At 36.7% G+C, this 121,896-nt stretch overlaps 1 protein-coding gene across 2 annotated transcripts; it reads right to left on the reverse strand.

The window, feature by feature from the left end:
- Nucleotides 1-35,881: 35,881 nt before the first annotated feature.
- On the reverse strand, nucleotides 35,882-120,785 carry COL21A1 (collagen type XXI alpha 1 chain). 2 transcript variants are annotated; one of them, XM_035542982.1, is made up of 29 exons: nucleotides 120,680-120,785; nucleotides 118,146-118,697; nucleotides 113,244-113,412; nucleotides 112,308-112,524; nucleotides 110,278-110,451; nucleotides 107,525-107,602; nucleotides 105,152-105,160; nucleotides 103,636-103,719; nucleotides 101,238-101,300; nucleotides 89,811-89,864; nucleotides 88,160-88,213; nucleotides 85,683-85,736; nucleotides 84,763-84,816; nucleotides 84,005-84,058; nucleotides 83,873-83,926; nucleotides 81,169-81,222; nucleotides 62,709-62,753; nucleotides 62,302-62,355; nucleotides 53,420-53,473; nucleotides 52,099-52,152; nucleotides 50,833-50,904; nucleotides 46,263-46,298; nucleotides 45,525-45,569; nucleotides 43,302-43,334; nucleotides 39,270-39,416; nucleotides 39,121-39,175; nucleotides 38,618-38,818; nucleotides 36,833-36,910; nucleotides 35,882-36,103 (listed from the first exon to the last, which is right to left on the reverse strand). In XM_035542982.1, exons 1-29 carry the CDS (start codon nucleotides 120,765-120,767, stop codon nucleotides 35,916-35,918), a joined length of 2,874 nt encoding a protein of 957 aa, XP_035398875.1. In that variant the 5' UTR covers nucleotides 120,768-120,785; the 3' UTR covers nucleotides 35,882-35,915. The 2 variants fall into 2 exon arrangements, with proteins under 2 accessions (XP_035398875.1, XP_035398876.1); XM_035542983.1 differs by lacking the exon at nucleotides 105,152-105,160.
- Between the last annotated feature and the right edge of the window lie 1,111 nt (nucleotides 120,786-121,896).

Consider the following 121,896-nt stretch of genomic DNA (forward strand, 5'->3'; position numbering starts at 1 on the left):
TAAAGCTTCGTTTTATAGTAGACAGCTGCATTGTTAATTGGGGCTTATACCAAAGTAATTGCCGTCATCTTCACTAGCATGCAGTGCTGGTTCTAGAGAACAATACTCAGCAATTTCCATTTAGATCAACCAATGTAACATTTCCAAACTAATTTAAAAAGTCTTTATTTAATACTTATTTCATAAATCAGATATTCAAGAGAGAAGACACAACATATTTAACACTAAAAAAGACTTACTTTTCCATTAAATGTTAAACTATTTAAGGACTACAATCTACCATGTGATGAGTTCTTGTTTATCTACCTGATACCTCTGATCAGCGCGATTTAAAGGAAAAGATTTGTAAGCATGTTTCTAGGGCCCCTAATGATTGTCACTTGTAAACAGATGACTTTATTGATGAATGCCTTCCAGCAATAAAACTGCTATTCTCCTATGAAGCTGAAAAGGAGAACATTTCACTGGAAATGATTTTACATGTGAAATTTAAGTTAAATGGTATGGACTGAAGCTATTACATTCTGACCTCCCAAGTTTGCATAAATCATGGCAGTTGGATTAAGTGCTTTAAAAACATCTAGAATGAAGTGAAATTCCTTGTTGACTGATTCCAACAGTCTACATGAATGCTGTAATTTCCCTTGTTTTCATTTCTACACTATTCTGAATTCCCTTACCACCTGCAAAAGAGTTCACGACACTTCCTTGAAGGGAGGCATGCAGGGAGGAAATTCACATCACCAAACTTCAAGCAAATACCTTTGTCTTAACTAATATCTGTATGCAGCTAACAGAGAGACACAGGCACCTCCAAAGGGCAATTCTGAATCGGAGCCATGAATTCCCTCCTGTATCAGTGTCTTTATTTGATGAAGGAGTCAAATTTAAGCTACTCTTCAAATACCCTCCTTTCTCCTTCTGTCTCACAGAGAGACTGCCGTCCAACTTAGGTATTTGAGTCAGGCATTTATAATTTGACAACGCAGAAGGAGCCACATGTCCACCCAAATAGATATAGTGATATAGACTATATGTTGCATTTTCATGGCTTCATCTCAATAAACTTTCATAGGTTAGTGAAACCTATCACTTTGTCACCATCATGTGTAGCATAAGCTAGTGTTTTTTTTTAACAGGTAAATAGGATGTTTCTGTTGTCACCTTTTGCCTGTATTCATTGGTAAATAAGTGTTCAATATAATGAAAAGTGAAAGAGGAGATCACATCACACTGCAATCAGTTACGACCCTGTAACAATTTTGATCTGGTCTTCTAGTCAAAACCCAGGCGAAATGAATGACCTTCTTCTACTTCTGCAATAACAACAGTTCTTGAATCTTTCTCTAAAAGATTCTAGGATTGCTCTGGAAATATAAGCTCAAAGAACAAACAACATGATGTAACTCAAAATTAACTCACTGTGTTACAGGAAAAACAACAACAACAACATCAACAAAAACACAAAAGCTTTTATTTGTCCTAGTCTTCTTTTGGAATATCGCTGCAAGAACGAGAGGATCTAGCTGCTATTTTTTCTTCCTACTCTTCAGGCACTAATTTCTTTATTAATATGGGGTTAATATTCCCTATATCCTTGTTTTGCTGAATAAGTAAAAAGCCTAAGTTCCAAGCAATCAACAATTCTAATTAAATTAGCATGTCTTGGGGGGGGGGAGGGGGGCAAGACTTTTTTACTAAATGAAATCTTGTTAGTAACAAAAGTATTGATCCTAATGCTCAGGGACACAGCTTGATAACTAAATCAAGTGATGCAGCTACTAGTTCTGAGCTCTTCACCAGAAAAAAAATGACCCCCAAGTTTGTGACACGTGAAGTACTTTGTGTGGGTCAGACAGCAACATTACTGTGTTGCAAACCCAAGTGTTCAGTGTACAATATATTAACTGTACATTGTTAAATACAGAGCAATGGAAACTTGCATTTAACCATGTATGGTAAATTTCAGTTTATATTTCAGTTCATTTGCAAAGTAAGGGAAGAGGAAGAGCCTACCATAAACACTTGTCCACTTTGTTAAACATCATCAATAAATGATCCAGCAGTGCAGTTCCTATTTAAGTGCATAATGTTCTTACATATTAACTCATGACAGAACAAAGTTAAAAAAACTTGGGGCCACTGCACACTTCTCTTTTCTCCTGTCTCTCTTCTTACTGATGTCCACATATTATCACACTGGCCTACTGCTGGGAACACCTATTGTCCCGGGCATGATTGCTTCCCAGAGCAGTAAAGAAATAAGCGTTATATCACACAGTGGAGAACACACTTTGCCCATAACAAGTATTTAAGAACCAACTAAAGGAAGTACTTTTTCACACAACACATAATTACATTTTGGAACTCATTGCCACAGGATGTTGCTAAGGCCAAGAGCATAAATGGAGTTAAAAAAGAGACTAGACAAATTCATTGAGGAAGGGTCCACCAGTGGCTATTAAAATATGATGGTCCAGATGCTGCCTCTAGCTCAGGAAATCCCTAAGCCATTGATTGCCAAAAGCTGAGTAGAGAGGAAGGGACATATAATTCAGAAGATAAGGTTCAGTATTGGTCTGTTATTCTTTGGTCTGGATACTTACAAAAAATTCTCAGTATTGTATGACATACTGACAGTCTTACCCACAAACTTTTGATCTCAAGTTAACCAAAAGATAAGCAGACTTGGCAAAGATCTCATGGAGTTGGTATAGGCAGAGCAACAGATGACAGATTTTTTTAATGCCCCAAAGCTGTAGCATCAGTTCAGCTTTTCTTAAATATATACCCAAGACACAAATATGTAAGATATCCAACTGCACTGCAATAGCTACTTGCTATTATAATCTATAAATATTACATAACCTATTAAGAATAGTTGCAACAGAATGAAAACTGTAGTGAAGCATATAATCAATGTAACAGTCATCACAGATTTAAGGTCACATGAAAAACTAAATAATCCAAAGCCTAGAGTCAGTCCAGCTGCTGAAATGCAAACAATATGTGCCATGAAATAAATCAAGGAGAAAAAACACCCTTAAAAAGAATAAGAAACAAAGCTGTTTACATTTGATAATCAAAATATACATTTTGCATTACCATTCATTTCTAGTCACATGTCATAAAGTCACATCTGCACCAAATGTTGTACTCCCTCTCTTTGAACTCCTTTGAAATGTTCCCTTGGTCTTTTTAAAGGGGTGTAAAAACGGGCTCAGAAAACTAATTCAAGATCTGTTTTGTTTCTTGCCAAGATTTCCTTCCAGATTATTAAGAGGGCCTCAAAATTTAGCTAAACAAAATAATCGTGTTGGAAAAAAATTAGTGATTCATTTGAAAAAAACATGCTTCTTGGCAAAAAGGAAAGGGAACTAATAGGAGACAAAAGCAATAACTAAAGCACTTCCTTATAGAAATAAGCATGCATAAATGTCAACACTGATTCCTTATAGTCAGCACACATGATATGATATTGTATTTACTCCGTGCGCTATACAATATATTTATATATGGCAAACAACTATGGGCAAAACCATTTGAATAAGCCAATGCTGGTTCATGACTTAACTTTTTATCCAACAAAGCATCTTCATGGCATTCCTCAGAGAGCTAGAGAGTCTATAAAAGATAGAAATAAAAATCTGTCTTGTTAGAAATTATTGTCCGTTGGGGAAACTCTAAATGTGAACACAAAGCTTGAGTATAGAAAGACTACAATGCTTGGCCAGAAAACAAATGTTCCTATGGGATTACTTTTTGGATTGACTGTGACTTCAGTGTATTTATTTCTGAATCTGAAAATTTCTAGCCAGTAAGAGTCCAAAACCACAATTTCTTCTTTTAGTATTACATCAGAAGTGTTTTACATACTGCCCAACTTACAGTATGTTATAAACGGAAATAAATCAATGAGAAAGCCCCGAAGACCAAATTTATTACAAATGGCTCAATCCTAAAGCTTTTGTTTGTAGACTCACTGCGTTCAACAAGGCAGTTCATACGTTTAAGTGCAAAGGCTCAGAACACCTCAGGGAAAATGAAGAGTGGATAATTGTTTCTAACATATCATTTACATGTTGTGGGCTATTCCCGACTGGCTGTGGGGAAGTCTGCACTGATTCATGGCTTCAGACACAGAGAGGCGAAGAATCTGGATACTAACACAGCATTCACGGAGGAGAGAACACTGAGACTTGCCTTGGGATTGTAATTTTTTCATGTTTACAAAGTAATAGAAGTGACTGACATCTGCAGTTGTCTATGTTATAAAATCAATTTGTCAATACAAAGAAAATTATGTTAGTGAAATGTAATACTGAGAAATGGTAATTTTAATTAAAATGACCATTCTAGTCCATGGAAGAGTCAGTGAGTATATCACTGTTTGTGCACAGACAGCTGTGTTCATGTGCTTGTACCAGCTCCCTAGCACCACTGCACTGCAAAACTTCTAAGCCCACACAATTATGAAATATTTAATTAAACCTCAAGTACATCACTCCTTAACATTCAGCAATGGTGGTACTTAGAGGAAATCACACATATGTCACTAAGATGAATATCTGTTAAGATTCCCTCATATCATTTTACATTGATTTCAAAAGAACTTTTACTTAAGGCAAAAGCCCATCAATTTCCAGTCCTCTAGCAATCTTATAATTACCTAATGTAAGCCCACTGAAGTCTACTGGAGTCTTTCCAACCCCTTTAATATGTCTGGGGATCAAATACATCAACTGAACTGACTAGGTAGTACTGCTAGGGCAGGTTTCCGAGGGTTCCAGACGAGTTCCCATCAGTTTCCCACATATCTTCTCCCCAAGCAGTTCTCTGATTAGGGAATAGCAACAGCTATAAGTCTGCTGACTTTGGATAAGGCAATAAGGCTGTGACTACTGTGCCTATAACATCTGAGTCTAAGGCTTCCTTTTGATGTATTTAAAGGATAAGAGCTTAATTATTTTCCAGGGGCTTATGTTAGGAGTACAGATGAAGACTAAATACGAATAAGAAGAATAGAATAAAATACTATAAAGAATAAAAGAAGAATAAGAATAAAATATGTAAGTCAGAAATTAACCGTATTTTACCTGATTTTGTTTCTCAAATATTTCTCTAAAATAAAGGAAAGCATCTTTATTTTTTTCAGTAATCCAAATGTTTCAATTCACCTGTCCTTACATAGGCAGCTAGTGCCATTTGGGAACTGCAGAAGTCTCAAGTTAACAGTCTCAAGTTGTGCCAGAGGAGGTTTAGGTTGGACATTCGAAAGAATTTCTTCGTAGAGAGGATAGTCAAGCGTTGGAACGGGCTGCCCAGGGCGGTAGTGAAATCCCCAGCCCTGGAGGTATTTAAGAGACATGTGGATGTGGCACTAAGGGACAGGGTTTAGTGATGGGACTCAGTAGGTCAAATTAATGGTTGGACTTGGTGATCTTGAAGGTCCTCTCCAACCTAGATGATTTTCTAAGTCATTGTGTAGTTTTTGGAATCAGAGGAGTATTCTTAATTTTGCAATAAATAATGCATTTCAGATAATCAAATTCTGAATTACAAAAATAATAAAAATCAAATGTCATAATAAAATTTAAGTAAAATGATCATAAATAGGCAAATCTCATCATATGTGACATTACTTTAAAGACTGACATTCATGAAAAATATGCTGGGGAAAAACTGAAGTACAGGCCACCTGTACTTTCCAGCATATTAGTACTGGACCTGAAAGATAATGTCTGTTTCCCACAGCAGAGGTGATTTTGGAAACTATGTAATAATTTATTAAAAAACCAGAAAATTTCTGGGCTTACCTGGCCAAGTATTAAATTTTACCCATATAGTCACTGTGTTCACATAAGGCGGGAGATCAGGTAATGCCTCCAACAGTTACAGTTCATTCCACCCTCAGGAAATCTTTCAGTTAATTACTGAGGCCCCAGTTGAGGCAAAGACTTGCAATGTATATAATGGGTGTGAATATGTGAATAGCAAGGTAAAGTCATCACTACTAATGAGGAAAAAATATAAATTACATTTTTTTTTTTTAGCCTGATGGGATTCCATACAAATATTCAAGTCTGTATATTTCTGTATGCACCTATAAACCTCTCTCAAAATTTGGCCTAATGAGATTAAATGTCACTGAATTTTAGCCTCCTAAAATTTCATGTCCCTTTTGAAAGGAAATGCCTACTTTATTATGACCATTTGTTTCCACTATGTTTGCATTCGTTTTCAGTTTGCATCCCGAAGAGCAACTAAAATAAATATTACAGAATATTGATTGAAAGCATATATGAATTACAATCCCAAATCCTTTAAATCTTTTTACATATTTTGAAAGAAACAGACTTGTCGTTATCTCAATTTAAACTGGAGAGACTCTCGTTATCATATACTGTAATCATCTCTGCAAAAGCCAGTTATCGACGTTAATTTTACAAAATTACTAAATAAATATTGCATATACATCTGAGAAAATAATATCTTGCAGACAAATTACAAAGTAAACAGAGATAAAATTTGCATTAAATATATATATATAGAGAGAGAGACAGAGATCTGTTGTCTGTTTCTGAATTTAACTGTGCTAAGTCAAAGAGCCCTGATCTTGCAGACTTACTTGGCAGACAATAATTATTATGTACGCATGTACTACCTTTATGATCTTTTATGCATTCTTTGGACCATTGTTGTCTTCCATCTGCACTAGTAGCACCCTCTGGAGTGTACTGGCCCCTGCTCTACAGGTCCTTGTGCCTGCTCACATCCAAGCCTGCCCATCTTACTTACACTAGGCACATCAGAGACTTTTACACAAGCTACCTTTTAGATTTCTGGTGTTTGCTCTTTTATTTCAGGAACTCTTCACAGGCTCCACTAAGAAGTCACCCAGCAAAGTACTCACAGGCAACAATATTGTGCAATTGCAAACTGTCGAATTGTCCAGATCTTGTACTTGTCCACGAGACCTCTCTCTGAGATGGAAACATTTTAACATACAAAAGGTAAACCATTCCAAATGCTGTGTGTGAGAGAACTACATCATCCTCTCCAAAATAGGTCTCAGACTAACCTGTGCTATGTTATTTCTGGATAATATAGGAGCATCATGAAGAGATTCACATTGACATAGTAGGTATACGATATGTTTGCCCCTCTTCCTACAGGGGCAAACAGAGCAATTTAAGATCATATTATGATCCTATTAGAACATCATCTTTGCCGGAAGACTATTATGTTTCAATGGATCACTGAACTTTGTTAATTTTTTAATGTAGAATGGAAGAAAATTATTCATCTCACTCCTTATTTCATGAAAACAGCTAGTACTTTTGTTAAGCTAAGATTTTTTTCCTTTTTATTCCCCATTAACTTATGTATTCAGATTCCAGTTATATAGATATAAAAATATAAATATATACAAATGAATAACTATCTATCTATAAATATATATATAAAATACTTCTTTATAAAACCAGAAATAAAACTCAGAAATAAATCCACTAAATTTTGGCTGAATCAAAGTTTTATATTAATATTGTCCTAAACTATAAATTACTCTAAGGTTTGAACAAAGTCCAGTTTCCAGAGTAGTTAAAACTTGGCCCTAACTTGATGGAACATGACCAGGAATCACCAAAAGACTGACAAAACCTAGGGAACCTGGCCTGAGAATACAACAAAAGCCAAAGTCCGTAGAGGTTCCCGTTGACATGCTGTCAGTTTATTTTAATGTCACTGAGACAGTGACTGCCCCCTCACACAGTCATTTTCTTTCACAGACTATAACTTGCATACACGTTAGAAACATTAATGGAAAAGGATCATTGAATGCTATCATAAATAAAAAGTTTAATCAAAATAAGGTAAAAGCATTAATGTGATAAAAATAGGGTTTGTTGCAGTTATGATTATTTTGATTAAGAATGAAAGAGACATCTTTGGAAATATAAGCAAAGTCAGAACATCTGGAATCTGAATTACTTCTCCGTGCACAGCACTTTTAATAGAAGTTCTGGTTCTGTCAGTTCCCAAAACTCTTTGTGCACATGCCTGCAACTGAAATGGGCACTGACGGTGATACCCAAAGTAGCTGCCAGCTGCAAATCAGGCTACTTAGGCATCTTCATTGTGTGACATAAAGCAGCTGGACGTAGAAGTCTTATTTTCTATGGGCATTAGTTCTGTTAATTGGGTTCTTGGATTGCTAACCTCTTAATAACTAAGCAGGTCATAAAGACACTGTGTAGATTTGGTGACTGGGTCAGACTGTCAAAAACACCTAGCAGTTAAATCACCCTTTGTAATTTTTAGATACAAACATAATCATAGACAAGTACATTGATATTAGACTGAGGCAAGGAAATTTTAGGTCATGGAGTAATTCCAGAATGGAAATTTAACCAGAATCTCTGAAGTTAAAGCCATGCACTTGACATAGAATTTGCCTTGTTTAGGGATACTGAGAAAAGTATACATATAAGGAGTGACACATTTTAGGATAGTCCAGTAGTTGGAAGGATGGGAATGGTCACAAGTTCCACTAGTTTGGAAAAGGAATGGAGTCACAGTCATTTTATTATGAGTTATTATCACCAAGTGTATCATCACCTTCACCTTTTCATCATTATATCATATCTTTGAAACAAAGCTGAGCAAATATGTGAAATAATTTTAATGCACAAAGAGATGACAACGTCTCCCCAGTTTGGACAGAGATTAAAAAAGGGAGATATGATAGAGGTCTATAAAAATATGAAATATGTGGAGAAATTGAATAGAGAAGCACTATTTACTGTTTTTCTTAGTATGAGAATCAGGGAGTACCCAATTTATTCACCAGGCAGAAAGTTTAAAACAAACAAAGGAAGTCATTTTTCACACATAATTAAAACTCATGTAAAATTAAATTGTGGAACTCATTATCATAGGATGTTGTAAAGGTCAAAAGTCCAAAAGGTTCAAAAAGGCATAAAAGGGCATTCTCATGGAGAACAGATCTATCAGAGACTACCTAATGTAATATTCCAGACGAGACCTAAAGTGCAGGAAAGCTTACAAGCTGTTGTCATAAACTTATTCCAGGGAAATGAGCAGGTTAAGCATACTCTATTTCCATGAAATTTATAAGAAGTGTCTGCTACTGGTCATTGCAAGGCACAAAATAAAAGGCACAATGGACAATTGACCTGACTCAATGTGGCAGTTCTTATGTTCTTTTCTGCTAGGTATTTATATGAATGAAAAGTAAATACTAAGTGTTTGCCATTTTGACTTGGTAGAACCTTAAAAATAAATTGGATAAAAGGCAATACAGGGTGCACAGTTATAGTCATATGCTCCCTAGAGCACCACGACTAGAAGGCTGAAGAGTTCCAGTTTTTCTTTTGGTTAGATTTCCTTTTTGCTTAAGAATAAATGAGGGGAAAACTATGTTTCTTTTGTATTCCTGAAAAGCAGCCTGCATAAGGCACATTTTTAATAACCTATTTTTCTGCCTAATTCCACATAATCAGCCTCTGAGCATGTAGTATGATTTAACAAGTTATCTTTATCACTATGAATTGTATCATCCAAATAATTTTCTTGAAAATCAAGTTTTCTTCAAAGATCCTGATGACATTTATGAAATACTGAGGCATGTGGGAGAGAGCCAAAAAACTGAAGAGACAGACTTAGCCACATATTGTTACTACTGAAGAGAGTGTTTGAATATATTTATAATTTCATGTTTAAGAAAGACAGTATAAGTGAACTTAGAGCACATCATCTTAAAATATGGCTGGAGACTATAATAATGTGTTTTAGTAAGGAAGTTTCCAGCTCTTACCATGTTTACAGAAAGAAGTGCCATGTTTTAACATTAGGCAGAAAAGCAAGTTTCCATAGGTAATGACCATAGCAATGAGTAACAAGATGCACTTTGGTAGCCAACACATGTGGTAGTTCTATTAGCTCAGTGTTTTCGAGTAAGAATCCCCAAAGATCAGCTGCACACAGGAGCTGCTTAATTTTGTGTCAGCTACATGTACTTTTTTCCAACTCAGCAAACTGTGCAAATAATTTGGCTAGATTTTAGATGGTTCGTGGCAATTTAAAATGCTTGGAAGAACATAAACTAAGTAGCTTTTTAGTTTGTTTTGCCATCAATGTATTTGAAAAATTAAAGAAAAAAAAAAGTAAAGAGGAAAAGTAGCAAAGAATCAAATATATCAAAATAAAATCATCTTCAGTGTGGTAACTAATAACCAGCTATGATGAATAAGATTATTTCCAAGTTTAGAGGACTTGGATGACTATCACGGTGTTCGGAGATTCCCTTTTGATTCTAACAGACTTAAGACATTCTGTCTTGATCTTTCATGATTAATTTGGAGTATTCTATTCCCAAACTACACTACTGTGTAAATTCTTGCAAACTTGGTAGAATTTGCTTTGGTTAATAATTAGAGATATCAAGAAAACCAAAGCTTTTTGCTGCCATGTTTCCAGCAGATAGTTTTCCTGGAAGGATACTAGCTATTTGTTTGGACCATCGTAGTTATTAGTTTCAGAAGTAGGTCTGAGTACCCACCATATTTTAATTTGATGCCATGATGTGATGAAAGCACAGCTAAAGTAGACGGGAAATAGCTGTACAGAATTCAATGAAACCAAAAGCACAACTGGTTCAACCAGCATTAAACATGGGCATGCCCCAAGTCAGCTTGTACAAGCTTACAAAATACAGATGTTTGTAACAGATCACATATCCCCAAGGCTGTTTTGATGCACATTTTGTACAGGAATGTGTGGAGTATATTGAATCCTTCTCATTTATTTATTACTTGCCCAAAGCTAGGCTCAGTCTAGCCCTTCTTATTTTCTTCTTCCTTTCTCCTCCCTCAAGAATACCACAACTAGAAAATCAGATTTGTGTGAAGGCACTGTGCCCTCCAGTAACTCAAAAGGCTTTCCCAGTCTATCAGCTCCATTACTTCTGCCTTGATTGGTGCACTTGATGGTACCATTGATGAGTGATTTTTATAATAGTAACTCACCTTTTCTGTTCCTACCTGTTTCTCTTGCTCCTGGGCATCTTTTCTGCTTTCATTTCTTTTCCCTTCTACATCATGCCTTTAACATATCCAGTACAGCAGCCTCTTCAGCAAACAACAGGACTCTATAAAAATCTATAAAAATGTACTTTTTGGTTACAGAAAATTAATAGAAAATAATAGCTTCTGTGATCACAGAAATAGGAAGCATTTTCAACAACTAACAGGGCTTAATAAAACTGCTGATCTTATAGATCAGCAACTTGATATAACTTCAAAGTTGGATATAACTTCAAAGTTGGCTCTGCTTTCAACAAGGGGTTAGACCAGATGACTTCCAGAGGTCCCATCCAATCTAAGTTATTCTGTTTCTATGCCCTGCAAAGAGATTCTGGTTACTAATATTTGTCAGAACTCCCAAATGAGAGACCCATTTATAATAACCACTAATTTGTATGCATTTCCACAGTCATCATCTTGTAGGAAGATACCCCAGGCTTCAATGAGCATTTCCCTTTCTGTAACCACCTAAATAAACACATGGAAAAGAGGAAAGTGAAGAGGGAGCTGCAGAGGAAGTTCCTGTCAGAGTTACAGAAATGATAATGAAGATCGCAAAAATATTCAAGGACAAAAATGATGCAGTATCCGTGTTTCATTGCAAGAATCTCCTTGGCAGATTTTCCACTTCTTCCATGAAAGCTCTGTGCAAACAGTGATTCCAATAAACATAAATATATACTGGTCAGGATTTTTTAAGGACTGGTTCTTACATCCACTGAAAGTCAGGAGGGAAAATAAAATAAAAAACTATGTTACAAAAGTTGCTTCTAGTGGAACCTCTCAAGAACAGTAGAAAAGTTTGAGAAGGAAGTGGGCAGACTGAAACTAGAGGAATATACATTTGCATGAAGCAAATTATAACCTGTCAAAGCATAATGCAGGTGTCCGTAGGCCAGCTTAAGGAGGACAGAAACCTCCTATCGAGCAGAAGGGAAAAATCGTGCTTGATCTTGATTTTCAATATGAATACAGACTCTGAAAGAAGGGCCTCACTGTCCTTCTGACTTTTTCAGTCTGGAAGTGTGAAGGCTCTAGGGCTTCTCAAGCAGCAAGGACTAAAGTGCATTGTTTGTAGATACCCAAAACAGTACAGGGTGGAAAAGCCTTTTTCTGGGCAACAAATGTAAAAATATTCAAAACGTAAGAGCTGGTACTAATGGGAGTCCTAAGACAGAGAGGGGAAATGAATAATTCTATACTCCTGTGATTTAGTAATGTCCCCAGACATGAGTTAGTGACTTTCCCAGGTAGCAAAGTCAACCAGTATGGAGTTGACTATGTCTAAGCTCTCTAAAACATGGTGTCTCCATGCAAATGACTTGGAAAGAAAAGTCTCTGGAGTGTTTTCACTTCTGAACTGTACCTGGAAATTATTTGGAAGAACATCAATCATCAAGCCAAGGAGTCTTCCATCAGTTCACTAACACAAAAACATTCACTGGCAGTGCTTCACTTTCTAGTATAGATTCAGCCATATCTTGCCTTTTTTTAATACACTTCTGATGTAGATGCTACTTCCAACATAATAATCTTTAGTATTCAGTAGATGAAAACAGGCATTTTTAGACAGGATTAAATTTAACCGAATTTGTGCATTTAGTGTAAGATGAGAAAAATCACAGTCTATTTCTGATTATGGATTACAAGTTCAGATACAAAAGTCTGCAATGTTTATGTCTATATATGCGCAGAAGAATTCCACACAAAGGAGAAACTATCAATGTGTAGTGAGCAATCCTTGGCTACAAATGAGAATGACTGTTCTTTTACACTGGATTTTTAAAACAGGCAGAAATGAGTCAAGGATAAGAAGCTGGAAAGCAAGTCTTGTTAGGGTGACCATTCATTGTATTGATTTCAGACTATTTCTGCAGTCTAAAAATATCATTTTGAATTGCACTCATGTTTTCCCTAACCTCTTCCAGTCAGCTGTCCTCTGCAAACATCCTATTGTTCTCCAATGCCACATATGGGCCACACATGAAAATTTAGAATGGCAGTAGCCCCAGGGGAGACTGGCTTCACCTCACTGATGTCTCCTTGGGAGCCAGCTACCAACAACATCTTTCTGACTACAGGTCTCCACACAGTTTTATAGCCACCTCACAGTCGACCATACTTCCTAACTTGTTCATGACAGTTCCATGTGGGGCAGACCTAAAGGCTAAAAGTCAAGTTGTATTAAAAATGATACTTCCCTTTGGACATTAGACTACTTGTTCTGTCAAGGAAGGATATTAAATTAGTTTGAGAAGACATTTTATTGACAAGTAAAGTTCTGCATTTTTTGTCTGTTCAGTTTTCCCAGTAAATGGGTCCCATTCAAAACTACTTTTTCTTCTATGTTTAATTTCTCTATCTTTTGCCAGTTCTCAGGGATTCAGTTACCATCTGTGAGTTCCCTGAGATCACAATGATTCAGAAATTTCTTCATCTAGTTTTCACCTAGTACCTTAAGTAAACTCTATAATCTCATGTCATGCTTTACTTATTTATCTAAGCATTCACTTACTGACCTTTCTCCTTTCATGTCCCATATTCTTATTAACATTAATAAGAAGAATTGTGATAAACCATTTCATTTTAGTCAAACATTATATTAATCTGAGTTTTCTTTTATTGTATCTTGAAAATTTTGTTTGAAACTTCACCTTTATATTTTTACACCTGCACACTTATACCTCATGCTTATACCCCTTTTAGAGGACAGAGATATGCCTGTTCCTGCTTTCAGCGGGATTTCTTCAATTTTCCAGTCACTGAAGAGTACTTTTTATTCCTTTTATCTTACTATGTTTCTACTTTTCCTCTACATCAGAATAATGTTAAGAATATCTTCGAAGCACAGAAAAAACTTCTTATATTTAGAGTTAAATTTGACATCCCTTAAATATATCATTCAAAGTATTTTAAGCTGCACATTGAAATTGAAAAGAAATATGAAAGTTTTATTGTTTAAAGATGTTCTCTGAGACACTCATAATACATTTCACTTGGATGATAACATTAATACTTTATGTGGACTGTGTAAACACAGAAGTCTTAAAGTACCCCATGAAGAAAATCTTGTTTACTATCTTCATGCTTTCAAGAAGTTTATATAACTTAAAGCATGTTTCTGTGAAGAAATAGAGAAAAAAAAAGGCAACATGAAATTTAAAACAAACAAACAAGCAAACATAAAACAAGATATGGTATGGGACCACCAAAGTCTAGGCAGAAAATCTGCAGAAGGAAAAGTAACTATGGAGTTTCCTGAGTAATTCATATGACAAAAATGAAAATGCAGCTACAAGCATAGTGTATATTCAGCATCCTTGTAGAATGGAAAAATACCTTTCCTCTTCCCCCCAGATGTACTTCTACTTTGTCTTTAATTTTATTGAGGGAAATGATTAAACAAGAAGACTCCTTTAAATAAATAAATAAATAAATGTCTAAAAGAATTTGCAAGCGTGACTTTAAACAGGAAGTTAGGATCCCAGAAAATGAGTGAAAAAATATGAGTGTAGATAAATAGCAGAAAAGGGGAAAATAAAAATATTTGAAGTCAGAGAATACAGTTTAAATAATTAAATCAACATCCTATTGGAGGAAAAATGTGTTAAAATTGTAAATTTAAATCCATATCAAGACAACAAAAAATCATTAATAAGTGTACAAATAAGCATGATCATTGGAATATAGAATGCCCAATTTTTCAAAGCTTTTCAAGCAAAACTACGCTAAAGAAAAGAAACCATTAAGAAAAAAAAATTCTTCCAGGAGAATAATACCTGGTTAAGAGACAGAAAACTAGGCAGAAATAAATACATATACTGAGATGGGAAGAATCTAATCTCAGGTCTTCTAGCTACTCCACATTTTCAGAAGTTTCAGAAGTTCCCTGAAAAATGGACTAAATAATAAGTTCACAGATGCTGACAAGTTCACAGATGACACATATGTACTCACGATAATCAAATCTAAAAATGACTGAAAAGAGCAATAAAAAATTCTCATTAGAATGAGTTACCAGGCAATTAAATTGCCTAAAGATGAAAGCCATTATCCAGCAAATGAAAAGTAAGGAATGTAGGGTGGGGATAATTCCTAAACACAGATGTATGAATTTATCACTCCTCAAAGACCTCATAGTCACTTTGAATACAAAACTCAAAGCTCAGCTACAGCCAAAAAGTCAAATATGGTTTGAAATTATTAAAGTAGAACAAAAATCAGAAAACATAATATGGAAAACATAAAATACTGCATCATACCAAGACATATCACAGAATCACTGAATGGATGAGATTGGAAAGGACCTCTGGAGCAGGCCACCTAGAGGATGTTGCCTACGACCATGTCCAGACATCATGATTTTCAGGATATAACACAACTAGGAAAAGCTCAGGAAAGGTAGGCAATGAGGATGATGTGGAAAGGCTCCCGTATAAAGGACCATTAAGATGATCAGGAGCTGAAAAACAGATATTTCAAGCAAGATGTGAGAGAAATCTACAAAATCATGAAGAGTATGGAAAAGTTGAGCAGTTTAACTTACAGATTTTAGAAAATGTAAGTTCCATGAGGAATTTACATCTACCTTGGAGAAAATTGGGAAGCTCGGCAAGGGAATGAAATAACTGGGTGAGAAATCAGACCCAACTCTTTGCAGTTTCCATCAAAGAAATAATGCATTTTACATTCACACATTTCTCATTTTGCCAGAGAGAGAGAGAATAGGAAAGGAAAGGAAAGGAAAGGAAAGGAAAGGAAAGGAAAGGAAAGGAAAGGAAAGGAAAGGAAAGGAAAGGAAAGGAAAGGAAAGGAAAGGAAAGGAAAGGAAAGGAAAGGAAAGGAAAGGAAAGGAAAGGAAAGGAAAGGAAAGGAAAGGAAAGGAAAGGAAAGGAAAGGAAAGGAAAGGAAAGGAAAGGAAAGGAAAGGAAAGGAAAGGAAAGGAAAGGAAAGGAATCTACCCAAACCAACTGTTTTTAATTCCATGTGGATTCTCTCTCATAATTAAATTCTAACATATTTGTCTATATAATTTCTCAGCTAGTTTTTGTGGTCCATTATTTAACAGAAGTTTTGGCTGAAGCAACAAATAAGGCAGTGGGCCTTCTGCCTGCCTTTTTAAATACATCCCATTTGTATAAACATATGTATTTCATTTGTTTGATGGTAGTGGTTTTATCTGCCTTGCCTTTTTTTTTTTACTTTACTTTTTTTTTCCTTTTCATTCGTATCTTTTTCTCCAAAAGCTTCGTTTGATTTTTCAGGAATGAAAAAACATACCAGGTTGCCAACCAAAGGAAACATAACGACTTAATAATTCTTATGGATGGAATTGCAGTCAAGAAGAATTTTATAGCAGGATAATTATAAATCTCGGAGTGGAGGATTTTGTCTTTTATGTGTAGAGTAATTTAGCTCATTAGGGCCCAGGCCGATTACTGGAACTGGCCAAGCCCACAAAACAACTAATTGAATGTTTCAGTCAAATCCTGCTATCCCGAAATCCCCCGTCCCCAGCCAGCCACTGCCACACTCAGAAAGCAGCTCAGCCTCACCAGTGTCTCACCTTCTCCTTCGAAGTTACCCAAACATTTATTACGCTGTTTCATAAAAGCCAACATGAAGTTGATCTGGTGCCTGATTTCAGCCCTGTCTCCACCATCCATGTATGGGCATACCAGAAATAACTTTTTGGCACAAAACAGCCTCACTGGCAGCATGACTGAGTCTCGGCATCCTTGTACCTGGCCCAGCCACCTCCAAACACCTCAGGTGTCTCTGGGATCACACCAGCCTTTTGGGGTTCCCTACTCTGCCCCAGGAGAGAGGAAGAACATACACATACACCCCTTGACCACATGCACAGTCAGTATGAATTGTCCTGGACTAGGTTGTCTGCTGCCTAAGTCCTGCTGGAGCCAGGCCTGCCCCTCACAAGCTCCATCCGACAGCAGGTCCTATCTGCCAGAGCACCGCAGCAGCATCTGTCACAGCCCAGCCACTAGGCAAAACAGCTAGGAATCAGGAAGGAGTTTCAACTCTCTCCTAGGCTTGAAGACACCCAAATTCCCAGCCAAAATACTAAAACACAAGACTACCCTGGAGTGCTGCCCCTCTTGTTTAACTCTGTGAAGTACGGGAGCACAACACTGTGATTTAACCGCAAGTACTGCAGTCACCTCATTTCAAAGCCAGCTTCTGCAGGCAATGAGCATTCAAACACCTGTAAGCTTCACTGGGAGAGGGGGTAGGATGCCTGTTTTCTAACTCTTCAGTCTAGACCAGGAACCAAATGCTCTCATCAATGTTTTGGATGAACAGTTTCACAATTAGCTTACTTTATAGGAGAAGGCAATTACTATCATCTTGGTATATATTAAGAGAAAATCTTCATGTGGCTAACTTCAGATATGGCTGACAGGATGGTTTTACTCCTCTCATCAGCACTGAGCAAGATGCCTCCAGGGCAGAACCCAGGGCCATTCAATTCCCTCTCAGCTCACTCCCAACAGGTATTTACTGGCTCAGGAAATCCAGGTACCTCACCCAACCAACCTCTGGTTTCCTTTAGTTGTAGCACCTTATTCATTAATTATGGACTGAGGCTTATACATGTGCTCAAAGGTTCATTCTTACTCCAAAGAATTAGGAAATACTTTGTAATATATTTGCATCCTCCTCTATTTTGGAGTAATATCAGTTAGAAAACCAGTGTAACAGCTTCATTCAGAAAAGCAAGTATCTCTTCAGACCTGGAATTTATCTTCTTCTTACAGAACAGACACTTGCTGAACTGAGGAACCCAGAAACTACGCATGCGATATTCCTTCAACTATAATTCGGGGAACACTGTCAGTTCTGTTGTTGCTGAATAGCTTTTAGAACATGCTTTTCCTCTCCAAATTCTGTGCTAACTTCTAGTAAGGAAGACTATGCTCCGTCATAAACATTGTATTGTTTCCCCCTTATCAGAATTATATTTAAAGGGCACAAAATATGATTAGCCCTTGGAATGGTAAGGTACTGTTTCAGCCAATCTGACTTCACACACCTCTACTCGAATGGTCTCTTGTGTTGTTAGCTTTCAAATGAGAAAGATCACAAACATGATCATGCATATTATCACTGAATATAACTTCTTTAGAATCAAATTACTATTTCCAAAGTACTCAGAAATGTCTGCACTTTAATGAGGTGGACCTGTTTTCTCTTATGAACGAAAAGAACACTTGGATGAAGCACAAACACCATCTTTGACTTCTGCGCATGACTGAACTTCAAACTTCTTAAAGAGCTTGAGGAATGAATTTCATGACGGAATATTCACATGACTATGTGAATTTCATGACTATGAATATTCACAGAAAGGTGAACTTTTAGTAAAGTTGAAGCTGAGCTATTTATTCACTACCTTGAGCACAGCATAGAGTAGACAGAGAGATGTGGTCCAGCTCTATAGCTAAAAATAGAATTTGTAGGCAACATGTACACGTACTCATAGTACCAAAGTCTCTGGGATGATAGGTATATTTTCTCTGAGCATATTTCTATACAGAATATCATGTTTCGATCACGAAGGAATTTCTCCCACAACCAGATAGGTCATGACCACTGGGAGTACGAGAAAGAACTTGTTTCTCTCCCTATTGCATGGAAAATTGCTCACTAGAAAGTTGTTCCTGGCTTTATCTAGGAATGTCATCAAACAAATTTGTGGCTTCTTCAGAGACATAAATCACTGATGACATTTTTGTTTATCCATCCCATTTTTTTCACTGTGACTGTTGGCTTGTAACAGTAAGGCAGATAGAGACAGCCAAAAAGACAGCATTAAAATATGGTACTAACAGCTGCCTTGGGATGTTTCCCTTTGTCTTAGAAATGTTACGTTAAAGGAAATTCACTGCTTTAGCTTTCAAGTGACTTGTTAAAGGACAATGCCAGTAATTTATGGACTAAATTCTACACACATACACACACATGCACAAAGAATAAAAAACGGTGCCACGAGGCAGCAGCCAAGGCACTTCCAGACTGTTGCTTCTAACCTTTTTTATTCTTAGTTGTATCACACAGGCTGTTAGTTTTCTTTAAAAACTAGTGGGTCATATGGTAATAAGTAAAAGTCGGTTGAAGGTGGACGCGTTCCTAAAACTAATTGATTCGTCTGTATTCTTGAATTTCAACACTTGTTTCAGAAACCCTACCCAGAGCCCACTGAATTTCTTCTATCTGTCTGATGAACTTGAAGATGTTTTCTTTACCAATGAAATCGTGTTTCTCAGCACTAAATGATTTGGTTCACCAGGAATCATAGCGACTGTTCTTTCCTCATAAAAGTGTGACTAACTTTGTCTTGGTAGCAATTTCTAAACAAAATATGAAGCAAACAGTAAATGTTTACATTAATGGTTAACATATGAGATCTGCACCTCACGTTCCAGGTCACAATTATTATATCTGTAAGAGCTGGAAGCATTTGGATATGTTCCTTTCAGTTCCATTATTATTATTATTATTATTGTTATTATTATTATTCATTTCTGTTACTTCTCTGAGTAACCTTTATATTGCCTAAAAGTTCAGAGTTTGTGTTTTTTTGTTTGTTTTTCCTTTAGAAAAGAGTCTGGGACTTAGCTGTACTATCTAAATTGATATTTTCAAAGAAAAAGTCTTTTTGTACAAAATATTATGTCCCAGCAGTACCTGCAATTAAACATTTTCACATAAAGAAAGGCCTATCCAGGGGAAGAAAATAATTTGCTTGTGATGAGCCCATGATAATTTTGTCCCAGCACAGAAGTTTATACATTTGATAAAGTTGTTGTTAAACACTGCTTCCTGTGTACAGCTTTGGGCAATATTTATTCCATTATTTACAAAAACACAAATGAGTAAAGCACTTATACATGACTAGTTTGAAGCCTGAAAACACTTCAAGGTCTAACAGCCCCAAGGACTTTATTAATCTGCTTGCATGTACACATGTGCTTCAACAATTCAGTGATGCAATGGACAAGCAATAAAGAAAACAAGAAAAGGAAGCAATTTCTGAGGGCTCACCTATCTGATAGCTCAACTACTACATCCTACCTTTAATGCAACCTTTTCAATTTTCCTCCATAGTCATTGCACATTAAGTTTTTATCAATGGATATATTATTTTAAATTTATTAAGGTTTTTCATTCATTTGCCATTGTTAGTGCAAATTTCCCTTTTCTCTGCTTGTAAATCAATAGCTACCAGACTCCAGCAATTCAAATCCAGCTCTTTTCTGTGGTTTTCTTTTATTAATAAATATCTGTCCTGGTTTCAGGTAGGACAGAGTTAATTTTCCTCCTAGTAGCTGGCAGGGTGCTATGTTTTGGATTAGGATGAGAAGAGCGCTGATAACATGCTGATGTTTTAATTGTTGTAGAGCAGTGCTTACACCAAGCCAAGGACTTTTCAGCTCCTCGCTCTGTCCTGCTAGTGGGCAGGCTAGGGATGCAGCAGGAGCTGGGAGGGGACAGACTCAGGACAGCTGACCCAAACTGGCCAAAGGGGTATTCCATACCATCTGACGTCATGCTGAACAATATATAGGGGTGGCTAGCCGGGGTGGAGGGGGGGGCCGGCTGCTCGGGGATAGGCTGGGCATCGGTCAACAGGGTGGTGAGCAATTGCATTGTGCATCACTTACTTCGGACACATTATTACTATTAATACTATTATTATTATTGTTATTGTTATTATTTTCCCTGTCTTAATAAACTGTCTTTATCTCAACTCACAGACTTCACTTTCCCGTTTCTCTCCCCCATCCCAGAGAGGGAGGGGGGAGGGTGAGCGAACGGCTGTGTGGTGTAACGATGGCTTATGAAATGATGAGATATCTGGTCATGACTCTAACCTGGTATTTGTATTCAGCACATTGACAATAATAACCTGGAAAGACGGTGAAGATCCCACAGTGGGTGACATGGCTAAACAACTCCAGGAGTACGAAGGAAATCTCTCCTCTTCCCTACAGGCCTGCGTCTCGGCTGTGGAGAAACTCTCTGAAGAGTTCCACCAACTTAAAGAGAATTTATCTTCCCCCCCACCTGAACAAACCAGTGGCCACCAACTAAAAGAGAATACTTTGGAGAAACTTTTTGAAGAGGTCCACCAACTTAAAGAGAATTTATTTTCCCCCCCACCTGAACAAACCAGTGGCCACCAACTAAAAGAGAATACTTTGGAGAAACTTTTTGAAGAGGTCCACCAACTTAAAGAGAGTGTATTTTCTTCCCCACCTGTACGAACCAGCGTCTCGGCTATTAGGGGTAAACGTGCATCCATGCAAAGAAGACAATATGGTGGGTACACACCCCGCGCCACCCTGTGGTTTTACCTACGTGACCATGGAGAGGACATGAGAAAATGGGATGGAAAATCTACTGAGACCCTAGAGGCACGGGTACGTGAGTTGCAAAAGAAAACAATCGGGAGAAAGGGGTTCTCTGAAAAGTTTGCTGCTCCAACTTCTAGCAGGCAGTCTTTTAAACACAGAAACGAAGATTCTGACCAGGACTAGAGGGGCCCTGCCTCCAGCCAGGGGGAGGAAAGGGACAACCGAGTTTATTGGACTGTGTGGATTCGATGGCCTGGCACGTCTCACGTACAGAAGTATAAGGCTCTAGTAGACACCGGTGCACAATGTACTCTAATGCCATCAAGCTGTAAAGGGCCAGAGCCCATCTGTATTTATGGCGTGACAGGGGGATCCCAGCAGTTAACTGTATTGGAAGCTGAAGTGAGTCTAACTGGAAATGAGTGGCAAAAGCACCGTATTGTGACTGGCCCGGATGCTCCGTGCATCCTTGGCATAGACTATCTTAGAAGAGGATATTTCAAGGACCCAAAAGGGTTCCGCTGGGCTTTTGGCATAGCTACCTTAGAGACAGAGGACATTAAACAGTTGTCTACCTTGCCCGGTCTCTCAGAGGACCCTTCTGTTGTGGGGTTGCTGAGGGTTGAAGAACAGCAAGTGCCAATCGCTACCACAACTGTGCACCGGCGGCAATATCGCACCAACCGAGACTCCCTGATTCCCATCCACGAGCTAATTCGTCAACTGGAGAGCCAAGGAGTGATCAGCAAGACCCATTCACCTTTTAATAGTCCCATATGGCCAGTGCGAAAGTCTAATGGTGAGTGGAGACTAACAGTGGACTATCGTGGCCTGAACGAAGTCACGCCACCACTGAGTGCTGCAGTGCCGGACATGCTAGAACTCCAGTACGAACTGGAATCAAAGGCAGCCAAGTGGTATGCCACAATTGATATTGCTAATGCATTTTTCTCCATCCCTCTAGCAGCAGAGTGCAGGCCACAGTTTGTTTTCACTTAGAGGGGAGTCCAATATACTTGGAATCGGCTGCCCCAGGGGTGGAAACATAGCCCTACCATTTGCCATGGACTGATCCAGTCTGCGCTGGAGCAGGGGGAGGCTCCTGAACACCTGCAGTACATCGATGACATCATTGTGTGGGGTGACACTGCAGAGGAAGTTTTCGAGAAAGGGAAGAAAATAGTCCAAATCCTTCCGAAGGCCGGTTTTGCCATAAAACAAAATAAAGTTAAAGGACCTGCACGAGAGATCCAGTTTTTAGGAATAAAATGGCAAGATGGACGTCGTCAAATCCCAATGGATGTGATCAACAAAATAACAGCTATGTCTCCACCAACTAGCAAAAAGGAAACACAAACTTTCCTAGGTGTCGTGGGGTTTTGGAGAATGCATATTCCAAATTACACTCTGATTGTAAACCCGCTCTACCAAGTAACTCGTAAGAAGAATGCTTTTGAATGGGGCCCTGAGCAACGACAAGCCTTTGAACAAATTAAACCACAACAATATGCTGCAGAAATTTTCAAGTCCTTAATTTCCTTAAAACAACAACAACAACAAAAACAAACCCACATAGTTATTTACTTCCTTTTATATTATTTCGCAATTTAACATGATTGTGTGTCATTTAAAATCCCAACCTGGCTAGGACTGTTTTTACACATATATTTACATTTCTTGATTATGTTTATAGCAGTGACTTATATGACGTGCTTATTTTCCATTTGAAAAAGGAATTATAAAGAATATGTATACTCTGATGGGCAAAATTTAACCTAGATACTTGAAAGTTTGATAAAAACAAAGCTTTTATTTTTTTATTTTTTTAAAAGAAGTTCTCCAGCATTGAAATATGGCCTACAATATCTGAGAGGACAGAACAAACACACTGCCTCTTGCAAGTAATGTGGCATTAATTGGAAGAAACCTAATTACCTGAGCAAAATACAAAAATGCAGTCAGTTTTATAACGAAAAACAAGTTTTTGTTTTCTGGTTTTCAGTATGCTTTTGTTTTGTTCCAACAGTAACTTAAACAGCACAGAAGGCAATTTTGGAAATGATCTAGTGTAATATAGTGTTTGGAAGTTTTTTAATGCCCAAATACAGCTTATTTCCACCTTCCTGGAAAAAAAAATTTTACATTAAAATAACTCTATCTGTGCTCTCTCTCTTTCTTGGTGAGATGTGCTTGATACCCAAACTTCTTAAGTGTTTCAGATCAAATTCAGAGACGGTTTGAATCCATGCAAACTACAGCTCCCAAGCAGTTCCATTGCTGCAAGAGACCTCATTCCAGCTCCTCAGACAGGCTGCACACTAGATGAGGTTCAGGCACCCACCAACTAATCTTATACAATACATATAGACATTGTATATGGGCAACCCCAGGTGATCACAGCCCGTATGGCTTTCTGAACCTGAACACAGATGTGGAAGACGTCCTGGAGGCCAGGCTGGGGCACTCTGCATGCAAGAGAATTGCAAGGTGATGATTGACTGCGGGGAGAGAGAGCACCTGACCCTGGTTGTAATGCGGGTCTGAAAGCAGAGAAATCATTCACTGGACTTGGAATTTCTCCCTCAGTCCTAAGTGACTCTAGAAAGACCCTGAAGAACCTATGTGGAGGAGAAAAAAAAAACAAAACAAAATAAAATAATAAAATATCTCCTTGCTTTTGTATGTACAAGGAAAATAAGTAGATGAGCTTGTCTGAAACCAAAGCGCACAAGCACACATCTTTCTTTTGATGATCCAGCACGGCAAATGAGCTCGCTGACTGTCAGGGGTATGCTGGAACATCTCCCATAACCATAAAAGAATTCCCATTAGTACACTCACTGTCAAAATGAATTTCCACTTGTCAACACCCAGTGCCTAGGGCTCTCAGGGCACTTTAACAGATGACAATTTGTTTAAACATTTGTTTAAAGCATTTAGATGGAGGAACATTTTGTTATGTATGCATAAAGTTCTGCAGAATCCAAATATTTTTACTGGAAATTGAAATTTCACTTCTTCCAAACACAGTATTTCTTTACTTGGCATATGGGCACAACAGATGGAGTAAGTATGACAAATTGCTATAATGCTGGAAAAAAGTTCCTCTCAATTTTGAAGAGTTTGGAACTGGTGTTAAGATTTTCCTGTTTGACCACCTTGGAATCAATGGTACTTTATATCATTAATGTATACATTGCATAAGCTTGCAGGAATAAACATTCACAGCATCTTTACCAAGGTGTAACAGAGCACTCTTCAGCAGATAGTGAAAGTTTTCTCATTTCCAGGCATTTAGTATTAGAATTATTACTGAGCTTGCCCAACAGAGATCTCTAACCTGGGGTGTCCACCAAGGTTATCAATCATTTCCACAGTAATAACCTCTGGTTTTGAGTAGCGTGATACACTGACTGTTTAATCAGGCGGATAAGAAAAGGAACACATCTCTCAGATAATCTGTATTATATGAAAGGAACCTACATTACCAGAAATGAAAGCATTTCAGGACTAGATTCCTAAAGATTAGCTTATAACCAGTAGAACTTAAAAACAGACTTGTGTGGGAAATGTTCTTAATTTCACAGAAATGTAATATTGTAAGTTGATTTAAAAATTGAAAGCACCAGCCTTTGCCTACCTCATCAGTACTTCAGGAACTGCAGGAACTGGCACAGAAAAGCAGAGAAGACCCTGCACTGGCTGATGTGATCAGTGACCCCAACAGCCCGAAGGAGAACTCAGTTCCCAGGTGGCCGAGAGTTGGTGCCTCTCTCACACACACACACACAGGAAAAACACCATTCTCCATCCAGCTGGCAAATACCTTCCCACTCAGTTTCCATTTTGACAAGAGATCTTTTTTTGAACAAACAAACAAAAACCTTTCACTTGAGAATATTTGCCTATCCCTGCTTAGGAGTTTACTTTGGTACAGCTCAGCTAACAAATATTAGTAGAAGGAATTCTACACACATGAAGTAAAACATCTGAGTACTGGAGACGACAGGTGGAAGTACTGGTATACATAAGTACAAGATTTACTCAAAGAGGTACTGGGAATTACTGGAAGCATGACATACAGTACTGGGTTTGTTCCAGACCCTTGTGGATCTGTAGGCAGTGTTTATCACAAGAACTTCACACACCAGGAGCTGGCAGCTGCCAGAGGCTCTTCTCCCAAACAGAGGCAAAGCTTCTGTAATTCTCCACCTGCTCTCCATTGCAGCCCACCTGTGGTTAGATTACACCCATCTACTCGAACAGTAATACCTTTGACGTAAGTAGTTCTTTTTCCTCCCTACCATTTACCCTGTCATATTTGTAGATTTCACAGAATCACAGAATTGTAGGGGTTGGAAGGGACCTCGAAAGATCATTGGGTCCAACCCCCCTGCCAAAGCAGGTTCCCCGGAGCAGGCTGCCCAGGTAGGCGTCCAGACAGGCCTTGAATATCTCCAGAGAAGGAGACTCCACAACCTCCCTAGGCAGCCTGTTCTAGTGCTCCGTCACCCTCACTGCGAAGAAGTTCTTTCTCATGTTGGTGCGGAACTTCCTGTGCTCCATCTTGTGGCCACTGCCCCTCGTCCTGTCCCCACAAACCACTGAAAAGAGGTTGGCCAAATCCCTCTGTCTCCCACACTTCAGGTATTTATACACATTGACGAGATCCCCTCTCAGTCTTCTTTTCTCCAGGCTGAATAGACCCAGGTCTCTCAGCCTTTCCTCATAGGGAAGATGCTCCAGGCCCTGTACCGTCTTTGTGGCCCTCTGCTGGACTCTTTCCAGGAGATCCCTGTCTTTTTTTGTACCAGGGAGCCCAGAACTGGACACAGTACTCCAGGTGAGGCCTGACCAGGGCAGAGTAGAGGGGGAGGAGGATTTGCACTATCTGTTTTGTTACACCAGGTAGGCAAGCCAAAGTCTTCAGATTTGAAGGGTGAAAGAGACTGTCAGGTGTCATATATTGCAATCCATTAAATTGCACCTAGCTATATCCCCAGTCATCTTTCATTTCCTTAACAAGAGAAACATCAAGGCTCAATCTTCAAGCAGTAGCAGAAGGGATACACAGCAAGGTTTTTTGAACCTCACATTTGCCGCATGCACAGTGTAGGAAGCTGAGTCCAAACAGGCAGGAAGTCTTTTACAGAGAGTAACTAAACTATTTTTGTTGTCAGGATCTTCCAGCCCCAGTAACAGCTGCAAAGTAAAAAACAGAGCAGTGCTCCTAGGAAGATTTACAATGTAAGATTTCCACTTTCTCAGAGTTTCTTCCCACAATGCAGCTAAAGGTCTTCTGCCATGTAGCACAGGTGAGTCCTGCTAGCAGATCCCTTCAGCACCTGCTACCTCTTCTAGGCATTCCCTTCCCTCTCACACAACTCAGCAATCAGGAGAGTCACAAGGGGATAGAGTGGGTACTGGTAATGGTATATGCACACAACTCTCAACAGACAGGTTATGATTCCTGTGAGTCTTCCAGTATTTCACTTTATATCTCAAGACCCAAGGCAATACTTAGCTTCTGCACCTCCTACTTACAGGAGCACTGGAGGAGAGACTGATGTTGAAGCAAGACATGGACAGAGACACACAGACAATAGAGTGTAACACAGACGAAAGAACATCCAAAAATATTTTTAAGAACAAAACAAAAGTGAGACTATAAAAAGCACTTTGGAGGTAGAGGAAAAAAGAAAAGAAAAAAAAAAAAAGCGAGCAAACAAATTATTTATCAAATGAAAGACGTGAAAGAATGTATTGTAGAGACCCTGTGAATGGACAAGTTGCAAGTGTGTGCCAAAGCAGATAGGCCATGGGTATGAGTTACTGGGGGGAGAGCAGAACGAAAGAGAGAGAAAGGCAATAAAATACATGAAATTTCTATGGATTGCACTTTGCAGGACTTCACCATACACATACCATCTGGCCTTTAAATCTTACAGAGAAAAAAAATCCCAACCCAAAATGTAAATAGTATGTCCATTTTCTTAGACTTCACACTGTAACAGTATTGACAGTATAAAATTTTTAATTTTAAGTGCAATTTATCTCTCTGATTTTAACAGCATTACTGCCTTCTACTCTGCCTAAAAGCTTGATCTCTGAAAGAGATGGTCTAGGTAGCCAGGTGGTCTTTTAGCACTTGCTTTTACTCTAACCATATTCCTATGCCACTGTACTACACAGGAACATGTAACATGGAGAGGAGATGAGAAGGCTTTGGTTATTTTTTCTCCATTTGTCTCTGGTCAACAGGACATACATTTCTACACCAAGTATTCTGTTCCTGGATAGATGACTGCACAGCATTCCCACAGATACAGAGTCTCTATCTATTCCAGATACCTATATAATAGTCATACAAAATCCACAGACAGTAAGATAGCCACTAATTACCTGTTAGCTATTTCTGTGATTGCTCTATAAGGCCAACTAGTTTGCTAACAATTCAGAGTCAAAACTAGATGTTTCTCTCCCAGAGGGTATATTGTTGAAGGCAAACCTGTCATATAATATATATAAAATACACATAAAAATTCTCCAGGTGCGGGCATGTCACAAAGATATTCTTTGTTGTCAAAAACACTTTTAGTATCCCCAGATGCTTAGCTCTGACATTCATTATCTAGGTTACTGCTTTCTGCTTTTTCCCATTGTAGCTGGGAACTGAGTTTGGCTGCTATTAGCAGCAACACCCCTCAGCCTGCTAGGGATAAATCTCTCACAGGTCTTGACATCTGCAGGCTTCCGGAGTCCATTCACAGGGTCTCTACAATACATTCTTTCACTTCTTTCATTTGATAAATAATTTGTTTGCTCGCTTTTTTTTCTTTCTTTCTTTTTTGCTCTACCCTCAAAGTGCTTTTTATAGTCTCACTTTTGTTTTCATCTTAAAAATATTTTTGGATGTTCTTTCATCTGTGTTACACTCTACTGTCTGTGTGTCTCTGTCCATGTCTTGCTTCAACATCAGTCTCTCCTCCAGTGCTCCTGTAAGTAGGAGGTGCAGAAGCGAATCGGTGACTCCGGGAGTCACCAGAATGTTCACAGCTATACTACAAGCTCCCTCATCACATACAGCTCCAAGTTACTTCTTGTCAGCTTCTGATCATAAAGTATACATTAAATTTTGGCTTTCTCACTCTGCCCGGTTTGTAAGAAAGTGATGTTAAAGTGGTCAGGGCTATGCTGTCAACTTCTCAACCACTAAAACGTATCGTAATGATTCACTAGTGAGTTATTATCAGCATATTATTCTAAGGTTTCTCAAGGTTTTGCCAGTGTACATAATGTGAAGTCTTCCTCAAGGCAATGATGTAATTGTGGGGAAATTTGATTTTAAAAAAGCAACTGCTATGCCAAGCATTATAAAATCTACCTTCTTGTGGGAGACCCAGATATTTGTTTTATCCACCAAATAAGTGTTTTAGTGTGTTTTTTTTTTTTCTTTTTTCCCTTGCTTTATTATCTGCTATGCCAAGCCATTAAAGGAGCATCTTAGTAGCTGTTTACTTTTGCAGACAGGTACTTTGCAGATACCACCCATAGCTGCCTTCCTAGCAGCCCACAGTTATATATGCCTGGTGGTATAGTGCAGGTTTGCCCAACAAACAGCGGTGTGCACAAAGGGGTTATTTATTTGATTCATAATTTAGCAGTGAATTGCTCACAGTGTAGATTGTAAATGAATACTGAATTTTGTGTCGCTATAGCTTGGGTAAGAAGGAACTGCCCTTGAGAAAGCTGCCGCCTGCTGGGTGCCTGTGTGTGACAGAAGCTGTGGTACAGAGAGGGGGGAAAAGAAAGAACAGAAGATTTTCTGAAGTTCAGCCCCTTCCTCATGAAAGCAAACTAACCCAGTTCCCCAGTTCAGATGGCATCAGGTATTCAGTACAAGACCTGTCACAACCCACAAAGCCAGGAGTCTTTCATCAGTTCTAGGCTTAGGATCTTTTTTCTAAGAAACATTATAAAAGGACTTATTGCGTAGACAAAAAAAAAATCTTTTTAAAGTTTCATAACACAGACACTATTGAGTGCTAGTATTTGCTTGCCAATTTCCAGAGTAGAAGTTAGATAATATCAGGGTGGGACAAGTCTTACGATCTCTTGAAGTCTCATCCAGAACTTAGGTGCCGGCTGCCAGAGATTCCTGGTGCTCAGCATTGGCAGAGTCTTCTTGAGCTCTCACCTCTGGGAGGTCTGTCACTTCATATCCAGGAGGCGTTATTTTCACAACGTATTTCCTCTCTTTTTTTTTTTATTTTTTATGTTTTTGAGGGGACAGGGAGAAGCACCATTTATTCAAAATATAGTGTTAGAATGGAGGAATAAAGTGAATAACCTTTTCCTTCTCCTTCATCTGATATCCAGGCTTCTGTACTGCTTATGCCAGTATTTTTTCTTCAGGATCTTGTCCACATTAAAGGACACAATTCACTTGCACGTCAATAAGAGCTTTATACACCTTGAAGAATCATGACCTAATTACAAGACAGCTTCTTTTTTACTTTCCTTTGTCTCTCATGTATTATTGTATTTTTCAGCACTTCAAGAAAGTTATTTCTTTGAAACTCAGTTTCTAGACATTATTTCCTTTTTTTTTTTTTTTGTGATATTTAATAAGTGATTTCAATGTGTCACAGAGATACCATGAATTTTTTTCGTGCTTTACAAAAGGAAAAACTGAAAACAACAAATGGAACACGCTCTGGAATTTACGAGATTCCAGCATGAGAAAGATACTTTTTGCAGACGATATGGACATACGATGCCGTAACAGTCACACGGCTAAACCTTCTGATGAATTCACACCTACCTCTTCTTTAAGTGGAAGAATGCTGTGTACTTTTATCAACGGCAAGAGGAAACTGTCAAAAAGTGTCAGATGACCCACATGGAGCACTTACATAGTTCCATAAGCATATGGCAGACAACCAAGGAGCCTCCAACCTGCCAATATACCTTCTGGAGAGCTAGCCTAGTGGCCAGACGCTGCTGCTGGAAAAACAGCTTCTAATGCTTCCATCTTTTGCCAAAAAAGGAAGGAATAACACAATACAATACACTGGGCCATCACCAGAATATTTGTTACCAAAAAGTACATTATGCAAATACCGTGACTACTAGGAGTGGGAAAATGCTTATAAAGAAAATCTCATGAATCTCATAGTAATGATTTCCCCACTGTAAATTGGCCTTAGATCCTCCAGGATACACAGATGACATCCTCTATGAGAAAATCTTGCCTATCAACAGAAAAAAATAGCCCATTTTTTGTATTTATTCAAGTTTTAAACATTTTAAGAGCATCCCAGATGGCAATGGTCCTTACAGTGGTCTACAGTCACTGCTGAATATAGATTCCTCAGATGTGCTTTATCATCTGTGTTTTCCCTGTAAAGGAAAATATTACTCTCTTTCCATAAGGGCTTGATTCAATCTGTGTGACCTATAAAAGAGATCCTGACAGTGTTCACTGCCAGGCCAGTCAGAAGCATTGACAGGAAATTTCATTTTATTGCAACTTGATTTTTCTGAGAAATCAGATTCTCTAGTTCTGAAAGATGCACAGCTAACAATTTTCAGCTCCTCCTCTAAGGGACCAACCAACCTTGAAATATACAGCCTACAACTGAAGCTGACAGTGACATCTGGGCTCTGAAGCAGCAGTGACTGTGAGAGTTCAGCTGTTACAGCAATTAGACTTTTTTTTTTCCCTAATTGGAAGACTATAATATCTTTCAATTAAATGAGGAACTGAGAACCATACATACATATATACACCATACAAAAACACATACATATATGCACTCACCAAATAAATATGCACATGGAAGCCATCTGTGACATCTGGTCTTTTACCAAATTATGTGTATGTATACAGAGACACGTCACTCCATATGTGCTTACTGCAGACTTCCCTAAGAAGTTCATGATCCTCAGAGGTGCAAATTTTTGAGCTCCACACACCACTAGGCTTTCATTAAGAGATCCAGCTCCCACACTAATGCTTTGCTATTCTGCATCTTTACATCCGGGGACATACCTCAATATATAAGAGTTAAAAGCAACTAAGAACTGTAATTAAGTGGCAAATGTTAAATCCATTTCACACATGCACAGATATGATGAGTTTAAGCCATACTCAAATTACTGTAGTGAATTGTAGCTCCTCTGCTGACACCAACAGGCATTAGACCAACAGGGAGTATATTGTTTTAACTCCAGATCACAAAGCAAGATGCTACAAAAAAAGAAGTCCAAAAATTCTTCTTGCATCTTGCCCTCAGCTTAAAAATTAGCCCAAGCTCCGGTTTTAAAGACTATCATCAGGACAGTAAATGTCAGTTCTGAGAGTTTCTCGTAACTGTTTCCAGGTATCTGGTTGTTAGGTGGTGACATGTTTCACAGCAAATTTTTTTATTCACAGCTTCTGATTGCAGATCAACACCCTCATGAACCTCATACAGTTTGCATGAACAGTATTTAAGACTCTCCTGTGGATCACTAATCTGATGCTACTCAAATTTATGCCACTTGTTTAACCCCTTACTTTGAAGACCTGGGAAAAATATTCATATTATTAGCTAAAATATCCAATCAAGATATGACCTTGAATACATCTACATTTTATTCTATAATCCCTGTACATCAAATGAAGTCAGAAAATTAAAGGATTGTAGATTATCAAGCCAGACAAATTCTGCAAGAATTGTAAGAAGCAATAGTCTAAATCACAGGTTCCTAGGCTGTAATTTATGCCTCTCATTGGGATGCAGGATGCTCAGTAATAGTTTCTGGCTATTTGATTGTGTAGAATTTGGTTTTCAAAGCGTTTGTCTTTATTTAAGTAACCTACATTGTTACTGGCTTTGAAAAAGGCACCTGAACAGGTTAGATAGTTACCATTTCCTTTGGAAAATGAGAACTTGTCAAAGCCAAACCCTTTTTGAATATATTTAAGAGGTTCAGCAAACTCAAATTTAGAGCAAAATACCAAAGATACAGCAATACTGAACCTCAAAGCTAAACAGCTCAGCAGGTAAGGCAATCAAACGGATTCAGCTTCAAATCTCCTTTTGCAGATCAAAGGATTTAAGCTGGCTTTTTTTTTACATTCAGTGAAGCCTCTTAATTACTAAGTTTTGAAAATCAGTCTTTCTTGTCAAGCATCTTATCACACAAAGTGAAATAGCTCCAAATGAGATTTTGCTTTGAAGATGTAACAAAGGCAAGAGATTGTACTCTTTATGCAGCACTGTACAGAAATACTCATGCTAGGTCAGAATGAGCTATGTTAGATACCAGAAGGAGTAGAAAAAAAGTAAGTGTCAATCTTTTATTAGTATAGACACAAAGGTAAAATATACAGGCTTCCAATTAAAGGAACAATGCAATGAGCAAGGAGATAAAGTAAATGGGAGCTATTCAAAGGGAAATACTGGATTGCTTCAGGAATTGTTTTTTGTTGTTGTTTTGTGGTTTGTTTGGTTTTTTTTTTGAATTGACGGTACTATTTTCCTTATTGACCTTTACACAACAAGTAGAAGCATGTTAATAAAGACCAGAACAAAAGAAAGGAGGATCAGAACAGAGGAGGGATTAGCTTGGAATTAGGACAGTCATAAAGCTTTGAAATGCAGTACTACAAAGCACAAGCTCATACACTGAAAAACTAATAAGCACAGCTACTTTAAGCTGTGGTCCCCTCCAATGAGAATTACCTTATCCTGCAGGAGTTCACCTGCTAGAAAAAACAAAAGCAGAAAAACAGCAGAGGTCATAGATCTGGGTAGTACTACATAAACACAAAAGACCTACATGACAGTTGTATAGCTTACAATGGAGAGCTTTTCAAACAGATAGAGAATTAAAGTTTTACTACTCAAAGCTAGCAGAAAAAAGGCTGTAAGGGAACACTGGCTTTCTAAAAGATGCCAAAAAAAGAGAAAAAGTTACTCCAACCAAAGACAATACTAGCATAAGAATAAAGTTATATAAAATTGCTATTAATAGATGCAGCCTGGAAAGTACAAAAAGATCTTCAGTCAGAATAGTTTGGGAATAACCTTCCAATAGGACTAACAGGGTGACAAAATCACCAGCTTTTGAAATAATGTATGTATGTGAATTTGATAAATAAAATCATAACCTAGATTACCAAAAAATCAGACTGGTTGAACAAATCAAGACATTTTTACTGGTCAAATGCATCGTGTTAATTTTTTTCTTACACTTGATAAAACTGAAGTGTTTAGATACAGAAGGAAATGTTCTGTGTAGATGAATGGAAAAAAAAGTGAAATATTCCAAAATTTCCTTTTTTTTTCACAATTTTTCTGAGGTAGAAGAACATATGGGTGGTGTTTTACATTATAATAGAAGCAAACACTCGGATTTCCTACAAGCAAGGAATTCTGTTTTTCTGCTTCTGTTCACTGCAGTCAGAGGTCCTTTGGACTTGCTCTTTTGTTGTCTTTACTTCATCCCAGGACACCTCCCAAAAGGTATGGCTCACTAGTCACAAAACCATACATCTTACCAGAAAAAGGTGTCTTAAACATAGACTTAAATTAACACACAGACTGGACAGCTCAGAAAGGTTCTAAAAAGCATGCTGTTCCTGATTCCTTCCTGACCAAGCAATGTGTTTTGCTTCCAGCTCTCAAAAAATAAAGAACATAAGATTGAATGCAACTGAATAAGAGGTTTCTAGATTCATTCTTACACAAATTCAGTCAATACTTGCTCACATGAGCAAAGCCCCACAGTGTGTGCCAAGGAACACTTGTTTGGGGAGCAAATTTTATGCACAGCTTCATTTCTCAAGTTGATGTCTTTCAAGGATCATCTTGGAGGTTTTTAAACTAGGTTCATGAGAGACTAATGCTTGGACTCCGCTATGACCAAGGCTGTGGCTTGGCTAAGCTACTCACTGCAGCTCTTGCAGGCACCCTTCACAGGCTGCAGCCCTTGGCAGGCAGCAGCCACTGGGCACCATGCAGCAAGAGCCTGGCAGAGAGGTTCTGCTCCTGGGGATGCTGTTTTATCCAGAGAAAACGGAATGACACCAAACAAAACGGCACAGCTGTAAAGTGGAAATATCCCTACCTGTGTTGCAGGCATCACTCTTTTCTGTGACACAGGACACAAGCAACTCTTTCAATCGCTCAGCAAACCACCACCAGTTCTATACAAAATTTTATTTTACCTTGAATGTCAAGCATATTACCAATCTGATAGTAGGACAACAGAAAAACAACACATTAGAAAAAGCCACTTATAAAGCATTGGATAAGCTCAGTACAACTCTGCCTTAATTTAAGAAAAGGATTTCAAATTCTCGTGGAAATGTGCATTTGCTGTTTATGTAAAAGCAAGCAATACACCTTATTAGCAAAGCATACAAAGAAAGTTACACATAGCTTGCTTAAAATGAAAAAGGAAACAGCATAGCAAACATTGCAGCTAGTTAGCCAGCAGTTAAGACCTTTCTCCTTGTAAACCTTCTTCAACTTGGCAGCTGCAGTCCTTGGGGAGAAACAGCAAAGGGTACCTAACTTAATCCATAATTATGCAGAACTGTTACAATGGGGTTGTGCAAACTTTTTTATTAATTATTCTTGTCAAAATACAGCTATAAGCCAGCTATACCAATATTCCATTCTTTTTATTTTTAAATATTTTCATATAAACTGAATCACCCGCATGGGACCTTTTTGACCTTCTGTAGCTGAAAGTACCATCTTCAGTAAAACCTTGGCCCTTCTTGAATCAGTAGGAGTTCTACCCTTGCATTTCACCTTGGTTTTAAAAAGGGAGTTACATGGCAAACAGGTGATATTATTTCTATAACAAGTCCAGATATTTCTCTTAATTTATAAAAATCAAATATATGCTTTTGCTCACACAACACTTGGAGCTATGACAAATGAAAGGTACACAAGCCAATGAAATTCACACACATATGAAGTTAAAGCCAGCCACATCCTTTCAAAATCAAATAATGTATCTGTTGGCTGCATGTGAAAATTTTCACAGTAATTTACACCTGACCAATACCTTTTAAGGCCTAATCCTGCTGCCAGTGGAGTCTGCAGCTGTTTTGCAAAGGACTTCAGTGGCAGCAGGACTATGACAGGACACTTAAATACTAAATACCAAATATTATAGTTAATTTTATTCCTATTAAAACTGATGATCTCTTTAAAAACACTTGAGATTTAATTTATGCAAGTTATAAAAAATTATTGGAGTTCCTTTTGTAAAGGATTGTATAACCTTTGGGATCCTTATTTGTAATGTTTATAATGTCAGAGGTACTTTTGTTCCTGTTTACGGGATTATTGCTGGTCACCTTCCTGAGACTTGAAAGACCATTAAAGACAAGCACCATTCCTATTCCTCTAAATTATTATATCACAAATTAGTAGTTCGGTCCCTTTCTAAAGGGATCTCTCCCCACAATTACACTAAAACACAGTGATGGGTCACAAATTCCAGGGGGTCCGACTGGTCCTGGCATTCCCGGTGTGCCACGATCTCCATCTTTACCAGGCTGCCCACGCTCTCCAGGACGTCCTTCCTTACTCATACCCGGGGGACCTTCTGGACCTTAGTGACACATATAAAAGAAATAAATATATTACATTTTTATTAAAATGGAAACTAGTATGGACACGCAGAAGCCGTGCTCTTTGCTGAAGTACCAAGACAAAGAAAGTTTTATTTTCTGAAAAAGACATTTCTTGTCACAAACTACTGATATATGTGCATAGCAAAACTGTTATCTTATTAAGATTTAAAATAAAAATAAAAAAAGCATGGAGAGCTTTAAGTAAAAACAGCTTTTAAAAGGAAATATGAAAATCTGCTTTGGTATGCTTATACTTTATCATATAATCTGGAATTACTGGGGCATGAATCAGAGTCCTCTGATTTTTATTTATTTCTCTAGCTTTGGATCAGGCTCTAAATTCTCTTCCAAATACTCAACTTTGCATGTTGGAAGAATACTTCCCTTCTCTAAGCAATGGTTACAAGTCACACGATTATATAAAGGCTCAGTTTTCAGATAACGTCTGATTTCAAGACCTGTCTGTTTAGAAAAGGGAATCTCAGATACCAATCTCTACAAGACGTGCCTTATATTAAATAATGTGTTCTATGACAATTTAAAAGGCATGCATGAGATAGGCTCCAGCCATGAAAGATATATGGTAATTACGGTGTACAAAAACTGTTCACATTTTTCTTAACTATATTGATATTTGTACAAACTTTTTTTTTTTTAAATTTAATAAATAGCATGCACTGAATCTGCACAAACAAGCCATCTCTCACCTGGAGGTCCCGGGGGGCCTTGGATCCCAGGAACCCCAATTCCTTGATTGCCTTTTGCACCATTTTTCCCTGGCAGCCCTGTGGATTAGCAAATTCATGTATATCTTTGCACACTAAGAATATTTTCATCAAAACAATCAGAAAGTCAACATTTGATATTTATTGAATAAAAAAAGGGATGTAAATATTCATTTCCTTGTAACTTGTATAGTGTACCTGAATTCTTGATTATCCTCACTTCCACTAAATTAAGAGCCAATTTAGCACCTAATAAGCAGGTGGCCACTGTAAATTGAGTGAATAGATGATGAGGATTTAAGAAATTTGTTAATTGTATTGCCTTTTCATTGGCAAAGTTTTTAAGAAGTTGCATGAAGAAAGTGTAAAGTATTCACCACAGTCTCTGTGGAATACACACTACATAGGCAATCTTCCACAATGCACTGCAGAATTAAATTTTTACCAAAGAAGTACTCTCTGAGAGGGACAAAATCTATGCTCTCTTATACCAGTACAGCCCAATGAATTCAATTGCTTCATAAACATAGATATCTATTTTTCCCTTATTTAACTTTATATTTAACTTTAAGTCTGTAAATAAACTCACAGAAATCAGTTGGACTGCTTGTATGGCTGAGATACCTAAAAGTATAATCATTAGCTTCACTATTATTATTAAAAAGAAACCTAAATTTTCAACAAAAGCATAAAGAAAGGAATAAAAATCCTTATGAGATGAAAAGAAAAAAGGAGAGAAAAAAACAGGAGTAAGAGGGGTATAAAGGTGTCATATACCAAAAATCAGCCTACAGGTAGCAGACAGTAAATAATCAGTGAATAAACACAGATTTTAAAACAGCTGAAACAAAGAAATTTGGAAGAAAACAAACTAGAAAACATGGAAAATACACTGAAGCTCATGTCTAAACACATCTGATCTAAAAGAAAGAAAATCTAAATGCAGTTTAAAATATCTACAGGAAACTATAAAGGAAACAAAAATCTCTGTAAAAAGATCAAGGGAAAGTATAACAGAACTGAACACTAGTTACCTAGTTGCATTCTTGTGTTTTCTCTTCTTCTGACATGCATACTTCAAAAGCAAAGAAACCTTTGCTCAATTACACTTTGTGATACAAACCCAGCTATTCCCTTACTCCACTGCACTAGTCCCATTCAAAACTGGAAGCAGAAAACAAAGTCATAAAGGCCATTAGCATGGTGACCTGCTGTCCTGGTTTCAGCTAGGATAGAGTTAATTTTCCTCCTAGTAGCTGGTATGGCGCTGTGCTTTGGATTTAGGATGGGAATAATGCTGATAACGTTAGTTGCTGCAGAGCAGTGCTCACACAGAGCCAAGGAGAGTGCTCACACAGAGCCAGCTCCTGGTGCTGCCCTGCCAGCGAGGAGGCTGGGGGTGCACCAGGAGCTGGGAGGAGACACATTCAGGACAGCTGGCCCAGGCTGACCAAAGGGATGTCCCACACCATGTGGCATCACACGGAACAATTAAAATGGGGTGGCTGGCGGGGGTGGGAGGAACTGCTGCTCGAGGATGGTTGGGCATTAGTCAGCAGGTGGTGAGCAACTGCATTGTGCATCAGTTGCTTTGTACATTCTATCATCATCATCATGACTATTATTTCTCTTCCTTTTCTGTCCTATTAAACTGTCTTTATCTCAACCCACAAGCTTTTACTTTTTTTTTCCTCCCGATTATCTCTGCCATCCCACTGGCAGGGGGAGTGAAGGGCTGTGTGAAACTACAACACATGCACACATTACCTCTTGTCCCACGAGCCCCAGGGCGACCCGGGACGCCTGTCAGACCTGGAATACCATCATTTCCTGGCAAACCAGGAAATCCTCTTGGACCTTCGGGGCCTCTCGGACCTGGTGGCCCTGGAAGTCCTGGGGAAGCACTTTGGGACTGACAGTGGTTGCAGTTTTGTAGCCTTCCACTCTGAAGAATAGCAGGCAATTGGGCTGTGAGAATTCAAACAAAAAATTGCTTAAAGTGTTGTAACAGTAAAATATAAAAACGTTTCCATCCACCCAGTAAAACAAAACCAGCTTCCTCTCTTTATGCAATATGGTACCTTTAGGAAACAAGATGCTAAAGTATGGAGTCTGTGGTGTGGAAATGTGTTTCGACATCTGTATGAAAACCAGTGATAAATCAGAACAAAATACTGATCTTGCTTTCAAGAAAACATCTTTATAATTACAAGGAAATTTCTTCAGTACTTTAAACAAGGAAAAAGCAGTAAAGAGCCTTTCAAACTTACTTCTCAGTACATCTGAACACACCTGTCGAATAAATTCTTCTGAAAATCCTCGTGCCTAAATTGAACAGAGAAGAGTTATAAAAACAGAGAGCATGTAAGTTTGGGGTTCTAAGGTACTCAAAATGACAAGTATGAGGTCCCATACATACAGGCTTTCCATCTGATCCAGGTGGTCCTGGGGGCCCTCTGTCTCCTGGCTGACCTCTGACACCAGGAGGTCCAACCAAACCCTGGATACCGGATTCTCCCTTTTGTCCATTGATGCCTCGAATGCCTGGATCTCCTTTCTCACCTTTCTGGAATGAGAACCAATGAAAAGCCAATCATATCTTTACATGCCATTTGGAAGCTATGTAGCACCAAGCAAACACATTCTGAGAAAATCTTCACTGACAATCTTCATAAAATTAATATAATCAAGTTGTCATTGAAAATTAATTTGATACTGATTAGATCCATTTCATTAAAATGTATTAAGCTTTCAGATTCTTTAACAACTGTTTCAGATACAATAATTTACCAAGGACCTAAATTTCCATCTTAAAGAGACTTATTTGACTTACTAATTGATATAAAACAAAAATCTCTTCATTATTAACATATAGAAGAAAATACTTAGTTAATTTCTCATGAAAAAGTGAATAATTCATTACAGTACATTAACATCCTTCTTAGAAGGCTGGAAAAATTACAAGTGAAATTCTGGCACTATTGAAGTTCTTGGCAAACCTCCCATGTACTGTAACAATCAAGACTTTTACCCTACGTCTGTAGTGTTTAAGACAGAAGAAAAAGTAGTTTGATTTCAGTTAGGGTTTTTTGTTGTTTTGTTGGTGGTGCTTTTTATTTTTTTAAACTTCATTTACTCTCTGTATGGTTGATAGCTGTAGTCCATTTGCTTCACTGGAAAATGTTAAAATAATACTGTATATATCTTTATCAAAGCAATGGTTCTTCTGTGTATGAGATTACCTACTGCAATAGTTCCTGTGGAGCTCTTTCCCTACGCTGAAGCCAACAAAACTTCAGTAGAATGTAATTTGGTACATGCCCAAGATTAAAGTTAGTAAACTGTCTTTACTCCCTGATGAGTTTTTTCCTTCCATTTTTTCACAGCTTCTGCATAGTGTTACCAGTAACTTTAACTTTTTCTTTCTCATTTTCCAACTATTTTGATGGAATTACGGAAACAAGGCAGCAGAATCACTATATATGACAAACAAACTTACTGGAGCAAACAATGCAAGTTTAAGAAGTACTTAGGCATATAGTCTTCACAGACATGCTGATTCTTAAATTATGTTTTTAAATTACTTTATATCCTTCTATATAGCACTTATCAAAACACTTTACATCAGAAAAATATATGGTTCACTCAAAGCTTTCTGGATTGGTATGGATTAGTAACAATGCCCAGAGTTCTCCAAATAAGTTACTACAGGTAGCTAGGTTCAAATTTGGTGTCTGCTTACTCATTTTTATGCAAGGAGCTAACAGACAGGAATTTCACCTTGCTACGTTTAGATGGTTTATATCTCAAAACCATGACATGGTTACTGATACCTAGCTGAGGAAAACAAGTCACTGAAAGAGAAGTACTCAGAACTGCATACCTGGCATCGCAAAAGGACCGCTGTCTGTTCAGGTTAACTAAGTTCTTCCGTTAAGTCATTTAGCTTTGCTGTAAATAAAATTTGATGCCACTGGGGCAGCGCAACCCTACTGTGAGAAGCCATCACAGAAAAACATACTCAAGTGACTGGTTATCTGTGAATTTTAAACATTCTTAGGGTGTTTGTTTGTTTGTTTGTTTGTTTGTTTGTTTTTTGGAGGGGCAGATATTTTGCTTCCATTAGTTTTACAAGACCCACTCAAAAAAAAAAAGGCATTAAAAGAAAGCAGGCAGTTTTTCCTCTTAATAACCAGACAAATGAGAAAAAATGTGACAGATGTCAGTAAAATGCCTAAGAGACTCCTGGAAAGATGCTCCACCAGTAAGATACCAAGCATGAATTGAACAGCAGTCTATATCCTCCTCCCTTTATAGAAGTTATACGCTAATTCAGAACTGTCTTTTTCCAGGCTAGCTGTATTTTACTTTCTTGTTACTGTCAACTTGAACATTATAGTCACAGAGATTTGATATTCTAGTTACCACCAGATAGATTTGTACTTGTTCATTTCTATTACACAATTGCAAATGTTTTTACACTTAACAGCTATTTTTAAAATACCCTCACAAGGCCAGCAAGGCTCAGGGATAAACATATGGAGTGCATGTAGCTGCCTGTGGCTATACCAGAAGCTGTACGTGTTGGGATCTGAAAATAATGTTGTTCATGTAGCCAAAAGTTGTTTTAATTTCAATTACTTTTACAGCTATGGGTTATGTTTACACAGCGACATCTGACTTGCAAGTTGATTTATTTGGAATTACATGTTAAAAGAGCTATAAAGCATTAAGAACCAGTGAAGTATTGTGAAAATCACATCTATTGTAGAAAAAACATCACGGGAAAAAAGCTGCCAAAAAGCAAATGAAACTGCTGAGAAAACATTTTCTGCAGTGCATCATGGTTTTGTAATGTTCAGCCACATCTCATGTGTGGCCTTGTTTATCGACCCTTGCTATTGGCAAAGAAAATCAATAAAAAGGAAAAAAGCTTAGTAAATGCTGAGAATTACAGCCTGAAGAAACTTTTTATTAAATCAGACTGAAACAAATGACAAAATATTTTATAAAAACAGAAAATAAACTAGTTTTATAGGTCTGATAAGTAAACACCACGACATCACTGTATCTTAATGTACAGTAAGAATATTATTGAAAGGATTTGTCAGAATTTTACCATGATTTTAAACATGTAAAGAGGCTACTTCAGTGGTACACAAGTAACACCTTAGCAATTTTGGCTACAATTCAGTAAAGCACCTGTAAGCAAAACTGTAATTTTAAGTATTTCATAGAACTGCAGTAGCATGTAGGACAATTTAAATATTTGATTGCAAGTGAGCTTTGAAGAATATGTCCAGTTATTGATATGCAACACTACTTTAATGAAAAAGGGTTGAACAAAGACATCTCTAGGTAAAGCTGGAGCAAGATGATATTAACAAGACAGCATGCACCCTGATTTCACTAAATATGAATCAAAAACAACTAACAAAGTTAATCTTTTAAATACCAACACTCAAAACAATATGCAAAACAAATACTGAAAGGTCTGACCATAAATATATCTACAATAGTCAAAAAGAACTAGATAAGAAAAAGAGATGGGGCTTCTAAAAATAACCCAGAGAGCAACAGATTTAGTTTCTGCCAGACAAGTCCAAGTGGGCTTCCCAATATGCCCCTCAAGTTTCAAGCTGAGTTGGAAATCATTCCTGTGTAAACATGGTAGTAGAGAGAAAGAAGTCTGCCTTGCATTTTCTGAGTCAGTCTCAAAGACAGAATCCTCTAAAAAATAAATTAAAATATTTTTATATGCTTCATGATTCCTTTTCATTACTTTTATTGAAATAAAGGCACACAAAGAAATCTCACTGGTCAAGTTTAAAATGCACAGATAAATAGTTCAGATGTGGAAGCCCTTGTCACAGACTTTTAGGGAAGCTAAAAGTACAGTCAGGGTATCATCACAGTTCAAAAGGTTTTAGACAAATTTCTGATTGACATTAAATGCAACAGTTTGGATCTACAGCTTAAATGCCCCTAATTTGTTGACTGGCAAAATCAGCAAAGCAACATAAGAGGAAGGATCTTCATTATGTATTGTGCTCCATATTTTTGCATTGGCTGATGCTGAAGGTAAAGTACTGAAAAAGAAGGATCATTTTGACCCAGTGTTTTGTGACTTCTAAATTTCCAAAAGTTAGGTTTTTTTTTCTTCTACTATTTGCCTTCTCCAACCAGCTCCTTTTCTGATTTTTTTATTCTCTTAAAGGTATATTTGGCTTTTTTTTAAATTTTGCATTTCATGAAATATGCATTTTGCTATCTGTTGTCTTTTAACTAATACTTATTTCTGTTCTATTCTCTGATATTTTCAAATAATTTCTCTTCTATTGCTTATGCATGTGAGTATGGAAATAAGACTTTAAACATATGTTTTACAGAACACAATTTGCAGAAACAAATAGAATAATTTTATAATACTCTGTCATTACAAAATACATACCTCTCCTTGTTCTCCACTCAATCCTTCTATTCCCTTAAGGAATTAATTTAAAAAAAAAAAAGAAAAAAAAAAAGAAAAAAAGAAAAAAAAAAGAAAAAAAGAAAAAAAAGAAAAAAAAGAAAAAAAAGAAGCAAGTTGAGCCAAGTTACTTGGAATAAAAAAATATTTTTTTTTCCTTTGCTTTCAATAATCAATCACAAATGTTAATTTTTTAAGATTGATTTCTATTTGCATAAAAAACAAATTGTATATAAGAATTAAAAATGTATATCATGGTGAACCAACACTTTAGTAATACTTTAATACCATATACCAAAAGGGTAACTTGGGATTATATCATACATAATATATACCATGTGTAGAAATAGCATATATATTATATGTGTAGAAGTATTAGTGTAGAAGTAGCATATATTATCCACATATTATTAGTGTAGAAGTAGCATATATAGACAAAATCTTATTTATTCTACAAAAGACAAAAGAAATAAAGTTTTGTGCTCTAGCAAAAGGAAACTTTATTTTGTGCATGCTTCATACTGTCTTACAAGAGAGAAATCAAGCTCAGAGCCTTCGAAATACCAACTGAGTTTGTAAGACAGATTTTGCATGTTGGCAAATGGTTGTGGTGCCATTTCTACCAAATGGTTCAATGGTGTTATTGATCATTAAATTCCAGGCAAGCTGGCAGCTTAGCACAGATTTTTTGACTTTGCTGATGGACAAGCGAATCTGTATTATATCTTGGAGGAGCCCTGGGGGCTTTAGAAACCTTGGAAGGACCTAGTACTGTCTAACAAAGTATTTGAATGACTGATTCTTTGGTTGCTGGCCAAACTGGAAAAGCATGGGAAACAATTTTACACTAGCCCTGTATTATTTTTTCAGCTTTCTCCAAATAAAATAAAATAAAGCAAGCAACAGCTACTCAGCTGTATCATTCTATCTGAAAAAAAGTGTTTTGTTTTGGTTTTTTGTTTGTTTCACCTTATAATTAAAATAATAAATGACCCATGGAAATGGGTCTATTATTTGCAAAGGTAAAGCCCAGAAAGTTTAATTTGTAGAATGTCAGAGTATGACATTACTTTTGGTTAAAAACAGTCCCTGGCCTTTTAGTTTAAACTATTTCTTTTTTAAAATTTTTGCTTAGCTTTATTACCAGGCTCCTGTCAAGCTACATACCCCTGAGAGTGATAAAACCAAGCTAAAATACAATCTAGACCTCCTGCCCATGCTCCACTGGAATCAGCTCCTTCTGGCTAGACAGACAGCTGTATCAATGTCGTAATTCTGAAAAAACAACGGTGACTTCCTTCCAAGTCTAGTTTTAGATATGTACCTCTGACAAATACTTCTCTGTTTAGACATGACATAGATTATGTAGTTAACAAGCATTTATAAATACTAACAGTTATTTTCTGTGGTATAACAAGATAGCCAACTATGACACAATCAGAATACATTGGCTCAGAATTGAAAGAAAAGAGAAATAACTGGATCTCACTGATTTGCAGCTGAAACAGGAAACATCTGTAATTTATGTGCACAGAAGATGTCAATAATGACTCTCAGTATACTATTGGGGGTAATAAACTGCGTGAAAGTGCAGCATGGTATACACAAAATCTTAACATCACAAGCATCACTCTTACAACTTTTCACAAAGGTCACTTTGTGCTGTTATCTGTTTTATATTACTTGTAACAGTTTAATGAAAATTTTCCATAATGAACTCTTTCATAAAATAATACAGGAAAATGAACTTCCAGACTGTTTCCCAAGATATAATATCCCTGAGCCACAGAAACATGGGCTCCAGGATTTCAACCTCCTTTTCAGAGTGGATCTAGCTAGAGCAGGCTGCTCAGTGCTGTGTCCAGCCAGGTTCTGCCACAACCTGTGTAAGCACCCTGTTCCAGTGTCTGACCCACCCTTGCAGCAAAATGTTTTTCCCATTGATCAAGTTGGGATTTCCTGCGTTGCAAATCATGTCCATTTCCTCTTGTCCTTCCCTATGCACATCTTCTCTACTTGTGTTGTATTTGTTATATTTAAAATACTTAAGGTGTTTAAGAGGTAATTAACACAACTATGTAATCATGTTCTACATAAATATATTTCACACAATAAAAAAATAAATACTTATGCTGATGAAAATAATCTTAAGAAACAAACATGAATCATAGCTGTCGTGAACTAGGATTATCATTTTGACAGTACCTGTAAGCCTGGATTTCCTTGTCTTCCTTTCTCTCCTTTTCGTCCCTTCAGAAAAGAAGTATGTTTTCTTAAAATATATATTTATTTGGGAGAAATAATTAAACTATCAAAAATATCACAAAGACACAAGAGCTGGGCCCAATCAATCTAAAATTTACTCTTCAAGAACTCAGAGCAGAACCAGTACAGATAGATACAATATCTGTTCTGAAAACACAAAAGTTAGGATATGAGTAGTGACAGTATCCTCACCTATTCTTGTAGATATTTCCATGACTTTTAGACAAGAAGAAGAAAAATGCCACTGCTTATAATATAATAGTAGGCAGAGGCCAGGTGGCATTACTGATTACGAGGATTTACGTGGTGCCATGGTGACTGGAGCAGGCAGGGACAGAGCCTGTCCCAGGATGGTGGGTGCCCCAGGTCAGCAACAGGGTGCCCCTGTGCCCCAGGTCAGCAACACAACCAATATGCTCAAGCCTGCGTCATCGCTGGAGCCACACAAGGTCTGCACCAAATGCCATCACAGCCTGCTCAGCCCAAAAAACGCAGCTGGAAATTCATACAGGGCATACTGGGTAGTTTTGTTTGAAGAAGATTTAGGGCTCAGTGCTTTTACTCTTCTTCAATCAAAATTCTTGTAGAGCTTAATTTAAAAAAAAAAATCCTAATTAACTACTAGCACTTTTATTAAGTGTTATCAGATGATTTTGACTAGAAAAAAAGTTGATGTACCTGGATACCACTTTCACCCTGGCTTCCTTTGTCCCCCTGTAAAATAGTGTAAGAAAAGTCTCCATTTAACATGATTCATCTCCAAGAACTGTACTCTGTTTTAATTTAATGCACTAAATACAAGGGAAGCATCTAACAGCCTCTATTTGTATTGAATGAAAACAAATGTATCCCCATGTACATAAACACTGAAAAAAAATACAGTTATAATAATAAAGTTATAATAAGAAGAGAATCTGCCATAGAAAGAGCTGTCAAAAAGAAAATTAGATACTCATATACCAAGTTAAATGGCAAACCCAGAAGAAGCTCATCTACTGAATATATGAGAGGGGAAAGGACACAGAGGGGAAGGAAGGGCAGTACTTCTGAAGGGTTAAATTTCATTTGGATGCTAACCACTAAGTGTGCTTGCCTTTGCCCACAGAGAACAGAGTACAAATAATCTATGTAATGTACCATAAACCCATTGATTGCAGAAGTTATATATGACACGGCAAAAAAATTGTTTTTCTTTCTAATCAGAAAAAAATATTATATTTGAATTTAACCAAAACTTTGTAGAGAATAAGTTCCACCCACTCCTTTTGTCTTTGAAATGTTTATAGTAAGTTAACATTTACGCGGGTAACTGACAACCAGATGGTGCAAATGACACTATAAAAGGTGGGTACCTAGGTTTATCAATTTGTCGACCACCATCTAATTGTCAATGGAGAGAAACAGTCAGCTCTTGAAAACTATTTATGCCAATTAACGATAGATGTACATAATCCCAGAATGTGCCTACCGCTCTTCAATGACTGAAAAGAAAACTTAAAAGTTATGGGAGACCTCTGAAATCAGAGTGACTATTTAAATAGACACGAATCAAAATGGTGGGCTGATAATGCAGCAACCCATAAAACAAAAGACAGATCAGGAGAGAGGGAGGCAAAATTGCATTTAATAGAGGAAAAGAATTGGGATGGAGTTTTGGGGTCCGTTTCACCAGTTTTTTGATAAAACACAACCATGCTATTACTTTTTTTTTCTTTTCTTTTCTTTTTTTTTTTTTAAGAGAATGTTTAGTTAAATGTTAAACAGTAGCATAGAGGAGATTTTGGCCAGGGTAAATATTTTCCTAATTGAAAATCCCACAAGAATGTATTTATGCCAGTTGTTGTATTGTACTTGAATGTAAAATATTTGGTTCGCTTCAAGTTTTAAAATGAGCTATAGCTGAAGGGCTTCACTTTTATTGCTGAATGCCCAAACAGCACTGAATAATTCAAGACTTTGTCATACTTCCGACTTGTAACTCCAGTTAACCAGCAAAACATATTCTGACTTCCACCTTCATAAGAAATGGGTAAGAATTACCCATTGCAAGAATTACTGTCTTCACTTTAAAATTTAGAGACTTTCCATAAATTTTAACAAAATCTCCCTTCTTAAAATGAGTGTTAATGTCTTGATCCATGACCCTTAGATATTGAAACTGAGCATATATTGATAATGAAACTAATTAAACTATTCTTATGACACTAGCTCAACACCAGTCACTCGGGTTTCAGTGCATTTTGAAAGACTTAATTAAGCCAGGAAGTCTTTGCCCTTATGTGTTCTGGAAAATCTGCCTCAAAATTTGTCAGAAGACTAATTTTTCTACTTCTCCTCTTGGAAAATGGAACTCAGGTTGAAATAACCTCACCTAAATTTGAATCATTCTCTAGCCTCCATTACTGCACTGACCAGGGACTGCTTTCAGTTGTCTAAATATAAGCATATAAGCACTTAAATAAGCACTGTTTTTTAAGGTGCTCTAAGCATCATAAGGCATCCCCATATGTGTTTCATCTAAGACATCTATATGTGACTGCACATATGCATGCTGGTATATATGACACTGGACATACAGGAAACCTGTGACCTTCTGGACTAGAAGCTAAAGTCTAGTGGAATACCTCCACTTGTGATTTTAAATAAAGCTTTAAATATAACACCACCCTTATGGGTGAAGAAACAAGCTTCTTTACTCTCCACCCTTACTTTCCATAGTGAGGTACCTGATTCATCTATTTCTGTAATGGCTTTATATGAAGGTCATCATTCTTCAAAAGGGGCTCCTTGACATTGCTGGTACTGCTACACACACATTATCATTTTTGATTAACTGCTTACTTCTATCTGACACCCTACCTGAACTTCCTTTGATTTTAAAGGACTTCCTGTTTATTCTGAAATCTGTAATTCAGATATGTAATGGAGAAATCTTTAATCTTTAAGTTGAGTCTTCAGCATTTCCCAGGGAATAGTACTAGGCTTCCAAAACATGTGTCCGATACATCACTTAAACATACTCCATTTATTTTTATTTTTAAAAACTTGGTGCATAAAAATGTAAAGCTATTGTTAAACCTGTTCAAATATAATTTTAAATTAATTTAATTTATTAATTTATCTAAATTATTTTAAATTAATTTTAAAACTTTAAATTTGGACTGATAGCATATACGGGAGCATTTTTAGCCTTGACAACTTGTTGCTTAAATAAATACCTAGTCTGAAAGGTTTCATGTGAAGCTTGTTAGTCATAATAAGCTATACCTTAAGGAAACAAGCCTGCTACATATCAGATAACTTACATTGCTCCAAAAAAACAGCATAACATCAAAAAAAGCCTTACATTTGTATATGCCAATTAAGAATTTAAAAAATAATAATAAATCTTTAGCTGACCTGCCATGTTCTCCCTTAAAAATACAACAAAATACTGAAAGCAATAGCAGTACTTACTATCTTGCAAAGCAATGAAACATTTATTTTTCAGGACACACATTATTGCTTTTATAGTGTCCAGAATAAAGAAATCCTAATCAAAATTTAAACTATAAATATAATGGATACAAATATGAGCTTCAGTTACACTTTGAATTAATTGATTTGCAGCAATAAAGTCAATAATTTGACTTCAATCAATTTTAAACCACAAGAAAGGTCTTTAACCCTGAAATCTCCCAAAATCATGTTTTGAAGATCACAAGAACAGTTGTTCCCAGCTGTTTCAAATATACATCGAGTATTTCCTTCATATCAATTTGCTTAATAGCATACGTAAAGGGTAAATTCTTGGTATTTCTCTCCTTCTTGGTTGAGTTACATAGAAGAAAGGTGCCATCCTGAAAACAACATCATTTAGAAAACACAACTTTGTTATCCACAGGACATGAAAAGTAATGATTTTCAATTACTACTAATGTTCAGGTTCTTAAATCCAATTCCACAGACAATGCATAGCTGATTTTTCCTCAAGAGATTCATTTCACACTCCAGTAAGTTCTGAGAGTTACAGCAAGAGATTCTATAGGCATTTTAAAACTGGAAATATTCTACAGGCTTTCCAGCTTCCAGTCAAAAAAGTTTTGTGTTAATGGCTGAGATGAAACAGAAGTTTCAAAAACACGGAAGATTTTCAGAATGACATCTTATAGAACAAAATCTCAAGGGAAGGACTTAATGTAATGTTAATTACAGGTTTTAGCATGCAAAAAAAATGTATGCTTGAATTTCCAAATGTACCAAAAAACAACATTGCCTATAATCTTTTCAACCAGGGACTCCTTAAAGACTCCTTAATACGTTTGTCAGAAAATCCTATGCAGCTACGTATTAAAAATAAAGGTTACTATTCAGAAATTCAAACATGAATAACTAAATTTTATGATGTGTTCGCAAAGTAGTTCTTTGGCAATGAAGAATATCAGCATAACCATGTCTATAACAGTGTTTGATTGATGGAAGGTTGCACCAAGCGATGGTGAGATCCTGAAGGCATGATCTACCTGAGAACTCAGTATGCACGAGGAAAAAAATACAGATTCCTGCCTGAAAAGAAGGAATAATTTTCAACCAGGACAGCAGAAGTAGGATCCATCTAACCTTTGCCATCAAAAATTTCAACATTTAATTTAGCTAAGCTAAAGTCTTATCTAGGCTTCAGATATAGTCAATGGTAATAGACAAGTACTTCCAGATTTACCCATTCCTGAGCAAATATGTGAATGAATGATTCCCCAGGGAGTTCAGACTCTCTCAGTTAAACATGGAGAAAAACCTGGACTAGTTGGCTAGATCAAATAGCTCTTAATGGCTAAGGGTAATTGAGCTGAATCTGTCCCAGCTGCCTGGGATTAATTGCTCCAGTTCTTAGGGGAGATCCACAAAAAGACTTTGCACAATAGAATTTGTAGATATAACACTGTGAGACAATATAATATGAAGTAAATACAGAATCACAGATCATACTATTATGTACTATAATTCATAATGGAAATTTCATTAATATACCTACGTAACAGCACTTTATGTTACACAGTTTCTCCCTTTTGGTCATTCTCTCCTCCCTGTGAAAGCAGATTGTTTTTCTAGCAAATGGACCTTCCAAAATATACTAAATAGTCTCTAATAATAATGATATATAAAAAAAAAAAAAAAGGAAAAAGGATTTTCCTTGACAATGACCACTTACAGAATAAGCACTTCCAATAAAAGATGTAAGTAATATAAAACTAGAAAAAAAACAGCTTACCTTTATACCCTGGGTACCAGGAATGCCTGGGTAGCCTGGTTCACCTGGGGCACCAGGTCCTCCTAGATCTCCCTGAATAACATAATAGCTCTGTAAGTATCAGTGATATGTTGTGAGTAAAAACATATTGCTTGTTTTTTCAAGGTCGTGTGATACAATTTGGTTATGGTATTTTGAAATTTTATAACTTAGGATGATTGAAATGTTTGGAGATTTTGTGAAGGGATGTTGAACCCCCACAAGCCACAAAAGACACTCCTAGTTCTTAGTATTCCAGTACCTATCTTCTATTGCCTTTTAATACATCTGATGTTGATTTTTCAAAGTTACACAAATAAAACTATCTGAAGTTTGCAATGTTTGCAGGTTTGAATTTCATTAAGAGGCTGGAAATTATAGAACATTTCAGAACATATTGGTCTTATTTTCATCTCAGTGTAATTTAACCCAACTTTGTTGTCTCTTCAACTTTAGAAGACTGTAATAGAAGCCAGTGTCATTGTGTACATATGAAGCCCAGAGACAGCAAAAGACTGAAGAAAAGATGAAAAGAAGAAAATGAACTAATTCTTTTCTGCTCTTCCCCACAAAGCATTCCCAGCACTATTTTTTTTTGACTAAAGACAGTTTCTCTTTTTTGATCACTGCCTTCTGTTTTAAATGGCTGCTCTTCTGGTGAGGGCTGAGCTGACCAGTCAGAGAGTCCATCCCAGTCCCATCCTGTTTGTGGATCGTGGAGTCATCTTTGGATTGAGAAGATAAACTCCTTGTAGTGCTGCTTCCCCATCCAAACACATGTTTTAGAGTACCTCTCTGGCATCAAGGTTGCTGGTTCTCCTGAGTCCTGGCTCAAGCGCAGCACCATAAATTCTCTCATATGTGACCCCAGGCCACAAGGCATTACCAGCACTACAGACAGCAAGCCAGAACTGATAGACCAGTCAAACAGCTGTACCTGCCACAGGGGTCAGCAGATGTGACACTGGAAGTGTTGGTTTAACCCCAAATGCATAGGAATTTGAAGGAGACAACCACATGATCTAGCTCAACACAGAAGACTGTAAAGCAGGTTTCAATGTGACTGCTGCCTTGTATCCCATAGTCTAATACAAAGTCAGTAAGAATAACCTCTCAAATGGATTCTGATGTGATTTTATGTTCACTGGTATTCTATTTTGAAACAAAACTGCCTTAAACTTAAGAATTTTATCATGGAAAAGTAAATCAATCTCTGCTTTAACTAAATACTTCCAGATTCATGTTTACCTTGGCTCCTGGTGATCCTGGTTTCCCCTGTAGTCCAGGTTCACCTTTATCACCCTATATAACAACACAGAAACATGACTGATACATCAGTATTTTTTACCACATATGGTATTACTATCAAATATAAACAGACACTAATGGATAACCAGCTTTTAAAAATAAGGTGTGTGATCAAAAGGCTACAGTACTGCTCCTTTACAGGAAACTTGCAGGTTCACAGGAAAGATGAAATACCCGTGACAAAATGGAATCCACCTGCCTGTTCTCAACCGTTCCTTCCCCACCTGCATCATTTTCCTTGCCCAGTCATACCAGGTTTGTGTATACTGACTTCACATTTCCACCATACTATTTAATAAAATTCTGAAACTCCTTGGACCTGTCTGAGCAAATATGTATATATACTGTAGCCAATGGAATTAGGCATATATTCAGCATAAGGATTTTCATTTAAATCTAAGAATTACAGATTCCTTTATAATGCTTTTCTGTAAGCATGAAGTTTTCCTCTGGAAATGCAGCTTATATTCTGAATGAGAGATAAATACAAAAAAAAAAAAAAAAAAACATTTTTCACAAATAGAAATAAGACTTTTTTTTTTGATCAATCTTCTTGACCATGGCAAACATTAATGACTTTAAAGAATGTTGCCTTCAGTACACAACTTTAAAGAAATACATATGTAGTTTTAGATATAAATAATGTATGGGTGGAAGTGAACCTAAATGTAAATACAAAGTTCAGGAAATGGATTCTATATTAATAAATTTTCTCTAGGATATACAATTCAATGCTTACTAGCCAAAACTAATTTCGGATTAAACTAAAAGGTTACACTAAAAGATCTAGATTTATAGTATCTATTTTGGTTTCTGAGAGCATGGGTCAAATTAATTCTTGCTGTAGCTGTAGTGCAATCAGTAAAGTTACATCTGAAATAAATTTGGCTCCTCGGGTGGAAAAAGCAGCACGTAACTTTATTTAACACAATTAAAATATAAATAAACGTAACATGGGCAGAGAGTTCTGATGTATACTGAGAATTATCTGGCTCCGAGCATTGCAGAACATTTTCCAGGACAGCAAATCCTCATGACCATTTCTGCAGCAGTTCCAAACCTCATGGGATGACAGGCACCATTTACTAAACTATATTAAGCTCTCTTGAGACCATACTATCATATAAGGTAATATATGGAAATCATATAGGTACTCACCAGTATTCAGTATACCAAAAATTTAGCTGCAAAATGTGGACCTTTTGACATCTATAAAGCAGTCATTTATCAAAGTCACAAGTGAATAAACACAAATGCTCACCTTAGGCCCAGGAGCTCCAGGTAGACCAAATGAGCCTTCCGGTCCCATCATGCCCTATTTATTTTTGAAAAAGGCAGAGACATTTCTATAATAAGCTAGAGGAATAACGTCTTCAATGCAGTGTAAATTAGTATTACTATTATGTTTCTACAGCAAAATAAATGGATAGGAAATATAATGGTTTTTATCATAATACTATACAGGATACAGCTCTGGGTTATTTAGGCCTCTTATTGCCTAAGGAAAGACCACTGTGCAATGGAAAAAAACATTCAGGAAAAAAAAGAACAGTGTTGTCATAAAATACTCCTGAGAGAAAAACTTCTGCAAATTAAAACTCCATCTGTATCATCTAATTTTTAACATAACTTTAAAATGTCCTTAGCTATAATTGAAAGTGACACAAGTTTCTTAGTTTCCACTTAGGGTTCCCGAAACTGAAGAAAGTATCTGTGGTATTTCAGAATTCTCTCTCTTCTTTCTGACTATGTGACCCTCCAAGGTTGTCATGCCTTGACCCCCCTTCCAAGCCTTGAGGAGATTTATCTGGATCAGTTAACTTGGGGCCAAACCTTTGCTTTTTCAGCAGTCTTTGAGACTGAACCATTCATTCAAGACCCCAACAGCTTCTGCCATTTCAGCACATGTGCACAACCAGTACATCGCGAAAAAGAGTCTCTTGGACTCCTCTCAGGGAAATGTGTCGATGGAGCCATATTTGTCTTTGTTCCATACATAAACTAATAACAAAAGGGTATTAAACCATTAAATTGCTGGATTTCTCCCTTTCTCTTTAAAGCTACTCTCAAGTATAATTTAGAAAAGAAATCTTATTTTCGAATCATACTTTCCAAGAAGGAATTCCTATTTATAGTGTTTTCTACATCTGGTGTCAATATATGTCTTTCTCACCACTTCATCTCACTTCTTCTTTACTCTAGAAGCGTGTTAATAAAAAACAATATATTATTGTTTTATTTGGACTTCCATATGTACTCTGAAATATGATCTGCTGTAAGAATGTACTTAACAAGACACAGCATAAAATACAAGAAATAACACAAAGTCAAACAATTAAATAAGGTCACGTAATCTAATTTACTAGAGATTAAATGTTATCAATGCTTCTAATTGTTAGTATTTTCAAGAACTACTCTTATTATTGTTATTTAAGTTAATCTTTGCTTTCATATAGATAAAACCAACCACCATCCATTTAGTACAAAATGTTAGGAACAATTCAGTTCAATGATAATATCCCAGTCCTTCCTCAAAAGTTGCATGTGATCAAAAATAAATGTGTCTACAGTAATTTGTTACACAGACAGAAATCCAGTTGTGACAAAAAAAAATTAATTAACTTTACTAAGACTAAAAGGATGGCTTTGTTTTTGAAAATACAAGAGAAATTTCAAAATATTTAGAATGGGAAGTAATTTTTGTATGCAGGGTTTTCACCATTCCATCACTTTTCTGTTATTTTGCATGTGCTGCTAACTGAGGCAACAGAGGTTAACTCAGGCTTCTATCATGCTGTGTTGTAATAAATTATTGGGCACCAAATTAATATATTAACTTCAATAAGCACAACAACTTGCTTTTTGGGCCACAGATACAGGGCTGTGAATACAGAACACAAATGGTATCTATCATAAGAGTAAAACTCGAGTAATTATATAATTATTGAGTAACTATTACATTTCTATTTCTCTAATATAAATACTATATATATACACATCACATATATACCATAGACATCACATAACTTCCAACACTATCCTAACTTTGAAGATTAAATCTGCTTGTTCTTACTTAAAAATCAGTCATCAGAGATGATTCAGTTAATCTAGAATAAGCTATTTTTTTGGTGAATAAAGGTTTACTATAGCGTGTGCCATTTCTTTCATAATTTTGGAATAGAAATTACCATTTCCTCTTTATTTGGAGTGAAGCTTCCACAGTCTGCTTCCACTTACAGCCTAAGAGACAGTGTATTCCCATTAACCTTTTGCTTAGGGCATATGTTCAGAATCAGCTTTGTTACGGATAGTGTAAGAAAATATCCTTTTCATTTTAGAACTGAACCTTGATTACATTAGGACTGTCTTAATTTACTTGCATATCAGTCCTGCTTCTTCACATTTTCTCTATTTCCATTTATATAGGAACATAAGCTTTTATAAATTTTCATTTCACTGTAAGCCTGAATTCAGTTCTGCTTTTTTAAAACAAATTTCGTATTATCTATTGACCTTCTGAAATACAGCTCTGTAATGTTTTTTGCATTCCTTGATGGCTACTTTTCTTCTCTGAAAACTCTTGTGAAATTATTATTTTCTCCTCCTTGGATTCCTGTTCTGTGCTCATTTCTAGCACATTAATTAGTAGAGAAAAGGAAACACAAGTTTGAGGAGCAATAGTGGGAAAGGATGAGAAATGGAACTTGGGGATTTCTGGTTCCTCTCACATTGCCAGCTCAGTGTGGCCTTGTGTTACAGTTCATGTAACGTGCTGTTGAGAACCTACCCCCTACCAACTCCACGCTAGATTACTTCCAGTTTATGCCCACACTAGTGCTTGGATTAGAAGTAGTTAAAAGTTCATCACAAATGTCCCACATTAATTTTATATTACAAGGGAGAAATAAAACCCAGTTGTTCTGACTTCCTTTCTTGCACTGTAACTAAAAACCTACAGGAAGGTAACTACATGAAATCAGTACTCTGCAAGAAGAAAACTTTCTGATGCAATATTAAGAAAGGCTTGAGAACATAATCTGAAAACTAGGGCATGTAAAATTACAAGAGAAAAATATGTCCTGAATAAAAATAAACAATAATTCAAGAACATAAAATGTAGTGTTACTTCCCTGTTTTCCAGATCTGACACTATTTATGTGGCAGATAAATTAATAAATTACTGATGTTGGCAATGTAATAGGGATAGTTATTACTGAAGAAGAACTTGTTACTGAAGAATTTTCCCAAGGTATTAATAGCCCATCCACAAGCTTTCCATCTGTTTTTTTCTGGAACAAACATATTCAGTGTGACTAATACAAGGAAAATCCCACTATCTTTTCTGGCTAAAATTCCCTAATGCCACATAACATATTCAAATATTCCATGCATCAGTTTTCTACTTATTTTATCAGGTGACAAAAGATACATTAAATTGAGTTGTCAGGAAACATTAATATATTATTTTCAAGTGTATCACAGAACCAGATGTTATTTACGTAAAGACAATTTGAAGAAAAAAATAGTGAATTACTTGAATAAATATGTACATTTTGGAATCCCACATGGCTTTATTATAGCTGCTGATACAGCCTCCCCTCCAGCATTTTGTTCAGCTTTATTCAGAAAGAACTGGAGAAAAAATTTCCAGTGATAGATAATAAAAATGATTAGAGGAACAGGTGAGAGACCAAATGAGCACATATTAACTAGAAGTATTTGAACTTCCCAGTTCAATGCTTCTTCCAAATGTGATCCAAACAACTCCAAGAACAGGTTCTCAAGGAAATTTATTCTTTCAGAGAAGATCTTCAGGGAGCTGAAAAAGTCCTTTAAGTTCATAAAAAGAAAATTAACCAGTGTACTCATGTTATTCTAAGGGGCTTTTGACAGCTGTAATATAGTGGTCATGCCTATGGTGGAGTAGGGAAAAAAATACTGCTGGATGGATGCAGCGTAGCTGTACATTGTGCAGGAAATTCTGAAGTTATTGGATGACAGAGTATTCCAGAATTTGTAGAACACAAAACTAGATTCAGTCTTCCTCTCCATCTAGGAGTGCATTGGTTTCAATTGATCCTATATTTTATTAAGGAACTTAATCATGACAGAAGAGGTGAGATCATCAATAGATTTACAGACATTCATATCTGTATATAATCTATATAATATAATCTATAATCTATAATCTATATTATCTGGAAACCAGAGTCAAGTTTTTCTACACCTAGCATTATTCAGGGGGCAAGTTTGGGGTGCTCTTTGTCTTAGTTCTTCTGAATCTTCTTTGATGAAAAACAATAAAACAAAGTGAAAAGAAGAAAAGAAACACAAAAGAAGATGAGATTTGTGGACCATACTACTTTGAAAAGTCAATTTACAGCTTAACAACTTCCTCAGCGTCTTCAGGTGATAGTCCGCATATCCCTTTGAATTGCACATGGCTGTAAGTAATTTTCAGCACAATCACCGCATCCTAAAGGAAAGAGTCCTTTATAGAATCAGTAATCTCAGCATCATTCTGACAAATGCAAAATGGAAACTAGAAGACCACCTCAAAAACAGTGACAGATGAGGTGTACTTGTGTGGGAATGGAGATACATTACTGAACAGACAGCAAGTGCTGACGTGCACAGTGAATAATGATTCCTGTTTTGGATGTGCTCCTGATTAACCCATCCAATTACAAATGAAGGCTAGCATGTGATTCAAGTACAATTCAGATGCAAGATAAAACAGAAACTTTGGATGGATCTGAAAATATTTTCCCTCTGAAAAGTAAAGTTAGAATACTATTCAGGTTTACACATCTGAAGTCCATCCACCTTCTGAGTGGACATATAGGCAAACTTTCCAGACAAATAAATAGAAAACAAATATCCAGTAAAAAATAATCTTCCAACAATGGACATAACATCTTTTAAATCAAAGACTTTCTCACCAAATAATCAACTAAATAATTCTGTATAAAATGATTACATCCTAAGAAATTTGGAGCAGAAAAAAATATGGACTTGCTTTCAGGAAGAGGACAGTGGGAATTACAGATACTGAAAGGACTAACTGATGTATATAATCAAAAAGATTAAAACACTAAGATATAATCAAAAACATTAAGGATTGAAAGGAATCAGATTTAGTCTTAGACCGAGTACGCACTTCATTTAGCAGAGTAGGTATATACTGCTCTTATTACTAGCAATAATTGCAGAAGAACATGCGATTTTTAGAAACAACAATGATCCAGCATCCACACATGTTATTACTGGAGTGTATGGTCTTATCTAAACCATAGCATGGAGAGCATGGCTAGAGTCCTTATCACCAAGCTCAGAACAATCCAGAAAACTGGTTAACTCTCTTAACTGGAAACATGTGGGCAAGATCTGGTAAACTCTTACATCATCTTCTGGTGATTATTGGACAGCCATAGGAACATGGGAAAGGCATATAACATTATCTCTCTCTCTGACTTCAACTCTGGAAGTACAGAACTCCAAAGGAAAGCAGAGTATACTCCAAAGGAAAGCAGAGTTGAAAGCAAAAGAAACACAATCTTGGAAAATTTTAAAATTAAAATGACAACAAAAGCAAATTTCCCTGTCCTGATTCAATATTCTAAAGTGAATGAGATTGTCTGGCACTATGTTCAAGACTCACAAGAGACTCAGATATCTGATAAAATTATTTCAGTACCTTCACATCACAGAAGACATACTGTCTCATTACTTTGCTTGGTGATGGAAACCATCATGTTTTCAGTTACTGTATGCTTATAGTGAGCCCTTAATCTGGGCTCCACCCAAATAAACTCCCCCTAAAGCTCTGAATTCCAATACTTTAAAGTACTTCTCTGGAGAACTGAATCCTGGTTTCAAGTACCCCTAGCAGGCTCTCTCTCTTAGGAGGAAAGCATTCCACAGTAACAATATGGACATAGAGGAGAATGAAGTACCATACTCTTCCAGCACTTGCATATAAATGACCCTTAGGCTAACAGTTACCTTCATACTTAATTGGTTAATTTGGGAAAGTAATAGTGTAGTTCCCTAATTGGATAGTCCAAGAAGGACAGGCAGGAACACACAGTTATGTAAGACTGCACATACCAAGATGGTCAGACACATTTTGCTGACCTCCATCTGAACAAAGGCTCACGTTAGAATGGTGAATGATGCATCAAGATATAAGCCCCAAATAATTTGAAGTTCAGGTCTGCCCTCATATACTCTAGAAGATGGTAAACTTAACTGGGTTAGGTTTTTGTGTGACTCAGCAAGAAAGCCAGAGGAACAAAAGGTCCACAATGAAATGCATGCATCCTGTTTTTCTAGGTTCCTGTCGCCCACCAAAATGAAGCATGAGCTCCTACAAGAAATTGGGCAAACACCACTGAGAGCAGAAAAGAAAGGTTCCTGAAAAGATTATTCCTGTCCTGCAATGAAGGGTAGATATTGACAGTAAGATGACCATGGCAGAATAACACCAGGCATTCTGATGACTTAGAGATGTACATCAGTCCCCTTTTAGAGAGCCACTATTTGATTTTGCAGATATAAACAGGGTTTTCTTTAAGTTCAGAATGTGCCCTATCCTTTCTCCTACTTTTTTAACACTGCAAAGTGGCCACTGAAACCCCTTCCTCTTTGGGAGTGGATAAAATCCAAACTGATAGCTCATGGGGTCAAGAACAAATTCATTACTGATGAAGCTTTTTCAAAAGGAAAGATCTCGAAAAGAGATGTAATAGAAAAATTGAGAGATAGAAAAGTTATGAAACTGAATGACACAATCTGTTAATGATTGCCAAAATCCAAGAATCTATAGCAGTGTACTCTCACCTGTTGCTAAAATATCAAGAGGCTTAATGTGATAGCAAGGACAGCAGAGAGAACAGTTCACAACTTTCACCCCCAGTTTCAAAACTTCAAATATGCCACTGGGCTAACAACTTACATTTGCCATAACCTTGCCTTGTGATGTTGATATTGTGACTTCTACACATAGCTTCCCTATTTAGGGATAAAAAGATCTGTGCCACCTATACCTACAGACATCACTTTCAAAACTGCTCAGTCTCTTCTGTTTGCTAAATGCTATCTGCTTAATTCCAGTGATTTTTCTAAAACTCTATCCAGAGTATTTTCTTCCTGCTACTACTCAAATCCCTCAGCCTTGTCCAGTTAATTTTAATTTACTACTTCATTTTTCACTTCCATCTCAGATAGACTGAATTATATGTTAGTCTCTTGTTTATTAAAGCAACGCTGTCAAGGTATTCATTAGAATTTGATGTTTCTTCTTGGTTCTGGTACTGGAAACTTTCGCTGTTACCACAATAAAAATCACAGATTTGGACTCTGTGATGATTTATCTTCAAATATATTTTCTAAGCCAAGTAAGTTAAACTGTATCTTATAGTTTCCCATATAATCATATTTATCTCAGTAGTAGCACTATAGAAATGCTGAAATTTCCTGATTAAATATTTTCACTGAAATGCTTTCTTGGCTTTCTAAGAAAGGGAGGCTGTGTATTCTATTTGGATTGAGTGTCAACAAGCTCATTACATGCAAAACAAGCAACGAATCTCAAGATAAAGCAACAAGGTGAGAAAAACACAAATTTTCTTCTTCCCATTGCTGACACATTAAAAGACACATCAGACACACAAAATAGAACATCAACACAATAAAATAACTGCACATGCCAGTCAACTTCAAATCAAGAAATGCTATCTATTTTTTTCTCTGACATGCTACTAATTCTGTAGCCTCAACACAATTGCATAAAATCTCTTATACTGCCATACAGCTATATACAATAAGAATAAACAATGAATTTCTTATAAGGTTAAAACATTTTAGTCATTTAGTCCACCATGGTCCATAGAGATAATAGCATCTATAGTTAGTTCTATACAGTATTTACTTCATTTTAGCCATGATAGTCCACATTAATCTGCTCAAAGTCAAATATAGAGTGAAACATAGGTTCCTTAAGTAAATAAAAAGTCACTTTGAACAGTATAGTTATGATGCCAAGTTGGGCACCTTTCAGGAAAGTCAGAAGCATTTTAGCAAAGAGGATAAAATACATCAAGCACTAAACAAAAATATTGAGGTATATTAAGGATGGTTAAAAATGGAACCACATAAACATTGCTGAACATTAGTGATGTGGGGATCAGGCTCTTCTCCCTAGCACCAAGTGATGAGTGGAAATGGCCTCAAGTTGTGCCAGGGGAGATGTACGTTGGATATTAGGAGAAATTTCTTTACTGAAAGGGTTGTGTGGCATTGTACCAGGCTGCCCAGGGAAATGGTTGAGTCACCATCCCTGGAGGTCTTCAAGAAACATGTAGATGTAGAACTTAATAGTATGGTTTAGTGGTAGACTTGTCAGTACTAGGTTAAACGTTGGACTAGATGAGGGGTCTTTTACAACCTGAATGATTCTATGATTTCAACATAAAAAGATAATTATTTTTTAAGCAGCATATGTTCAACTAACAAAGAAGATCCTATTAATTAATGAAAGATTTCTAACCATCTTCTGTGATTTCTAAATGACTATAAAGAACACAGAAATCACTCTACTTAAGCAGTAACTAAGATGTGTTAAGCTAGACTGTCCAAAAAGACTAAATTATTTTCAATTTCCTATATAACAAAATAAAAATTTCTTTTTAAGCATTTTGGGAATTTTGTGACCTCGGCTATTCTCACAGTCCTTGTTGAAAGTGAATATTTTTAGAAAAACATCCCGATATTCACATTCAGAAATCCATTGCACACTATGACAATATATAATCCAGTCTATACTTTCATAATAAATTGACTTGAGTACCTTCAGAGTTAAATCAAAGTTAAAGTAACTCAGAGAGTAAATTCACACTAATGACAATGTGTTTGCTGGATTTGTTTATCAAATGTGCAGTCTGAAAACTATCAATTTTAAAAGAAAATTGTGTATATATTTTGGGGGATAACTTATAAATTAGACATGATCTGATCCTATTTGCAAATGTGAAAATGCTAGGTTGCTACTATATGTGCTTGTTTGCTTATCACAGGTAGCAAACAACAGCATAAGAATTATTGGTACTTCCTGTTCATAATAACATGATTCTGCAGACTTACAGTTTCCCCTGGTGAGCCTTTTGCTCCTGGTTGACCCGGTGGTCCAATTTCACCCTATATTTTTTGGATACAGAGAATATTTGTGTAATTAATATATGTACGATTAACAGTTGTGTTAAATTCCCTTTAATTATGCACATCTGTTTGAGTAGGATTCAAAGTATTATGACATTAACTTTGTTACTTTTAAATTATGCATTCCTTCTGGAATAGTAGAAATAAGACCTAATAAGAGATGCCAAACATGCCATAAGCATTTTGGAACATGTCTCCTTTCATTTGCAGCATGATTTGTTGTCCTAAATCTCCCCTGTGAAAACTCTCCTCTCAGTACAGGTTGAACCTTTAGCATAGAAACAGTATATATATGCACAGTTTTTAACTGTGTTTTGAGTTATTAACAATACCTTTTGTCCTTTTGCTCCTTGATTTCCAGGGATTCCAGGAATTCCCTGAGGGGGGAGGAGGGAAGAAGGGAGGAAAAAAAAATCTTTTAAATATATAGAATATTTTATCCAAAAAATAATATATTAAAAAACAAGCAAACAAACAAACAAACATGTCCTCATATATTTAACATTTGATATATAATAAGGGTTCCAAATATGGGCAGGAAATAGAAAAATTAAAAAAGAAAGAAAAAAACAGGTATAAGAAAAGAGCTTCAGCTGGAAACACGCAAACTATTTCATCTGGGGATACAGCGAAATAGCAAAGTTCAGTCCCTCCCTGGTGCTTTCTTGCCAGAACTCCACATCTGCCCTGGACAGGCTCACATACTCCTGGTTGCCCACCAAAGGTTGCAATGCTGTACTGAAAACCCTGACGTGGGGAAAGAAGCCACTACTCATTATTCATAGGATTCCCATATAAGATAGAGCATGCCTTCCTTCTTCCATCAAAAGTCCTGTCCAACAGGACATCAGGTTTGAGTACCACAAATCCTATTTTCCTATTTAAATTACAGTGATTGTAACAGAACACAAGAGAGAGATATTATCATATGTGATGTGTGCTAGCTCCCACTTTCATAAATCTTGAAGATCTCTATCATTTCCTCACCATCGTCGTTCATTTAACTCTACAATGTATCTCATACTGGTTTCTTAAAGTGACCATTTATCTGAATATAGTTTAGCTTTAAAACAAAACTCCATATATACTGAAAACTGTAATCTGTATTCAGTTAATCTATTTTTCCTCCTAGTTAAATCCATTCAAATTTTTTGTACAGGTACTGTTCTTACTTGTACTATTATCGATCTGCAGCAAGGATTTGGTATATAGACTTTGTGATTCAATCACATTGAAATTAATATGCTATAGTGAAAATAAGTGGACTATTCTAGACAACACCAAAACAAACACATTCTATGGAAAAAAAATCAACATGAATGTAACAACCAGAATAACTTAACGGTTTCCATATGCACTACATTTGTACACTGCTGGCTTGGAAAAGATAGCTCCATTGCTTTGCAGATTATACCCGGCTTCTCATTAATGAACCCATCAAGCAGAAGCAGTTCATTGGTCTTTTTGCACGACTTAACTATGGTATCCTCAGCATCTTGCAAGTCACCTAAATTCCAATGTATGTATCATTAAAAGAAGAGATCAAAGAATATAGTACAAATAACTGGAAAACAAAGTCTCATTCTAAGACTTCCATTCACCTTGCATAATGTAAGTCTTCTGGCTAAAATTCTGTCCAAAACCATCTTTTGCACAAATAAACTGATAGGAAATGGAGTGCATTTATCACCACATTAAGAACTTCCAGACCCGACCATGACTTCTCAGTATATTTATTTAACAGTTAATTTCTGTAGCTGTAAAACGTAAAACTAAACTATAAATATCCATACCAGAATTTCACACAATTTTGAAAAAAATCTCCCAGTAGGCAGGAATCTTCTTTTACTGAAAGGATGCACCACAGCTTTCCATGTTTACATTTCTAAGTTATGTGCAGGGCTGAGAGAAGACCATTCCACATACTTATCCAACACAGGGAATGATTTACCATTATATAAGCATGCCTAAGAGAAGAAACAGAATGTCCTGCTGAGCTCTGTCGAACTTCTGGGCTAAAAGAAATCGCTGATACAAGACATTTAACTTTACCTTTATTCAGTGGCAAAGAAGGACAAAACTCAAAGAACAACTGTAAAACTAAGTCACTGGGCCATTTTTTTTCTTTTTTTTTCTGATTGATTCTGCACTACTGAAATGCAGGGAATTTAAGCTCTTATTTCAGTGGGAGATGATCCAGACCCTCAAAATTCTCTTACGGCTCATTGACATTCACTCAGCTAAGAATGAATCTATCACTTATTTTAATCTGAGTGATTCCCAGACTACATGGGGTGGAGATTTGCACAGTTATTCACAAATCAGTTGGCACAGGAGAAGGAGAATGAAGCGGCTAATTTGTCCTTAAAGAATGATTTTTTCCCTTAAGGATTATTTTTCTCTATAGCTCTCATGGTTCAGCAATTGCAAGGACTAATTTCTGTAGGTTCAGTTCCAGGATGCTTAAAACAGTAAATTTTGTTTCCTTCTCATTGTCTACTCCAAATCTATTACCTCCTTTTACATGGATAATCCCTGGTAATGCCAACTAGAATTACTTGCACTGTCCCAGAGGGCAAGGTTAAAAAGTAGCTTAGATATCCAGAGTTTCTTCCCTACCTTCTCAGTCAAAAGCCAAACCAAGCTTTGGAAATGTATTAGTATCCTTGTTCCTAAACAGAGATTTAATCCACAGTACAAATCCTCAAAATCTGAGCTTGCTTTTTCCTTCTATCCACCATAAGTAATAAGGCACTTTTAACAGGAAGTTATGCTTAATAGGGTGACATAACTATCAAAGAAACCTTAATCTCTCTATCAAAAGATGTATTCTTCTGAGCATGAGGTGAAACAAGTTTCACTCCATTTGTTAGATGAAAATGCAATTTTTGTGAAGTGCATATTGTAACTAAAATTATCACAAATGCCTGTGTTTAATCAAAACTTAATATGAAACAGATTCATCATGCAATTTTTCTGCCATTAAGGGAAACACAATGTTTGGAACTACTACAAATGGGAAAATTGCCACCCACAGGGAGTAAGAGAATCAATGCTATGGAATAATTCATGATTCACTGGGCTAGGGAAAAAAATGCCTTTAGGGATTTTTTTTTTTTATTTTTTTTACAGAGCTTCTAAGCAACATTTTGTTCATATGAAATACAAAAAAGGTTGTAATTCTAGATTTTCTTTTCTTCCTCTTTCCAGAAGACTTATTTTAAATGGTTCATATTTATCATACATACAGTTACAATACCAATAAACATAGCATTACATTTCTAACCAGAATAACTACAGATCAAAGCATCTACTGAGCTTTTATGCTTTCTATCCTTAAACACATTGGACCATCTTATACTTCAGAGTCAGTTCATTTCTTGATGTTCTTTCACCTCAAATTTCATGTAAGGCTTAGTCAATTTGGTATTTAAAAAATAAGTTTATTGCAAGTCTTACCACTGCCTTAGTCAGCTCTTTCAGCATCAGCTGTCTGACTTTCTTAACCATCTTAATTTCCTTCAAATGTCTTAATCTTTCCTCTAAAATTTTCCCCTAAATGGAGAATGTTCCCTTACCCCTTTATAAGCCTATATTAATAATTTTAGCAAGTGCTATAGACACATGAAATTTAAAGCCAGCAAGATATCCTAGTAAGTCAAATTCATAGGTTTAAAACTTTGGCTTCTCTACTGCAGCCTTATCATGCACAACTAAGTTTGTGCCTAAAAGCTAACATGATCAATCACATATCAGTCTGACAGCTAACTAAGATTTTTTAATTTGAGATACAGCTGTGTTTCCCTTTTATTCATCCTCCTTTGCCTGATGATAGGTTCCTACAGACACAGCTAGCAAAGCCTCCTGAGAATCTTCACTAAGATTCTTGACTAAGAATCACAATAAAAGTAACTGTAAACTAGGATATCCAAGGGTAAAAGGAGTTCTGGGTGTCCTTTACATGTGGGAAATACCACTGCTTAGCCATTGGTCTCCCTGCTTCACCACAGAGTGAAGTTTGCCTGGACACGGAACTAAATCCCTTGATGCAGTCTTCCTCAGTAGCAGCCTCCACAGCCAGGAATTCCGGATACATAAAAGCAAGAATTTGTTTCAATTATGATGATGAGCTTAAACAATTCTGTATAAATACTCTATGCTATCCCAGTTTTAGCAATTTAAATATATCTTCCATTATTTGATAATATCTGGCAGATATAATGGATTTAACTGTAAAAGGAACATGGTTTCACAATCCCTGGAAAATCTGTCTTGCAGCTTTCCTTAATCATGAAGTGTCTATTTTTGTTTTTGGATGATATTAAACAGCTGGATTTTTTTTCCATGCAATCCAACTAAAACTCCATTAAGTTGGCCAAGGCTTTATATATAAACCAACTAGGTGCAAGCATTTTTACTTAAGGTACAAGCTACACTTCTCAAAATATTTCACCCCCTTTTACTAGTTAGCACCATGGATTATTTATATCTCCCTCATGCTTATGAATAGCAGAAGAAACCATGCATAAAAGCTTTTGCAAGAAGAAAGCAAAAATTATTTTACTCCTAAAATGAGCATTTATCAGCTTATTCTATTATTTTCTGCTACTACCATGTGCCTGGTAGAACATCACTCTTTGGCACTGGTCAACAGCTTTGGTATGGAATGTGAGAGTTTCTAGACTACAGAAAACATATGCATTACCATAAAACCTTCTCTCTAGGAGATACAAAATTACAGAATATTTTCAAAAGATTCTCTGTTATGAGCAAACTGTTTTGCGGTTAATTCACCAAGAAGATGGAAAGAGCATTAGTGTAATCATCTTATTTTCTAAAGGCAGGTATACAAAACTGTAGCCTTTCAGCTGTCTGCTTTAAACAGACTTCAAGATACATGAGAGATTTAGTGGAGGTATGTTAAAAAAAAAAGTACAAGTCAAAATTTGAATAAAAGTACAGTAACAGCCCAGATACTTTTTAAAAGATTAGAGCAAATCCTTGATAATCCTAGAAGAATGAAAGACACAAAACCAACTTGGATAATGGATAAAACTCTTCTGCTGTGGGAAGTAGCAAAATATGTGTAAAAGAAACTCAAAAGTTGCATGTTACTACTGACTACCTGGAACTGACAACAAATAAAAATGGGCTAAATACAAAGAAGGGTTCCCACATACATAGTGAGTACCCACTAGACTAACATTGCAGCTTTAAACTAAATGCAGGAAAGGAGAAAGCATTACCAAGATCCTTACAGTTATAAGACCAGAGTTTGCAAGCACTTTTTTTTTTGGCAAGTTGCTTATGAAAAATGAAACACACATACGTTACATGTGGAACATAGTGACCCCCTGTTGCACTGCCAATAACACAGAACTTGGAAAACTGTAATTTGAAAGCTGGAAATTTTAATAGAAAATGAGAACTGTGCATATTCTCTCACAGGGTGAAACTGATGTTACTGTTTATTGCAATACACTTCAAAATAATATGAATAACAGACTCATCAAATCTTTGTGGATCCAAAGCTAGTCAGACAAAACCCATGTCCCCAGCCCCACAGGTGACACTGCAATGTCCTCCCTCTGCCTGTCATGCCACGCATCATGGACTGTGCAAACCAAGCACATCCACTGGCTAAAAAGCTCAGACAGCTTTAAACAGCTGACAAACCCAGCCATGTTTCATACTTACTTGCAAACACATTGATATTCAAGCAGTTACATATCTTCAAAATGTTATAAAATTTCTCCACTAACAATTTATGCAGAAAAGCTTCTGATTGATCGCACAGTTTTGACCACCTTGCACATCACAGCGCAAGGTCAGGCTGAGGATGGCTGAGGGGCACTGATTGTTGCTCTGCTCCTTGCACCCAACCCTCCTGGCCATCTAACACTACAAGAATTGCAGTTCTGCTCACACAGATCACACCGGTGAGGAAGAATGTAATTTTGGGCTATCCCCCTCTCCTGTAGTAAGGGGCCACGTATTTAAATTAGCAAGGAGTAGGTTTAACAACAAATCACACTTTTTTCCATATGGTGGATACTGTGAAACTTGTCACAGGATGTAGCAAAAGAAAACAATAAAACTGTGTTCCAAAAAGGACCATAAAATTACTAGAGAATTAGTCCATTGCTGGCTATTAAGTAAGGTGGGCCAGCATGCACTTTTGGCTAAGGAAGTCCCTAAAGACAGTCAGAATCTGGCAGTAAATGATGGGGGAAAAATAAAATTCTACATACTCCTATTAGGTGTCAGAGAAAAAGTTCTGTGATAATTCCTTTGGTCTGTTTGGCAGTTCTTACCTGTGTTTAAGAAACAGCTAAACAAATTTGGTGTGGAGAATGGGATGAAACTCTTCCAGAGCACAAAGTAGGAAAATCATAACCTGATTCAATTAGTAATTGCTAAGACTATATTTAATTACTAAAACTAAAGCACGATCGAACTTTTGCAATGTGAGTCAAAGATTCCTTCTTAAATGGTCTAATATTTCTGCAGTATATCACTTCATGCTTTGTCTTACTGGATCCAAAAACCGTGTTTTTGCTGGTGCTGTAGTAATTTATTCCATATTGGTCCAATATGAGTAAAAGGTGTAAAAATCCTCAAGACAATTTGTTTTATAGCTTGACCTAAGAACAGGATCACATAACACTCTGTTCCACGTGCTTCATTAGCCCAGAGTACTACTTGATTCTGGTGTCATCTTTTTTACACCAATGGCTAAGAATGGCAGTATTTTTAAGTTGTCTGTCTGAAAGGAAATAGTTACTGGCCATTACATACATAAAAATGAAGCCTTCTGATACAACAAATGAAAAATTATGTATTTTTACTCTATTTTTTTCAGTTTGGGAAGGACAGGCCTTATACCATCACAATATTATAATCTTAGCAGAAGCATTAATTAAAACCTACAAAAGGATTTAAATTCATTCTGATTAAAGATTGTTTAGGTTTTCATTTCATTATGGATGGAAAGCCAGCCTATATTCAGACAAGGCTTTCCGGGGTTTCAATTCATTGTAATTTTAACGCGTGTATCTTACATACATGAAAACACAAATTGAAACATGTATCTCCAAATTTGCTAGTGCTGTATCTACTCAAGTTGAGGCTTGAGTATCAACTTCTCAATTTCACATTTAAAGCTCTTTGTGGACAAGGATTGTCTTCACTGTTTCCTCAATAGAGGTGAACCAACTGGTCTCACAAAACAATTGTTCAATCCTCTTTATAGCAAGAATATTGAGTATAAGCAATAGTAACATCATTTTTCTGATGAAAGGATTTTTTAGGTTCACAAATACTGCTGATCTGCCTTATTTAACTTCACAGTATCTTTCACTATTCCTACACTACATAGTATGCGATGATTTATCTTGAACACTTGGCAGGACCCCAACTAAACATACAGTACAAGAGTAAGGCAATGCTGTTTGTTCTTAAGGACACCTGGAAAAAGCATAAGAAACTAGTTACTTTAACATCCCAGCTAACACTTGAACACAGAATAAAAAATAAAAATGTTTGTTTGCTCTTCTCTTCCACACTTTCTGGAAGGGTTCAGTTCAACAAACTTTAGTCCATCTAAAAACCTTACTTTTATTATAAGCCAATCTTCTAAACTTGGCTTCCTTTATGGTTAATTAAAAAAATAGGCAACTTCAGAAGTGATGATCCCTTCTATTTGAGACCACTTTCATGATGAGATGAATAACCCTATATAGATTCTTACCAGAGAAGAGTACAGGGAACCAAAACACAGAGGTGGACTAAATTATGTCTACTTGACTATATTAGGTGAAATGAAAGATGAACTGGGTAATTATCAGAGCACAGACTGTAGATTAGCTGCCCACTATCAGCATTTAGAACACCGAAGGAGTCATAGCTAGATTGCTTCATATTACCACCCTCCACCATATTACCACCTTCTCAAGGAGGCTGTAACTCAGATCGTCTCAGGACATACGTACAATAAATCTTTTCTCTGGCTCATCCCCTATCTTGAAGAAGAATGAGGACTAGCAAAAATGCTCGCTACCTTGTTACTACCCTGTTGCCTGCTGAAATTAAATAAGAAGGAAGGTCAAACATCCTTTGGGTCCCCCTGTTTCTACTTGCGGTTAAGGAACTCACCATAACCATGCTGAGAATACAACAGCAATGAAAAAAGCAAATTAACTGAAATAATAAATATTTATGACTGCTACATACTAACTGAGTGTCTTCATTCATCGCCTCCTGTACTTACTGCCTGTTTGGTTTCTATGTTTAGGAATCAACTGAGGAAAGTCTCTGTTCAGTTAAAAGTCTCCAGAGTCCCTGGAAACTCCAACAGATATATACCTAAACTGTAAATCTAAATGCTAATTCCTAGTGTTCAAAATGTATTAAGACAGGATTTAAGGAAATATTTTGGGTATGTGTTAAAGATTCAGATCTCTCTTCTCTTGATTATTCTCTAGCACGAACATTAACAGAGACAAAATTCACACCAACAAGACAGAGCTTTCCCTAGAAACCAGAAACACCATGTCCGTGTGCTCTACAGAACATTTAAATACTGCTAGGAATTTGCTTATGAGCCATACTACTGAGATTCAAATTACACTATTACTGTTATGCCAAAAAGCAATGATACAAACCACTGAAGATGGATAATTGGTGTGCATAAAAATGAAATACTTTGAAATTGCACATACAAACAGAAATTGCATTATGAAGCATTAGCTCCTATAGCATTGTCTGCGACTAGGTGGAACTACCAACACACAGTTTAAAAAGCCTGCTCTGAATTTTTCAGTTACACACCATAAATGGTGAAAAAAAATACATACACGCTTTCCTTTTATTCACTATAAGTGATAATCTGAGTTTAAATTAGACTTTATTGTCTGACAAGTATTTAAAAATTTAAAACAGTTTTATTTTACGATACATGTTAAAACAATGCCAAAAAATCCAAATGCATCTTGATTTTCCACAGCTTGCTTCTGTGACCTGACATGATGAAAGACCACAGTAAGCACAGTGTTTAGTGACTCACCACTTAGGGTAAGCACATTATTACTTACATATTCATGCACCTCACAATCTAACATAGTCTAACAAATATTACCCTTTCTGTGTGATTGAACACAGCTGCTGAGCAATAGTCATGAACACAAGTGCTGTGTTTACAGATGAAAGCGTTACAAAAATGGCATTGTCATTAATTGAAAAGATTGCAAATATGTCCTATGTCTTGCATTTTCACATAAAATGTACTAACTAAATGATCATTTATTGTTACTAAAAATATTTTTAATTCTATCAGCATAGATACTGAACACTGACACATTTTATATCTTAATTCTATAATATGTGTGAGAGTGGGAACTTAGCATAGACAAAAACACAAATAACAAAGTTGTCATTGCTGCAAAATATTTAAACACAAAGAGAAAAAATATCTGGCATTTTACTTACTTGTAACTTCTAAGCCACAATTCACGAATGGGATATTTGTTCCACTGTTTGTCAAATATTTTATTCTTTACAAAAGGCTTTTTTTTCATTTTTTGTTCTTTTCCTTCCCACTAAATGGCAAAAATGTTTCTTTAATGGTTTCAAATACTTTATCATACCATATTCTGGCTAAGAGGTGATGTGTATATGACTAAATAAGGCCAAAATCATGTGATGGAACTGCCACCCAGCAGGGACTGTTGGGTGCTTTCAGTTGTCAGAAGTTCATTAAAATTCATAAGCAGTCCTCTATGCACAAACTTATTTTTATGATCCTAGGCATAATGTTTCTGTTGAGGAACATACAAAATGCATTTTGATAATTGTCATTTCCAATGTGCTATCTAGATTACTGACACATTTTACGGGGTCTTGAAGTATTCCTTGAAATACGTGGGAGTTGAGAAAACTGTAAGGTGAGAATAACGGGGAGATGTTGCTGTTAGAAGATTAATCGGCAAGTATGAAATATTGTTCACTGGAAGTACAACTTTCCTGGCATTAAAATGGCAGATGTCAGCCCAATACACAACATTGCAAATACCAGTCCAAATATTCTCTGCATGCACCCTGTGCTTCAGCAAAGCCTTTCATGGATGAAACTACCACACAAGTTCAGGAATGCCATAAATATTATTACTGATATCAGATGGATCAAAAAGAACGCAAATTAGTCTTCTTTTAAATATCACATGTCAAATAAAGTGAATATTAATCACTTGAGGTATACCTATTTTGCACCAGTTATATGACATAACTTTCAAGGTCCGGAGTAGTTATTCTTTTCTTATTGGGGTAAATTAACGCATCTGCCTAGGAAGTATTAGATCAGATCAAATCAGATTAAACAAGTAAACAAGTTCATAATTTAGTAATCCTACTGAGAAAATAAAGAACATTTAAAGAACTTCTGAACTTTCTAACTTGAATCAGAGATACCCAGACAGAGCTGAGCTGGACTGACACACAGAGATTACATATTTATCATTCTTCAATCCAAACCAATTCAGTAAGCAAACACATTTTTAACTGAGATTTGGGAGTTACGAAATTCCTGATAAAGAATGTAGCATCTATTTACACTTGTGTGGATTCTTCCATTCAACAGAAATCTCTACTTAAGTCCAGTAATTTGTTAAAATGTCTTATTTTTTTTCCAGTCCATGCAGTTGTATGTTAGCTAATATACATATATGTATCCATTCATCATTTGTTCCCAATAACATAAAACATTAAAAATATTTTTAACTTATAATCAATTGCAGAAAACTGACTTTTTGCTCCCAAAAAAAATCATTAAAAATCAAATTGCATAGCTATAATGTTTAAATACTGAAAAACTCTCTCTACAGGAAGGTACATTGCAATACTAATACTAAGAAAATGTTTCTGATACTTTGAAAAAAAGTGACTGCAGTATCTACATGCTTACAAACATCACTGTAACTGATATGAAAGACTCCTGTCTCCTAAATGCACGAACATTTAAATGGGCAAACATTTATATGGATTTTTAAGTAATATTACCACAAGAGAGGATAGGTGATGTATACTGTATGCATCCATACTGCCAAGCTGATTCACTTTTGTTTTCATACCGTATCTCTGTACTCCATCTCACACAAGCTGAGAACACAACAGCTGAAACTGCAGTATGAGGTAAATATGAGCATTGCCTCAGTGGGAAAAGGCACATATGGAACAATGTGTGTCACAGTTCTTACTCTGCAGACTTACGGTCTACACTATAAGCATATGTCAGGCAAACACTTCATCTGAGAATTAAAGCTCACTTTCTAGTACAGCTAGTAAGTACAATTTCAAGTTTAAAGTCTCAACATGAAAATTCCCAATAAACACTCAAAATTACTTTAATACGTAGAAGAAATTACGCTCTTCAGATCTATGGGTTTATGGTTTTGTGTATAAAAAGGACTAGTTCATTGGAATCATTGAACACAAATAAATAAGCACTACCAATATTTCTGTGCTTAGAAAATACTGAATTTTTTTTTAAAGTGCACTTAAACTGCTTCCTGCAGGACGATTCTTACAGAATCATGCTTTTTAAAAAGATTTCTTAATTTATAAAAGATTAACAAGCTTTTAAGAGAGATTTTAACAAAAGAAAAATATCCATTTATTGTAATGCAGTTCAGCAAGTCAGTAGGGAGATTTTAAATGATACGACGTATTGGTCAGAGGTACTTCTACCACTAGGCTTACAAACCAGCTGCAATGGAGGGGGAATGCTTGCACATAAGTTTTATCAGCACATGAATTAATAAGAAAAATGCCAGCATAGCTATTAAAAGGTCACTGCAGAATACAAGCATAAAACAAAATACTCCTGAGTACTGTTTATAATTATTTATAGTACATGCCATTCGTGTCCATAATAGGCTTACAACTACAGATCCTTTAGTACTCCGTTACATGTTTTAAGAAATTGCCTCTCTTAACATTGCATCTATAAAACAGTTCTAAAGAAATGTCAGCCGGGTATGCCATCTCTCCTCTGTTTGATTTCTCAGAGTAAGTTATCTGATTTGAAACGTTGCTAACTGAAAAAATCCAAAAACAATACTTTCCTTAGTCTTTGTAGACATAACAAAAATAAAAAGATACCATATAATTACAGAAAATGAATATAATTAATCTAATTGCTTGGTGTGTGCAGCCAGAAATTTCAAAATTAGAAATCACAAAGATTAGAAAGAAAGTGAGAATTAGATGGGAGAGAACTGTTAGATTTTACAACTTAGAAATGCAGGAATTATTTTCCAAGTCGCATTAGGTCAGTGGGTCCAAGTCTATTACAACATTTATTGTGGCTCTGGTCCAGACTGAATTCAATGAGAATCCTTCCATTGACTTCAATACGCTTCAGATCAGCAAATATGTTGTCATGTCTTACATCATTTTTGTCACATGGGAATAATAGAGCCATTGAGACTAGTCTGCCTCAAGTTCCAGAAGTCTTTAATCGACTGTTTCTTTACAGCACCATTCTCACATTTATCTTCTTAATAGCAATTAGCTCTGCTGAAAATGACGGATGGAATGTATGTAATTAACATAACTTGTCAAATTGAATGATGAAGATAAGCTATACTGCAAATAATGTCTGTTAAAAATATATACACCTTTTAAGTGGACTTAAAAGTTATAATTGACAGGAAAACCTCCATTCAGTCTAAAAAATGTGGCTGAGCTTACAGCAAGCACTGTATAATTAAAGAAAGATTATTGAAATTATTGTGTTGTCAAAGCTGTCATCTCCCCCTTCCTCAAGTAGGAACAAGACTACCATCTGTTATAGTAGCTCCAGCAATCAGAAAGTCATCAGAAGACTCTGTCTGCCCTGACTACTCTCACAATTCAGCAGAGCCTCTTGAGGAAAAATTAATGGTGCACTTATCTTTTACTTGTTTTTTTCTTTTTTTGGCTGTGGGAGGAAGCAGGAAAGGAGAATTTCTATGATTAAAAAAGCACTTCTGGTTCCAAAGACTTAATTTAGAGGAAGAAGAAATTAATAAACAATCATTAAAAAACTAATCTGACTAGCTAAATCTGCTTGTAAAGAAAAAATGATGTACAGCATAAAGCCTATCAAAGTCTTACTGCATCAGCTGTTTACATCAAAAAAAACTCATCCCACTTGCATAGCAATTTCACTTTATATGTAAAGGTCAAAGACAATTTTTTCAAGAAAAAAAATCAGGTATTCTTTTGAGACCCACAGGACATCATTTCCAGAGAAAACACTGTCCTTACTTCCCTTATGATGATAATGTTGGCACATTTGAAAGGAAGCCAACAGTGCTCAGCTGCCACTACTGAGGTTCCTCAGACTAGTGGAAAAGCACTGATATTAGATTTGAAGCTAAGAATTGTGATGGACTCACACCAACCAGACTGCTGAGTCTCCTGTGCATGCCGATCACTTTTCTCTTAATGACTGACTAAAGAATCATTTCTTCTCAATACATTAATTTCATAGCAGTGCCTACTTCGAGGCAGTACAAAACTTGAATAAACATTTAGTACTCAAGGAAGCATTGAGTACTAAAGCACATTGTGTTGCTCCTTCTGTTTCTGAACTACAGTGATTGGACTGACAATGTATTCACACATGATGCTGCATCCTCAAATATGTTTGGTATCAAAAACATTTCTGTAAATAATATTGATAAAAAATGACCACTAAAAGTACAAAATTTAAGCTATTTTATCAAAGGCAAAATGAATAGTATCTTCCTAAAGAGACTAGCATAGCTCTTGCACTCATCTATCTACTGCAAAGGTTTTGATTGTGATTTTTTAATTTTCTTCCATTAATAGTTTGAAGCAATTACCAATTTTTCCATCATTAACACTCCCACCTCATTACATGGGTAATTGCTTTCCCTCTCATATTGTCTACCTAACTAAGCCAAGTTAAATGAACAGAAATCACGTTAAAATTATTTTTTGTTCTGTCTTAGACATGAGGAAGGATTTGAACACCTTAAAATCTGAACACTTCATCCAACTATATTAGTTAATCTCAAAAAGAAAATTCTACACTCCATTCTTTTATTTCTGATTTTTCACTCAATGCTATATGGTTGGGGTATTATATTCTCTCCTCAGTGATGCTCACTTGAACATACACAAGACTAGAAGTATAAAAGGGTGCAATTAAAGTGAAAGAAAAATTGCTGCAGCAGGTAAACGATGAAATATAAATTTCAGAATTTCCTCCATATTGAAAATATTTGCTCACTTATATATGGCAGTTTCTGAAATGACAGTGATACAATAAACTGTACAGCTGAACTAGAGAAGAATAAAAAAAAAGTTCATTATCATAAAGTTCATTAGAATCAGCAACGTTTACTTTTAAATAAATAAATATTATTTCCTGTTATGACTGTCAGCTGCCAGGCATTTGCCCTGAAAAATGCAATCTGTAAGGAATACTATCAGCATACATTTAAAACAATTGCTACTATTTTTGTGTTTGTTCTTTCATAGTTTGAAAAGAAATTGCAAAGAAAGATGAGAGAGGCAATACTGAACATAATAAATACTATTTAACAAGACATCTTGCCTCAAGGAGGTGTTGCACTCTACGGGTTCCACCACAATTTGTTGGTAGGGAGGAAATGTGGAAAACTGTATAGTAAGGGACTGGACACACAGAAGAAAGAAGCAACAAAAATATATCTTGTCTTGTATACTACCTTATCACTAAGTCAGGAATTTTCTCTCCTTGGACCCTGTTTCTATAAATCACACCATGGTTATAGATGCAGCAGAATTACACTAACCTTATCTCTGCTTTCAAGATAAACAGGCTACCTGGTTATACCATTTTCTGTGCCATATTTTAACAATTTCTGCTTTATGAAGAAAAAAACAGTAAATTCTGTAGTCTGTAGATTTATCTTTAGTTTATCTTGAAAATAATTCTGCTACCATACCCCAGCATAAAACACACATTTTGTGAATATTAGAGACCAATTTTCAGAGAATCTCACTGATCTAGATCTGACATTCCTGGTGCAGTTATAGGAGAACAACAGACAAACTAGCAGTGTAGGTATAACAATGAGAGTCAGGTCAGAAGCTGCCAGCCTTGCTATACTTCTACCCCTGTCACAAACAAAAGACCACACGTCGACGTGTTAGAACAGGTCCAGAGGAGGGTGACAAAGATGATCAGAGGGCTGGAGCACCTCTCCTATGAAGACAGGCTGAGGGGGCTGGGGATGTTCAGCCTGGAGAAGGGACGACTCCAGGGTGACCTCACTGCAACTTTTCAGTACTTAAAGAGAGCTTATAAGAAAGATGGAGAGCAACTCCAAGGGATGGTGGCATCCCTGCCCATGGCAGGGGGGTTGGAACTAGGTGATTGTTAAGGTTCTTTCCAACCCAAGCCATTCTGTGATTCTATGACCACATCTGAGGTCTGATGATGTGGCCTAAATATTAAGGGCAAGCTCTATCCTTTTAAGTATTTGCAGCTGTATTTCTGAAAAATATGATTTCTGGAGAATAAACATCAGCAGTTGCAATTGTTCAAACATATTACTTGTGGCAAGACAGCATATGCTAGGCATAGAAGAGTGCTATAAATGTCCTGCCAGCTTCACCCACAGACACTCACTTCAGAGTTCCCATCTGCAGAATTGTAAACACAAGTCTCACTTTGTTTTCTCTAAAACCGAACTCTGACAAAACTACCTACATTAGAAAGGAGAACCAGGCTGAAATTAAGCTCAAATATGTATTGATTTATTCTACCCTCTAGACAGCTGGCCCCTCAAAAAAAACTGTATTTATCAAAACAGCCTGTCATCAGAAAGATGCATGACTAGCCATTAAAGTGTCACTCAAGTGACAGCATGACTGCACTTGGAGCATGGCCTATTTGTCATTAGTAAGCTGAGCTTGATTACTAGCTTTACTAAATGCTTTGTCAAGTATTCTGTCCATAATGTCAAATGTTTTCTTACACAGTGTAGGCAGGACAGGAGGGATGGCCTGGATAACTTCATTTCCATCTAGTACTGCTGAGGGAAAACAAGCACATCACTGGAATTAATTACTTTAACAACCTACTTTTTCCTGCTCATACATCTGAGGATTAATAAGAGCAGTAATATACCAGAAAGAATGCTGTCCAGAAAATAATAACATCTCTCAGATGCTGGAGGCCATGGGAGTTAGTTCAGCTGTGAGCTCCATTCTAGACAACTGCTTCCTAGATGTTGTCTCAAGATGCATTCATTTTGCAACCATGCTCTTTTTATTTGCTAAAGCAAAAGGGATCATAAGATCACTATTTTTAAAGAGACCAACTTTACAAATTTGCCACTAATGTGGCTGAATGGAAGAAATAAAGATTGTTTGCGTGTATGCTTGTGTGGGTGGGGTATCCATGCAACCTACTGAGCTGCTCCAGGGCCACAGCTGCAGCTGGCTGGTCAATACACACTCATACACTTTCAGCAGTATCATCCAAGGCCTGTCTTGAGCTTAGGCTGCCTATTTCACTATCTAACCGAGTACACAGCTGAGTTTGGTGCCTCCCTCCTACATCTAACTACCCTAACTACTAGGGTAACCCACTACAGAAGACCACACAGAGACTGCACAGTGAGAAGTCATGTTGCCAGCAAAAGAGCAGGGAGGAGGTACTCACACGTTACGCATCAAATACATGCTGTTAGAACAACAGAAACAACAGAAGTAGTAGACTGCACACACTTTGGCCTTGAAGTGACTGCACAGAGATGTTCTTCGCTCCCCCTCCAACATTTAAATAGACAGGGACACCATACCAGCATACACACTCTGGTGCTACACCAGCAATAGAGACAGGCAATCAGTGTATATAATATGACTCGGTGTCTTAGATTTCTTATTGGTTACCTTGAGGCAATTTCCTGATCAGCATGTAGACTTTCTGCTCTTCAGAAGAACCTCCAGTGATTAAAATTGAAGTATATAGTACAATCTGGCTTGCCCTATCAGGACTGTGTATATCTTTGGTAGTTGTTTATATATTGAAAGTCTTCCTCTGTATTATTTTTATGGTGACCTTAAAAGATTCTGTAGTGATCTTAATGTCTTAAATCTGACACTTCGTTTCTCTTTAAAGTAAAAGTATGGGATGTAAGTGATGAGTTTATATTGTTGTTTAAAATGTTACATTGTGAAGCATTCATATTAATTTTAAATCAAAATATATTCCTTTAGTAGTTAAAGGTCAGTCTTAACCAAAGCTATCGTATCAGAAAGAAAGCCATTAAGGTATTTAACAATTAGTTTCTCCTAGTTCAGAAATGCTTTCTTCTTCCTATTTTTAAAATTAATTAAAAAAATGACTATGACAAACTAACATACTCTCTAAAAATGAAAGAAGACAAAACAAGGCTAGGGAAAATAATGGAATTCTTGTTATTATATTAACAATGTTTTTACAGTGTACTATAACAATATACTAAAAAAACTTCACTTGGATTTTATGTTTCTTAAAGAACATTCACTTTCAGTTTTTCTTACATCTGAAGATACCATAGATTGTAAAAGATTAATACATCTCACGGTTACTTGGGGCAGAAAAAGAGTAAAAAATAAAGCCAAGGGAGGAATTAAATGTGTTCTTCACTTAAACCAGCAAAATGGAAAGAAAGACTTTTTGGAATGACTGCCTTGTGCATTGCCGTTTACTTTCAGTGTGTTTATGAGTTTTTGGTGAATATATAAAAAATCTAAAGGAAAGAGCTTGACAATATTTCATCTGAGAGCGTCACCTCTACCTTGTAGCTAGCAAAACTCTACCGGATTTCAGAATTATATAACACATCGCCTCTCATTGTGTTACATTCAGTGAAAAGTTTGTGAACGTAAATAACTGCATCTTCTTATCTTACAAATCAAAATGTAATGCAAACTGTAACACATCTGAAAGGCAGTGGTTCAACAGCTGAGCACTATTTACTGCTCTTGATCACTGATGGTTTCCAAGTAGCTGGCTCACTCTCAGCACTGAAAACCTTCAGCTATTTCTTCAGATGTCATAGCTCCTCTGCTTCAAGCAAAGACTGGAGGCCTTAAAGAGATAAAGAAACCAGGAGGACACAGACTACCTATCACGTAAAAATAGGAGGAAAAAATGAGCTGCCCAAACACCAGCAGAGAAAAAAATGTCTCAGGAAACAAGCAAAACAAAAAAGCAGCAACATGCTCCTCAGGTAAGCCAGAAGACCTGAGATTTAGATAACATGGACAGTATAGCAAGGTGCAAGAAAGTAAATGATTGAACAAAGGAGGGGGGAGGCAGAAAAGGAAAAAATAAATGTAAGTACAATCAAGTAATATAAAAGAACATATTCCATGTTGCAAAAGCAAGAGTTAAAGACACCCAGAATATTTCCTCATGTAAGTAACCACCAGCATTTAGCCAAACCATCTTATCAACGGAAAGACATCAGTAATGAGACTTTATATTATCTACAAATATTGGTGTATAACAGTAGCATACTTAAAAATATTTTCTTTTAACAAATCTTGCACTTTAAAAGCTTATTTCTTTTACTAAGTCCAAATTTAAAGATAAACACCAGACAATAAATATTCTTAAAAAAAAAAAAAAGACATAATAACCAATTCAAATCAAAATGGGTGGAACATAAAGTGCAATTTCCATTAACTAAAAAATAAATGGAAAGAAAAGACAGTATGTAAAAATATGCCAGCAACTGAAACACTTACGGGCTCTCCACGACGTCCTTCTTGTCCTGGAGATCCAGGCTGTCCAACTTCCCCCTTTAAAATGAAAAAGATTGTTAAATACCATATTCACAACAGGGTTTCTTTTGCATAAAAAAATAAAGATTTTTAACAGTAAATTATCATTTTTATTATAAGTAAAATGTAAACCAAGCTCAAAGCTTCAGCAAACAAACGTCTCAAAAACAGTTTCAAACACACAAGACATGTTCTCAATCCAGAATTCTCCCATGCTGTGTCCAACAGTTCTTAAACAGTTTGCAAAAAGAGATGAGAGAGAAAGAATTGTCTTTTGAAATTTGAGAACAGTTGAATCAGAACAGCAGTTACTCGTTCAAGAAGGTCATTTAACAATAATAAATTGTTATTGCCTAATCGCAAATACAACTAATAGTCTGAAAACGATTTCAAAGCACTTCAGAACTACAGTAGTACCAGATACGATCAAATCTTTATGTTCTTACTCAAAATATGTATGATCCCTATAAATATTCTGAAAATTGGAAAAATAATTCCAAAAATAAAAGTATATAAAACAAATGCACAGATCAATTATATATAAAAAAACAATCTAGTAATAATTGACGTTGAATTAAAAAGATATGGTCTTGAAGTCACAATGGGTAGCATCTGAGTTGCAAGCCATGCTTTTTTTCTAAATTCTTTCCCAGAATGAATATTGTAAAACAAAAAGAAGGCTCTAGCAGAAATTTCCTTCAAAGACAGCCTGTTTGTTACTGCTCTGAGTTTAATTACGGACCCAGAATGAAGCAATGTTTTATAGCAAGCAGATGTTGAAGTCAAACTGACAAGATGTTTGAATGAAGAACATAACTTCTGTTAACTATTATATTCTAAAACTAATAAAAACTAATGAGTTGTCATATTTTTGTACTACAGTAATTAGATCAAGAAAATAGTCAAGAAAATGTCTTTTAGTTTAAATGTACACAGGTTCATGTAGCTAATATACTGAATTATCTCTACATTGTTTAGAAGCATAAAAACATACCAATACACTCTCCAAATTCATGCTTTATCAACATAATGCTCCACTCTAAAGGGTGTTAAGTTTTGTGACAGTTAAAATTTTATGTTAAACAACTGCAACTATTACCTTTCCATGTTATCAAACACGAGAAAGGAAAAACATCTAATTGTTTTTTCTGTTTCCCATAATAGCAGACAAGGAATTTCTCCACCAGCTGGGCAGAGATATCTGCATATATATAGTGAAAATAAAGGAGAATTCATTTGAAATAAAGACATGTGAATTCCTATCACGACCAGCAGAAGTATAGTCAAGAAAATTGACAGTCTTGGTTCAGCTGATCAGTCACCAGGAGCTCAATTTCATTGCCCACACATGGACATTCGGTCATATTTGAGATACCCAAGCTTGTCTTGTATAGACATCCTGGGCTTCTACTCCCACTCCAGAAAGGCACTGGCTTTCCATAGGATTTAAGTCATATTTGTCAGCTCCCTTACAATGCTTTAGACACTAACACATCTCAAATAGCACTAGGTGCTTTTATGTAGGCTACTAAGTTGGTACCTACAAGTCTTCTTTCTCTGAGCTGAAATGCTCACCAGACTCCACTGGCATAACTTATTAGGCCTCCAATGGCTTTAATGAAAACACAGTATGTCCGTAGACCCAAATTTAGCTAAGTGTTTTAAGAACGTCTGTTAAATTGTCTTTGGATGACATATTTGCCACTGTGAGAGTCACACTGTTGTAAATATACATTAATAATGACAATTTGTATGCAAGTATAAATGGGATTCAAAGACTAAAATGAAATGAATGCAGGAGTTTACCTACTGTAAAATTTAAATTTTATATGTACATATTAAAGGCTTTTATTTTAGATATGCTCTCCTAACAAATTTTTGAATTGCAGAATGCTTAGTTGTACATTGAAGTTGAGCAACTTTTCGACTAACAGTGCTGTATGGTTGTATACACATGATAATTTTGAACTGACTCCCCTCTTTAACTTCAAATTAAGACATCTACATGTGTTTTTCTACCAGAATACATTAGGCACTTAAGATCTCATTACAGTCAAGAGGGGCTTGATTCAGTTACCTCATGCCATTTGAGGTGCTGTAAGGCAGCCAAGGCTTCCACCTCAGACCGGCAGCTACCACCTACAGAAGACCTGCGTCCTTCTGAAATGGCATGGACAGGTCTCCTGGGATATTCTAAAGCAGCAAAGAACACTGCAACTTATGAGTGGTCTCAGCAGTTAACAGTCAGCAGCTGAATCACTTTAAACAATCGATTAGAGCTTGATTCAGTTGTCAACATATAGGCAATGTAGAGCCATTTCCTGCTGCAAATAAGGGTGAAAATGTTTTCACCATGAAGACATTCCATGATGGAACAGTCTGCCCAGGGTAGTTGTGTTGTCTCCATCCTTGGCTGAGGATGGAGATGCCCCAAGGATAAGCAAATATCTGATTATCACTAATACACTCAAAACTACTGCCCCAGTTCACAAGCCGACTGATATCAATGAAGTCTGCCCAGTCACTACAGTAAACTTTAGCATTTCCAGCAACATGTATTATTTCAATTCCCAGTTATTCTCCACAGAATAAACTGTATGTATTGGGACAAATAGGAATGCTATTAAAAACTTCATCAAGATATATATGAATATGTATTTGTATTTACCTTGAAACCAGGAATTCCTGGTAATCCGTCTTTCCCACTTCTGCCAGGGTCTCCCTGTGGCAACAGTTAACAGTCATCAGTAAGTAAATTAACAAACAGAAGTTAAAGGTAAATTGTCTCGGCACAACTTACGGATCGCCCAGGCATTCCTGGAAACCCGGTATCACCTTTCTCTCCCTTGGAGCCCTGAGAAATGCAACAAGTGAGAATTAAGTAGTACTAAATGTCTATGTTAAAAATTCAGCATATTTAATCAGCATATTCATATACATTATTTTTTATGTTGAAAAATTTTGGAAGATGTTTTTCTTCCTTAAAACAAACAGTAATTGATTAATAATTATGACCTGTTACACAAGTGCAAATATGCTGTAAAAAGCCTTTGCAATATTATTATTACATATCAACCATATTAAAGGCATGGGCATATTTGCAAAAATATATCCCCTGCACTGGAGCAGGGGAAAAGTGTGAGGAGGAAGGAGTGTCAGACAGGAGCTGACCACAGGCCCTCATTTATCCTTGGAGGCTCATGGAGGTGGGGAAGGAGGTAGAGGGATTGGCAATGAAGGAATTAAGTTGAGCCTAGGAAAAAGGGTGATGGGGGAAAGGTGTTTTAATTTTTGTCTCTGTTTCTCATTATCCAAACCTATTTTAACTGACAATAAATTAATTTTCCCCATGTTGAGTCTGTTTTGCCTATGAAAGTAACTGCTAGGTGATCTCCCTGTTTTTATCTTGACCTAAAAGCCTTTTCATCTTATTTTCTTACCCAGTCTTGTTAAGTAGAGGAGTAACAGAGCAGCTGAGGGGGACATCTAGCAGCCCGCCATGGTAACCCCACCACAAATATCAACGATGCTGTTGTTTTAATTTGTAATTTTACTTGCCTTTTTTCCATATATTCCTGGCACTCCTTGATCTCCTTTAGGACCCCTTTCTCCCTAGACAAAATGAATGTGTATAAGTTAATTTTTTAAAATAGAAGTAGTTACAAACAGATATATATACAAAGAAACATAGGTAACAGACATAAAATGAAGGAGGTAAAGAACTCCTTCTGATATAAAGAAAGAAAACTATCAAGACAGTGAATGCAAATCTTGAATTTTCCAAGCTTTCCTAGAAGAGCCCAGACTGTCCAACACCAACAACTGTGGTGAGACAACCCACAGATAGCAGGCATAGTGCTTCTGCTTTCAATGGAAGCTGAGCAGAAGGCACTTTGAGTTTCCGGTCACTTCGTATAGGTAGGTACCTAACAGAAAATTCAGCTCTTTGAAAATTCCTGCACTTTTGTGGAGACCTTATCTGAAAAGTCTGAAACACAAATTTGGAAAAACTAAGAAGTAAATTGAGTTGAATACTAACATAGAAGAGCAAAAATATGTTTGCTGATGCTGTGGGGAACATACATGTAGAAAAATCAGCTCCGGTCAGATCAGAACTACCCTTCAAAATACCGCCCCTCAAATCAAAAAACCTCAAGAAAATTAAATAATTATTTTTAAGTTCCTGGTACATTATTTGTGATGTAGAAGAGTACTATGAAAATCAAAGTTCAAAGTAATTCACATAAAATCCAACAGAACAGAACAAAAATGAAAAAAAAAGTCAGTTTCCATTGATTGATACATACTTAATCAAGGCCTACGGCATGTATCACCCTTCAATTTCAACATCTTATCTATTCATTTTATGTATCTCATTAAGTACATAAGTATTGTATATATAAACATTCATTTTTTAAAAACTAAACTACAGAACAAGTAGAGATACATGAATATTGGAACAACTATTTAATTTCAACCTTTGGTGCAGGCATGCCATGTAATCCAGGAAAACCAGGTAGTCCACGGTCACCCTAAAAGAACAAACATATTTGAAATCCTTATGTCCAAAATAATAGTAATATATACTATAATAGCACTCATAATCTAAACAATCAACAAGTAGAGGAAAAATGTTATATATCACAATACCTACTACATAATATTGGTATGCTGATGGATTAGTTTGTTGATCTTTAGACAAGATTTAAGACAGAAAAGAAAAAAGTAACCAATCACTAAACTTTTAAAAATGAATTTTACTGTAATCTCTCGATTAGGGTTGCTGAGGTTCCAAAGCAGCAACTTAGCTCTTTGACAAGTGGAAAAGAAAAAGTTTTGAACAGAGCTCTGAATGCAACTGTAGAAACTGTTACAATTCTACCATCCACTCTTAATTCCTGAAGAGTAAGGAAATTCCCTAAATCTGGGATGGCTCTGCTCCTACCTCTTAACTGGAAATATCAAATTCCTGCTGACGTTATCAAATTTCTCACCAGCTTACTCTAGTTGAGTAATGTATTCAATAATAAGGTATTAAGTACTTCTGTGTAAAACAAAAAAAAAAAAAAAAGGAAACATAAATCGATAAAACGTTGGCACTTTGATAAATGAGTTCTCATTTCAATTAAAGAAAGAATGTACTTTGCTAGAAGCAGTTGTAAGTGAAAACACAAGCCAAAACAACAGTTTTATCTGCTGTTCTCTGCTGTCAAATGTCAGGAGTTCCCAAACTTTTGGTATTGGTACTAAGGATATTTATCTGACAATTTATCTGCAAGTTCTCTTGAACTATTACAACAAAATGCTTAATTCTAACTTGGCACAACCTAACTTGAAACAATAAAAACAAAATAAGTTGCTTATCTCAGTAGACCGGACCTAATTCTCTCAGGACAGAGCCAATCACCAAATTGTTTTTGAACAATAACAGTGTTATCTCTCTGTTAATATCGAACTTTAAATGGAGCAATATATTTCAATTTGTTTAATGTACTTCAGTCACAAGAGAGGAATAGTAAATTATGCTCAGGAAGTTATTTTATATAATATTTCAAGTTCCGAGCCAAAATACCAAAAATATGGTGGCATTTATCAAAACCATCCATGTCTACAGGGATTTGTAGAGGTCTGTCACATTCACAGAAGACAGAGACATGACCACAGGAATGACAGAATGTGGGTTAATGCAGTCAAAGTATCTCTCAACAAGTAAGTATTGAAAGAAGGCAACTGAAATGGAATGCAGTTCAAAAAAATCATCAAAACTTATAAAATAAACCTTTCATGCATCCGTTGCTTCTTATTGAAAAAGAATGGAGCCCCAATTTCTGCTCAGAAGTGGTGATTCAATTATTACATAAAATAACATACTTGGCAATGGATGTAATTTTAAATTAGTTGCTGTAGAAACTTCACAAGTAATGGGATGAAATTAAGAGATGAAAATTTGGGCTGAATCATCGGGAAAAAAAAACTAATGGCAAGACCTACTTTACAGTGGAAGAAGTTTTCTAAAACAGTGGTGGAAGCCCTATTTCTTGGCACATTTTAAACAGGGCTGGACTGAGCATTAGGAAATATTCTATCTGTCACAACCCTGCACTGCCAGGAGAATATTGTTTTTTGTCAGCAGTACATTTCTTTCTGCATATGGCCCAATACTGACTGATCAATTAGATTAACATAAGATCCCTGAAGCAACAGAATACGTAAGTACATTTTTCAGCTCTAATAATGCATTTGAGAATTCTGCTGAACAGTTATGAATTCAAGGACTTTTAGGATGCTTTCAGGATTGGGAACATTAGAAGAAGGAAATTCTTCAGTAAAATCTGTTTGGAAAACAAGATTTCATTGTACAAAAAAAAAAAAAAAGAGTCTGAAGTTTAGATAAACCAAAAAGAAAATAAGTTTGTATCACAATGGACTTTAAACTTTTCTAAACATATTTCTCATAGGGCAAAAGTGTGACAGAAGGTTGGACACAAATATTCACATATCAAGGAGACTTGCCAATAGCCAGAGGTTGGTTTATTCGTTGTGCATATGGGAGATCCAGATTCAAGTTTATCCTGATTACCAGAAGGGATAAGCTTCCACATCTGTCTGCAGTTCCAAGCTACTGGCTACACCTCAGCTAGAATTTTTCCACAAAAAGTTTTGGTTTCAATTAGTCAGTGTTTTCTGGTTAAAAAGTGTCACCCAAAAATTCTTATCTAGCTCATCTGGATGGTCACTCAAAGAGGAAAAGGGTGAAAAGAGACAAAAATAAACCATTCTGACAGATGTCTGTATCATGCTTCTAGGTACACATATTTAGATATGTTTTCTAAATATAAAATATTCAGTGCAATAAAGGTATTACTAGCAGTGCTAATAGCTATATAAATTTTATTAAATAAAGCAGACCAGATTCAGAATTGAGGTAACATTTTAAATTTTGGATTCTCATTACCTTAGCCCCATCTTTCCCTGGCTCTCCCTTGATACCTGGTAAGCCACGTGGTCCCTAAGAGAAGAAATGAAAAAAAAAAAAAAAACCAGCTCAAATATTAACACACAGTGCTACAGAATGAGACTCAGAAATGTAATGCAATGTGACCCAGGGAATTATCCATGAATTGGCTGATCACAGTATTTTGGTAACTGGATACCAAAGCAGAAACAACACGAAATGTATCCAGTGTGAGACTATGCCCCACTGTCATAACCCATGACTGGGGAACACCAAAACAATTCTTTGCTCTAACTGAGGAGTACACCAGGCAGATACGATTGTCACACAGACTGTACCGATGTCCCCTTCCTTTTAAGTGTCCATCAGAAAGCCTTCACATATGCCATGATTCGGCCTGGCTCTTGGCCCTGGCATGCTTTCAGATATGTAATTCAATAAATTAACATGTTCTCAACTATTCAGCCAGAATGGATCATGCTACATATAAAATACAGCACTGGTTTGCAGTAACTGTCCCAGTCAGTGCTCCTAAATTTCTACTGTGAAGAAGAAAAAGAAGTCTCTTCAGTTAGTCTTGGCTTTATCTGAAATTTTTGTTTGGACATGCGAATTGTGGGTAATCAGAGAATCACAGAATGGTTGAGGTTGAAAGGGACCCCTGAAGGCCATCTGGTCCAACCCCCCTGCTGAAGCAGAGACACCTAGAGCAAATCAATCCTCATGACATGGCTTAAGATGACTGTTATTGATTCAAAGAAAAATAGATGGAACCACTGTTTGGCTTCTAGATCAGGATGAAAATGTCCACACCCCAGCTCCTGCTCCTACAGACCTTGACTAGCAATGATTAGATTTGCAGCCTAATTGATAGCGTAACTACAAACCCCAAGGCCATGTGAGTATCAAAGCAATTCACCCGAAGATTGCCCCTGACTTCATGTAACCCCTTGAGCCTTTTTCACTCTTCATACTGCAACTCTCATTGATAAACAACGAATACTGAGAGAGAGTTGGCAGCATTTAGAATCACAGAACCATAGAATCATCTAGGTGAAAAAAGACCTTCAAGATCATCAAATCCAACTATCAGTCTGACCTACCAAGTCCTAAGAATAAACCCTGTCTCCTAGTGCTTCATCCGTCTCTTAAACACCTCCAGGGATGGAGACTCCACCACTTCTCTGGGCAGCCTGTTCCAATGCTTGACCAATTCAACACCCTTCTTGTAGTGACGGGCCCAAAACTGAACACAATATTCAAGGTGTGGTCTCACCAGTGCTGCATACAAGGGGACAATCTCTTCCCTAGTCCTGTGTGCCACACTATTTCTGACGCAGACCAGGATGCCATGGGTCTTCTTGCCTACCGGGGCACACTGATGGCTCATGCTCAGCCGGCTGCCAACCAGCACCCCCAGGTCCTTGCCTGCTGGGCACCTTTCCAGCCACTCTTCCCCAAGCCTGTAACGCTGCATGGCGTTGTTATGACCCAAGCGCAGGACTTGGCACTTAGCCTTGTTGAATGTCCTGTGACTGGACATGGCACATCAATCCAGCCTATCCAGATCCATCTGTAGAGACTTCCTATCCTCAAGCAGATAATAATTTATCTCAGATTTCTAAACTGCAGGAATGAAATAGGAACTTACTTGAACCCCTGGAGTTCCCGGGATACCTGGAGTTCCTGCTGATCCTTGATATCCCTAAGGAAAAAGAATCAAGACTTGTGACTTTTCAAAAGTTATATTCACAAATTTTCAAACACCTACTTAAGGAAAACAAACAAACAAAAACAATCCCCCTAGTTACTGGAGAACTGTAATCGCAACTGTGTCATTTTAGATCACAAAAAATTCAGTAAGTGCTATCACAATCTTACTTTTGAGATTTAGATTTAAGAAGTTTTAATATCTGACATCTGCATCTGAAATTTGCAGCCTCCAAACTTTATGCTAGGTGATTTTTTTCAGGCAATAAGGAAAACCCATTATTTTAAAATTGTTACATGGGAATGTAACAAACATACTGTTTTATTCACCATTGTTAAAAAAAAAAAAAGGAACAAATTAACCCACATATGCAGACACTTTTTTTCCTCTTTCTCTTCACAAAAGTAGGTGAAGAATGCCAGGACTCTTAAAGGCTTATTTCTAGTTACAGGAAAAAGCTTTAACAAATAAGGCATGTTCTAATACATTATGCAGCTAGTTTTATAATATCTCTAAATAATCACAGAATGGTTTGTGTTGGAAGGTAACTTTAAAGATCATCTAGTCCAACCTCCAAATAAAAATAAAAAATCCAATAACAATAAAAATTCCATTCTCAATACTAAGCACTTAGCTATTAGCTTAAAGGTACATAACAATGTATACGAGTAGAAAAAGCAATCTGAATGACTGGGACTAGGAAAAGAAATACTAAATAATTCATGAGTTGAAAGGAGAATTTCAGGAATGCTTTACTAGAAATCAGCATTTGCAGAACCTTGACAAAACCTCAAATATATGCCTGAGGTGTACTGGTAGATTGCACTCAGTATGTACTGCAAGGATAGCCAGTTTTCTATGCAAAACTAACCAGCACTTCCAAAGAATGCTTTAACAGAGGCAAGTAAGTGAAGAATGGGGAATTCTAGCTAATTCCAATAAGAACATGTTGTTCCAATAGACAAAATGAGCTGCAAGGAGAGGCTTGTTTGTTTTTGTCTGTGTGTTTTGAGAAATATATTAAACGAGAAGATAAATTGTCCTATAAAATTCTGAGGCTGAGACCTTTCAATAGGCAGCCCAAGCTAAATGGAAACATTATTCCATTTGATAAATCCCAGAAAACAGAATATCCAATTTCAACTACCCAGAATTTGATCCTGGTTTGACCTGAAAGAACTAATAATCCCATTTCTAGTGAGCGAGCTTCAGTTTTAAAAACCTAGGACAAAATGTATTGGCTGGATTCCCACACTGGTACAGAGGAACTAATAGAATCTTTTCAATACAAGGAGGGCAACCTGTACATCTGATTTCTTCTTTAAATCAGTTAGAGCTGCCTGGAAATAATAATCAGAGCTAAAATTATTTCCTGGGTTAGATACAAGAGAGTACTTGCTGTGCCCTCTTCCCAAAAGATGTTTGAGCACATGCCCAAAGAGCCAGCTGGTAATGGTTAGTATAGAAGTAAACAGAATTCTAGGTCTCTGTCCTACATGGATTCTTTATCAAGCAATTCACTTTTAGTGCTCAAGGCAGTTCTAGCAAAATCAGCTTTAACTGTAAATGGTGTAGCATTCCAAGATTGCTTATAAGCCTCCTGGGTAGCTGAAACAATTCACCAAGCCAAAAATGCCTTTAAAAGTTCATCCTTTTATTTCTGCTCCAAAAAAAGCAAAAAGTTTGGATTACTTCCTGTAGGATATAGTCCTATATAAATAAAACTTTATTTCACGTTTTAGATCTCTGAAATGCAATTTCCCTTCCTTCTTCTAACTGAGTAGGAGAAGAAATAGAGGAGGATAATTTCCTGGCTGAACTGAATTTCAAAATTCGCGAGATGAATGGAGGATGGCAGAAGAGTTTTCAGCTTACAAAACCACATCTTTAGCTCAGAGCTAGATCTTGTAATGTGATCTCAGAGCAAATCAAGCATGTGTTCAGTGTGTTTGTTCAATGGAAAGCTGCAACAGAGAAGATTCAAAAGGAAATTCACAGAAAGATACAAAACTGAGAATCAATGTCTGATAAAAATAACCTAGCAATTGTTTGGACAAGTTAAAAACACCTTCTATAAATTATGGCAAACAACTTTCATAAAAACTGATTGTTCTTTTGCATTACTACTTCTTTTTCCAGTTATCAGAAAGAAGCAGTGTGTTCCTATATCACTGACAATTTGCATAGCCTCCTTTTGTTCCCTTTCATTAACCTAATTGCACACGTATTTGTCACTCACAAAACTCTGATTTAAAAACACATATTCTAAATGGCAAATGTAGTATGGATCATCAAACTATATGCTAAGACCTACATTTTTCTTCAGTAAAGTCAGATTAAACCTTCCTTCCTAACAAAGCTCTCAACAGAAGTATGTATGTGGCATACATACATATGCTCCAAGACCAGCTATGCCACAGCTGACATTTTGTTAGATGGTCAGAGGTGAAAGTTCACTTTTCATTTGACTGCAGAGGTAGTTCAGGACTGCAGACTCACTTTCAGATAAGGTGAAAACACTACATTTGCCACTAAATAGAATTCTTTTTGTCTGGGCTTGGTTTTCTCTCATAAACTCCTCAGAAGTTCAAAAAATGGTGTGTAAAGGTATTATTGCTACCCCTGAACTTAATACTAAGTTCTGAATTCTGTGGCCTAAACACAGGCATCTCCTGCCTTTTGATATTCCCTAGACACCTACACAGTCCTAGAAGAAAGAGGCACAAAATATTTGGAATGCATTCACTCTTTTGAAGCAGCAGCGGCAAGCAAGACAGCCCTATGGCATGAGAACCCCATACCTCCTAGGGGATAGTAGTTAAAAATCTGTCCATTAATAGGGGAATTTAGACAGCGAGTGTCCCTGCACACACATAAACACTAAATGTAGGTGTCTTAAACTGAATTCCACCTATAATGTTTTATCAATGCTGTGCAACAGCACTACTCCACAGCACTTTGTTTATATTCTCATTCATTATTTTTCAGCAGTGCAACTGATCACATGAAATCTCCCTCTTAAGCTGTTGTGGATGGGAACAGAACTGATAAATTGTATGTGCCTGAAAACTTGTAAAGGCAAAATGATAAACAGCAAGACACCAAGATCTTTAGGTACCAGATGGCTGGGTATTAAAAAAAACAACCAACCAAAACAAAACTACAAAAAAAAAAATAAATTTCATTTTAATACTTAAATAACATGACAGCAATTTATAAATAATTCTAAGATGAAAAGCTGAGCAGATTACTTAGGCCAAAGAACTTATATAAAGGACACAGACAAATTAGCAATACCGACGCTGGCAGTACAATAAGAGTCTTGCCAGGAAAATCAAGGTGGCTTATACGTAAGGGAAAAAAATTGAGCTAGAAGGGCATATGACAAGTATTAATTCCAAAGATGTTTTAAGTGCAATAGCAGAGTAAATGTCTGAAGTACACCTTCAGTGCACTTGCATGCCTAAGGACAAAAATTCAGACGGTATTTATGGGTGTATCATGTTAGAAAACTAAAATAAAATAAATAAAATTAAATAAAATTAAATTAAAATAACTGATAAGTCAATGTAATTTGCACTGTGCACTTCCTTACTGAAAAGCTTTTGGAGTTATGGAACAACATAAATGATAAATGGATTACAACAGGACTACTTGGGAAAGACATGGAAGAAGTAAACAAGCTCCGTTTGGCTAGGAAATAACCAAGGATCAACCAAGGATCAAGTAATGGTCTAAAGATATTTAAGGATTGTAAACACTAAGTAAACAGAACTATTTAGGGTGATGTAACTAATCATAATGGAATTCATTTGTGAAAGAAAATTTTGACTTCGTGTTCGGAAAACATCCCAGCGGAGAGGTCTGCAGACCCCTTGTGAAAGTCTCTTTGCAGAAAATCTTTACTACTTTTAAAACGGGTATCTAAACTGTTACAAGAAAAGCTTTCAAACCCTATTTATTAAACACATTACATGTGAAAGGAGAGAAAGTCCTACAGCTATTCAAACACATCCATGCCTACACTCAAATTCACAGTCACGGTATGACCTTATCCCTCATTGGCAATATCCCTTCAGCAACTAAAATCCTGTGAGGTTACAGAAATGTTAGAAAGAAATTGATGTATTTGAATGAAATGTTTCATCCTTTCTCTGAGAAGTTGTCTATCATCTAAACTTTTTGCCGTAGGTCCTTCTTCCTTCTTTTTTCAATGAGCTTTTTTCCTTTCCTCCCCCAAACAACCTACTCTAACACTCCTCTCTGCCTGTACTCATCTGCCTACTGCTGCTCTTTTCCTGCCCCTCTGGACATGTTGAAACATACAGGTTGAAAAAGACCTCCAAGATCATCTGGTCCAACCATCTCCCTACCACCAATGTCACCCATGGTCACCAACCATGTCCCTAAGCACCATGTCCAACCTTTCCTTGAACACCCCCCAGGGACGGTGACTCCACCACCTCCCTCTGCAACCAGTTCCAATGCCTAATTACTCTTTTTGAGAAGGAATTTCTCCTGATTTCCAGACTGAACCTCCCCTGGTGCAACTTAAGACCATCCCCTCTAGTCCTATCACTGGTCGTCTGCGAGAAGAGGCCGACCCCCTGCTCCCCACAACTTCCTTTCAGGTCTCCCCTCAGCCACTCCTCACAGGACTTGTGTTCCAGGCCCTTCACCAGCTTCGTAGCCCTTCTCTGGACACGCTCCAGGGCTTTGATGTTCGTCTTGTAGTGAGGGGCCCGAAACTGAACACAGTACTTGAGGTGCGGCCTCAACAGAGCAGAGTACAGGGGGACAATCACTTTGCTGGTCCTGCTGGCTACACTATTCCTGACACAAGCCAGGATGACATTGGCCTTCTTGGCCACCGGGGCACACTGCCAGTTCATGTTCAGGTGAGCATCAATCAGCACCCCCACTTCCTTTTCCTCTGCACAGCTTTCGAGCCACTCTCCCCCAAGCCTGTAGCGTTGCACAGGGTTGTTATGGCCAAAGTGCAGGACCCAGCACTTAGCCACACTAAACCTCATCCCACTGGCTTCTGCCCATCTACCCAACCTGTCCAGGTTCCTCTGCAGGGCCTTCCTACCCTCCGGCAGATCGACACTTCCTCCCAACTTGGTGTCATCTGCAAACTTACTGAGGGTGCACTCAATTCCCTCACCCAAATCATCAATAAAGATATTAAAGAGGATGGGCCCGAACACCAACCACTGGGGAACACCACTGGTGACCAGTTGCTTGCTGGATTTCACTCCGTTCACCACTGCTCTCTGGGCCCAGCATCCAGCCAGTTTTTAACCCATCAAAGAGTGCACTTGTCCAAGCTATGGGCTGCCACCTTCTCCAGAAGAATACTGTGAGAGACCGTGTCAAAGACTTTGCTGAAGTCTAGGTAGACTACAACAACGGCCTTTCCCTCATCCACCAGGCAGGTCACCCGGTCATAGAAGGAAATGAGGTTGGTCAGGCAGGACATGCCATTCATGAACCCATGCTGGCTGCGTCTGAGCCCCAGGTTGTCCCACACATGCCAGTTGGTCATCTCTAGCAGATCTGTTTGGAGCTTGTGCCTTACTCCTTTTTTCAAGAGCATCTTTAGCATTAGAGCTCCACTAGTAACTCAGGAGATCAAAACAAGTGTCATCTTGTCTCTATCAAAACATGAAAATGAAGGGTAGATCTAGCATTAGATCACAAAGGTAACTAAATGCAGCTCTTACTTTCCAACATAAATTTATTGGTGACTCCTGATCAAAGATCTGTCATCACATGAACATTATTATGGGAAAAGAGTTTTCATTGACTCGTTCATTGTCTTTTTCATTTTGCTTTGTTTTGTCCTGTTTAGTTCTTTCTCCACATTATTACACTTCCTTCAACTGGCTACTCTGCCATCTACCACAGCTTTCATAGCTCTGAGACATTAGCAATATATTTTACCTGAGCATGATGTTGTGTGATAAATATCTGTATGGGCTCAAACACCATAGACAAGAAAAAATTCATCAAGACTATTAGAAACAACATCTTAAATTCTGACTTGGAAAGTTCCCAAGCTTTAGACTGCTGGAAAATGGGATGATGTACTAAGCAAGTATAACTTCCTGCTTGCTGCTTAGGTGTTCGTCCCTATCATCTGCGCTTGGCCACTGCTGAAAATAGTCAGATGGACTTTTGTCTGTACTAATGCACAGAGATGTTTGATGCATAGCTGTATGTAACACAAGTCAGCAGCAGGCATCACTCTGATTTCAAAGTAGTAGGTGTCCGTAAAGCCATTACATGACTGTATTAGTCAGAATGGAGCAAACATACTTCCTCTAACAGTAACAAGGTCACAGTATTACTAAGGAATATGTATTTCTCTGGAATTGAGAACAGCATTTCACAGCAGAGTCATCAACTATGTTTGGGAAAGTTTCCTGAGAAAAGTAGCTGCAGAGCTTATATCAACTTAAATCCCTAGACAGACCATCCAACAGCACAGGTAATCCTATGTATAGATGAAACTCTTACCCATTTTTCTTCCAAGAGTTCTGTTGAAATAGCTGGCCATTATACTAAATTCATCATAAAAGATTCAGTCTTCAGTTGATCACCACATACTATTGAACTCTACGTATTACAGCTGTAACAATGTTCTAGAGGTTTTCAAAAAGAAATATTGGAATGATCAGAAGTTGCTTATTATGTCACAATTTCGATAGCATATGAACTCTGCATCTAGATATATCAGTAAAGTCAGTCTCACCAGGTTATTTTTGAACTGCTTCTTGCTTACGGACACTGTAAATACACGGTAAACAATTCCAAACTTTCATGAATGAAACTAGAAGGAATACTAGAAAATCTTCCAGATTTGTCAGCCATGTGGTTCAAAGTTCAAAATTGACAGATAAGTGTATTTTTTTCATTTCTTTCAGCAGGCTGATAACCTATCACCTCTATTAACCGCAAGTGATTGCTGCATATACTCTGTTCATTTATTTTCCCTCTTCGCTTGAGTTTTTCTCCAGGATCTATAAAGTATTCTTTGGAATAAAAAATGGTTTTGTGACTGCAGTCAGACTGCTGAGCATTTTCAGGGCCAGCAACTACTCCAGCTGCTTCTTTCTGATGAATAATGCCCATTAAAATGAGTTCCAATGGAGATTCAAATACTAGTTTTACACTTATGGTTATTTATCAATGCAATTTCTCTTGGCAAGGCAATTTAATGATTTCAGGTTGTGAATAACATTTTTAATTAAAATGTATTTTTATTACAAATTGGGCTTCTCACTTCTGTGATTTTCTCCATTTACTTTGATTGATCTGTTCTCCTTGTATCAGAGTATGGAAAATAAACAGAAGTGGTGATTAAAGGGAAAAAAAAAAGAAAAAAAAAACAATAAAAGAGCCTTTAGCCAAAACTATTTTAAAAAAAAGAATGATTAGAATGATTGAAATTGAGTCCCGTTTATGTTCACTTCCCTCAAATGTTACACCAAACAATTTTACTTGGTAATACCACGTGAACAATTATTTTCTGGTAATATTGAAGATATTCATGGGAATTGTTCTGAATTTTTCCAGACTAAAACTAACTTTAAGTGTTACAACCATCTAGCCAGCCCACAAAAAATAAACTAAATTTTCTTTGATGTTTGGCTTTAAAAATCAGTTACATATAGTAATATAAATGCATGCCTAAAACCTTTCTCACAGGAAGCAACATTTTGTTGACCAGTTATACTGTTCCAAGAAAATGAATACCAGATAGGCAAACTGGAATAACTTTAGAGGAGAACATAAAAATGTGTTTGGGAACAAAAAAGATTGACTTTCCAGGAAAAGCTTTTCATGCAAAAGCCATTTGCTTAAACGACACTGACTACGCAACTACCTGTAAGCCTATTGTGCTCGCTTTTCAGAGTTCTCCAAGGAGATTCAGCTAAAAAGACTGAGATGAGCAAAGTTATCTCGAACAAGGGAAATCTCTGACAGCACAGATAAACTATTAGTAGTATTAGCAAATAAAGCTAGTAGTATTAGCAAATAAATAAAAGAGAGAAAAAGACAGAGGGAGAGATCTGTTTTTCTACACAGTGTATCTACAGGGTCTTCTATCGTTCATGGCTAAAAGCTAGCCTGGAAAGCACTCAAGAATGTACTGTAAGGAACAATGATGTACTGGCCAGAGCTGCAGATGATCTAATAGGCTTGCAATTATGTCCTTACAAAGAACAAGTGCAAAAAGCTACAGCTGATCTTTCAAAAAACTTAGTAAGTTAATAAAGCTATAGGATTTAACTATAAGCACTTCACATAACATATGAACTTCAATACAGCAAAATGGTAAAATTTCTTCCATTAGCAGAGCTTTTAACTTTTGTCTAAGATACTTTTGTTAATCTTTTCTATGTTCAGAGAATGCCCATCTATGCATGTTATGACTCACTCTCACAAAAAAAAAAAGTAACTGCCAGAATTCAATGTTACTGAAAGACTACAGCATGGATTTATTTCTCCTCTGTGATTCATACAGTTACAAATTTCAGTGCTTATGAGAAGATATATAGCACTGAAGTGAAAAATGGTTAATAAAAGTATGAAAAAGTCCTAACATCTTGTTTCTAAAGCAATGCTGTTGGCATCTGACTGGATGCTTAAGAAATAAAATCAATCTATTTTTTAAAGGAGAGAATGGAAACTGACAGTTCCCTACCAATATCCAGTCCATTCTGGCTTCACTAACACTTACACAATATCATTTTATTTTTCAAAACATCAGAGTTAGCTGGATTAAAGACAGTTCTGCTATGCTTATCCATATTGCAACTCTACTTCTAGCAGTCATTATGGTCACACTGTGATGTACACTCTCCCCATGTAACTCTGGGCTGATGCAGTTTGTATACCTGTCTTTGTACAGCAGAACAGGAATGCTCTTCAGAAACTGAAGCACTGTCAATAATCAACTGAATAAAAAGGTTATTCTGATGAGATCATAACTACCCTGCTCAGTTTCCATCTGTTCCTATTTTAAAACCTATATTTTCATGATCGTGTGAAAAAGTAGTATTTTATATCACTAACAATTTCAATTCAGCATGTTTTCTGTATTTTTAGTTGAACTTTGAAGATGATAATTTAACTTTTTTTAAATTCTAGTTTAACTTTGAAGGTAATTGTTATCAAAATCTGTTTAAGACAAAAGCACAGGGAAAATATTTACAGCAGGAAAAATGAGGATCTTTACTCATGGAACTATTGAAAAATTCATGTTCTCGCTGCTCTCCTAGACCATCAGGACTACCATTCCCAGGTCTCAATATATGAAGTCTGATACTTTAAAATAGAAAAACTTCAAATTTTTAGAAGTAATTGTGGTTTTTTGTTTGTTTTCAGTGGCTACTTTTTTTCCTCTCAAATTAACTATACTTCCAAAAGAAATCACCACAGCTAAGTCAACCATCTGCTGTTCCTAAGAAAAGGCCAAGATGTAACTAAGCAACAAAATAGGAGAAATATGAACTTTTTATAATGTGTACCAAGGAGCTTCCTCTTTGTAACTGGTAATAGTCATTGCCCTTAAAACATACACACTTCACACTTCCAAGTATCAATCTCACTGTTTCCACCTTTAGCTGACATAGAAATGAAATGCGTGGCAAGTACTAAAAATTAACAAAAATAGAACCTTAGGTGTTTTTATTAAGCCATTGAAGTTGGCAGGTAGTGCCTATTGAGACAAAACAGGTGCTGGAATTGAAATGCAAGGCCAGATTTGGAAAGGACTTGGGTTTAGTTAAAATATCATAATCAATCTTCCCACAGAACAATTACTAAAAAAGAGCTAAGTTGAAAGGTCCAATATAGCCATTTTTTGTCCTTCTCTGAAGTCTCTCTAGTTTGTCAAGCATGGACTAAAATGACTCAGAATAATTTAACATCCCTTTTAAATCTCAACCAAAACCACAGACTATTAATCCACAAGTCCATCCATAAGGCAATATTTCTTTCATAATGATTTTGTCTGCTCATTTCATAAATGATTTTGTCTGCTTTTGTGTGCTCTACCACTTATATTTTTTAATTTTTGGGGTACATTTTTCTGTATTTTTTTTCTTGATAGCAGTTGGGACCCCTCCATAATTGTGTTTTCTGATTTCAAGACACGATGCTTACCTTCTCTTCTACTTCACCAGGGAGATTTCAAAATAACACTACAACCTAAGGACTCAACCATAAAATTTAGTCCTCATGATAAGAATGAAATGCTACAATTAATTAATAATCTGTAGTTATGGGCATGCACTTTTCTTTTCCTGCTTTTGGTACCCAAGTATCCAGCAGAGAAATTATCCTCTTTTTATAAGTAAATTATTTATAATATCTTTTATCTTTTTCTTGATTTATTTTTTTTAATGACTACCTTCCAATTAATACTAATTAACATCAGAGGCCATATTCTGAGAAAAGAAACATGACTGGTTGAGTCTCCCAGCTTTTAGCCTGCCTTCTCTCAACACATCAGAGGCACATACACACTACTGCTTTGTAGATGCAGAGACTGCCAGCTGTTAACAGAATCTTGCTCAACTGTCACTACCTGAGAGGCTTCCAATTAGATTCATAGATCTAATATATTTTTTCATGAAACTTTAGAGTATATTTATTTATTTATTTTTATATGATTTTATTGCAATAAGAATGCTTATCATGAAGACGAGACTAGCCACTGTCAAACCTGGCATTTTTATTTTAAATACATGTGTTATTCATCTATTTTCTTCCATTCTTTACTATCCATACTAATGGAATGACAGCTTAAAAAGTAAAAATAGGGCAAGAGAAAAATATGGGTATTTTTTGTTATGCGTGTTTTAACACATAACGTGTAGAACTGCAAAAGGTATTTTTACATTGTATACATACATCTACATATTTTGATTGACTACTTCTGTAGGAGGCAGACTAAAAGAAATTAAATGAACCAACGTTAAACATGAGAAGCAATCTCTAAAACAAAATCAACAGGATTTTAGCTGCACTAAACTGTTTCTAATGCAAAAAATCTAAGCAGTAAAGTTTGAAGGTCAGAAGGTGTTAACTGTTGCAAACTGATGCAAAGACCAACAAGAACACTGAGACCCTGTTCTCTGCTTTATAACAGTGCCTACCTCATGCCATCGTATTTATATTTTAGCTTGAAACAATACTGTGATTCATAGAATTGTATTCATAGATTTGTTACATTCACAGTTTCAAAGAACGGAGACAAAAGCATCTAAATTTCAGAATCTGGTATTAGTGGTACATGTCTTTTCTCCTGCTAGTTTTGCATTTGCAATATATGACTAAGTTTTTAGTACTCACAGGCTTACCATCTGGACCAGGCTGACCAGGATAACCATGATTCCCAGGCTGACCAGGATCACCCTACAGAGAAGTAGTATGTTGACACAAACAAGACATGAAAAAGCATTTTAAAATTAGCAGAGAGCAACCTTAACACTAATACTTCCCATAAAACACTGGCTGCAAGCCCAGATACCTGCTATTGAGGAGTAATTCCTACACCAAAAGGGAACTGATCTTGTAACCCCTCCCTGGGACAATTCTTCCTAACTTCTGGTTCAGGACTTGGAGAAGCAAGCCCACACTCACTATTACAGAGCAGGCTTGACCCATAGCCTCACATGCCTTCAAGCTTTTCAACATTGCTAGCAACAGGGGGAAAAAAAAAAAAAAAAAAAAAAACAGTTTCATCAAATCTCTATTAAAACCTTGTTATTCTAGCATTTCTACTGGGAGGAAAACTCTCACCTGTACACCAAAGATTTGTCTGAGTCTAGTTCTTAAAGCAAAAGCATGGGAAGGCAGGAGCCAAGATTAAAACCTGTTAAATAACAAACTCTTCTCCACACAATTACTGCTGTCTATAAATATATATATAATTTTAGATTTCTTCTTATAAGGCCTTTGCAATTATTTTGATAACCTCTGTCATGACCATAGTAAGGGAAAAGAAAACAGTTTCTCAGGGACCAAGTTTATTGTAGGAGAGCAAAAGCATATCTCCCTACTCAATATATCCTCTTAGTGTATTTCAGTTCTCTATTTATTTTACTAACAGACTTGATCTTGACTTAATTTGGTCCCAGAAAAATACATTAAGACTTCAGCCATAAAAACATTTTATTTCTGCAGAAGCTTTAAGCATGCACTTTAAGCATTTCTTCAGCCTGATCCACCAAAAGACCAGGTCAGCTACAACTGCAGAACTGTTATAAACAGGGAGGACATTAAGAGGGAAATAGGAAATTAGTTTTCAGTGTGATTGTGAAAAAACATCTTTTCGCAAATAAACCACAGAAATGTAATGCTCAACTAAATGGGAAAGGACATAGAATAACATCTCTTTAGAAAAACCACAAAGAGTAACAGTTATTTTATAAATTAATGGTAGGTTCTCTGGAGTTATTATTGTCCAAATTAAAGAGTCCATGTTTGAGATCTAAGAGAAAATAAATTGCTTTCAAATATACTTTCTAAACTATGCAATGTTATGCCCTTGGCTTAAAAAACTTAAAATATCTGTTATTTATATTTTATTTTTTTTAATTGAATTAATTTTATTGTACTCCATTAATATCACAAACACATAAATTAAGTTTAAATTTATAAGGTTGCAAAGTCCAGTATTCAAAAGTTGATATGTACTGTAACTGTGATATCCTATAGATCTTAAACTGGCCATCTTTTCACTCTTTCTGCAGTCTTTTGGGTTAGGCACCATCTTGTCAGCTGTATTATTCCATTATCCTAAAACAAATATCATACTGCAATGCAATTGGAAGACTGCATGTCACCTTAGTTCTGACATTTCATACTCTTTCATGCTTTACAGGATGTACAGGATGATAAGTACTTCCTTCTATCTCTCTTTTTTAATATGCTAAAGAAGAAGGAAAGGGTGAAAAACACAAAAAATCTATTACATTAAAAAATAGTCATCTCCATCACATGGTTTCCAACTCCCTGATCAGAAACCTTTGTCATTATAGGAAAATGCCCTTTAACTGGAGGTAGCTGCAACAGGCTGTTATCCCTTACGTGATGAGAGTATTTTCTTTCAATCATTTGCTTAATGAAAGATACGCATTTCAGGGACTTCTGGTCTACCCTTTAAGGAAAGCTAGTAACTGGGAACAGCACTGCTTAGCACAGTTATTGGGGAAGGTACTACAGCAAAATACTAGTGATCTGAGTCTGACACATTAGGCATCTGAGACCCAAGTCTATTTTGCATTTTAATTCTTCACCAATACTGATGAGAGGTCATAAAAATCAGAACAACTAAGGTGGAACCCTCCTTACTCTCCCAGTAAGCATTTAGTCTATTCTTAAAGAAAGAAGAAAACTCTCCATTAAAGACTATCCTATTAGCAAACCATTTCATTCTCAAACAATTGACAGTGCAAGATCATGCAACTGATCAAGTGCAAGATTTCTTGCCAATGCTGAAGATTGGCAAGAAAACACAATTCACAAGCATTTTCTTCGAAAGTAGAAGACACATTTGTGTTATCAGGAGCTATGGCACCCCAACCTGGCCCTGCGGATCCTAATCATTATATTCATCCAGTGGAAACCAGAACTAGCAGAACTAGTCCCCTACTTTTTTAACCTGCTTGACCATGGATGATCAACGTAAAACTTCAAGCAACAAAATAAAGTAGTGTATACTCAAGAAGAAAGGATGGAAACTTACTTTGGGGCCTGGAGGTCCTTGTTTCCCTGGAGGGCATACACAGGGGGCAGGCGTGGAGCCTACATCACTAGGGCCATTCATGCACTACCAAGAGTGAAACCAACCATCAAAACACATGCCAAAAGCATTGAGCAAACGTATGATAACATTATATGAGGCTGATTTTCCTTAGGTTGCATAGGTCCTAGCTTTCACTCCTTTGTTCACCTGGAACTTTTGCTCACCTGAACACTGCCTTACAACTACTCTGCATGCATGAATTCACCATTTAACAGAGAAGAAAAATAAATAAAGTACTAATACTGAGTTGGTACCTGAAACTCTATTTGCTCCTCCACAAATCTTTTGTCAAATAGCTTGGTAATTTTCAATCTGGCAACATGCAAATCTGTTCTCCTCAACTAACCAATAACCATCATTTGAAGTGTGAACAATTATTAAATGTAACTATTTAATACAAGTTTTAAAAAATAATTAATAAATAATATGTAGAGCATAGTGACAATAACTGACTGCATGTTATCGTGTAACAAGCCTGAAAAGAGCATAAAGCCCATGTCTCCCACCTCATGGGCACATCCCCAGCCATTAAGGTACTTGAGGAAAGGTGAGGTCTGTCTGCTGCCACTGATTACGACCAGTAACCCCACCAGTGTCTATCATCTAGTAAGGAGAGTTCGATGAACTCCTTCAAACCACACTCCCTATACAAACAGCAGTAAACACTAAACCTTGACAGATCATTTGAGGTATCTACTTCCCACCACTGAGTTCACATGAAACCCCAGTGTTTTACTAAGGCAGGCAAAGGGAGAGTTACTAGATCAAATTCATTTGACCAGGGCTAGGCACCCAAAATTTAGGTGCATCTGTACTCAATTTATAAGATTAGATTCAGGTTAGATTCAGTGAATTCTCTTTGACCTAGTTCTCAGAGATGTGGAAAGGCATAAATATGGGAATCCAAGCTATGAAAGAACAGATTTTGTATTTATTATCTAACACACATTCTATAACATCTTTTTTCAGATTTTCTACAGTAATGAAGACTTTTTAAAATGGTCTCTGAACAGAATTCTCTCTTAGGGTCAAATGACTGTTTAAAAAGCAAATTCACATCTCCTTCATAATGGTACCAAGCAGGAATGGTGTAACCAGGGTGGCTAGGGGAACTATCATACTAAGCCTTCAAACCAGCTCCCCTTCAGGGAGCTCCCATTCGCATGATCCAGGAACCTGACCATTCACTTTGCAACGGCATCCAGCCCTGCAAATAAGAGCAATTCAATTGAACTGGGAAAAAAATCAGGCCATTTATTCTAATAAATGTGGGCTTCTACAGAAAACTGATTTTGAATTTGCCATTGAGTGCTCAATTAATGGAAATCCAGCATTTTTAAGCTTAGCAAACCTCTGTCCATTTTTCAAAACAAAGAGTATATTCCCTAGTATAGTAAGTTATATAAAGTCATATACTACCTTAAACTGAGTTTGAGCAGTTTAGGATTGAGCCTACCTCTCCATTCTGAAACAAGAAGAAACACAGTTTAAGAATAAAGCAATATTTGCAATAAACAAAATCAATTCGTTTGTAAACATTACCAAAACCAATCATAAACGTGGGGCTGTAAATACCAAGCAACTACAGTTCAAAATTTCAGACTTTCTCAGGTGTGTGTACAGCTGCTATCAACATACATGAATTTTAGTATCATTTATGGGTCTTTCAAAAGGAGCTGCCAGTAGCAGTTTTTCAAAGGCAATGACAAAGCTTAAAGTAAAACTGGACCATGTAAATATTTATACACTGAATGTTTAGATTTGGCTCACAACTTTTGCCAGGACCAAATTCTCATTAAAAAAAAAAAAAATCCTCTACTTATTCATTGATGTCCAAGAATGTACCAAAACATTTCAAAAATCTCTGATTTCTGCCTGAATCCAGCATCTGGGAAAATATGTAGCAGCACAGAGGCAAGGCTGGCTTTCTGTCACTTGCTTTCCTGTGTGACTGCATGATTCTGCAGTATCATAGTACATAGAACATAGTATATAGTATCATAGAACAAACCATCCCCAAATATTTCAGCACATCAAACACGTAATTGACTTCTTAATAATTTAGTAGCCACCATTACCTGCCCTACGTGCAGGAGTTTTATGATGCACACTGTCACCACAGACTTTACACACAACCAGTGGAGAGAGGTGGCTTCCTCTGTACTTAATTTTCATCTCAGGCAAAGTCTAGAGAAAGTTGTCTTTCCCCAGTGATCATAGTGGGAGCTTAAAATTATGATGCAGCCAGTCGTCTCAGGGAATTTAGGCTGTAATTAGTACATACAGCCCCTGCTTAGTTCAGGAGCTCTGACACAACCACACTCTGATGGAGTACAACCACAAACCACATATGCCTCCAACTTTCATTACCTCCTTGGAGATCATCCAACATTTTTATTTCCTGAAGGAGTCCAGAATTTCATGAGTGAAGCCCAAATTTAATTTACAACAACAGTAAGTGAAACTAAACTGGCAAAATGTGATCTCTTTGCTCAGACTTCTTGCCAAGTTGTAGAGAATGCAAAATATGATGGAGTTTTTAGTGTTTGCTTTCTTTAGCCACATTTTTTTTTCATTTGTTCATTTTTCATATCCTACCTACTCATTGCAAAGAGCAAGAAAATATGTGTTACAGGTAAATAGCTAAATATCAAGTTTACATCAGATTTAAAGCTAACTTTACAATAGCATTCCTGAACCCATTAGTTTCCTACACAGTCAGATTTCAGAACAGCTAATAATCCAGACACCTACTTGTTGCTTAAATTAAAGGTGTGAGTTTTAAATAGACTCATATTGAGTGCTGATTATAACAGAAGTACTGGCCCTAATTAAACAGGAGCCAAACAGACTAGCTGTGGGTCTATGCAAGTTTGGTAAAAAATGAAATATCTGGATGTTGAAGATTCATGGGCACTGTTGTCAAATTGGCAAGATGGTCCTAAGTCCTAATATACCAAATCAAAACATGCCGAATATGTTTTTGCAGACTAACACACTGGTTTCTGATTATCTTAGACACCAAACAAAGGATGACATTTTGAAGGAAACTGTAAATATAAACCAATCTCTTTTGAGATGTGAGTTGAATGCTCTTGAAAATCTAGCCCCAACTGTGTATCATGAATGATTTCCAAGTTTGTTTACATGTGTTTTACATTTCACTGTATAATTAACTCTATGGAAGAGGGCAAAGAAAGGATCAAAGAACCCCCATAAGTTAGTAATTGTGTACGAGAATCCTAAAACCCTGAACTGCATTTTATTTTTGACTTATCTATAACATTCTTTGTGAAATCTTGACTTTGTTTCAGTCAATGGGATTTTTAAATCAGACTTCAGCATTGATACTTCTGATACGAAAAGGTGATTTAAAAATATAGGTTTGTTGGGTACATATAGAAATTTCAGATATTAAATGACCTGGCAAGTAACAAGTATAGAAGTATACCAGATAAGTTAAAAAGCAATATTTAAAGTATTTTACACTGCTGTAACCTAGCTGTTTTATTTATTTGTAATGTTTAAAGGCTTAAATTTCTAACAGATGATTCTGAGATTCTTCTATACTGCTGTCAAATTTGCACCATCAAATATCTAAACTAAAAAAAAAAAAAAAAGAAAAGCTTTTAAAATATGTTCATGCAAAACTAAGGGTGAAGGCAGACAAATTCTGGGTCACCTTATACTGCAAAAGCAACAAGCATTCGTTTGCACCAGCTGAATCAATGTAATGTTATTTATTTTAGGAATTCACTATTAAGTCAGCATTAAACAGTGATTTGTAAGAATGCCAAGTAGTCTGCAAAAGTTTATCTATCATACTCACAAATCCTGGGATCTCACAGACTGTTTCTCGATTATTTTGCTCTGGGTCACAGTAGATTCGCAGCTTTTGTATATCAAACTATAATTCAAAACATAAAAGACTTTTTTAGAAAAAGTGTTAATAGTTTGACATTAGTTTAAACTAGACCCTTCTTAAATTATATCATCCACAGTTTTTAAAAAAAGAACAAAATATTAAAAAGCAATAGAAACAGGGAAGTCTGTATGTCTACTATAGTTAAAAATCAATTAAAGGTGTAGAAACATCAGGCTTCTCACAATGATTCATACATGTAACCAATTCGAAATTCTGTAGCATAATTATTTAAAGAAAAATAATCAATCCAACATTTTGTTTTCTAAAGTAATAGAAATCACCACCCTTAATCCTTGGCAATAAATCCAAACATGCACAGCACGAATTACACCCGCTGCCAACACCATTTGGAAACAGTTACAACTGCACAAGCAAAGCGTACATTTTCCTTTTTACCTTAACAGTGCTGCTGGTTCAATCTTTCTCCACTGTCCTGTCTCTACTAGATGTAAGATTACTAAATTTTGGCAAGGCATCAGAAAGCATCCATGACACTTGAAATAATTAGTTTTAGTTTAGCTTTGTGATGCAAAACTGTAAAAAGCAGCTGATAGAAACATTGGCACCAGGAAAGCAAAAGTTTGTGCCATTCTGCTCTGTTGCTATACTACAGAAGAATGAAATTTCTGAAGTTAGTTTTTCTATCATGAACCTACCATGACCACAGAGAGAAAAATGCCCTGTTACAAGAAATCACAGACCATGAATTTGACTAGCAGGGGGAATAAAGCATGGAATATCAAGTCTGGCAATGCCATACATAGTAATAGAGAGTTTCAAATTTAAAATGTCTTAGCTACAATTTTCAACACTTAAGTATGTACACAAGTTTACCATCACTGTACTGGAAAGCATGTAAGCCAGTAAGACCTTAATTAAATTGAGAAGTCTTGCAAAACATCACTAGAAAACTTATAAATCAGAGAAAAGAAAGAGAATGAAAAATCACCAAAGAGTTTCTGAAGGATCTTCTATCATACTTTGTTTTTCAAAAATATTTCAAAGGATTCAAAGGAAAAAGGATTCAAAGGAAAAAGGATTTCACAATACATTTTCAGTGAAAGTTGGCATGCAGATTCATTAAAATATTTATAATCAGTTTAAATAGAAATATTCTGGCAAAGGTTGACTGCTAATGCTTTACAGAATGTGTTGCAGTCTGAGAAACTGGACAAAAAATACCTTTTTCAGATTTTAGAAATCAGCTGGAAATGAGGAAGATTTTCCACTTTTCTTCTAGTCCATTGTCAGAAGAGGATCTTATACAGTTCTACACTCCTAAAATGCTTTCATTTTTATTATAGACAACATGTTTGGCTAATAACATTCTTTAATTGAGAAACTGTATTACTGGGAATCTATAGAAGTCCCATTTCTGCAGCAACTTAAGAGAAAGAAACAAGGCACAACAAACAACACTAAAATCCTAGAACGCACAAAACTATGGAAACGGGATAATCCCACACTGACAGGGAAAACGTGTGAGACGATTGGTTACACTTCCAAAATCTCTACTTTCCTTGACTTAAGTGCCTGAAGTCCTACCAGAAATCTGTGAGAAGCATTCATTATTTTTCACAAAGAAGTATTTTAGTATACAAACTACGTTTCCACCAGAAATGCTGAGTCACACACACAGTATGTCATCCAAGTTTCTGCGTACATTTTTAGAATATGGTAATAATAGAAATGAAGCCTGGCTACAAATGCATACAATTGAGAGCAATGATTAACAATATCTGAAGAGAGTTAATGAAGATGATGCAAAACACATTAATATGTTTTAATAGGAGTAGTAAGGATCATGAAATTAAACAGTAGAATACAAAAAAGCACAGCTTTCAAAATGACTAAAAAAACCCACCTACTTAGGTAGTTCAGTATTTCTTAGTATTGCTTCTTCATTCTCAGTCTAATTTGTAATGCTATTACTACATTGTTATAAATATAAGGAAACAATCTATTTAGCAAACATCTGGAACACTGTCAATGCTATAGTCCTCACCGCTGCTCTATACATCCTTTACCTACATAGCCTGACGTTGTTACCAGCTTTTTGGTGTCTCCATACAGCTGTAAGCAAGAGGAGTACACATTACTTACAGTGGAGGAGAGCCTCAGTACAGGAGTTTCAAGGCTCTTTTCCAGCACAGCAGAATCAAACAGTGCTAGTTTGTGCACCAAATATTCGCAGTACAACATATCTAGAGTTGACGTGCTTCATTCTTTCTTGACAGCTCAATGAGAAGGAAACTTCCTCAAAATTGTGTTCTCTCTCTATTGTGCCAACAGAACCCATACACTGGAAATTACACACAAGCGTCAAGCACAGAGGATGTCCCCTGCTCTGGGATGCTGTTCCCCAGATTTGAGCAACTGCACTGCAACAAATCAGTGCTTCGGCAAAAACTAACACCCGCTGAAGTCAGTGAGACCAAGTTAAGTACCCATCGCACAGGATACACCAGTTGTGCTGGGTCCTTATGACAGTTTATGTTCCCTCTTAACTACTAAAATTTAATATATTACATTTCAACCTAGAGTAAATTAGAAGAGTAGGTTCAGGAAAAGAGAAAGCACCAATGAAATGTTAACCTACAGCAGAACTTCTAAATTAGCCTGATATTTAAATTACTGTGTTTTTAACATAAGCATACCTGTACAGTTTCCTCCTTTCCAGAATACTTTCCTATTTGGGTTAGTCCACTGATGTAAATACCTAAAACGGGATGTAATGGCTTTGTTTCAATTTCTTGGTCATCTATATACAAAGTTACAAAGTCTTCTGTTACTAAGAGACGAACTTGATGCCAGCCTTCATCAAACAATGTCTAAGAAAAGTGAAAAAAAAAAAGGAAATGTTTAAAACAAAATGTCTTTTATTTACATTACAATAAAACTTCTTTTCAACACTGAAACTACCTGTCAATGGTTGAGATGATCAATGTCCCAGGTTTTGTCACACACAAAAAATTATAACTGTACAGGCAAAATAGTAGTAGTCAAGTAATAATATAATTGCAAAAATGATATTTGCTAATAAGTAAGTCTATGCTTCAGAATTATTTTTAACTCACATAGATTTTTTCAGTCTGCCCCTGAACATGCTGAAACGTATTCCTTATAAATATGAAATCAGAGACCTTTTTTTCCAGCAGTATAACAGATATAACATCTCAAACACTTCAGATCTTAAATCATGGTAAAAACAAACTGGTACTTGAAAACATATACACACTTAGACAGCACCTCTGTTTCCATTGTATTTTCATTTGTAGATTGGGATTTTACTTGTAATGGCTCTCATTACAAAATAAAATAAACAACAAATCACAACATAAAACATTTCCATTTTCCACAGTAACGCAATAAATAATCATTTAAAAAAGGGTTGTTAATAATGCAGTGATATTTATAGTGTGTTTAGAGATGTGCAGATCTAAAAAAAGGTATAAAATTATTGTCCTCCATAATAGCAAATATAAGCATAGAGAAAAACAGAAGAAATAAAAAAAGTTGTCTTTGCGGTTCATGGATACCTGGGACTGCAGGAATAAAATTGATTTTTCCTTGTAGATCCCCAAAACACTTAAAATATTTCAGATTGACTTAAAAATGAAATTTCCAGCAATTTCCAGTAAAACAAATTTAACACTTTGCTTCTTTAAAATGTATATATTTCACCTACAAATAATTATAAAAAGGCAGAGGCAATTTAGAAAGAAAAAAGCAAAATTCTCCATTTAATACAAGAATAAAATACTCCTTGCCAACAAAAGCCTGGTAGTTAAGACCTTCTCTTGGAAAGTAGACCTTCCTTCTCAGAGTACTTTATATCAAATTCCTTCAGCCTCAGCCTCATTTGGAGGAAGGTTTCAAATGCAGGCCGCCACTTCCCAGAAAATTAGAACCCCCTTGGCCACTAAGTGCTCCATCAGTAAAACCTTTCCCGCTTTTTTTGCTGAAGTGTCCCTCTCTCTCAAATTAATAAACACTCCCCAAGACAGGTATGGGAATCTCTAGGCTGTGTATTCCTATACTGGTACAAACACACATGCAGAGACATTCAATGTCTTTCACAGGAACTTAGATCATCTTTCCTACAGAGTTGAGTACTTCGCTGGAAATTGAAAAAGACTGAAAAGGCAATCTTCAGATTACGCTAGGAGATGGTTTACACAAAGAGAGGAATCCATTTAGTGAGAAAAATAAGCAGCTGAAAGGCATTTTTACTCAACAGAGAACTAGACAAATCTAGGCTGAACTTATTTTGTATGCTGCTCTTCTGGAGAAGAAAATAGCTACTTTCATTATGCATTTTCAAGGGAATTTAGATGCTTAACAAAAACTCTCTCTAAAAATCGACTATTCTTATTCCAATTTTCTAGCCTCTACATCAAACACAGAAAATACTTTCCAGCATATGTTAGGCAAAGTGCTGTGTGCAAAACATTCTCTGTGATTTTCACAATTACCTGCTGGAAACTGCTGAGTAGAAAGCACCTGCAAAGCATTTGCACTGATGACCACTGTGGACTCTCAGGAAACATGGATGAAGTACTCACCATCTATTTTTAAACATCTAAGCAGCCAAGAATAAGATCATGCATCGTTAAAAAACATAAAGGGCAAAGGAAAAATGTGTATTTAAATGAGTATTCCAACATGATGCCTACCTATTTCTTACCTTTACACGAGGTGCAGCAAAAGTAATAACCTGTGTGCCATTTATTAAACTCGTTGTAGTGAATGATAATGTTTTCTCTTCTCCATTAATAGTGACTGCTATCTGTGGTCTCTTATCCAGGCTTAGAATTCTCCACAAATCCCATGTCTTTTTTACTTTAAATCTTTGAGTGGAAACAAACACATAGGATGGAGGCAGACCTTCTGGAAACACATTCCTAAATAAGGGGGAAGTGGAAAAAAAAGGACAATACTTGAACATTCAATATAAATCTGTCCTGGTTTCAGTTAGGACAGAGTTAATTTTCCTCCTAGTAGCTGGCAGGGTGCTATGTTTTGGATTAGAATGAGAAGAGCGCTGATAACATGCTGATGTTTTAATTGTTGCAGAGCAGTGCTTACACCAAGCCAAGGACTTTTCAGCTTCTCCCTCTGTCCTGCCAGCGGGCGGGCTAGGGGTGCAGCAGGAGCTGGGAGGGGACAGACCCAGGACAGCTGACCCAAACTGGCCAAAGGGGTATTCCATACCATCTGACATCATGCTGAACAATATATAGGGGTGGCTAGCTGGGGTGGGGGGCGGCCGGCTGCTCGGGGATAGGCTGGGCATCGGTCAGCGGGTGGTGAGCAATTGCATTGTGCATCACTTGTTTCGTACACATTATTAGTAGTAGTACTTTTATCATTATTATTATTATTATTATTGTTCTTATTATTTTCCTGTCTTAATAAACTGTCTTTATCTCAACTCACAGGCTTCACTTTCCCATTTCTCTCCCCCATCCCAGAGAGGGAGGGGGGAGGGTGAGCGAACAGTTGTGTGGTGTTTAGCTGCCGACCAGGCTAAACCACAACAAAATCTTAGAACAAGTCTCTCTCACTTTAAACAATCAAACAAACAAAATCTTTTTAATTTTAGACCTATAAATGTATATACCTTGTCAATTCTGACAGGTCAACACGGGAGGTTACTTCATAAGCTTTGGCATTAGTAGTTGGTATTTGAATTCTCTTTTTAACCTTTTTCTTCACACCTAGTCCTAGAAGAATATCAAATCCTTTTTCATCTCGAGCTGCCACTGGAATTCTTGTTGGACAAACAGATTCTGCAAAGTAATAAATGAACAGACAGATAAAAATAGGATTTAAAACTTTCAAAAGATACCCTCTCACTTACCTAATGTTTTTTGTAGCTGCCTTTCAAGAAAAAAAGAATTGAGAACTGCCAGTTAAGTATAACAAGAGAGAAGTGACATGCAGTATCCTCTGAGACATGAAGTGAGAATACTGAGATGCCATATTTCACTGCAACTACGTATTTCTATTTTGATTTGTAACTAATTGTAGTAAAAGGTATTACAATATTTGACTAAAAATAATATTAGATTTAATTTCTAAAAATACATGGTTTCAGAATGCTACAAAATTACAGACGTTAATTTCTATGGTACACTAACAGTTTAGATTAATTCAGCATCCCTCTTTATTAACAACTATTTTTTTCATTTTTCAATCAAAATTTCACCAATCTATTTTCTTACACTGGAATCTGCTTGAAGCTATTCTCACTAGAGAAATATTGTGTGGTATACTTTTTGTGGAAACAAAAGTTGGCTGGACATTATGTTTAATTCTTTTTACACAAAAATAATCTTAGGCAGTGGACTAAAATGTTTAAAAAAAAACCGTGCAAGATAGCAAAGTGAAATGTAATGCTAAGGCCAGTATTTTTACTAAACTAAATCAATTAAAAGAAAGCAAATGTTTCATTTTATTAAAATTATGCTAAATTATTTAAGTTTTCATCATTTTCCATTGTTTCTTCAGAAAAGCATCCGTTCATAGAAAGGAAAGAACTTAGGAATGCATTTCAAAGAAGGGGTGGAGAGTTCTCTCAACTCCTTCTGGACCAGCCATGGGCTGGAAAAGTCATGTTTCAGTGCCAGGGAATTATCAGTTCAAAGATTTAGACTGGCTTCACTTTATAATATGAGCAACACTGCATGTCTTCTCTTTTTAGCCAACTTAAGGGCAGTCAGAAGCTACCCTGTTCATGGGAAAGGACAATTCACACTAAGGGGACATGCCACAAGTACTTGGGGCAGCAGCAAGAAGCTGCATACGTTCCCCTTGGTTTTCTTTTCCTCCTCAAAGCAAAATGTCACCTGACTCCCAAATTAAAAATATATCACAAGTTATTTGTCTGGTTCTACAAGAAGAATTCCAAGAACTCCCTTGCCTACATTAAGGAAACTAAAATGTCTACCTTCTGAATGCTACAAGGAAAAAAAATACGATGTCCAACTCAACTTTCCTTCTTACTCATCTCAAAACACAAGCCTCCTCTTCTCCAGGCTGAACAGACCCAGCTCCCTCAACCTTTCCTCATGTGAGATGCTCCACTCCCTCAATCATCTTAGTAGCACTTCACTGGACTCACTCCAGGAGCTCCACATTTCTCTTGTACTGGGGAGCCCAGAACTGGACACAGTACTCCCAGTGAAGCCTCACCTGAATAGCCAGGGAGGATCACCTCCCTCAACCTGCTGGCAGCGCTCTTTCTAATGCAGCACAGGATACCACTGGCCTTCTTGGCTACAACGGTACATTGCTGGCTCATGGTCAACTTGTTGTCCACCCTGACTTCCAGGTCCTTCTCCACAGAGCTACTTTCCAGCAGGTCAGACCCAGCCTTTAGTGATGTGCGGGGTTATTCCTCCCCAGGTGCGGGACCTGGCACTTGCTTTTGTTGAATTTCAAGATGTTCCTCTTTGCCCATCTCTCCAGCCTGTCGAGACCCTTCTGAATGGCAGCAGAACACTCTGGGGTGTCAGCCAGTCCTTCCAGTTTTGTATCACCAGCAAACTCGGTGAGGAGGCACTCTATCCCTTCATCCAAGTCATTGATGAATTAGTTAAATAATACTGGACCTATTGACCCACAGGGGACACCAATAGCTACAGATCTCCAACTAGACTCTGTGGCACTAAACACCACCCTCTCAGTCCTGCCATTCATCCAGTTCTCAATCCACCTCACTTTCCACTCGTCCAGCCCACACTTCCTGAGCTTGCCTGTGAGATCACGGGAAACACGATCATGGAAAACATGAAACAGGATCAAAAGCCTTGCTGAAGTCCAGGCAAACAACATCCACTGCTTTGCCTTCATCTATCCAGTCAGTTATTCCACCATAGCAATCAGGTTGGTTAAGCATGATTTCCCTTTGGTGAATCCATGTTGACTACTCCTGATCACCTTCTTGTCTTCCACACGTTTAGAGATGGCCTCCAGGATGAGCTGTTCCATCCAGGGACTGAGGTAAGGCTGACTGGCATGTACTTCCCTGTGTCCTCCCTCTTGCCCTTTTTGAAGACTGTAGTGGCATTTGCTTTCTTCTAGTCCTCAGGCACCTCTCCTGATTGCCACAACCTTTCAAAGATGATCAAGTAATGATACCTAGCAATGATACCCCCAGCTCCCTCAGCACTCATGGATGCATCCCATCAAGGCCCACGGATTTGTGAATGTCAGGCTTGCCTAAATGATCTCTAATCTGATCCTCCTCGACCAAGGGAAAGTCCTCCTTTGTCCAGACCTTCTCCCTGGTCTCCTGGGTTACGTATTCCTGAGGGCTGGCCTTCTCAGCAAAGACTGAAGCAAAGAAGGCATTCAGCACCTCTACCTTTTCCACATCCTCTGTTGCCAGAGTCCCTACTCCATTCATTAGGGGAGCCACATTTTCCTCTTTTTGTTGTTGATGTATTTGAACAAGCCCTTCTTGTTGTCCTTGACATCCCTAGCCAGATTTAATTTCAAATTGGCATTGGCCTTCCTTGTTGAATTTCTGCACGTTCTGACAGACATTCCCATATTTATCCCAAGTGGCTTGCCCCTGCTTCCACCTCCTGTACGCCTCCTGCTTATCTTTCAGTTTTGTCAGGAGTTCCTTGTTCATCTTTCTAGAAGACATGTTCAGCAGCTGTTTTCACACTGCCTACTCTAAAACAAACACTGAAGTTCCCAAAAGATGCACAACAGCCCTCCATCCACAAGACAACTCGGATCAGCACTACTTGCTACATAAGCCACGAAACTTCAGCCTTCTTTTTCCAAAAAATAAACACTGCCCCTATGCTCTTGTATCTACGTTCATTAAATAACAAACCTAAAAACTCCAAAGAGTAAAGGCAAGCATTTTCTTTAGACATTACAACGCAGATGAGTAAGTCAGAATTTAACTTTGAGGAAGTTTCATGTGGTTGATCACAGTCAAATCATTGCTGCTTTACCCTTATGGAGTAAGGGGTATACTTCCTCTCCCAGAATCAAATCTTAACAACAGGAATAAAATAATCTACCACTCAGATATAAAATTTCTAGTTTGCTAGTCTTTGAGTTCATCTGTTAAAAACATTGCAGTTAGAAACAAAGCTGGCACTGATCACTATTCACATGAGGTATCTCTGAATGCTAATGTGAGGGAAGAGTGTGACGTAAGGGCATGGAAGCAAAGGGGCACTTGAAATAAAACAGTAAAACACTTAAAACAAGTAAAAGGAAACAGTATTTTGCATGTAAGAGTTGAGTCAAATGTCTCACTTGAATTTTAAAGGATATTAGTAAACATAAAATAATAGAATAATTTAGGTTGGAAAAGACCTTTAAGATCATCAAGTCAAACCATCCACCTAACTTACAAGTCCACTGCTAAACCATGCCCCTAAACTTACTCCTGAAAGCAGGAAATACATCTTGATGAAATATGTCACTTTTTCTGAAGTTTATTTAAAGAAAATATTGTTTATTTTGGGGAATTTGTCCCTGTATGAAGATTTATTAAAGAATTTAGCTGCACTTAGCTGATTTAATTTTTTTGACAGACTTTACCTTACTTTACATCAGCTACATGGAATTATTATGATTTTCATAATTTTATCAAGAAATAAACACTATTAACCTCAACATAAATATAACTGTTTTTTTTCAGTGAAGTCAGTACTCTAAGTGAGAAAAAATGAAAACTGTTTTTCACTCTTATTAAGTGCAGAAATATGGTACAACTGAAATACGACTTCCATCAATTATTGGTAATAAAATGTACAACATAGCAGTGATGCATACTCACTGTATAATACAGTCCTTCTGAGTAATATATTTTAGAAGACATTTGCAAGCTTTTTTTTATATTCAGGAAAGCCGTTGTTTTACAAAGTTATCAGAAAACTCAATGCAATAATGCTGCTAGCATTCTAAAACTGAAAAGTTATTTTACAACGTTGGTCTTGGCTAATTCTTCTATAAAATCCTTTTTAAAAAGATCATAACAGCTTGTTACAATTCCAGGCGCTTTTGCCAAGAGTCTCTCTTCTGGGTTTTTCAACACATGCTAGAGGAAGAACTCCTGTTTGTAATAATAGGCTATCCTCTCAACTGTCAAGAAGAAATGCTGAATTGTAGATTAGTATCAACTGAACCTAGGAAAAGGGATAAAGTAAGCCCTGTGGTCTCAGCACTCTGAGAATTGCTCAACTATTTTAGGGTTTCTAAACTCTATCAATGCAAAAAATTTGGTGCTTAGGGCAAAATCCCACATAGCGAAATTAAACACATACTGTGCTAACATACTGCATCTTTCTGAAGTATATCTCTTTGTTTAATGGAGAAAATAACATTTTGGGAGGGATTTTGGCAAACAATATCAAAATGAAGCAAGATCATAGTATAGTTTATCAAGTGCCTTAGACTACACTAATCATGAATTCTGCTTGTGAACTAAAGGAAAATGGGTTGAGAAGTCCATTCTGCACACCTTCTAAAACATTTTATGATCACTCACCTTCACAGAGTTTCTGCTTTATAACTTCTTTAATTCTGGATATTGCAATATAATCTTCAACATAAAATACATAAGTTGATGAAGGCTTGTTAGCAATAGCTTTAAGTTCATCCTCCTCAATTTCTGAGCCAACACCAATTGCAAACAGAGTGATTTTATTTTTCCTTGCTTCTGCTGCTATATCTTTGACTTCATCTTGGGACTTTCCATCAGTGAGAACAACAGCTATTTTTGTTAAAAATCTTGAAGATTTTGCAAAAAGATGGTCATAGGCAAACTGAATAGCTCTTCCTGTTCTTGTATTTCCTCCCAAGTAGTGTATGGATTCCATTTCCCTGATGAGGTTTTCAGTGGATTCATGTGTTCCTAGGGGGATTTCAAGTACAGGGTAATCACTGTACTGGACAACTCCAACTTGGATAAACTTTGGTCCTATGTCAAAATTTCTTGTAATATTGACAAGCCATCTTTTGATTATTTCAAAGTTTTCTGGGCCAACACTGTAAGAGCCATCTAAGATAAAGACTAAATCAGCCGGAGCAGTTCTGCAGCCTAAAAAGAACACATATCAAACAAATATTTTAGTGAACTCATCCACTCTTCTCTTCCACAGGAATTTTTTTTTTCCATTTTAATAGTGTTTGTATTAGAATCTATATCAACAAATACATTCCATTAAAAAAATCAGCTGACTTTGTTAGAGAAAACAAGATTGTTTCTGTAAATCACACGGATCCAACTTCATATCTGAAAACCATACCATTTTCTGTTTTTTACATTATCACCAGAAACAACTACGAAATATTCTGGAATTCAGTTCCTTAGCTGCCAATTGTATTTCATGCAATCAGCAGAGAGGAATACTTTTTTTTTTTTCCCATATCTCACTGTCTGCAGAGATTGGTCAACATAAGAACTCATTTTTGTTAGCAAAATGTCATGGTTTTGTCTGGGATAGAGTTAATTTTCTTCGTAGAGGCTCGCACAGCACTGTGTTTTGGATTTCTGATGAAAATAGTGGAGATAACACACCAATGCTTTTAGTTGTTGCAGAGCAGTGCACACACAAAGTCAAGGACTTTCCAACTTTTCGTGCTGCCCTGCCAGCGAGGAGGCTGGGGGTGCACGAGGAGCTGGGAGAGGACACAGCCAGGACAGCTGGCCCAGGCTGGCCAGAGGGATGTTCCACACCATGTGGCGTCATGCTCAGCAATAACAGCTGGTGGAAAGAAGGAGAGGGACGTCTGGAGTGATGACATTTGTCTTCCCAAGGAACTATGACGTGATAGGCCCTGCTCTCCTGGAATTGGCTCAACACCTGCCTGCTGATGGAAGTAGCGAATGAACTCCTTAGTTTGCTTTGCTTGTGTGCACGCTTTTTGCTTTACCTAGTGAACTGTCTTTGTCTCAACCCATGAATTCTCACACTTTTACCTTTCCAATTCTCTCCCCCATCCCACCTGGGGAGAGTGAATGAGCATCTGTATGGGGCTGAGCTGCCTGCTGGGGCTAAACCACAACACAAATCAAACACACTGAAGAGGAAGGCTATAGTCTACATACTGCAGAATTCAGTAGTAATATCCACTCCTTCTGCAAATATGTTCTAATGCACTTCTGACACTATTACTTGGCACTTACAAAACCAGTTATTATAAAGTCCTGAGTTTCGATTGCATGTTGCTAATAGTATATTCTGATTTTATTATAAGAAAAATGATCAGTGAAGAAGTCAAACTCCAGAACACAAAATCACCTATTCATTTAGCAAATACAATGCACTCTCCTTAGAAATGTCATCATAACTGCATGATGATGTGGCATGGATTCAGCACCTCTAGCTGTAGCCACTCATAAACGGAGCTTTCAAACCAAATTGCCAACTACAGGCCACAGACAGACACAAGTGTTTCTGTATGTCAGTGCTATCTATTTTACATGCACATCCTCAGATGGAGGGAATAACTTTCTGGAGGGGAGAGCTACCTCCCATCCACTGTGAAAGGACCTGAGATAATGGATACACAAAGTACCAAAGAGATGGCCCAAATCAGGAGAGATTAATCTGATCCCATGGTATGTGGGGTCATGGGAGTTGCTGTGTATAACTGTGCATTCTGTTTTGTGAAAGGCTGGAGCTCCACACTATGAAGAAGAGTTTTGCCTTGTCTTGACTTATGTCTACAGAAACTTCTTGTCAAGACTTCACCTTCCTTGAAAGCAGGTGGCCACAGCCAGATGCTTTTGCAGCGCAGGTGATGGCAAAGAAAAGAGACACTGGGAGAAGTTTCAAGTGGTGAGCACAGTGTCACTTCAGAGTACAAGAGAGAAGATAAATAGCCAGGTCCAGGGACACGAATCACAGAGTAGTTTAGGCTGGAAGGGACTTTGGATAGCATTGGACCCAGTGCTTTGCTGAAATATCCACCATATATTATTCTGTATTCTGTGCACGTGGACCTGAACATGGATATTATAAATATAAGGCATGCTTTGGAATTGCCTTTACCTGAAATACAAAAATTAAGACTTACTTGCTCTTGTTTCTCCATCTTCAGCTGAGATGTAATCATGAAGTATCAGAATTAACAGTGTCTTAAAAAGTTTTATGATCTGTGCCATGTGTATTGTATTTTCAAAATCTTGAGATTAAACTGGAAAGGGAAGAAATAAAGAGAAAAAACAGTGCCATTATATTACAAAAATAAATAAATCCAAATTTATTTGTTTTAAAACCTGTGCATGAGGAACAGCTTTGAAACGAATCTGCAGGCTCAGTCGTGAAGCCAACCTGCAATGGACCTCAGACCCAGAAAGCGTCAGTCAGGCACGCAAGCCCAAAATGGAGTTTGTGGAAGCTCAGTTTTCACCAAGGCACATGCATACATATATTGTATGTATATTCCTCCTGCTAGGTACATACATGATTAGGTTATATGATCAGTAACAGCTACACTTGCCCACCTGCTATCGCCCTCTGATGCCATTATCCAAAGTCTTGACAACTCCTGCTCCAATATATGGCAAGTGTTTACGTACCAGGTACTGCTGTGGGGAAGTTACTGCAGTCTCAACACACGCACCCGCCTGCATCAGGGAGTCCAGCACACCTCTGACTCCTCCAACCTGGAGCTGGGACTGCCACCAGAATTCAGGGGCCCAGCAAGCACCAACCCCCATCAACTGTGTCCCATAAACCTCAGGGTTATATAAATGATATGCATCTTCAACTTTATATTGTTTGAATTTGGTTTATATCATCTCCTTTGTTATCATGGTCTGTGAATGACACCTCCAAAAGGACATAGTTCAAAAAAAGCAAACCTGCAATTTTGGTCTCATGTTGCTGTCATAAGTATTATTTAACATATTTACCTAAATTAAGTCACATTTTTTCACTTATTATTATTATTTATTGCATAAAAAATCGTAACGGGAAAAGATACATTTCTGGAGTACTGTGTTAGTGATATATTATCTCAGAAGAAGAAAAAAAAATTAAGGAATCTTTTATATCATCATCTCAATCTTCAATGCAAAATGAATTTTTTCTAAGTATATTCCCTTCCCTTTTCACATCTTTTTCTTCTAGTCATAAGCATTTACTCATGCCTACATCAAACTGACGTACACTTTTACCTAAGCAGTCAAATATATGTGAAAATATTTATTACACAACAAAATTAAACGTCATTATATTGGACGGAGGATGAAAGTTGCTCGCATTTGCTCTTTTTGTATAGCCAATCTT

Source organism: Cygnus atratus, chromosome 3 (assembly GCF_013377495.2).
Source record: "Cygnus atratus isolate AKBS03 ecotype Queensland, Australia chromosome 3, CAtr_DNAZoo_HiC_assembly, whole genome shotgun sequence".
Lineage (NCBI taxonomy): Eukaryota > Metazoa > Chordata > Aves > Anseriformes > Anatidae > Cygnus > Cygnus atratus.

What these genes read in the sequence shown, in the direction of transcription:
- COL21A1 (XM_035542982.1), bottom strand. Translation starts at nt 120,767, where the DNA reads ATGGCACAGATCATAAAACTTTTTAAGACACTGTTAATTCTGATACTT. An exon ending in AAGGACGTCGTGGAGAGCCC is followed by an intron (nt 62,754 to 81,168) that starts GTAAGTGTTTCA and finishes CTCCCCCCTCAG; the next exon opens with GGAATTCCTGGAATCCCTGG. An exon ending in AAGGAGCAAAAGGACAAAAG is followed by an intron (nt 62,356 to 62,708) that starts GTATTGTTAATA and finishes CAAAAAATATAG; the next exon opens with GGTGAAATTGGACCACCGGG.